The 117,692-nt window shown below is 34.9% G+C and overlaps 13 protein-coding genes and 1 long non-coding RNA gene across 22 annotated transcripts in view; 10 read left to right on the forward strand and 4 right to left on the reverse strand.

The window, feature by feature from the left end:
* Nucleotides 1-29, forward strand: part of LOC108204532 (uncharacterized) — a 14,843-nt gene extending 14,814 nt beyond the window's left edge. Inside the window, exon 15 of the mRNA XM_017374023.2 lies at nucleotides 1-29. This exon is cut by the window's left edge and continues 459 nt beyond it. The gene's annotated coding sequence lies outside the window, so the exon portion shown is untranslated.
* Nucleotides 30-953: 924 nt separating this feature from the next.
* On the forward strand, nucleotides 954-10,871 carry LOC108194573 (uncharacterized). 3 transcript variants are annotated; one of them, XM_017361535.2, is made up of 6 exons: nucleotides 954-1,090; nucleotides 7,545-7,797; nucleotides 8,685-8,993; nucleotides 9,491-9,574; nucleotides 9,745-9,874; nucleotides 10,102-10,871. In XM_017361535.2, the coding sequence occupies exons 2-6, from the start codon at nucleotides 7,559-7,561 to the stop codon at nucleotides 10,354-10,356; spliced, it is 1,017 nt and encodes a 338-aa protein (XP_017217024.1). In that variant the 5' UTR covers nucleotides 954-1,090; nucleotides 7,545-7,558; the 3' UTR covers nucleotides 10,357-10,871. The 3 variants fall into 3 exon arrangements, with proteins under 3 accessions (XP_017217024.1, XP_063941773.1, XP_063941774.1); XM_064085703.1 differs by lacking the exon at nucleotides 954-1,090 and having other exon boundaries at nucleotides 7,507-7,797; XM_064085704.1 differs by lacking the exons at nucleotides 954-1,090; nucleotides 7,545-7,797 and adding an exon at nucleotides 8,174-8,566.
* A 1,616-nt stretch (nucleotides 10,872-12,487) lies between these two features.
* On the forward strand, nucleotides 12,488-13,712 carry LOC108210035 (U-box domain-containing protein 11). Its single transcript, XM_017381285.2, has one exon. The coding sequence runs from the start codon at nucleotides 12,646-12,648 to the stop codon at nucleotides 13,567-13,569; it is 924 nt and encodes a 307-aa protein (XP_017236774.1). The 5' UTR covers nucleotides 12,488-12,645; the 3' UTR covers nucleotides 13,570-13,712.
* Nucleotides 13,713-15,367: 1,655 nt separating this feature from the next.
* LOC108192830 (pentatricopeptide repeat-containing protein At2g15630, mitochondrial) lies at nucleotides 15,368-17,439 on the reverse strand. Its single transcript, XM_017359331.1, has one exon. The coding sequence runs from the start codon at nucleotides 17,367-17,369 to the stop codon at nucleotides 15,474-15,476; it is 1,896 nt and encodes a 631-aa protein (XP_017214820.1). The 5' UTR covers nucleotides 17,370-17,439; the 3' UTR covers nucleotides 15,368-15,473.
* Nucleotides 17,440-18,784: 1,345 nt separating this feature from the next.
* On the forward strand, nucleotides 18,785-38,215 carry LOC108192816 (uncharacterized). Of its 2 annotated transcripts, none has more exons than XM_064085705.1 (15): nucleotides 18,785-19,270; nucleotides 19,913-24,767; nucleotides 24,840-25,028; nucleotides 27,949-28,063; nucleotides 28,855-29,908; nucleotides 30,117-30,564; nucleotides 30,828-30,881; nucleotides 30,959-33,803; nucleotides 33,902-34,015; nucleotides 34,158-34,288; nucleotides 35,355-35,447; nucleotides 35,549-35,818; nucleotides 35,941-36,514; nucleotides 37,104-37,179; nucleotides 37,293-38,215. In XM_064085705.1, the coding sequence occupies exons 1-15, from the start codon at nucleotides 18,984-18,986 to the stop codon at nucleotides 37,390-37,392; spliced, it is 11,205 nt and encodes a 3,734-aa protein (XP_063941775.1). In that variant the 5' UTR covers nucleotides 18,785-18,983; the 3' UTR covers nucleotides 37,393-38,215. The 2 variants fall into 2 exon arrangements, with proteins under 2 accessions (XP_063941775.1, XP_063941776.1); XM_064085706.1 differs by having other exon boundaries at nucleotides 37,310-38,215.
* A 3,850-nt stretch (nucleotides 38,216-42,065) lies between these two features.
* Nucleotides 42,066-43,582, forward strand: LOC108223396 (FBD-associated F-box protein At4g10400). Its single transcript, XM_017397645.1, has 3 exons — nucleotides 42,066-42,950; nucleotides 43,051-43,218; nucleotides 43,295-43,582. The coding sequence occupies exons 1-3, from the start codon at nucleotides 42,066-42,068 to the stop codon at nucleotides 43,580-43,582; spliced, it is 1,341 nt and encodes a 446-aa protein (XP_017253134.1).
* A 2,952-nt stretch (nucleotides 43,583-46,534) lies between these two features.
* LOC108192838 (FBD-associated F-box protein At4g10400-like) lies at nucleotides 46,535-48,271 on the forward strand. Its single transcript, XM_017359343.1, has 3 exons — nucleotides 46,535-47,540; nucleotides 47,632-47,799; nucleotides 47,884-48,271. Exons 1-3 carry the CDS (start codon nucleotides 46,656-46,658, stop codon nucleotides 48,166-48,168), a joined length of 1,338 nt encoding a protein of 445 aa, XP_017214832.1. The 5' UTR covers nucleotides 46,535-46,655; the 3' UTR covers nucleotides 48,169-48,271.
* A 4,270-nt stretch (nucleotides 48,272-52,541) lies between these two features.
* On the forward strand, nucleotides 52,542-54,254 carry LOC108192859 (FBD-associated F-box protein At4g10400-like). The gene is made up of 3 exons (XM_017359365.2): nucleotides 52,542-53,521; nucleotides 53,613-53,780; nucleotides 53,867-54,254. Exons 1-3 carry the CDS (start codon nucleotides 52,637-52,639, stop codon nucleotides 54,149-54,151), a joined length of 1,338 nt encoding a protein of 445 aa, XP_017214854.2. The 5' UTR covers nucleotides 52,542-52,636; the 3' UTR covers nucleotides 54,152-54,254.
* A 7,074-nt stretch (nucleotides 54,255-61,328) lies between these two features.
* Nucleotides 61,329-65,992, forward strand: LOC108192868 (uncharacterized). Of its 2 annotated transcripts, none has more exons than XM_017359378.2 (7): nucleotides 61,329-61,495; nucleotides 61,593-61,758; nucleotides 61,859-61,917; nucleotides 62,067-62,185; nucleotides 62,386-62,623; nucleotides 63,259-63,382; nucleotides 65,676-65,992. In XM_017359378.2, the coding sequence occupies exons 1-7, from the start codon at nucleotides 61,436-61,438 to the stop codon at nucleotides 65,762-65,764; spliced, it is 855 nt and encodes a 284-aa protein (XP_017214867.1). In that variant the 5' UTR covers nucleotides 61,329-61,435; the 3' UTR covers nucleotides 65,765-65,992. The 2 variants fall into 2 exon arrangements, with proteins under 2 accessions (XP_017214867.1, XP_017214876.1); XM_017359387.2 differs by having other exon boundaries at nucleotides 61,332-61,495; nucleotides 65,685-65,992.
* A 1,494-nt stretch (nucleotides 65,993-67,486) lies between these two features.
* LOC108192878 (protein VACUOLELESS GAMETOPHYTES) lies at nucleotides 67,487-69,381 on the forward strand. Its single transcript, XM_017359400.2, has one exon. It carries the CDS (start codon nucleotides 67,529-67,531, stop codon nucleotides 68,183-68,185), a length of 657 nt encoding a protein of 218 aa, XP_017214889.1. The 5' UTR covers nucleotides 67,487-67,528; the 3' UTR covers nucleotides 68,186-69,381.
* A 1,043-nt stretch (nucleotides 69,382-70,424) lies between these two features.
* Nucleotides 70,425-73,844, reverse strand: LOC108192848 (arabinosyltransferase RRA3). Its single transcript, XM_017359355.2, has 2 exons — nucleotides 73,545-73,844; nucleotides 70,425-71,795 (listed from the first exon to the last, which is right to left on the reverse strand). Exons 1-2 carry the CDS (start codon nucleotides 73,731-73,733, stop codon nucleotides 70,683-70,685), a joined length of 1,302 nt encoding a protein of 433 aa, XP_017214844.1. The 5' UTR covers nucleotides 73,734-73,844; the 3' UTR covers nucleotides 70,425-70,682.
* On the forward strand, nucleotides 72,302-72,798 carry LOC108192886 (uncharacterized). Its single transcript, XR_001801074.2, has 2 exons — nucleotides 72,302-72,498; nucleotides 72,589-72,798. It is a non-coding gene; the product is annotated as an uncharacterized LOC108192886 (long non-coding RNA).
* A 1,311-nt stretch (nucleotides 73,845-75,155) lies between the features above and the next one.
* LOC108205219 (putative pentatricopeptide repeat-containing protein At3g18840) lies at nucleotides 75,156-83,117 on the reverse strand. The gene is made up of 10 exons (XM_017375079.2): nucleotides 82,960-83,117; nucleotides 82,593-82,875; nucleotides 82,329-82,376; nucleotides 82,105-82,202; nucleotides 81,902-82,016; nucleotides 81,201-81,283; nucleotides 79,439-80,006; nucleotides 79,073-79,082; nucleotides 75,927-78,340; nucleotides 75,156-75,650 (listed from the first exon to the last, which is right to left on the reverse strand). The coding sequence occupies exons 2-9, from the start codon at nucleotides 82,828-82,830 to the stop codon at nucleotides 76,096-76,098; spliced, it is 3,405 nt and encodes a 1,134-aa protein (XP_017230568.2). The 5' UTR covers nucleotides 82,831-82,875; nucleotides 82,960-83,117; the 3' UTR covers nucleotides 75,156-75,650; nucleotides 75,927-76,095.
* A 1,326-nt stretch (nucleotides 83,118-84,443) lies between these two features.
* LOC108201908 (phosphatidylinositol 4-kinase alpha 1) lies at nucleotides 84,444-109,916 on the reverse strand. Of its 5 annotated transcripts, none has more exons than XM_017370263.2 (27): nucleotides 109,779-109,916; nucleotides 108,572-109,585; nucleotides 108,116-108,457; nucleotides 107,860-108,021; nucleotides 105,880-106,050; nucleotides 105,526-105,684; nucleotides 105,023-105,150; nucleotides 102,504-102,807; nucleotides 101,012-101,180; nucleotides 100,579-100,796; nucleotides 99,697-99,855; nucleotides 99,389-99,571; nucleotides 98,462-99,001; nucleotides 98,022-98,381; nucleotides 96,987-97,201; nucleotides 95,671-95,854; nucleotides 95,381-95,517; nucleotides 95,127-95,280; nucleotides 93,749-94,015; nucleotides 92,497-92,574; nucleotides 92,257-92,322; nucleotides 90,466-90,638; nucleotides 90,034-90,229; nucleotides 87,670-87,810; nucleotides 86,564-86,772; nucleotides 85,482-85,643; nucleotides 84,444-85,057 (listed from the first exon to the last, which is right to left on the reverse strand). In XM_017370263.2, the coding sequence occupies exons 2-27, from the start codon at nucleotides 109,478-109,480 to the stop codon at nucleotides 84,799-84,801; spliced, it is 6,045 nt and encodes a 2,014-aa protein (XP_017225752.2). In that variant the 5' UTR covers nucleotides 109,481-109,585; nucleotides 109,779-109,916; the 3' UTR covers nucleotides 84,444-84,798. The 5 variants fall into 5 exon arrangements, with proteins under 5 accessions (XP_017225752.2, XP_017225736.2, XP_063941777.1 ...); XM_017370247.2 differs by having other exon boundaries at nucleotides 102,504-102,810; XM_064085707.1 differs by having other exon boundaries at nucleotides 109,768-109,908.
* Between the last annotated feature and the right edge of the window lie 7,776 nt (nucleotides 109,917-117,692).

The following is a 117,692-nucleotide window of genomic DNA, read 5'->3' on the forward strand; positions in this document are numbered from 1 at the left end:
TTAATCCGCAGTCCAGCAATATTTATTCAGAGCGACCTTGTGCTTTTGCAGCTCTTAAAATTAATTTATTTCATTTAATTTTGACAAAATAATGAATTAAATATCTATTGAAAATAGACATTCTTTGTAGTGTTGTTATACATCGCATTGCATTTTTTGTGAACCATTTCTTGCCGAGTCGTAATTACTTGTACGGGTCCTGGTTAGTGGTATTTGGATTTTGATGGAGAGGTGCAGACTGCAGAGGAGTGAGATGTTTTCTCAAGTCTTCGAAATGGTTGACTTGGTTAGTGTATCGGATGATACTCAAAAGTTCGACAATGCGAGTAAGGATACAACAGCAACATCTGCAAGAGAGTTCTGATAATTGGGTTGGCTATATCGGTTATTCACTTATTTGTCATGATGATGGGGGCGAAGAGAAAAAAGAGAGAGTAATATTGGACACTAACAACATTCGGCATTCATTTAGGTTGTGTTCACTTGGAGAGAATGATATGAGAAATTGTAAAGAAATTTAATGGAGAAAGGAAAGAGTATGAGAAAATAGAGATAGAGTATGAGTGAGTGAATTTTCATGATGAAAATTGTATGGAAACATGATGTTGAAGTGGAATAACTACTTATTTTTATCGGTCTTTTTGGGATCAATTGCACCACTCTAATAGTGAGTAATAACAAGCTCGTTAGCTATATTAATATAGATATTGTTTTCAATTGTACCATTCTTAATTATATTAGAATAAACATCGACTTTAATTTCACCACTTTTTTTAATGGAAAATAATGATAAATTATTCAGTTAATATATTGACCAAATGAAATAGATATTGATTTTAACGTGGAGACAACTACACAACTACCGATATGACATGGACATATGTCGCATATCACGTGATGAGTGAGAAAAACATATATACGAGATAAAAATAAGTTAAAATGATAAAAACATTTGAGAGGAAAAATTAGGGTTAAATAAGCGCGAGAGAGAGGCGGCGAAGACCCTTTGGGGGAAACAAATCTTATAATCTTGATTGAGTTGCATTCAATTTGGAAACAAGTGTGAGATCTCTTTGCACTCCATATTAAGGTATATTCGAATCTTTGCATCAACTATATATTTATGTATCTGAACTTGTATATATGTATATATTTGAGATTAATTGTTGTGTATGCTTATATGTGCTTCATTTTTGTGTGATTGCATATGTACAGATCTTACTATATGTCTTCATAATCATGTTGATTTTATTGGTTCTTATGTTTATTGGTCTAACAATGTGAGAAACTGCCCCATATATCACAATTTCTTCCAGTAATGCTCCAATTATCATAGTTGCGAAAAATGACACGAAATATCACTTATTAACATCGTATAATCTAGCATTTTGATTATTTGTTAGATTCATGTATATTAGATTAGCTGTTAAGATGATTATTTGGACTGTGATTTGTGTATATGCGCCTCAGGTTGGGTTTGGGGATATTGAGTTCATGACTTTTTGGAATTGTTTGGATGATTTGATTCAAAGTATTCCTTGAGATCAATTTCTATTTGTTGGTGGTGATTTTATTACTCACACTAGCGCAAGAGTAGATGGATACCAAGGTATTCACGATGTGTTTACCTATGGTGTCAGAAATGAAAATGGATACACACTTATGGAATTCGTGACAACACATAATTTAATGATTGTTAACTTTTGTTTTCGCAAGCGTGATGAAAATCTACTTACATTTAGGAGTGGGGGTCGTTCCACTCAAATTGATTATCTTCTTATTGTAGTAGGGATTTTAGATTTTATAAAGATTGTCAGGTTTTTGCGAAAGATGCATGTGCTTCACGACACCGTCTCTTATCCATGGGTTTATCTATGAATAGTCAACAAATGGAGGGAATGAGAGTTGCTACACACGAATTCTTTGACGAAACGAAAATAGAAGAATTTAAGGACATGCTTGAGCAATGTTTTAGATTAGAAGAAGATGCATACCAAATGTGGACAAACATGACTAACTCAATTAGAAGTGTACCAAGGAGGATGTTGGGAGTGTCATCAGAAATGTCAACAACCAGAAAGAGTCTTAGTGGTGGAACAACGACGTACAAGCCAAAGTGTAATTCAAGAAAAGATGTTTTTTTGAAACTAGTGTCATGTCCCAAAGGTACCAAATGACATATAAAGAAGGAGTTATTTGAATTTGCAAAATGAATGACTAAATAGGTAGTCGCGGAAGCAAAAGCTAAGGCATATCAAGACATGCATAGGCGTCTTAGTACTAAGAAGGGAGTGAATAAATTTTTAAACTTGCAAAAGCACGCACCAAGAGGCGTCAAGATATTTGTCCGGGATGATATATTAAGGATGAAGGTGACCGTATTTTACTTCATGATGAGGATATTACGGCGAGATGGGGTCAGCAATTTTCTAATTTATTTAACGTAGCTCGAGGAAGGGATATTGTATTAAAACAAGAGTCGTCAATGTTACTAACGATGATATATTGATATCAGTACGAGTCAAGATATTATTGTAGCAGAGTTGCGCGCAGCCTTGTGGATGATGGTAAAGGTAAGACAATTGGGCCAGATGAGATTCCAATTGAGGTGTGGCAGTGTTTGACGGAACATAGTGTACGATGATTGATGGCTCTTTTTAAAATTAGACTCCGGACAAGAAGGATGTCGAGTGAGTGGCGGTTAAGTGTTGTGGCACATGTCTATAAAAATAAAGGTGATGTCCAAAGTTGTAGTAACTATCATGGTATTAAGTTGCTTAGTCATACAATGATTCTGGGAATGAGTTCTGAGCTATTGAGTGTAGGACTAGAATTATTGGTACCATTTCAGCAAATCAATTTGGTTTTATACATGGAAGGTCAACCATTGAGGCGATTTATCTCATTCGTGTCTTATGAAGAAATATCGAGAGCGTCGTAAGGATCATCATATGATGTTTATAGATCTTGAAAAGACTTTTGATAAAGTATCATGAGCAGTTCTTTGGAGATGTTTAGGAGCGCAGAGGTTTTGACGATGTACATTTGAACCATCGAAGATATGTATTCGACGGTGGGGATATGTGTTAGGATATCAGTTGGGGATACTCAGTATTTTCCAGTTGAAGTCGGAATTCATCAAAGGTCGGTAGTCAGCCCTTTGCTTTTGATAATTATTTTGGATGTGATTGCCCATGACATTCAAGCTCATGTGCCTTGATGTATACTTTTTGCTGATGATAGTGTATTAATCGCCGAGTCTCGGAACGAGTTTAATGCAAACTTAGAACAGTGGCGTGCATCGTTGGAGGGTTATGGATTGTGTCTGAGCCATTTTAAAACTGAGTATCTTTGTGCCAATTTCAGCGAGGAGATTCGTGAGGATGTTGTAGTTGTCTGTATTATTGAAGCCCTTGTACCACAAACTAATACCTTTAAGTTCTTAGGCTTTATCATCCAGAGTAATGATGATATTTCTATAAATGTGACACATCGCATTTCCGCGGGATGACTTTGCTAGAGGGTTGCTATTGGCGTGTTGTGTGATAAAAATGTACCTTTGAGGTAAAGGGTAAATTCTATCGAGTCGCAGTCAGACCGTCATTACGATATGATTCTGAGTGCTGGCCATTGAGAAAGGCTCAAGAGCGTAGGCTGGAGACAACAGAAATGCGTATGTTGTGTTGGATTTGTGGTAGCGCCATGACAGATCATCTACCGAATGTTACTTTTTGATGCCTTTTAGGTGTTAAGTCTATTTCTAGAAAATGAAGGAGGGGCGTTTACGTTGGTATGTACACGTTCAACGCACATGAAACTCAACCCGGTTAAATGGGTTGAAAATATATTGGTACGAGGCAAAAGAATGAAAGTTCGGTCCCGCCCGACATGGGCTGATCAATTAAGTTCGGACATGAGAGTCTTAAATCTCACAGGTGATATAACATTAGATAAGAATGACTGGAGACAACGTATTAGAGTGGTTGAGACTCAACCTCGAGTTTATAAGGGGTTAGTTCATTCTGAAGAAACTCATGGCTTAGAGCAAGTCCAATGCAATGTTATAAGTGGTGCCATTTCTATAATTTGAAATCAAATGCTAAAAATCCCAATGGGGTTCTATATTTGGATGCAAATATGCATATATGCATTCTTGGTTCTAAATTTGAAACCAAGGATGCATTTATGCATCCATACCACATCATCAACTAACTATAATTGGTATGTATAGTGGTGAACTTTAAATAAAGTTTAGGAGAGAGGGACTAAAGTTGCTTAAATTTGGAAATATTTGGATGCAAAATGCATCTAGCATTGGAGTTGAAGTTCTATTTTAGCAATAAAAAACACTTTTTGGTGCTAAATTATAACAATAGCTATAGTTATTTTGCATCTGGCATTGGACTTGCTCTTAGGTTTCGTGGTTTATAGTGGGTCAATTGACTCTAAAGAAACTCATGGCCCTTATTGGCTCCTGTTATGAGGGTTATGGCACTATGGTTTGAAGAAAAGACTTAGATCATTCAATGACGAAGGATTTCACAACAAAGGTGAGTTCCTTGTAAAGAAAATCATGGGCCAATGTACTATATATATGTATGTATGTATATCATAATACTTTAATTTGCACTAAGTCAAGGGTTTTTACAGAAACAACCTCCCTACTCTTTCAGAATAGGGGCATGATCTGTGTACATTTATCCTCGTCAGACTCTGCTCTAAGCGAGATATACAGGGTACGTTTGATTTGGTTAGGTTAATCCAGCATTTTAATTCTTAGAAGAAAACACTACATCATATTGCGTTTAGGTCTAAAAATCACTACAAAACGTAACATGATTTGACTTTTTAAAGTGAAACACTACATGGAATGGCGTTCAGGATTTCAAAACGCTTCATGAAATAGCATGTAGGGTTTCAAGACGCTACATGATCTGGCGTGAAGAAGTGAAAAGGGGATGAACACTACATGATCTAGAGTTTTGGATTGCAAAATGATATTTGAGCCCTATATTTTTTCGTGGAGCGTAGAATTTGCCTTAATCCATTTTCTTTAGTAGTGATATTTGGGGCATTATTCTTTAAAAAGTGATAGATTGGATCAACACCTAAAATATAAATGGCAGCTGCTTTTGAGACTAATTCGTTATCTTTTTGTAATTTAGAGGAGTTGGCTGAGAAGTATGGTTACAATATGGATTATATTGTTTATTTTAAAATTGATGATAGAACTACTAATAAAGGGGTTAGGGTTGTGTATAGTGATAATACTGTTCGGGATCTTGTATAATTATATAAAAAATATCCAAGATAAACTTGTATGCTGATCATTTCACATTAAATAATAAGTTTCTGACTTCTAGCAATGTACTGATAAAGGAAATTAAGTGAGAATTAGAAGTAAGGAAAAGGAAATACAGATCAAAATTGAGGATTTATGAGATATATTGTGATGATCTGATTAAAATAATTGAAGTGTTGCTAGTGGCAGTGATGGTTGGACATGTAATTATGATATTTTTATTTTTTTTTAGACACTACACATCTTGAAATTGATGATGAGCTTGGAAGTATAAGAAACATGGCAATAACTTTCTAACATAAACTGAAAAGTACAAGAACATCTAAAAACTACAGCATTCCTGAATATCACTTGATTAGTATGACTTCAATGATCAAAGCCTAAACCATATAACAGCTTTAATGAGGATGAGAATGCAAGAATAAAGTATATGAGTCCTCCCAAACCAAAGAGATAAGTAAGAGTGGGAGATAAAGGACTACTTCAAAAGCAAATAGGTGGTGTGTGAGACAAAAATATAATGGTGTGGTTGAACTCACGAAAAGATTGGAGAATGAATTGGTACATATCATCCGATTTAGTAACTCTTTTAATATTATTATTGGGATAATATAAATTCGTTGCAATTGTTATTATTGTTTCTTAGGACAATGCAATTATCATTTATATATCATTTAATTTTGTTATCTTCTTATATAGCATTTCTTGCTTGTGTATGTCCCTTCTAATGCCTAGTTGAATGTTGACCTTTTGATTTGTGTCAATCTTCATAAACTTATAGTTTCATTGAATTATATATATACTAGATTCAAATTGCTATATCTTATGTAATGTTATCAAATTATGAGATGCTTATAGTCCAAATGATGTAATATATTATTCTATTTAAAATTACACTGAAATCATAATGCTACATACCAAAAAATAAAAAAAATATACATAATCTCTTCAAAATCTCATACTTCAACTCTACATTCCCTTTATTATAATTTAGCCAAGTCCATATGGATGGCTATATTTGTTGAAGGGATACAAATCTGTAGCAAATGTCATGTCATCAACTATCATACTAGATTAAAATATTTTTATTATAACAACCTGAAATAATAATAATATACTATTTTTAAGATATAACCGATCAATATGCCAGTATTATCAAACAAAACGTCTTTCAGGTTCAACAAATTTTACATAATGTTTTACAAATCAATTAAGCCGGTCATTATAACAAACTCATCGTAAATTCCCAGACATCTTAAACAATATTCCATCTGTCCCTTTTTACATGTCCTCTTTGAGAAAAAAATTTGTCTCAAAATACTTTGTCTCATTTCTCTTTTCAAAACAATTTTTTGAATGTTTTCTCAAAAAATAACCTTAAATACAAGTTTTCATGTTTGACTACCACACATATACACATAAATTACTGTCAAAATAAAAAAATATACACATAAATCAATTTAATTCAGTTGCATTTATTAGATGTAGATAAGAAAACCAAGTACTCAACTAAATTTTTTTAAAATGCGTAATTTTTTCAAAAGAAACATGTAAAAGAGGATGGAGAAGTAACATCTTGAGATTACAAGAAATATATATATATATATATATATATATTTATATATATTATTACAAAAAATATATATTAATACTAATTAATATTTTATAATAATAAATATTAACTATTTTCATGTGACGATCTATTATAATGATGATTTTATTCGTGTTTTAAGTGTATAAGTTTAGAGAAATATATTATACATAATTTTAAAGTAATTATTATAATAAGTCAGGTATATATATTTAACACTTTGTCATAAGATATTTTGATAATTATTCATGTACATGAATTAAGAAATAATGGGCGAAAACAAATTTTTTTAAAAAATATTGTTGAAGAGATAAAAATTATTATAAATTTTTATATTAAAAAATTCATACTAGACCGCACAGTGACGGTCTTTCCCAAATAATTGTATTTGTTTTAAATTTTTTATTTATGAGAAAACAAAATATTTCCTACGTTCAATAACGTAAGTTTTATTGATTTTTTTTTCTCACAATATTTGTCTATATATATTTTTAATATAATTTTAATGATTAGTGCACAGTTAAAACTTAAACCTTGAGAAATCTAATTTATTAAACAAAAACAAATATTTAATTTGTTTGTCCGGCATGTACTATACCAAATTAGTAGTAGCCAGTACCCCACTAACCCCACATTGTTGTGTTTGAGTAGAGCAAAGGACAGCCATGGCCAGCAAGCGGAGCAGAAGAAATGTAAGCCAACAAGACGAAGAACAACAAGAAGAAGAAATGACAGAGTATGAGAAAAAGAGGCAACAGAGGATTAAAGAGAACAAGGAGAGGCTTGAGAAAATGGGCATTTTGGACCTTGCTAAAAACCTCAAACCTGCTCCTAAACCTAATAAAAAGCCTCTCAAGCCTGCTGCTGCTCCTGCTGATCTCACTAGTACAAGGAGATCTTCTAGGTATACTTACCCCCTTTTGTTGTTTGTCTTATCCCTTTTTTCATTACAGCTTGTGGGTTATGTTTTTAACATGTTACAGTTGTGTTATGTCCGTTCTTATGTTTTTATATTTTTGCTTTTCTTGCTTTTGGCCTATTTTATTTACATTGTATGTCTCCCAAAATCTTATGGTCTTGTATTTAAGTTGTTAACCCTAGTGTTTGCTTTTCTGGTTTTTTTTGGTTCGGAAAAAAGCATTTTCAGAGTTGTTTCGAAATCTGAGCTATGAAACCATGTTAAGTTCTAAAGTTGGACAATCTATCTTTGAACACTCTATTATCACTATTACAAAAAAAAAAAAAAAAAAAAGCCCGCTTTTTTTGGTTTTTGTTTTTGAATCCTAGAAGTGGATCTTTTAAAACACACTTTTCAAGTTCCGCGTGGATATTGGAATTATTGTTTTTTCATTCGGAGTATCAGGGCTAGGAGGTTGTATATTAGAGAAGTCTAACGCTTTGATAGTATGCTAATTGCTAAGTTACCCGTATTTCCCAAATCTTCAAGCGTTAGTAGACGGACTTGATTGGACATGTATCTTTAACATGTTTTCCTTGGAAGAAAAAAAAGATTTTTATTTATTTATTTTAGTGTTGCTTTGCTTTGCTTGGTTTTTGTAAATGTTAGAAGGAAGTGTACATGAACTTCTATGCATCTTTCTGCATTTACGTTGGTGTTTTTCTACATATATGAAAATTTTGTATGAAGTCGAGAAAAGGCGATGTGGACATAGGTAGGTGTTTGGGATTTCATGTGTTTTTAGATTCCAATTTCTGTTGCATTTTGTTTGCAGACAAATGAAATTTACGTGTTTAAGATTTTATTAAGTTTATTCTTATTGGTTTGTTAAGGTTAACTGGGGCAGAGAGGGTTGATTATTCAGAAAAGAGTTTGAAAGGAGCTGACTATGTTCTCATTCCTGCGCCAGAAAGAGAGAGGAGGGGAAGTCTTAGGGGTCCAGGGTCTAGGAAAGGGAGAAAACACTCGGAGGATGAGGAGATCTGTATAAAAGAAAGTTCCATTCCTGAGGTTTACACTGAAGAGCATGGACGGCTTTTAGGTGATTGTAAGATGGTCTGGATACTGGATGTTGATGGGTATGATGAAGATGGGCACCGTATATATGATCAATATGAGGGGAAGCATTGCCATCAATGCAGGTATTCACTTCAATTTATTTAGTATATGGTCTAGTTTGGTATGGTTATAAACTTATAATTTAAGTGAAGTATCTCATTTTCCTTAATATCAGAATGACTGGCAGGTTGAGATATAAAGAGGCCTGATTCTGAAAACACTGTTCTAGCAAAGATTTAGAAAATTTCTTTTTTAAGTGGTACTGGATACTGCTATATGTAGAAAACATTCCCTTCTAGCTTAACATCCTATATATATAATCTATGCATAGGCTTGAGCAATAGTGGTACTTGGTGATTGTATAATCACATTAGCTACATTTATAAAAATTGAAGGTCAAGATGTTCTCTATCAGATGATTTTTGTATGTCTGTAATCTGTAATGATTCTGTACTGTGCGAGTCCTATATTATATTATGAAACATAATATAGCATTAGTTGGCACTTGGCAAAGAAATTAAGAAAGTTCATGAAATATTAGTATTTTAATCTGATAAGATGCATATTACTGTCAATGCAGGCAGGCAACTGTTGGTCGACATACTATGTGCAGCAAGTGCAAGACAGTGGAAGGGCAGTTATGTGGGGATTGCTTGTTTACTAGGTAGGCTGCCGGTAGAGTTACTCAATTAGTGCACTTGTTTCCTTAATATTTTTCTTAACTTTGCAGCATCTGTTGATAAGTAGATTGTTAGTTCAAAATCAATGGTTTACATCATGAGTGCATACCAGCCTACCAGGCCAGTGGTTAATTTTCTTTGGTACTTTGTGTAGATATGGTGAAAATGTTGTTGAAGCAAATGAGAATTCGAGCTGGACGTGCCCTGTTTGTCGGGGAATTTGCAATTGTAGTCGATGCCGCCGAGCAAAAGGATGGGTGCCTACTGGTGACATATATTGGAAGGTTAAGTTCAAGGACCTCACATTACTTCATTGATCTGTGTTTAGCGACTGTAATCTTGATAGTTACAGCTCCCTTTTTTGTTATCAAACAAAGATGCAGTGTTGCCACTTAGACAACGTTAATATCCCTTTTTGTCTATTGAGAGGATGAAAAACATTTAATGCACTTATGAAGAACACAAGCGTTGCACACAAAGAATTAGCTAATGCATACTTTTCGTATTTCAGGTCAAAAAGCAGGGGTTCAAGTCTGTGGCACATTATCTCATTGAAACTCGAATGGAACACAAAATCAAAGATCCAAATCAAAAAGATGTTTTGGAGGCAGTTGCAGATAAAGAATTCGAACGAATCGATGGTGAGGTTCGATCAGATCACAACAGTGTGTTAGAGATCTCTGATGACAACAAACAAGGTGGGATGGATGAAGATTATGATGCAACTGATTCTCATGAATCCAGTGGAGATGAAAGCGAGGAGTGAGGACTCAAGAAATTGACTTGAGTCTATCGTTTATAACGATTGTTTGAATAGCACCTTGGGAGGGTTCAGTATGGAAAATTTGTGCTGAAAATTGCAGGCAGCAGTTGATTTTTGGAACAATGTTAAATTTGTCATCTCTCTCTCTCTCTCTCTCTCCAAATTTAGAAGATGTTTTTATTGCCTCATGCTTAAAAAGGTAAAATTTATTGTGAGGTGGAACTCAGGTTTTATTCTTTTGGTTAATTAGTTAGTGTCATGTTTCACTAACATCTTGTTTCAAATAGTACATGGTTCATGGTCCTTTAACTGCCATAATTTTTCTAGCTGTCAACACAAAATTGTAGTCGGGAAGGCACTTTCTCTTCTGGCTATAATTTTTAGCCGGAAGGCGCGTCTCCTTTTAGTTATAGCTGACAAGGGAGAGCAAAAATATTTGATGTGTTTCTGAATTTAGTCTTTGATGATGATATCTTGGATTTTTTTTATTTTTTTTATAATCTTGCTTGATTTCTTGATTGATTTGTCTTCATTCATCACATTATGACACCTAAAGTTCTTTATAATGGTCATAGTTATATAATGTTGGCAAAGATCAATGGTAAATAGTCTTTTTGCCATTATAAGGAGAGGGTTTAATCGAAAATATTCACCTATAATTCTTTTTAATGGTCATAGTTTTTCTTGATTGATTTGTGTGTATGGACTATGGATGGCGAGGAACAGCTCTACCTTTTTATCGTCTAAGAATAATTAATTTATATTTTACTTCCTGTTTTTGGTTTGAGCTTCAAAGTCTGGATTTATGGCTTCCAACTGGAATTTTCCGGCTTTTAGTCGATTAATCATTCCGATTAATTCTATGATTATAGCTTGAACAGTGGCTTATAATTTTATGATTTATGCATTTGATGTTGTCCAAGCTAGTTGTTGAACACTCTTTTTCAGCGAAGATCAGGCATTTGGACAAGTATTTAGGAATACATTAAACCAGAAATTAGGACAAGTAAGTTGATACATACACGGATAATATATATAAATCGGTGTAAAATTTTTGATGCAAAATTAGGAGGGGTGTATTGGATTGGGATTTTAAAGCTTTTTTTTTTCATTCATGAAATCCGAGGGTATTCGATTGGGATTGTTTGAAATCCATTAAAATCTTGAGGTATTTAATTGGGATTTTAAATTATGCTACAAAATCTGGTGGTATTCAATTGAGATTTTAAAATATGCTTTAAAATCCGATGGTATTCAATTGAGATTGTTTAAAATCCATTAAAATCTGATGGTATTCGAATGCTGATGGATTTTTTTAGATTTCATAAAAATGATGGATTTTGTGGCATTCTTCAATGTATTTTAAGTTTTTTGAAATCCCACCAAAATCAATGGGATTTTGAAGCATTGTGCTTAAATCCTATAAACTCTGCGATTTTTTATCAAAAATCCGCACAAAATCAAAATCACATACAATACATTAAAATTTATAGACTAAAAACAATCCATTAAAATCTCAATCGAATACACTCCCGCTCTATAAAAAGTTATGGAATTATATTTTATTAAAATTTTAAAACACGTGTTGAATCTTTTATCCGAAACAGGAGGGAGAGAGTATAGAAGAGAGGGAGTAAAATGTTTGTCTACTAAAAAATGAAGAGTGTTAATCTTTTCGTCCTGTTTTTCTTGTTCTCTTTCTAAAAAACAAGAGAGCCGCGGTGTCAAAATTCACATTTTGTCAACCCAGTTAAATATGTACTCCACAAAGAACCTGCGAAGCCGGGACTTATACTGCCACGTGGGTTGACAATTTCGAGTAACGGATCATGTTTGTGTAAGTAATGGGGTTGGCAATTTCGAGTAACGGATCATGTTTGTGTAAGTAATGGGGTAGATTTCAGATCAAGCTAAGATCATTTAAAATTAAATAAAATTGAAAATTGAAATTATTAAAAATTAAATTCTAATTTCAAGTCATTTCGGGTCCATTTCGAAACAATCTGAAGATTTTCGGGTCATTTTCTGATTCCTATCTTAGTAAATTGAGTTTCGGATTTGATCAGGTTCGTGTCATGTCTCGGTCGTGTTAAACCCCGCCACATAATTACGCTACAGAAGTTAAGTTGGTGGGAAAACCCAAACAACGCACAAGTCAAAAGTGCGGGGGCGACCATTCCTTCTTACATAAACACGATTACACCTACCCGTTGAAACTAAAGAAACATAGACACAGACAGAGACACATACATTCATACACTTTATCCAGATCTGTAATAACCAAGACAAGCCATGGAAGAAGCAGCAGCAGTAGAGAAGCTGGTTAACAAACTCAGCTCCGTGTCCGAACAGACCCGAATCGAGTCTCTCTGCGAGCTCCGTCTCCTCTCCAAATACGACCCGGAAACCCGACCCGTTATCATCTCCGCCGGCGCCGTCCCTTACATCACCGAATCTCTCTACTCCCCCTGTCCCGTTTCCCAAGAAAACGCCGCCGCCACGCTGTTAAACCTCTCTATCCACGACCGCCGTCCCGTCATGTCCTCCGCCGCGGGCCTCCTCGACGCGCTCTCCCACGCGCTGCGTAACCCCACCAGCGCCGCCGCCGCGCAGTCCACTTGCGCTCTTTTGTTTAGTTTGTTGATGGAAGAGGAGTACCGGCCTGTAATTGGGTCGAAAAGAGATATAATTTACGCGTTGCTTGATTTGATTAGGAACACTAGGTCGCATCCCCGGTCGGTTAAGGATGCGTTGAAGGCTTTGTTTGGGGTTTGTTTGTGGAGAGGGAATCGAGGGAGTGTGATCGAGCTGGGGGCTGTTCCGGTTTTATTTTCATTGGTTATGAAGGATGGGAGGGTGGGGATTGTGGAGGATGTCACCGCGGTGATTGCTCAGGTTGCGGGGTGTGAGGAGGCGTGGGAGGAGTTTGGCAAGGTTGGGGGAGTCGGTGTGTTGGTTGATTTGTTGGACTTGTCGACGGGATGTAGTGATAGGATCAAGGAGAATGCTGTCTCGGCGTTGTTGAATTTGGTGGAGTATGGGAACGATGAGGTTGTGGAGAGCTTGAGGAGGAGTGTTGGCGCGGGTTTGTTTGATGGGATTGCTGAGGTTGTCAAGAATGGGAGTGTTAAGGGCAAGAGTAAGGCTGCTAAGTTGCTCAAATTGCTTCACTCTGATCACCTGGATTCTTCGTTTGAAAGTGTGTCTTCGACGTAGATTGGTGAGCATTGTATTGTATAAATTTGTGCTGTTAAATGTAGAGTAAATAATTGACAAACCAGGTTATAAATTTATATACTTGAGATGTAAGCTTAGAAAATTTTATAGTCTGTTCTATGAGCAAAGGAACAATTCCTCAATAGTAGTATATTGCATTTAAGAGAATTGTTTTTGAGATAACATGGTAATAATTGATGAGCAAATAATAACCACCATAGGCATCGTGAACACGACCATTTTCCTCTGGTAAGGTTCTATATGATGATAAAGTATATACACTTCACACCGTATTAAGTTGGTCTAACATGCTTTATGGTTTTGGAAGAGTTGCTGGATTAACACGGTCTAGAACTCTTTTGATCAAGCGGCAGAGTCTGGTTACATAATGGACTTTAGAATACACGAACCAATAATGAAAACCGGACCGGACGAAATTTCGCTTGGTACGGTTTCCGACCGACGAAATGATGATTGCTATCTCCTTACAATCCATAACACTACTTTTAAAAGAGTGATAAAAAAGAAAGTGAAAAATTAACATAGCGTTTTGAAGTCCCTATTTTTGGCAGAGACATGGTATGTCTTGTTGATGTAAATTAAATTAATAATTACTTAGTAAATTCATTGATTAACATGTCATATCATAATTTGCTTAATACAAGATGGAGCTCTTGATTTCGACATTTTGTAGTATATATAAAGCTGTTTTGAATACTTCTGTACTTGCTTCTAAATGAATGAGTCAATGACTGGTACTTTGAAGTCGAGACGTTTATTGATACAGAAGGATCACCAATTTCAACTCGAGCACTTGGCCACCACAACAGAAGAATACTTCTGTTAGTGCTATTTTGGCCATTTTCTTAGCTTGTCTTGCCATGCAAAAGCTTTACTTGCTAGTGGACCACAATTTTAGTTACTGGGAGATTGTGTGAAATGCTTTTTTGAAGTTCCAGGACTGGGCTCCTTAGACATATCAAATCGTTTATCCTTGTGCACTGAAGATAACTGTTGCACGGGACACACACAGACTTGAGCATGTATGGTTTTTAGATATGCAGAGTTCCCCAATTAATCTGAATATGTGTTTGACAGACTTTCATAATATCTTGATCTTTGGAAGGATAATGAACCAAAAGTTGACAGATTCCGGTGTGGTGTGCGTCCAGGCTTCAATATTTTTTTACCTTTCCAACATTGACATATTCAAGGCAACTATTGGGCTTTGGAGAGCTTTGATAAATTAAGAGGCACAAGTCCTTAGTTGGGGACTTGGTACCCTAAATTTTGTGTTAAAATAGCACTAAGATGTTATAGTAGTGTCACATAGCGTTTTATATTTGTCAAAGTGCTAAAACAGTTTTTAAAAAGAAGAGATGATAAAATTTAAAAAGTAAAATAAGATAACTTATCCAAAATTCGGTTCATATATCCTAATGATATGTTTTCTCAAACTCGCATTCGAACATTGAGTCATCCTTTTTATCTCCGAATGATAAAAAGAATAAACTCGACATAGACATGAGAATGTTCGATTGAACAGGTGTTTACATTTGCACATTTATAAAAGCAATCAGAAAGAATTAAAAAAAAAGTAAAGGAATGTCTGGCCAAACTTTTCCTAATTTTGAAGCAATTTATTCGTACCGTTTGTTAAAAAAATTTATAAATCAAATTCTAATTTATAAGTCACAATCTGAAAAGATAAAAATCTTAACTTTTTTAGGACTTATTTTTTTGTAGGACCACATCAAAAGATAACCAGCACCTTAAGAACTTATTGTAATAATTTGGGTTGATCCATAAGAGTCTCTGTAATATTAGGCGTCATCAACCAGTCCATTTGCAGTTCAGAACCAATTAACAACACTATTCTGTATGAAGCTATACTAATTACTAAATCATAAATCATCCTTCTCCAAAAATTTATCTACGTCACCTATTCCTTTGATCAAATAATAGTAAGTACTATCATCTGGATCAATTCCCCTGCTGATCATTTCTTGAAGTAGTTCTTCAGCATGATCTCCCTCTTGGTTTTTGCATAAACCCTGAATAAGAGCATTGTAAGTGAGACGAGTAGGATTGAAACCTATACTTAGCATCTCATCTCGAACTCTCAGGGCAACGTTTATATCACCTCTTCTACTGTACCCACTTATAAGAGTGTTATAACTGATGTAATCAGGCTTTATCCCCTTCCGCTTCATCTCATCAATAAGCCCCCGGGCTTCTTCAACTTTACCCTCTCTGCAAAGCCCTTGCATCAAAGTGTTATATGTCACTTCATCAGGTATAACCCGCAGTCTATCCATCTCTTTTAAAAGTGAAAATGCGTGATTCACATTACCATTGGCACAGTGACCATCAATTAAGGCATTGAACATTATAAGATCCGGTAAAATTCCTCTTCTAACTATCTTCTGAAACAAGTTATCAGCTTCTATCATTTTTCTCTTTTTGCTCAAAACATAAATAAGAGATGTGTAGGTCTCTCGTGTAGGCTGGATCTGTTTGCCTATCATCTCATCATGCATGTTAAACGCTTTCCTTTCATTTCCAGACCTGCAGTACCCATTTATCAAAATGTTGTAAGTAATGGCATCTGGAGACATACCCTTTTGTCCCATATCTTTAATCATATCATTGGCTTCAGCCTCCTTACCTTCCATAAACAGAGAATGAATCAACACATTGTATGTGGATACTGTTGGTGCAATTCCCTTCTTAACCATCTTATCCCTATAACTGAAGGCTCTATCAAGGTCTCCTTTGTTACAATAACCGTCAATCAAACTGTTATACGTCACAGCAGTCGGAACCAACCCACATTCCTCCATCTTATCAAAAAAAGCAGACGCTTGTTCAACCCTCCGAATTTTGCACATTCCATTAATAATCGAATTATAAGTATACGAATCCGGCTCAACACCTTTGCCTTTCATCACCTCAATAACCCTCTGAGCACCCTCAATATTCCCCTTCAAACAATAACCCTGGACTATAGTATTATAAGTTACAACATTTGGCTTAAACCCTAATCCCTCCATGTCGATAACAAACTCCATAGCTTTCTTCAACTTACCTTCTTTACATAAAACATTAATCATTATATTAAACGTACAAACCGTCGACTCAATCTTCAGCCTAAACATCTCAGCATACAAAACCCAAGCAGCAGGGGTCCGATTCAACTTAAGAAACAAACTCAACATATCATTACAACTTTCAATCTTAGGCAATATACGCTTACATTTCATCATCAAAAACCACTTAAACGCCTCATCCGCCATTTTCAAATCACAGAATGCCTGTAAAAACAAATCAAACACTCTCTGGCTCTCCACACTTAACCCTTTTCCAGCACTGACCAACCCATCAAAAATCTCCTTTCTTGTGGCAATGTTACTAGCAATAACCTTCTTTATTAATCCTAAAGCTGGTTTCGAGGAAGTTGCCTGAGACACAATAGTGATCGCTAGACAATAGCAATTAATGTCGAGACACTGAGGGTCAACATGATGAATGAAGTTGAGAATGTGGTCTGGGTTAGAACGAAAATCAGGTAGAACAGTGGCGATTAGGGAGGGAGTGAGAATGGGTGAGAGGTGTTTGATCAAATGCCACAGAGAAGATGAGATGGAGTCGTGAAGAGATTGTGAGGTTCCTGGAGGTGTGGGGATTTGTTGGAGAGGAATTGAAGAGAAGAAACGAGAGCAGTGAGTTTTGATTGAGGTGATGCTGATTTTGCTGGGTTTGAATTCTTGGATTCTTAGGATCTTTCTGGGAGTCAGCATGGCTGCGAGGGAGACGAGGAGGAATTCAAACAACACTGTAGACTCTGTAGTACTCCCTCTGTCCGTTTCCTCTTGGATGTCTTCTCATTTCTTTACATTACAAAACTTTCCTAAAATAGTTAATGGGTCCCGCCACTTTCCCATTTTTTCTTCCTTTTCACACTACTTTTATTCCACTATCTCTCTTTTATATATTAAAAATCAATGAGTCCCACCACTTCACCCACTTTTCTTTCTCTTTTCCACTACTTTATACATATTTCTTAACCTCCGTGCTCAACCTCAATATGAACTATTGAGGGGCACGGAGGGAGTACAGTGGTGTTGCAATTTTTACTTGCTACTCGTATTTAGGTGCCTGTAAAAAAAATGTTATTTTAAAATTATTATATATACATACTCAAATATATAATCAAAAATAAAAAATTTTGCTCCACGATATATATTTAATTATCCTTTTTATTGCAAGTTAAATTGATCATAAAAAATCTTTGTTCCATTTTGTAGATTTTTTGGATATAATTGCCGGATTATTATGATTTGTGAATTTTCATAATCAAGTACTTTCTAATTCTGGTTAGTTCAATTTCTCTAGCTGTGAACTTTTATATATGCTTATGTATATAAATAATTTTTATTAAGAAGACTCAGTCATATGAATATTCATATCTTTATGAAAATTAAATGGCTTCCAATTTTATGGTACTGGTATCCTTGTATTAAACTTATCAAAGTTATCAGACTTATCAAATTTTATGGTCCTAATATAATTTTCAGTTTTTTTTTCAAAATTTGCATTTTCTGGTTGCATATGGTTACTAGTGATTGCAGATTTCATATACAACCACTGTATTTTTACGAATATTTTTTAGAACATAAGATTTTTATAATTTGTTTAAAAATTGATAGCTTTTTTGTCAAAATTCTTTAAAAATTTAATATTTATAGAAAGACCTGTATTTTAGGGATGAAAGTATAAATAATTTATAATGATGAATGATAAAAGACATAGTCCTGTTTGGAAATTAGCGGTTAGCTGTTAACTGTTAGCGGAATTGAATTAGATAATTTAACTGTTAGCGGATTGAATTATATAACTTGACTAGCTGATTGAAATAGATGTTCTGACTAACTGATTTAATTAGCGATTTCCTGTAAAATTGTTTGGTACATTAGTTTTTTATGACAAATACCTAAAAATCTGATCCAAAAAACTCCTTAAAACTACCTTTTTGAAAATTAATTTTTGAGCCCAAATCCATTAACTATCAAATAATGTCGATTAGCGGATTAAAATGATCAAAATTTTAAATCATCACAAACTTTTCTCCAAACCGGCCATAAATTCAAAATTCAATTGCATGAAGGTACACAATTGAAAAATTAGAAGACAGAAGAAACACAAAATAGGAAATAGGTCACAGAATGAGTAGAATGAGGTAAAAACGATAGAAGAATAAATTAAATAAAAATCGGAGAGGCGGAGAGATGCTGATTAAATTTTCCATCCTCCAATTCGAAGAAGCAGCAGCAACATAATCAAGATTGATTCGAAAACAAGTCGAGCAGTAGCAGTAGTGGTAGTAGAGTAGTAGTAGAAATTTGTGTGTGTATATGATGCAAAGTCTTCAGCATCAACAACAACAACTAGCCGCTCTCGTCTCTGCTGCCTTGCCCAAAGACACCGCCACCGCCAACTCCGCTGCTTCTTCTTCAGCCTCTGCATCTTTGACAACAACTCAATCACAATCACAATCAGAGTCGGAACAAGACGACGTCAATTCTCGCATCGGCGCCATTAATTCTCTCCACAGAGCTATTCTATTCCCTCCTAATTCTCTGCTTGTTCATCACTCCGCTTCTTATCTCTTTCAGGCCTTCTCCACTCTTCTCTCCGACAAGTATCTCTCTCTCTCCCTCTCCCTCTCTCTCCCCCTCCCCCCTCTCTCTCATTCTGTAATTTACAACTAATTTACTCATTGCCGTGTTTACTATAACCTGTTTCATTCTAGGCCTGAATTTATGATTTTATCAGCTCATATTGGTTACAGTTGCTGAAAGCTTTTTTGTGTGCTGCTTAGTCCTTGTTTCTTATTATGTGGCAACAAACACCTTGGAACTTAAATTTAAATCACCTGCTGTGTTTGTTTCAATATTTGTAAAATTACACAAACGAACTTGCTATTTATAATTACATCAATTATTTAGCAACTTGGCTACCTCGCCTCTTCATGCTCACTCCAAGTTATATACCTATTAAATTAGTATAATTTACCAACAATAACTATGCAATTCCTGCTTGCATTTTCTGTGGAAGCTGAAGTCGTAACTAGGTTCATGGAAGTTTAAATTACATAATTACACAACTAGGGAAACAAACGAGGCCTTACCCTCTCTCTCTCTCTCTATTTTCTTTTCTTATTTTTGTGAAATAACTATGCTATGCTATTGAGTTGATGTGTTTCATTGCCGTATTTTGATTTGTAGATATTTGTGAACTTGTCGTGTTGCTAATGTTTCGTTGCTCCTTTAATGTGGTGCAGATCAAATGTTGTGCGTCAAGCAGCAGCCACAGCATATGGTTCGTTGTGTGCTGTGTTATGTTCAGTTCCTATAACATCAAATGGAAGGCAGAATCATGCTCTACTTACCAACCTGGTTGATAGATTTATTGGTTGGGCCTTGCCATTGCTCAGAGTTGGAGATGGGCCATCAGAACTGGCACTTGAAAGTCTCCGCGAGTTTCTCAGTGTTGGGGATATTGGGGCCGTTGACAGATATGCACTTCCTGTCCTCAAAGCATGTCAAGAACTTCTTGAGGATGAGAGAACCTCCTTGACTTTACTGCACAGGCTTTTGGGTGTTTTGACTCTAATATCTTTGAAATTCTTCAGATGCTTCCAACCTCATTTTGTTGATATTGTCGATTTGCTTCTTGGATGGGCAATGGCACCTGATCTTGCTGACACTGATAGACGTATTATTATGGACAGCTTCTTGCAATTTCAGAAACACTGGGTGAACAATCTACCCTTCTCACTGGGTCTACTTTCAAAGTTTTTGGGTGACATGGATGTTATGCTTCAAGATGCAAGTCCTGGAACTCCACAACAACGTCAGAGATTGATTGTATTGTTGTCTTGTTTTTCTACAGTTTTGCAGTCAACAGCATCCGGTCTGCTAGAAATTAATCTACTTGAACAGATATGGGAACCTCTTGGCAAAATGCTTCCTCCTTTACTGGCAGGGCTATCTATGGTTGGAAAAAAATTTGGGTGGTCGAAATGGATTGGGGAGTCATGGAGGTGCCTGACACTATTAGCAGAGATTCTGGGTGAAAAGTTTTCAAGCTTCTATTCTTCTGCAGTAGAAATCTTGTTCCAAAGTTTGGAAATGGATATTGCTAACCAGCGCTACGGGGTTGCAAAAATAAATTCATTTCAAATTCATGGTGTTCTTAGAACTAACCTTCAATTATTGTCTCTTCAGAAGCATGGTCTTCTCCCTTCATCAGTACATAAAAATTTACAATTTTATGGACCAATATCTCAGTTGCGTTTGCATCCAAATCACTTGGTCACGGGAAGTTCTGCTGCTGCTTATATATTTTTACTCCAACATAGGAATAACGAAGTTGTTGAACAAGCAGTGGATTCCTTGATCGAAGAGTTGGAACTCCTAAAGAGCATGCTTTTGAATACTTCAGCTAATGCTGAGGATCTTGAAAGTGCAGTGGCTTCTAAATCCTATTCAAGATCTGAATTGTTTTCTTTCCTCAAATTTGACTTGAAAGTTCTAGTAAGCTGTGTGTCATTGGGCGGGGATAGCAACTTGATTAGCCAACCAGAAATTGTAAACTTCCATATCAGTAGGTCTGACAAATTGATACAGTTTATTATTAAGAAACTGAATCCGTTTGAATGTCCTATTAAAGACTATGTAGAGTTACAAGCTACTGTTGTCAACATATTAAGCCGGCTAACTGCTATTGATTTTTTAAACAAGTGTGCCACGAAAGGACACAAAGACTTTCCAGCTCCAGGTCTTGAGATTGATGAAGTTATCCCGATTAATAATTATAGAGACGAACTCTTGATGATCATTTTTGATTATATAGAGAAGTACACTGTGACCATTGTGAATGCTCTCCAAATATCTTCTCCTTTGGCGGTTAAGTTAGAGGCGATGCAATGGATCGAGAAATTTTGTGAAAGCGTTAGTACTGAGTATGAGAAGTCAAAAGGAACAATTTATCCTTGCCAAGCATATGAGTGTACTAATGTTGTTAGCAATTTAGTGATGTCATTGCTAGATGCTGTATTAGATAAGGAACCAAAAGTGAGAACTCGTGTGTCATTAGTCTTGGAGGTGCTTCTGCAAGCAAGGCTGATCCCTAGCACACACTTCTACATAATTACCAAAGTTGTCCTTGAAAGACTGGGTGATCCTGACAAAGACGTGAGCAATGCGTTCATGAGACTGCTTGCTGACATCTTACCTATGACATTATTTGCATGTGGCATGCGCGATGATGGATTGGGCAGTGCATGCACATTTGGAACTCGTAATTTACTCAATAGGTCTAACTTGCACTGGAAACAAATATTTGCTCTCAAGCAACTTCCTCAGCAGCTTCACTCCCAGCAGCTTGTTTCTATCCTGAGCTTCATTTCACAAAGGTGGAAGGTGCCCCTATCATCTTGGATCCAGCGACTTATTTATACATGTCGGCACTCGAAAGATTTAGGTTTAACACTACAAGAGGAAACAGGAAATGATAGTGTTACTAATGCCTTGTGGTGGGACAAAGAAGATGAAGATAATATTCTTGAAAGAATATGTTCAGTTAATATTATTGCAGGTGCATGGTGGGCTGTACACGAGGCAGCTAGATACTGTATTACCACACGGCTGCGCACGAACCTTGGTGGACCCACCCAAACTTTTGCTGCTCTGGAACGCATGCTACTGGACATTGCAGTGGTGCTGCACCTTGACAGTGAGCCAACTGATGGAAATTTAAACCTTGTTGGTTCTTCATATGCACACCTGCTACCTCTGAGGTTATTACTGGAATTTGTTGAGGCTCTCAAGAAAAATGTTTACAATGCTTATGACGGATCAATTGTTTTAAGATGTGCTTCTCGTCAGAGTTCCTTGTTCTTTCGAGCAAACAAGAAAGTCTGCGAGGAGTGGTTTTCTCGTATATGTGAACCAATGATGAATGCTGGACTGGCTTTGCAATGTCATGATGCTACAGTTCATTACTCAACTTTGCGTTTGCAGGAACTCAGCAATCAAGTGGCCACATCGTCGACGGAAAAGAACTTTCATAATATGAAGGACAGGTTTTCTGGGGATGTCTTAAGGGTTTTAAGGCACATAGCACTGGCGCTGTGTAAATTGCATGATCCAGAGGCTTTGACTGGTTTACAAAAGTGGGCCTGTATGTCGTTCTTTCCCTTGTTTTCTGAGGATAACCGGATTCTTGTTGACCATGGGGCTGGTGGACCTTTATCGTGGATTACGGGGCTCATATATCAAGCCGAGGGCCAGTATGAGAAGGCTGCGGCTCATTTCACTCATTTGCTTCAGATGGATGATTCCCTAATTACCATGGGCTCTGATGGTGTACATTTTGCAATTGCTCGTATTATCGACAGTTATACTGCTGTTTCTGATTGGAAATCTCTGGATTCCTGGCTTTCAGAGCTGCATAAGCTTCGTGCTAAGCACGCTGGGAAAAGCTATTGTGGTGCTCTAACTATGGCTGGAATTGAAATGAATGCTGTTCATGCCCTGGCACACTTTGATGAGGGTGACTATCAGGCTGCATGGGCATATCTTGATCTGACTCCCAAAAGTAGCAGTGAACTTACACTTGATCCAAAACTAGCCTTGCAAAGGAGTGAACAGATGCTTTTGCAGGCTATGCTTCTTCACAATGAGGGAAAGGCGGACAAGGTGTCAACAGAAATCCAGAAGGCTAAGTCCATACTAAAGGAAACACTTTCCATTTTACCACTTGATGGTTTGTCAGAAGCAGCAGCCCATCTGAGCCATTTACATTGCATCTTTGCACTCGAAGAAAACTGCAAACTTGGTGGTGACCAAGAGAAGCAACTTCAGTCTCTATTAGGTTCATATCTCGAAGTTACGCCATCACCAATTAAGCAAGTGCACCAAGATTGTAAGTTATGGATAAAAATCCTACGGGTTTATAAAAGCATCCTCCCGACTGCTCCCGTGACTCTAAAGCTCTGTAAGAATTTATTGAGTTTAGCTCGTAAGCAAAGCAACGTAATGTTGGCAAATCGTCTTAACACTTATTTGAGACGCAAAGTTTTGAATTGCTCCAAAGGAGTCTCCCTTGATTTCATGACTAAAAGTGTGGAATACGAGGGAATTTTACTGATGCATGCTGAGAAGAAGTTTGAAGATGCACTCACAAATCTTTGGACACTTGTGAAACCTTGCTTACTTTCGCCTGAAAACACTGTTACTGGTGGAGATGATAACTTTTTGTTGGCAGATGCATGCTTAAAACTTTCAGATTGGGTGCAGCGGGAATATTCAGATACTAGCATGGAGAATTTTGTTCTCCAAGTATTTGCGGAGCTTAATGTTAACCTGAGCTCTAAACTAAGGATCAATATAGTCATTGAGGAGCTTGTAGGTACATTTACCAAGTTATCAACATGCCTTTGTCCCACTATGAGTAGTTCATGGATTTCTTATGCCTCTTGGTGTTTTCGTCAAGCTAAAGCGGATCTCTTTGGTCCAAGCGAGACTGCTCTTGGGTCTTGTTCTTTTTCTCCCAATCTCATTTCAGAAATTGTACCTGATAGGTTCAAGTTAACTGAAGAAGAGCTTATAAAAGTTAAAAATATTATTTCCCAGTATCTTTTCGAAATTAATAGTCCCAAAGATTCTGATCAAGCACAGGAAATTTGCAACTTTGATTCTGAATCTTCTGAACAGGCGAGAGATGTTTTAGTGCAGCAGGTCATAAATATAATTGAAGCTGCAGCTGGAGCACCTGGAGCAGAAAATGTTTCTGGTGAATGCCTTTCTGCTACTCTTGCTTCTCAACTGCAGAAATGCTTGCAATGTGATAATGTTTGGACAGAAAGCACTAGATCTAAATCCTTTGTCAGTGATCTAGTTGATATTTGGTGGTCTTTGAGAAGTAGACGAGTTTCTCTCTTTGGGCATGCAGCTCAAGCTTATGTGAATCACCTTAGGTATTCATGTCTTCGGGATTCAGATAGTCAGAAATCTGCCAGTCACTCCTTGAGGGCTACACTTTATGTCTTGCACATACTTCTCAATTTTGGGGTGGAGCTGAAGGATACACTTGGACATGCACTTTCAACAGTTCCGCTGTTGCCCTGGCAGGTACTTAACAAGATTCGTTCTTTAACGTTTTTGATGACAGTGTTACATTCTGACAATTATTTTGTTTTGAAGGAAATAACCCCCCAGCTATTCGCTCGATTAAGTTCTCACCCTGAACATGTGGTTAGGAAACAACTAGAGGGTATGCTGGTTATGCTGGCTAAGCTATCTCCTTGGTCAGTAGTTTACCCATCTCTTGTTGATGTGAATTCTTATGAAGAGGAACCATCGGAAGAGCTTCGGCATATACTGGCATGTTTGGTACGTAAATCTTTAATTTGATGGAACTCTTGTGTTGTCAGTTGGGGTGATGATATATTGATAAATTGTTATTTACTTCTATTTTTATCAGTTTGTGTGAAGATAAACTGATATATTGTCATTTACGGTTTCCTTCTTGGAGCATTTGTTTATAGTAGCATATGTATATCTTTAAACTTATTTTCCTTATTCTTGTTCTACTGTAGTGCTTCCCTTTCGTACTTTATTAGTAATTTTAATTCATCAACTCACAATTTTGTTGCACAGTAGTCAAAGTACCATTTGATATTAAAATTTTCAGTTATATGGTCCTTTCTATATTGTTAGCCTATGTGCCCACCACCTGTACTGTACCTTTAATCTTTAATCGTTTTTGTTAATGTCGTTGGCACATATTGCTAGTTTTTCTAGATTATGTATGACACAATCATAGTTCTCTGTATTAAGTGATGCTGAAATGTTTTTTTTTTCTTTCTCAAATTCAAATGTAAAATACGGGTGCGAGACGGCAGGTAGTTGTTAATTCTCTAACGACCATGATGATTGATGAACTTGGACCTGTTCGACTCTCAGTATCTTTAATTTCTAAAAGGATATAAGTTCCGATTGGGGTACTTATTCCTTCTTGTAGAAGGAGCCACACTAAACCGTTATATGTCTTGTTGTTACTTCTCCCAACTAGTTGCCTAGTTGGTAGATTAAGATCGACTGAAATTAATCACAGGTTTTAAAGCGAGGCGGTTGGTGACCCAAGGTGTAAAAAGAGAAGAACATCATGTTTGTTGTGTATGTGTGTGAGAGAGTTGGGGGGGGGGGGGGTTAACTATGTTACATAAGTGCCGTTGCTCATACGAACTCTTATCACCGTCAACTCCTTTCTCTTGTCCCTCTTGTCCTATATTAAGGTAGAATAAGTAATTATGGTTATGTTATAACTGTATTGATCATGTTTTAAATTGATATAAATTTGATCTCAAATATGAACTGTTTATAAATAAGGAACAAAAAGTATTTTTTAACATCTCTAAATTGCATATCTAACAATTTGGAATATTGATCTTCAATCATCTTTGAACTCCTTTTTTATGTCAAAAGTACAAATAAAAAATTCTTTCACCATCTTTATTTCTCTATGGTTCAGATTCTACTTACTAATATTCATTTGTAATTATGGATATTTTTAAGCGATACCGATGGTACCTTTGGGAAAATCATACCATTGGGAAATAGTACCGCCGGAGAGACAGTGCCACACTGGTACCACTGAAAATATCTCTTTAAAAGTTTGAATCGTTTTTGTTAAAACTTAAAGTACTTTAAATAGGTAAAAGTACGATACTAAGGAGAGAGTATTTATTTTTTTATTCATATGTGAACTAAAAGAGAGGGAAAAGTAGTAGATGAATTGGAGATAATGAATTTTTTATTAATAAAAATAAGTCAAGGGACATGTGGAGGCTCCTAAAAGAGATGGGAGTGTTTAAGTTTATAAAGAGCCTCTAAGAGTCTCTTGGAGCTCTATTTGGACCAAGGCTCTTTATTTTTTACTCAAGAGCTCATACATGGAGCCAATTAATAAGATTGATAAAGTAGCACATAATGCAAAAACAACCAATTGGAAAGCAAGAGAGCCTTAGGGCAAGTCCATTAGTGTCCTAGTGCATTCCCTAATAATATCATGACATAAATGATCCTAATGATTTGGGATCTCTATTTTGTATGTCAACTCCAACAACAATCACTATATTCATTCCTTATTATTATAATAATAATATATCTGAACTAGTAAGGATCAATTTGGGAGTTTTGTTTAATTCTGTTGTACAGTTAGAAAAAGTGCCGGTAAAAAAAGTGTTGTAGAAATTAGATGACTGTTTGGTAATTTTTTTGATATTTGCATGTTTTATGGCATAATATAAATATAATGTTTTTGGTGAGGTTTGATATTGAAATTTGTAAACAGCTTCCCGCAAAAGCTGAAAAATAGCTTTTTCCAAAAGCATGGGGACATGCTTTCTCAAAAAGCAGTTTTTCATCCAAAAATTGCTGTCTTTTGATTTACCAAACAGTCTTTTACCCGATTGCCATAAAAAACTGCTAAACAACAACAATAATACCAAACAGGGTCTAAATGGGAAATAGTAGGGACAAAAAATCATAGGAAGTATGAAATAGTGGGGACCAAGAGTGTAGAAGAGGAGTGAAATGAAATTTTTATTCCCAAAAATGAAATAGGGGATGGCTAGTGGTTACCTAAAAATAGGGGATGACTAGTGATTTTGAGGATGTCATAATGATTTAGGAAATCACTAGGATACTGTTGGAGTACTATTTTATTACAAATTCCCTGTATTTGAGCTTAAGAGCTCATTCAGGAAAGTTGTAGGATTTGCTATTAGTGCTTTATTACCATAAAGAACTTAGAAGTGGAAAAGGCTCCTTAAATTGAGCAGCGAGCGGAGGCTTCTTAAATCGAGCAGAAAATGGAAGCTCCTTAAATTTGAGGAGCCACTAGAAGTGTCTCGAACAACTTTTTATAAATTCCTCAAATTTTTGCTCGAGATCCTAACTAGAGAGTCTCATGGAGGTGCCCTTAGTAGTACAGTTGAAAATGCCATGATGTGAATACCTTTAGAAGCAGGCTGGCTACCCGAGATTACATAAAAACCAAATATCTATAAAAACTGAAGTAACGCACTTCCGCTGGGCTCTGGTTTTCTTATCAACTAGTCTATGTAAGCTCTCTTTTTTTGGCTGCTCTGCTGATTAGTAATTATCTCGTATCCAATCTAATAATCGATGCAATTTTCTTATGTTCTTTTGCCAACGGGAAGTGAAATTGTATGGTGCGTGGAGGTTGAGTGTTTTTTTTAAAATTGGTAGCCTAAGCATATCTCAGCATGCTGATATTTATATGCAGAGTAAGCTTTATCCCAGATTGATCCAAGATGTCCAACTTGTGATAAAGGAGCTTGAAAATGTGACAATTCTTTGGGAGGAACTTTGGCTTAGTACACTCCAAGATCTTCACACAGGTAACTCATTTGACTTGCTTATTGAATGTAAATGTTTCATGATAATATATATGACTCAGCTTTTCCATAATGTTGAAGAAATATCTTACTTAGAAGGAAATACTGCATACTCCTGTCCTATAGTTTGTCACAGTTGCATTTTTAAGCCGCATAAAAAACATTCGTGCTCATCATATTTTAAATTTTTTTGTACAGAATTTAAAGATATTTTTTGTAGACAAGAAGAAAATTTAAAAATATTATATATATAAGCATTATTTTCCAAACATATAGATATATAAGCATTATTTTCAAAACCATATAGAAATATCTTTTTTTTTTCCATTAATAAAGAGTTAACATTGAATATCAATGTCTAATATAATTGTCTAAAAACAAGGAAAGCTACTAGGATATATTACTTTTTAAATGGTGCATGATAAGATGTAGGTTTTTCGCAAGTTTAATTCATTACAAGACTAGAACTACGTTTGGCACTTATATCCAATGGACCAGTGACTTTGTATATGGTCTGGATCTAATTATATATGAACCTTATGTTTAACATCTACATGCACAAAAATCTTAATGGAAGTTTGAGAAGTCAATAGCCCTTGCTCATCATTCTATACTCGTACAATGTGTTAAAACTTAAAAGATAAGCCACCATGCTTGTCTGACTATGAGAACCTACAATTTTTTTGACCTTGGCTTATGATCTTGACACTTGTTTATTATGCACTCTAAATTATTTCCCTTTACACGTGTTTGTTGTGGGCAACTTATCTAGTCTTCAAAATCCTTTTTTGTAGACGTAATTAGAAGGATAAATTTGCTGAAAGAGGAGGCCGCCCGTATTACCGAGAATACCACCCTTAGTCATGCTGAAAAGAACAAGATAAATGCAGCGAAATACTCAGCTATGATGGCTCCTATCTTTGTAGCCTTAGAGCGCCGCTTAGCTTCCACTTCTCGGAAACCTGAAACACCTCATGAAATGTGGTTCCATCAGGAATATAAAGAACAAATTAAAATGGCCATTTCAAATTTCAAGACACCCCCTGCAACTGCTTCTGCACTAGGAGATGTTTGGCGTCCATTTGACAGCATCGCTGCATCATTGGCATCTTATCAGAGGAAGTCAGTGGTAACGCTGGGAGATGTGGCACCACAACTGGCACAATTATCATCCTCTGATGTTCCAATGCCTGGTCTGGAGAAGCAAATTACATTATCTGATCCGGAAAGGGAACTCACAACTGCTATCCAGGGAACAGTTACAATAGCTTCTTTCTTAGAACATATAACTATTTTACCAACCAAAACGAGACCTAAGAAGCTTGTCATACTGGGATCAGATGGCCAGACATATCCCTATTTGTTAAAAGGCCGAGAGGACCTTCGTCTTGATGCTAGAATTATGCAGCTACTGCAAGCTATAAATGGTTTTCTGCACTCTTCTTCTGCAACTTGTGATAGGTTCTTTCAAATTCGCTATTATTCCGTGACACCAATAAGTGGCCGAGCTGGTCTCATTCAGTGGGTGGACAATGTCACAAGCATCTATAGCGTCTTTAAATCATGGCAGAACCGTGTCCAGTTGGCACAATTGTCCAGTTTGGCGGGCACTACGAAGAACTCTGTCCCTCCACCTGTTCCTAGGCCAAGTGATATGTTCTATGGCAAAATTATACCTGCACTGAAAGAAAAAGGTATCAGAAGAGTGATATCTCGAAGGGACTGGCCGCATGAAGTCAAGCGTAAAGTTTTTCTGGATCTCATGAAGGAGACTCCTAAACAGCTTCTTCATCAAGAACTCTGGTGTGCTAGTGAAGGGTTTAAAGCCTTCAGCTCAAAGTTGAAGAGGTAACATATCATGAATTCAGTATTTTTTTTCCATTGTGATATTGGAATATGCTCTGAGTGTATAACTGTAATGTATGGTATATTCTTGATGCAGTTTTCAAGGGCAAGAAAAATTAATAAAAACTTTTCACCATTTTTTTATCTTAAAAACAATAGGAAAGATGATAAGGCTAATGTTTGACATGATACAGTAATTATGTTGATGCAGGTATGCACTTAGTTTATCTGCAATGAGCATGATTGGCCACATTCTGGGCCTTGGGGATAGACATCTGGATAATATTCTAATGGACTTTAGTAGTGGGGATGTTGTACACATTGATTATAATGTGTGTTTTGATAAAGGTCACAGACTAAAAATTGCTGAAATTGTGCCATTTCGCCTTACTCAAACACTTGAAGCAGCTTTGGGTTTGACTGGGGTTGAAGGTACCTTCAGAGCAAACTGTGAAGCAGTCCTTGGTGTCTTAAAGAATAATAAGGACATACTTTTAATGTTGTTGGAGGTTTTTGTCTGGGATCCTCTTGTGGAGTGGACACGTGGAGATTTTCATGATGATGCAGCAATTGTGGGTGAAGAAAGGAAGGGCATGGAGCTGGCAGTGAGCTTGAGCCTCTTTGCATCTCGCGTGCAGGAAATTCGAGTTCCATTGCAGGTGCTTCCATAGTATATGTTTTTTCTTGGTTCTTATATCTCCCTCTGAGATGTTGCATTTTTTTGCAATTACTTATCTGTTTCTGGACAACTATTTGCACTACCCTTTTCTTTTCTGTATACATAATTTTTTGGACTCAGTTTACTTGTATTTAATTAGTATCCCGTAGAGTGAGAAATCTTTTTGCTAATTTACATGTCATTGTTTTTTTATGGATTCCCTTGAAAAAACATTAATGAGTTTTATCTTTCTGTATGGACCAGGAACATCATGATCTTTTAGTGGCTTCCTTCCCAGCTATTGAATCTGCTCTTATGGTCTGTAATGTCCTAATTTTCTTCTTGCTATTCTTATGTTATGTTGATGTGAAGCTAAATATATACCTGTTTTTCAGCGTTTCACAAATATCCTCAATGAATATGAGATTATATCTACTCTTTTCACTCGTGCTGACAAAGAGAAATCTAACCTTGTTCACGACGAGACCTCTGCGAAGTCAGTTGTAGCTGAAGCGACCTCTAATTTGGAGAGGAGTCGTGCAACGTATGAAATGCAGACTCGGGAATTTGCTCAAGCAAAGGCTTTGGTAGCTGAGAAAGCTCAAGAGGCAACGTCGTGGATTGAGCAACATGGAAAGGTTATTGATGCTATAAGGAGTAGCTCAATCCCAGAAATCAAAGCCAGCATAAATCTGGCTGGCAAGGAAGAATCTTTGTCCCTTACATCTGCAGTCCTTGTGGCTGGGGTTCCCTTGACTATCGTTCCTGAACCAACACAAGTTCAGTGCCATGAAATTGATAGAGAAGTCTCTCAGCTTATGTCTGAGTTAGATCGTGGACTTTCCTCTGCAGTGAATGGTATTCAAACATACTCTTTAGCTTTGCAACGCCTCCTGCCTCTAAATTACCTTTCAACTAGTCAAGTGCATAAGTGGGCCCACGTTTTGCATGTCCTGGTGAACAACACTATTTCTTCTGATATACTGTCCCTTTCCCGTAGACAAGCAGCTGAACTTAATGCAAAGGTACGTGCAGAGGGATTCGATTCTGTTGAGAGTAGTTATGATGATCTCTGCCAGAAAGTAGAGAAATATGGAGAGGGTATCCAAAAGCTGGAAGACGAGCGCTTAGGACTGGTAAATTCTATTGGTTCAGAGACTGAATCAAAGGCCAAGGATCGCCTTTTATCAACTTTTATCAGCTACATGCAATCAGCTGATGTCGAAAATGAAGATCCACCGCCTTCTACGAGTTTTGGGTTGTCAAAGCATGAAAAGACACTTGAATCCAGATTAGAAGGGAAGATTGAAGAGAAAGAGAAGATTATTACTGTTCTAAATATTGCAGTTAGTTCTCTATATAATGATGTTAAACATAGAGTGGTTGACATTTTGAAGCATAATGCTGATGGAAGTCAAACTGATACTGTAAATATATTCTCCAAGTATGAAGAGCAAGTAGAGAAGTGTGTTCTGCTCGCAGGGTTTGTTGATGAACTTCATCAATACATCATTAAAAGCAATCTGCCTATTCTTAATGCGAATCTGGATGGTTCGAACTATTCTTTTCATAGGAACTGGGCTTCCTTATTCAGTGCCAGCTTGATTTCCTGCAAGGGCTTGGTTGAAAAAATGCTTGATATGGTTCCCGATGCCATAAGGGCTGTTATCTCTTATAGTTCGGAGGTCATGGATTCATTTGGATCTCTTTCACAAATTAGGGGGTCAATTGATACCGCACTGGAGGATCTTATACAAGTTGAAATAGAGAGAGCATCTTTAGTCGAACTGGTGCAGAACTACTTTCTAAAGGTTGGCCTCATCACTGAGAAACAGTTGGCTCTCGAAGAGGCTTCCCTCAAAGGCCGCGACCATTTGTCTTGGGAAGAGGCTGAGGAACTTGCTTCTCAGGAAGAAGCTTGTAGATCTCAGTTGGAAAAACTCCACCACTCCTGGAACCAGAAAGATATGCGAAATGCTTCCTTGTTAAAAAGGGAAGCTAGTATCAAAAGTGCCTTGTTTTCTGCAGAACACCATTTTCAATCTTTGTTTAGCAGTGAACAGGATAGAGAACCTCAGATCTCAAAAGTCAAGACACTTCTTTTAGCTCTAGTCCAACCCTTCTTTGACTTGGAATCAGTTGATAAAGCATTGTCTTCCTTTGCTGGACCTGTTTCTTCTCAGCCAAGTGATATGTCTGGCCTTGAAAATGTAGCTAATTCTGGATGCCCAATGTCTGAATGTATATGGAAGTTTTCTGGCATACTCAGTAACCACTCCTTTTTTATATGGAAAGTGACTGTGATTGATTGTTTTCTTAATTCCTGCATACATGATGCAGCTTCATCAGCGGATTACAATTTAGGATTTGACCAACTTGTCAATATTGTCCAAAAAAAACTTGAAAGCCAACTTCAAGGGCATCTTAATCAGTACTTGAGACAACGAGTTTCCCCTGTTCTCTTAACTAGGCTAGACACTGAAAGTGAACTTCTAAAGCAAATAGCAGTGTCAGCAAAAGATATTACATTTGATGACTTGAAGAAAGAGTTTGGGGCTGTAAAGAAAGTAAAGCTTATGCTTGAAGAGTACTGTAATGCACATGAAACTGTCAGGGCCGCGAGGTCAGCAGCTTCCATTATGAATAAGCAAGTGAATGAATTGAGGGAGTCTCTTCTTAAAACTACTTTTGATATTGTTCAGATGGAATGGATTTATGATGTAACCTTTAACCCATTGTGCAATTACAGGCTCATATCCCACAAATTTCTTGCAAGTGAGGATAACTTACTTCCAGTTATTTTAAACCTTAGCAGACCCAAGTTGTTGGAAAATATACAGTCATCTGTAGCAAAATTAGTAAGGTCCCTTGAGGGTCTGCAAGCTTGTGAAAAAAATTCTTCTACAGCTGAAAGGCAGCTTGAGAGAGCCATGGGGTGGGCATGTGGTGGTTCAAATTCCAGTTCAGCTGGAAATTCCTCAGTTAGAAATCCAGGAATTCCTCCTGAATTTCATGATCATCTTATAAGACGAGGGCAATTGTTGCTGGCAGCTCAAGAAAAGGGCTCTGAGATGATCAAAGTATGCATGTCCGTTTTAGAGTTTGAAGCATCAAGAGATGGCATTTTCCAAAGTTCAGGAGAGCCGTATACCTTCCAAAGTGGTGCTGATGCCAGAATCTGGCAGCAAATTTACTTATACGCATTAACAAAATTGGATGTGACTTATCACTCACTTATGTGTGAGTTCCCGTATGGATGATTAGTTGTCTAACTCTGTTTAAGTTGTTCGGTTCGTTAATAATTGTATTTTCTCATCATTTTTTACCATCATAATTAGGTGCTGAACAAGAATTGCAGCTTGCACAGAGCAACATGGAAACTGCTTCCAGTAATTTGTCTTCTGCAAGTAATGAATTATCTATCATTTCTGCCAAAGCGAAGTTGGCAGCAGGTTTCTAGTTTTCCATTTTTTTTGTTGTAAATCTGTACCTTTTAGCACTTGCATTGGATCATTTTACCGATAAACACACTCTTATATAAACTTCAGGCTATTCTTTTGGTTTAGCTAAACTGCCAAATGTTCATTTTTGCAGATGATTTGCAGATCACTCTTGTTGCAATGAAGGATTGTGCCTACGAAGCTAGTTTGGTGCTATCTGCTTTTGCACGTGTAACCCGTGGCCATGTTGCTTTGACTTCTGAGAGTGGCTCTATGCTTGAAGAGGTACATATATATGTGTGTGTGTGTGTGTGAATTTATCATAGCAATGTTTTTGTTGCCAAATGGTTATCAATCTAGATCTCTAGTTGGTGTCTACAATAAATCGTGATGACTGTTTCAAGTTAGCATATCTGATATTCAGACTTCATATCAAATTTCTTAAATTATATGTTTCTACACACACACACACATGTTTATACGTATATATATATATATATATATGTTTATACGTGTATATATATATATGTTTATACGTGTGTGTGTGTGTGTATATATATAGGGATAAGATCAAATAAAAACCTTTTTAAGTTACAAACTTACAAACTTTTTTTTTTGAATTTTTTTTATTCTCCCATCATGTTAATCCTTAGTTATAGAAAGTATCCATGTGGAAAATTCTTGAAAAAACATCACAATTTTTAAAAATAACGCAAAATAAATCGTGCATTCAACACATTTGTAACTGGGGTTCAATATCGGGTGTAGAACACTAATTATCATTGTGTTGAATATATCTAAAAAATGCTTAAACTAGACCTCTGGGGTTTGGGTAGGGTCTTGAAACATATATTAGTTATATAATACGTTTAACTTAGTTCTTACATTGAAAAATTAGTTTATGTACTTTTCCAACACAATTTTTATCGATGTTTAACAAAATATGTAAAAAAAAATGTTGAACTCAAATTATATATGTGTTGAACACATGAAGTTTGTAAGTTTGTACCAGAACTCACCCCTATATATATATATATATATATATGTTTATACATATATATATTGTGATTTTTTGGGTCTTTGCACTGTGTGAGAAAATTCAGAAAAGGAGCACAGTATTGGAAAAAAACAGCGATAGCCGATATGTATACTGAGGGCTCTGTTCAGCATAAAGCACTCTGAAAGGTGTCCATGAGCATGAATGTATTTATTCAGCCACATGACAAGATGTTATGTTTAGTTTTGCTTCACTTGTCTTGGATAAATACAAGGACGTCATAACAGTTATTCTATCTAGCATGGGTGGTGTTTGGTGGATTTTTTTGTGGCTTATACCTTTGTGGTATTCTAGGTCCTGGCAATAACCGAAGGCCTACACGATGTTTATAGCTTAGGGAAAGAGGCAGCTTCATTACATGTTTCTCTGATGGAAGATCTTACTAAGGTTTATGTCTCCTTTGCTTATAATTTCTATTAAATTTTGTTAGTGTCAGGAAACACATTTTTTTGATCAAATAAGACGGGCACTTCTTTTTCAATGGTCAGGCAAATGCCCTCTTGCTTCCACTTGAATCTGTGTTGTCAAAGGATGTTACTGCTATGACTGATGCTATGGCAAGAGAAAGAGAGACTAAAAAGGAGATATCTCCTATTCATGGACAAGCTATATACCAGTCTTACTATTCAAGAATTAAGGAAGCGTGTCAAGCCTATAAACCTTTGGTTCCATCTCTCACGTCCTCTGTGAAGGGACTGCATTCTATGTTGACTAGGTTGGCGAGGGCTGCTAGTCTACATGCAGGGAATCTTCATAAAGTAATGTGGTTCATCACTTCATTTTCTTTCCTTTATCCTTTCAGGTCATGCTCATATGGTGATTGTGTTGGGCAAAAATATTATATTATAATGGAAGAGTATAATCTTTATTCTTCTAACAGGCTTTGGAAGGATTAGGAGAAAGCCAGGAGATAAGGTCTCAAGATGTGAATTTTTCAAGGCCAGACGTGGAAGAAAGTGATCCAGATTTTGGCAACAAAGATGTCAATATTGTCTCCAAACCTGATAGAGAGTATGATGAGGATATAGTAGATATAACAGGGTTGTCCGTGCAAGAGAAAGGATGGATGTCTCCTCCTGAAAGCATCTATAGTAGCAGCTTAGAATTAGATGAATTGTCAGCCGAAGCTGATGAAAAGAATGTTGGTGACTTAGATTTGACGGAACGGCTTTCAAATGGGCATGACATCAGGGAGACCAATAATGTTATGAGCTCTTTTTCGTTAACTGAATACAGTAGTGGAGAAACAATAAAGTCAGAGTCTCTTGTTAAGAGCATTGGTAAAGATGTATTGGACCCACAGCAGTTGGAAACTCTGGTGTCACCTTCACATTTTATGGGTTCAGAAGTAGAGGTGAAGGTTGTAGAAAGACCTCTATCGGATCAGGATAAAGTTGAAGGGGATATTAATCAGGCTCCGCTTCCTAATATGGATGTCACTAGAATCACAAGGGGTAAGAATATATAAATTCGTAAAGTAGACCTCCAAAGATCATAGTACTAGTTAGCCTTATATTAAAATTTTGGAAATCTTTTGATTTCTTATGTTTAAAATTAAAATCCCCTTGCTGGTTTCACTGCTTGTAACAAGCTTGCTTCATTTATTTTCCAGTTTAGAGGAATACCTACTTCCTGCTCTGCTTCCAAGCATGTTCTAATCATCTGATTAATCTTAAAGCCCTTAAATGTTTTGATAATCTTGTGTAAACGTAGGTTTTATGCTTCTTTTCTAGTTGCTTCTCTTTAGATTAGGTAATATGGATGCTGTCAAATTATCATATCCGACAATATCTCTTTGGAACATAGTAACAAACAATTGCTAAAAGTATTTATTTGTATGCTTAGGGGTTATCTTAATTCTAAACTTTTACTCAAGTGATCAGATTGTTTTTATAATTTTTTACTTGAAAGTACAGTAACTCTAGAGTGTGTGTTTGCTGCTTCTTTATCATACTAACAGCTTCCTTTTTCACCCCATTGAGGTGATGATATATCAATATGGGTCCATTTTCTCATCGTTTCTTTATAATTACTGCGTTCCAGGTAAAAATGCTTATGCAATGTCAGTTTTAAGACGAGTAGAGATGAAGCTAGATGGTCAAGATATTGCTAATAACAGGTGCATATTTCCAGATACATTGAACCCTTTGATTATATTGTGTTTTTGCTGATACTGCATTATATATATATATTAATGATCTTATCATATGTTCTGGTGGGTTTTGTCTTCAGAGAAATTAGTATTGCAGATCAGGTAGACCATCTAATTAAGCAAGCCACTAGCGTGGATAATCTTTGCAATATGTATGAAGGTTGGACTCCATGGATATGATAATCTGAAGCTGTCATATGAAGTAGAAGTGTTTGATGGCAGATTCTAGGTCTTCCCATGTGTCTCCAAGTAAAAATCATGTTTTCTGGTGAACTTCTCATCAGTGTTGGATGGAAGCAGCTACTCCTAGGTTGTAGCAAGCATTAGTTGGAACTTAATGCTTGTTCCTTATTCTTCATAGTGAAGGACCTGCGATAAGAACATGCAGATGAAAGCTATGAACTTTCCTAGAACATGGGAGCATCACCGAATCATCTGTGTTCTGACCTTTTGAATCATGGATCAGTTAGCCTCTGGCAAAAAGTGAATTTCCAGTCAGACACTACAAATAATGTCTGGAACGAGTAACGACATGTGCTGTGTGATTGCAAGAAATTCAGAACTCTTATAAATTGCTTGAAGCTGATTGGTCAACACCTACTTTAAGGGGCTGCTCTTCCATTTCTGGTGAAAGCTGTCTGCACAATGTCTCTGATATGCTCTACTAATATGCTTCTGTTATGCGAGGAGATCCTTTTGACAACAGCTACGAGCTAATGGAGCTAAAAGCCACAAGACATGCTCCCTTGCATGACCATTGGAAGCGCTTAAGCTGATTGCTGTCGACGACAAGAGGATAATGCTCTGCTTGTGCCCGAGGAAATCCCCTCTTAATACAATTGCTCTCATCCTCGTGGACACAAGCTTATCTTCACAAAGCTTTATGTTTCCTGATGCTACACTACACCAAAAGCATCCTTTTGTTAGCATGTTATGAATAAGTTTTGCAGATTGTTCTACTTGCAACTATTATATTTAATCATGGAAGATTACTTTATGCGTCTATTAAGACCCCTTTTCAGTGTGTTCAATAATCTGGATCACAGTAATTTGTCACTCAGTGTCAATTACTCTGTAAATGCACCCGCATGCGAGTGACTCACTCGGAGTGAGGGACTACAATTTAGAATCTATGTGACTCTGAGCTGGGATAAGAGGGGGCCAAATGAGCTGGTTTATTCAGACGGTTTTGTCCGTTATTTTATTCAAAATTATTTGAGCTGATGAAAATAGTTATAATTTTTAAATCGGTTAAAATAATATAAGATAGGTTAAAATAATATAAAATAGTTTCTTCCATTTTTTTTTATCTTAAAATAAATATTCATAAATTTGTTCCAAAATTAATTTTAAGACGAGCGTAGCCTACTTTAACTCCATCTAGTGGGGGCACTTGATACAAATACGTCCAACAAGGCGAATAGGCAAACGTTGTGGGTTCATGCACGAGTTGGGATCTAGTTAAAGAATTCCGAATCAAATTACAAAATATCCTCCGTATGCTAAATTAGTCTTTTCCCCGATATTTGTTAGACCCTTGATATTTCCCGAACTATCACTCATTCTAATATCCTAGATTGCTTGGCCAAGCATTCATCTTTATATACATATAAATAAATAGAACTCTCCACCTTGCCTCTCATTCTCATACTCAACAAACCATCAAACAACATATATATATATAACATATAATGGCCGCAGTTGTAGATGTGTGGGTTGGGGAGCTAGCAAAGCTGGGTGAGAAAGTGAAGATGAAGAAATCTCTGCTGCTCAAACTCAAAACATCAACAGGGAAAGCACAACAAGAGGAACACACCAACTTCAAGGTCGAGGCCGACAATGACACCACCACACTTTCGGAATCCACGCTCTTTCTGCTCATGGACAGCTTTGCTCCTTCATGATATTTATAGATTGTATAAAATGCTTTACAATCTTTGCTTTCTAGTATATAAACTTGTTAGATTTTATGATATAATATATATTCTGGGGATTTGTTGACAGTGTTGTATGTTTTCAGCCAACGCCAAGATTTTTTTTTGATTAACTTGACCTTTTTTTTAACTGCCGAAACTGAATGCACTGCAAGTCGGGGTATGGACTTTAAAAACTTTACGAGTCGAATCAAACCCCGTTAAATGTATATTGCAGTTTTCATCAAGTTGCAGCAATCCTCGTTAAAAGTCTTTTCCCTTCATTTTAAGACCACAGATTTTGATCATCATGTCTCAAGCCTCACTACAATAAACCAGAGTTTTTACAACGCAAATTAAGGCACGTATCCGTCGTAAGTACGTAAGTTACGATGAACAGTTTCCGTGGTTTTTGGTCAATTAGAAAGTTCTATAAAACGTTACAGTGATCAATATACGCGTCGTAACTAGTCTAAAACGTCGCAAGTCATGCCTGGAGGACCCATAATTTCATTAAAATACTAGTTAGACTTACGATGTACTGTAAGTTGTAAGCTGACCAATTTACGACGATAATATCCGTTGTATGCAGTGGCGGTGCCACACTGGGGCCTGGGGGGACACGTGCCCCCACAGGTTTCCCTTTGTGGGCCCCACATATTAGTAATACTCGTATGTTTTCGTATGTTTTGTCATTTGTGTCCCGGATAAATTACTAAATCTCTTCATGAAATCATCTCAACTTCAGTCTATTTCAGTTCTAGCAGTAGTTTCAGCATGATCATGCTTCTCTAGGATTTGTATGTTTAAATCAGTTGTGGTAGTAGGTTGGTTTTTAAATAAGATTTGAAGGTTAGGATGTTTAGCCAGGTCTGTTTGTTCCAGTTTGTAGTAGTTGCTGTTCGGATTTGTAAAACTAATTAAGTAACATATTTTGAGAATAATCGAAAAATTAAAAGTGCCCCCCTTGAATATTTTGTCTGGCTCCGCCACTGGTTGTATGTACATTGTGGGCCTGGGATTTTAGTTTTAGCAATTTTGATCTTGCGATGAAATGTTCCGTCGGTAGTTATGTTATGATAGTATGAATATCCGACATAAGTTTGGCGGAAAATTAGAACTTACGACATGTAGCGTAAATTTGCAGTTCATATGACATTAGCCTGCTGTATTTTTGCTGTATATCTGCCATTTGTATGGCTATCCAAATTTTTTCCACCACAAATCATGTTCAATATCTTTTACTACTTTAAAACACAATTCAATTAATATAAACCAATCCAACAAATAAATATGCAAATACCATAATTTCATTAAATAACATCCAAATAAATATTTGTACAGAAAATAAAAGCAGAACGTCATACAAACATCGATATGAAGACGAATTACATTTATGAAACTAGAATTATCCCTTAATAACTAGACCTCTCCTAGACACAACAATATAGGGGGATGACTCATGTCATGGTCTTTGAAGTCGGTGCTCTCATTACCCGCAATCTATAAAGATTTTAATCACGGGGTTCTTTAAAATTGTTTCTCGCAAATGCCAAAAAATATTTAACCCTCCCATTATATTCATCTGTAAATCCATAACCATCGGGAGTTATTCGTCAAGTGATCCAATTTCGATCATAAGATATGGATATATGCATGAATTTTTAAAATATTTACATCGTACATTTGGATTTTCTAATTATATGTAGCAATACTATAAATTTGAGTCACACTTTAGAAAATTTTTCTATTGTGACTTTTAGATTCTCTTTTTCCCATTTTTAATGATGGATGTCCAGTGTCCACACATAAATTATTTTTGCTCATGCTCACGTATAAATTTTTGTTCTCGAATGCGTTCTCTTTTATCATAATTTAGATTAACAAATAATAACTCATACAATAAATGTCTATAAATAGTGTTCGAGTCATTGATTAAAATTCTTAAAATTGATATATTTTTGTACAATACTAGAAAATGGCAAGTAAGTTATACGTCTAATATATGAAAACTTATATATTTTCACACATTTATTATATAATTATATACTGATGACATTAAGTTTATCCTAAATTAAAAAAATCTACAAATTTGAATCGAGAATGTAGACAATATTTGTCTAGCACCGATTTTAGTGTTAATCATATTATATATTGACGAGCAAACATGTAAATTTAATAAATAACAAAATAATATGTTAAAACTATAAAATTTAACAGAATACTTGCTGAAAGTGTTTTATATTTGCAGTATATAGTTTACAATACTTCCCATATTATTCACTTTTTTTAAATTATAATAAATAAAAATCTTATACGGATTCCATTACAAAGAACTCGCCTAATGTTGACCTGAAAATACCGTCAAAATTAATTATTACAATTTTCCGTCGAATATATTAATTCCGATCGTTCATTTTCGACGCTTACTAATTTCGATAAAATACCGTTGACTTAGTTTCCGTCAAAATTATTCCGTCAAAATTTACAGTTTTTCTAATAGTGTTTATTAAATTATTGTACAAATGATATTTGTATATATTTAAGTTTGAGGTTCTTTTATAATATTAGAAATTATAAATTATATCTAAAAGAAGAAATTCTTTTCATAAGTGAGATCATTTAAATTATTTTTCAAGAATTTGGATAAGCCAAGTTATTCCTTTTCGAAAATGATATTATGCTCATTTTTTGACTTTTAATTCAAAAATTGATCTCAATACAATTGATTAATTAATTATTTCCTAAATAAAGAGACCTAGATTATATCTCCCTGTATCATGCACAATCCTGCACCATATACATATATTATGTTATATAGGCCGTAACGCCGCCGTCTTCCTGCCTCTGCTCAGATACAAGTAGTGTTCCTCCGATCCAATTAAGCTTTCTCAGTCTATCCTCAATCTTATCATGCATTTCTAGAGAAATTCACAAATAATGGGTTCAACTTCAAAAACATCCAATAAAATTGATAGAATCAGTGAATTGCCTGACTCGCTGCTGGTGAATATTCTTTCGTTGCTTCCAATCAAATCTGCTGCGCGCACTAGTGTGTTGTCCAAAAGATGGAGGCCCCTCTGCCTGTATCTAGAAAAACTTCAATTTTCGGATCGTCGGTATTCTGGAATAAAGTTTACCAACTTTGTGGATAGATTATTGTTGCACAAGCCTCCTGGTTTGAAAATGGACCAATTTGGCTTGAGTTGCGGTGAGGATCACTGTCTCAACCGTGTTACTGAGTGGATCCGGAATGTTGTTCGACGTGATTTGAAAGAATTAGAGCTTAGCTTTCGGTCTAAGGAGTTGTATAAATTGATCAAAGATGTGTACAATTGTAATAGTGTTGAAGCTATTCGACTCTTTGGTGATATATTGGTTGATCCTCCCGAGGATGTTGGATTTTCAAGGCTCCGGGTCCTTGAATTTAACAAAGTTACTTTTTTGAGTTATGAGTCAGTTGGGGAGCTTTTGCAGAAATGTCCTGTGCTTGAAGATTTATCTATTGACGAATGTGTATGGCTTGACGGCTATTCTTTAAGTATTTGTGGATCTGCATTGAAGAAGTTGTCATTGTCTTCTAGTTTGGCGGTTGATATAGAGTTTTCGCTTGAGATTTTGATTGATACGCCAGCACTGGAAACTCTATATATATCTTCTGCAGCAGATGATATCTTCATAAAGGAGAATTTGCAATTCCTCAAGACTGCTTATATCGACGTCGAACAGATAATTATAGAAGGATCTGTGCCTACCAGTGTGTTTGGGTTACTTAAAAAGATTAATCATGTTCAATTTCTGCATTTAGGTGCTGAAACAGTGGAGGTTAGTATTACACCTAAATATTAACTTATATGAACTTATTCACATTTTTTGCTGTAAATTTTATATGAAAATCATGTTTATCTTTTTATTTTAATTGTAGGTCCTCAATGCTGCATATGATCATGATCAAACAACAGTTCATCGTGGGTTACCTCCATTTTATAACTTGACTGAGATGTGTATTGATATTAACATATATTGTGGACAAACTTTACTCATGGACTTCCTACAAAACTCACCGAACCTCCGAAGTCTTCAATTTCCGCATGTGAGTTGAAAATTTTGACGTAGTTGTCAAAGGGATTCGAAACTTTTAAATATAACTTTTCTTTCTTTCTTGTTAGGGGCTTGTTGATACTTCTTTCGATGAATCTTGGCGCTTCTCATGGGTCTGGTCAAGTGTTCCCGAATGCCTATCCAAGCATCTAGAAAAAGTTAAGATTTACGAATTCAATGGGACAAAGGAGGAGCTGTCTTTTGTTGAATACTTGCTAAAGTATGGGAGTGCTTTGGGAGAAGTATCAATAGACATGGTTTCAGATTTGTGGGGAGGTCCTGTCCTTGCCGTTCGTGAAGAACTATTAACCTTTCACAGAGAATCAATAACTTGCAAGCTTAATATTTCTTTTTAGATGCATATGAACCTGCTCTTTATAATAACAATGTGTATGAGGTACACTCTCTACACCAAGTACTTTTTTAGACTGTATTGGTTGTTGCAATTCATTGGATTTTTTCATTCCTGTTGTTATTTGTTTGCTAGATGCATTGTTTAAGAATGGCATTATCGATGCTTATTTATTAATTTTGTGATTGTTTTGTTCTCTAAATGTTTAAGATGAGAAATCTAATTATACTTAATAATGACTGAATGCCCATGGATTTCAATATTCAGATGACTGGATGAGAGCTAAAATTGACTGAAACATTGTAGCTCATCTTAGCACCATAGGGCGCCTTCATAGTGTCACAGGTGAAGCTCCAATTCTATCTAGGTTACATGTGATAAAGAAAGATCAGTAGAAAAGTTATATCTGATTTAAATGCCGACGATATAAACTTTGTCTATTGTGAATTTTAAGTGGTTCTCTCATAGGTTTGTGTTCACTTGTCTTGGTATAGGTTTTATAAGTTAGAAATGAGTGAATGTCGATAGGACATAAATTAAAAGATGACTGTATGATAGCTAGGATGCACAGGAATGTCGTAGCTCGTCCTGGCACTATAGATCAGCCGCTTCATAGTGCCACAGCTCAAGCTCCAATTCTATATAGGTTACCAGTGATAAAGAATGATAACTACTTACCTTTCTTTGTATCTCACGAGAGTAAAGAATTTGCCTATTTTGATTTTTAGTCGGTCCTCTAATAGTTCTCAATTCATTTGTCTTGATATTAGATTTTTGAGTTGGCCGATATATATTTTCCGTATTTATGCTTATCATCATTACAACAAAAATGGCTAAAAGCCATCACCAATAAAGGCAACTACATGTGGTTGCTCTGAAAGTCAATTCAAATTATAGGAGATTCAAGCATAAAAGCGACCGAAAGCGGTGAGTTTTACTGTCGGTTGCTTTTGTTTAGTATTTTTATGGATGGTCGCTTTTAAGTAATCGTTTTTACATATAAAAGTAACGGGTGGTCTTTAACACCCCATCTTAAATTAAGATGAGAAGTTATCTACAAATCCAAAACCTGTAAACAGAGCACTAAATATATTCCAAATTATATTAAACAAGTCTAATAATTCCCAAAATGATTTATTACCCAAGTTGTTGCAGTTGGGCTAGTTTATTTGGGCTTATTTTCAGATTCGGAGTTCGAGACTTAGACCCGGTTTTCGAAAAAGACTTGGGATTTGACCCGGGTTGTCACACGGTCGATCGCTTTTAAGTTGTGTAAGGATAAGTGGGAAAATTCTTGGATAATGGATCGAAAATTTTAGGTATAAAAGTGATCGACTCCGATTACATTTATAAAATAACCAAAATCGGTGGAATTTATAAAAGCTACCGGATTATTTATGTCTTTCGCTTTTATTTGGAGGATATAATTCTCAAACCTAATCCTGTATCATCACTTTTTCTCCACTGTTCCTCCTCCCTCTTCTCCCACATATTTAATCTCTCTTCCACCATTTTATCTTCTCCCTCCATTTTTGGAGGATTTGAAACATTTGTTTTTACTTTCTTTTGAAAATACAGATTTTAAATTATATGATTTTGAGTTACTGACACGAGATCTAGATCTCGGATTTGAGAGATGTCCCATCTTTACCCTAAAAAAATACTCGTCAATAATAGGCATTGATGCTCGGAAATGCGAAAATATTGATTTAAAGATTAACCATATCATCTGATTCAAAATTTATCTTTCTAAATTTTTTTGTGAGTCGTCTCACACCACAAGAAAATCGGGCATTTTCGACCGTCAAAACTGACCGATCAAGGTGGTCGGAAATAAAGCGCACATTTCTGACCGTTTTTAGGAAACTCGGTGGGATATGACACTGCGGTCGGAAATGTACTATTGTGGTCGGTTTTATAGCAGGGCTCTTGATTTATATCCAAAACTTATTTTCGACAGACTTATAACCGACAACATTATGTTGCTTTCAGGTTTTCCACGTGTATGCCAAGTCGCAAGTGGGGCCAGGTTCTACGGATATGTGAAAACAATATGGACTAATTGTGGCGGTTGGTAATAAGACTCGTTTCGGACTGATGTGTTATTTTCGACCCGGTTTTAAAGGACCAACATAATCGGTCGGTCAGTGTTCGAAAATGACCTTAAAACTGATCAAAACTCATCATTTCCGTCCAATTTCGGCGGTCGGAAATGTCCGCTTTTCTTATAGTGTCAACAAGTAGAGAGACATATATTACGCTAAAAAATTTCTATAACAAGAACAGTATCGAGATTTTTATTCTTTTCAGAATTTTAAAGTGTATGCAACGAATTGGTTTGATTACTGCAACTCATGTTATAATCATATATCATATTTATGTTAGATTATTTTTGTTTCTTCTGGTTATTTGGATTATTCCCGGAATCTTAAATATGTGAGTATCATTAAAAAATTCTTATATTTCTAAACACAATATTATATTATTGATTTGTACGTATGTGAATTCAACAAATAACAAAATAAGATGGCAAAATAACAAAAATAAGCATAATACTTTTTCAAAGTGTTTTTATACATGTGGTATATAGCTTACATACTTCCTATATTTTTCATTTTTGTTAAATTAAAAAGTATTAAAAAAAGATATATTTAAAATTATTCTATAAATTATATTATTATATATTTGAATTTGAAATTCTTTAAAAAAAAATAAATTATAACTTATATTTTAGATCAAAAATTCTTTTCATATGTAAGATAGATTTAAAAAGAATTCAAAAATATGGATAAGTTTGATTATTCATTTTCAAAAATAATATTATGACAATTTCTCAACTTTTAATTTAATAACTAATATTTCAATATAAATATCAAAAAATTATTATAATTATGTTATTGTTTTATTTATGCCCGAGATATCTTTTTATAGGGGGCACAATCACGCAGCCCTACCTCGTAACCCCCGCCGTCTTTCTGCACATTTATCAGTAGTGTTCCCCCTCCGATTAATTAAGCATCATTTCTCTATCCTCAATCTTATCATTTCTAGAGAAATTCATCCCAAAGAAACAAACAATGGGTTCAGCTTCAAAACAATCCCGGAAAATTGATAGAATCAGTGATCTGCCTGACTCGCTGCTGGTGAATATTCTCTCGTTGCTTCCAATTAAATCTGCTGCGCGTACGAGTGTGTTGTCGAAAAGATGGAGGCCCCTCTGCCTGTATCTCGAAAAACTTCAATTTTCGGATCGTCGGTATTCTGGAATAAAGTTTGCCAACTTTGTTGATAGATTGTTGTTGCATAAGCCTCCTGGTTTGAAAATGGATCAATTAGGCTTGTATTGCGGTAATAATTACTGTCCCAGCCGTGTTACTGACTGGATTCTGAACGTGGTTGAACGTAATTTAAAAAAATTAGAGCTTAACTTTCGGTTTGGGAAATTATGGGAATTGATCCCAGATGTTTACATCTGTACTAGTCTTGAAGTTCTTCGACTCGTTGGTGATATCTTGGTTGATCCTCCCGAGGATGTTAGGTTTTCAAGGCTTCGGGTCCTTGAATTTAAAAAAATTAGGGTTTCCAGTTGTGAGGCAGTTGGGGAGATTTTGCTCAACTGTCCTGTGCTTGAAGATTTAACTATTGATGACTGTGTATGGCTTGACGGCTATTGTTTAACTATCTTTGGACCTTCAATGAAGAAGTTGTCAATGTCTTTTAGGTCGTGGGCTAATGAAGAATTTTCGCTTGGGATTTTGATTTTTACGCCAAGACTGGAGACTCTTTATATTGAATCTTTTGTATCTGATGATATCTTCATCAATGATAATTTTCAGTTTCTCACAACTGCTTATATCGACGTAAAAGAGATGATAGAAGGAGCTGTACCAAGCAGTGTGTTCGGGTTGCTGAAAAGGATTAATCAGGTTAAATTTCTGGATTTAGGTTTTGAAACTGTGGAGGTTAGTATCATACCTAAATGTTAACTTATTTTCATATATTAATTTACTGTGAATTTATATGACAATCATGTTTTATCTTTTTATTTTGAAGGCCCTCAATTCGGCACATAATTATGATCCAACAGCAGTGCATCAAGGGTTTCCTTTATTTCATAACTTGAACAAGTTGTGTCTTACTGTTAGCATGTATTGTGGACTAACTTTACTGGACGACTTCCTACAGAACTCACCGAACCTCCAAAGCCTTCAATTTCCACATGTGAGTTGAGAATCTGAGAGTTGACGTATTTCTCAAAGGGACTCAAAACTTTTAATTAAAACTTTTTCTTTCTTTTCTTGTTAGGGGCTTGTTGATTTCGATGAATCTTCGTACTTCTCATGGGGATTTTCAAGGGTTCCAGAATGCCTATCCATGCATCTAGAGAAAGTAAAGATCTACGAATTTCATGGAACGGATGAGGAGATGTCACTTGTTCGATACTTGCTAGAACATGGGAGTGCTTTGAGAAAAGTATTAATACATTTTTCAAGTTTTTGGGAAGATCCAGATCAGGTCCATGAGGTCCAGGAAGAATTATTAACCTATCACAGAGAATCAACAACTTGCGAGCTTAATATATCATTTTAAATGAATTTAAACCTGCTCTTTATAGTAACCAAGTGTCTGAGGTACACTCTCTGCACTAATTGTTCTTTTCTTTTAGACTGTATTATTAGTTGTTGCTACACCAGCCGGATTTACCCCTTCCTGTTGTTATTTTAGCCTTTCTCTCTGGCATGAATTGTTGGCTAGATGCATTGTTTAAGAATGGCATTAGCAATGCTAAATTATTTATTTGTGATTCTTCTGTTCTCTAAATGTTTAAGATGAGGAAATCCAATTATACTTAGTGTTATTAGTGAATGCCAGTGGAGTTTTCAATATCCAGATGACTGGATAATAGCTAAGATTCAGAGAAATGTTGAAGCTGATCTTGGCACCATAGAGCCTCTCCATAGTGCCACAGGTCAAGCTCCAATTCAATCTAGGTTACCTGTGATAAAGAAAGATAATTATAGATAAGTACGGTATATATAAACTTTGTCTATTGTGACTTTTAGTTGGTCCTCTCATAGCTAGGTTTCTGTTCATTTGTGTTGGTATAAAAGGTTTGTAAGTTAGAAATGATTGAATGCCGATGGACTTCAATATCCAGATGACTGGATGATTGCTTGGGCACAGAAATGTTGTAGCTCGTCTTGGCACCATAGAGCCGCTTCATAGTGCCACAGTACAGCTCAAGCTCCAATTATATATAGGTTACCAGTGACAAAGAAAAGACTTCATATCATTCTTTTATATCTGACGACAGTAAAGACTTTGTCTATTGTATATATATAGTTCTATGTTCATATGTGTCTTGGTATTAGGTTTTTGAGTTGGTCAATATATATTTCCCTAATTTCAATTGTATAATGTCTTCTGTCTCTAGCGATTTGATAATTAAGTATTCACTGCCTGCTATTAGGTCTCAGAGTTTGTCTATAATATCTATATTCCATCTGAAATGCTTAACAAAATAGTCTGCCTATACTATAGCTACTTAAGTACTAATTGTTTATACTTAATTTATTATAGTTCTTTTTGTCTTTTTGGTGGAGAAGTTGGCAAAAAATTGATGAACTGGTATTTGGCCATCAATTTAAAAAGTGGAATTAATTTGTGTTAATTTCAGCTAAGAAACTGGTATTTATGTCCTTCATCCTCTGCCACCTAGGTTTTGTCAATTGCCTTTTTCCACTACCTTGCAACATCTTTCCTTCAGTCTCCAATATTGTCTTCCTCTATTGAACTTTTCTCAACATATCCACTGAACAATCTGGTAGCAAGATGAAATTAGCATGCGACGGTTAGGCTCTAAAATTTTTTAGTTTGATTGTGAATACATGGGTTTTGGAATAGAAACTTCAGGTGCCTAAATGATTCAAAAGCCTAGATGTATATATATAGAGGGAGAGAATAAATGGTAATATTTTCTGTAATGAATACAAGGGTCTGAACCTGACAAAAAGAGAACAAGGGTCTGTATATACTTCAAACTTAACTCTCATAAATAGAAAGTAGTTACATGGTAATCATAGGGAAAAATCTAGTAATTAGGCTATCAATCTAATTAATTTTAGATATACTGTTATAATTAATAGAAAAGATTATGTGTGTTTGTGTATATATATAATCACTTTCGAGTTTGATGAGGGCTAGCTAGCCAGCAAGTAAAGATAGGGATTTGCTTTCCAAAGACCATATTAAATTAAAATTGATATATTCTTTCCTAAGATAGCCGTCGCACGGTAGCTCTTTTTGTAGAAATCTGTTCAGATACAGATACAAGTAGTGTTCCTCCGATCCAATTAAGCTTCCTCCGTTAAAAAATTTATCCACAATCTTATCATGCATTTCTAGAGAAATTCATACCAAAGAAACAAATAATGGGTTCAACTTCAAAAAAATCCAATAAAATTGATAGAATCAGTGAATTGCCTGACTCGCTGCTGGTGAATATTCTTTCGTTGCTTCCAATCAAATCTGCTGCGCGTACCAGTGTGTTGTCCAAAAGATGGAGGCCCCTCAGCCTGTATCTAGAGAAAAACTTCAATTTTCGGACCGTAGGTATTCTGGAATAAAGTTTACCAACTTTGTTGATAGATTATTGTTGCATAAGCCTCCTGATTTGAAAATGTTCCAATTTAGCTTGAGTCATGGTGAAGATCACTGTCTCAACCGTGTTACTGAATGGATCCGGAATGCGGTTGGACGTGATTTGAAATAATTAGAGCTTAGCTTTCGGTCTAAGGAGTTATATAAATTGATCCAAGATGTGTACATTTGTAATAGTGTTGAAGTTATTCGACTCTTTACTGATATATTGGTTGATCATCCGGAGGATGTTGGATTTTCAAGGCTCCGGGTCCTTGAATTTAACGAAGTTACGATTTCGAGTTACGAGTCTGTTGGGGAGCTTTTGCACAAGTGTCCTGTGCTATAAGATTTATCTATTGACAAATGTGTGTGGCTTGACGGCTGTTGTTTAAGTATTTGTGGATCTGCATTGAAGAAGTTGTCATTGTCTTCTAGTTCGCCTGCTGATCAAGAGTTTTCGCTTAGAATTTTGATTGATACGCCAGCACTGAAAACACTAAATATATCTTTTGCTGCCGATGATATCTTTATAAAGGAGAATTTGCAATTCCTCAAGACTGCTTATATATATCGACGTTGAACAGATAATAGAAGGATCTGTGCCAAGCAGTGTGTTTGAGTTACTTAAAAAGATTAATCATGTTCAATTTCCGCAGTTAGGTGCTGAAACAGTGGAGGTTAGTATCACACCTTAATATTAACTTATATGAACCTATTTTTATTTTTGCTGTAAATTTATATGAAAATCATGTTTTGTCCTTTTATTTTGTAGGCCCTTAATTCTGCATATGATCATGATCTAACAAGAGTTCATGATCATGGGTTTCCTCCATTTCATAACTTGACTGGTTTGTGTCTTGATTTTAACATATATTGTGGACAAACTTTACTCATGGACTTTCTACAAAACTCACCAAACCTCCAAAGTCTTCAATTTCCACATGTGAGTTGATATTTTGACGTATTTGTGAAAGGGATTCGAAACTTTTAAACAAAACTTTTTCTTTCTTTCTTGTTAGGGGATTGTTGATACTTCTTTCGATGAATCTTGGCGCTTCTCATGGGTCTGGTCAAGTGTTCCCGAATGCCTATCCAAGCATCTAGAAAACGTTGAGATTTACGAATTCAGTGGGACGAAGGAGGAGTTGTCTTTTGTTGAATACTTGCTAAAGTATGGGAGTACTTTGAGAAAAGTATCAATAGATATAGTTTCAGATTTGTGGGGAGGTCCAAATGTCCTTGCCGTTCGTGAAGAACTATTAACCTTTCACAGAGAATCAATAATATGCAAGCTTAATATTTCTTTTTAGGTGAATATGAACCTCTCTTTATAATTACAAAGTGTACGAGGTACACTCTCTTGTAGTGCCTGTTACTCGCCGTCGTCACCATCCTCTCCACGGTCGGCGGCACCCTCCTCTTTCTCGCAGGCATCACCCTCGTAGGCACGCTCATCGGCCTCGTCTTGGCCCCCCGCTCTTCATCATTTTCAGCTCCATATCCTCATCCCGACAACTCTAACCATAGGCCTCGCCGTGACGGGATTTTTCCGACGACTTCAATTGCCGGAGTTCTGATATGGTGGTGTGAATTTGTTACGGCTTGGCTCTAATCTGAAAAAAGTAAGAGAGGAGAGATTAGTAATAAAGAAATGAAAAGGTGAATTAGAGAAGGTATTATATTTGCAAATAAGATTCAAAATATTGTATATTTGAAAAGTTTTAGAAAAAGTAGTATATTTACAAATAAGATCCAAAAAGTAGTATAGTTGATAAATTCTCAATATTATTGTTTGTACATATGTGAATTTAACAAATATCAAAATAAGATGGGAAAATAACAAAGTAAGCATAACATTTTTTTTTTTGAATAAAAGCGTAACACTTTTTGAAAGTGTTTTTATACATGTCTTATTAAGTTATTATATAGCTTAAAATACTTCCCATATTATTCACTTTTTTAAAAATTTGAAATATTAAAAAAAGTTATACATTGATATATTTGAAATTATTCTATAAATTATATTTAAATTTGATATTCACTATAATAGTTTAAATTATAGCTTATTTTTAAAATTAAAAACTCTTTCGTAAGTGAAGATTATAAAAAAAAAGTTTCAAAAGTACGTATAAGTTGGATTATTCATTTTCAAATATAATATTATGACGATTTCTTAACTTTTAATTTAATAAATAATATTTCAATACAAATATTTAAAAATTATTATAATTATATTATTATTTAATAAATAATGACCCATATATCTTTTTATATGGGGCACAATCACGCAGCCCTACTTCGTAACCCCCGCCGTCTTTCTGCACATTTATCAGCAGTGCTCCTCCTCCAATTAAGCATCATTTCTCTATCCTCAATCTTATCATTTCTAGAGAAATTCATTCCAAAGAAACAAACAATGGTTTCAGCTTCAAAAGAATCCCGGAGAATTGATAGAATCAGTGAACTGCCTGACTCGCTGCTAGTGAATATTCTGTCGTTGCTTCCAATCAAATCTGCTGCGCGTACCAGTGTGTTGTCCAAAAGATGGAGGCCCCTCTGCCTGTATCTCGAAAAACTTCAATTTTCGGATCGTCGGTATTCTGGAATAAAGTTTACCAACTTTGTTGATAGATTGTTGTTGCATAAGCCTCCTGGTTTGAAAATGGACCAATTAGGCTTGTATTGCGGTAATAATCACTGTCCCAGCCGTGTTACTGACTGGATTCAAAACGTGGTTGAACGTAATTTAAAAGAATTAGAGCTTAACTTTCGGTTTGGGAAGTTATATGAATTGATCCCGGATGTTTACATCTGTACTAGTCTTGAAGTTCTTCGACTCGTTGGTGATATCTTGGTTGATCCTCCGGAGAATGTTAGGTTTTCAAGGCTTCGGGTCCTTGAATTTAAAAAAATTAGGGTTTCCAGTTGTGAGGCAGTTGGGGAGATTTTGCTCAACTGTCCTGTGCTTGAAGATTTAACTATTGATGACTGTGTATGGCTTGACGGCTATTGTTTAACTATCTTTGGACCTTCAATGAAGAAGTTGTCGATGTCTTTTAGGTCGTGGGCTAATGAAGAATTTTCGCTTGACATTTTGATTTTTACGCCAAGACTGGAGACTCTTTATATTGAATCTTTTGTATCTGATGATATCTTCATCAAAGATAATTTGCAGTTTCTCACAACTGCTTATATCGACGTAAAAGAGATGATAGAAGGAGCTGTACCAAGCAGTGTGTTCGGGTTGCTGAAAAGGATTAATCAGGTTAAATTTCTGGATTTAGGTTTTGAAACTGTGGAGGTTAGTATCATACCTAAATGTTAACTTATTTTCATATATTAATTTACTGTGACTTTATATGACAATCATGTTTTATCTTTTTATTTTGAAGGCCCTCAATTCGGCACATAATTATGATCCAACAGCAGTGCATCAAGGGTTTCCTTTATTTCATAACTTGAACAAGTTGTGTCTTACTGTTAGCATGTATTGTGGACTAACTTTACTGGACGACTTCCTACAGAACTCACCGAACCTCCAAAGCCTTCAATTTCCACATGTGAGTTGAGAATCTGAGAGTTGACGTATTTCTCAAAGGGACTCAAAACTTTTAATTAAAACAATTTTTCTTTCTTTTCTTGTTAGGGGCTTGTTGATTTCGATGAATCTTCGTACTTCTCATGGGGATTTTCAAGGGTTCCAGAATGCCTATCCATGCATCTAGAGAAAGTAAAGATCTACGAATTTCATGGAACGGATGAGGAGATGTCACTTGTTCGATACTTGCTAGAACATGGGAGTGCTTTGAGAAAAGTATTAATACATTTTTCAAGTTTTTGGGAAGATCCAGATCAGGTCCATGAGGTCCAGGAAGAATTATTAACCTATCACAGAGAATCAACAACTTGCGAGCTTAATATATCATTTTAAATGAATTTAAACCTGCTCTTTATAGTAACCAAGTGTCTGAGGTACACTCTCTGCACTAATTGTTCTTTTCTTTTAGACTGTATTATTAGTTGTTGCTACACCAGCCGGATTTACCCCTTCCTGTTGTTATTTTAGCCTTTCTCTCTGGCATGAATTGTTGGCTAGATGCATTGTTTAAGAATGGCATTAGCAATGCTAAATTATTTATTTGTGATTCTTCTGTTCCCTAAATGTTTAAGATGAGGAAATCCAATTATACTTAGTGTTATTAGTGAATGCCAGTGGAGTTTTCAATATCCAGATGACTGGATAATAGCTAAGATTCAGAGAAATGTTGAAGCTGATCTTGGCACCATAGAGCCTCTCCATAGTGCCACAGGTCAAGCTCCAATTCAATCTAGGTTACCAGTGATAAGAAAAGATAAGTTATAGATTACCTGTGATAATTAAGATAATTCTATCTAGTTTCAGTTCATTTGTGTTTGTATTAGGTTTTTAAGTTAGAAATGAGTGAATGCCAATGGACTTCGATATCCAGATGACTGAAGGAATTGCTTGGATGCAGAAAAATGTCGTAGCTCGTCTTGACACTGTTGAGCCGCTTCATAGTGCCACAGCTCAAGCTCCAATTCTATCTAGGTTACCAGAGACAAAGAAAAGACTTCGTATCATTCTTTATATCTGAGGACAGTAAACACTTTGTCTATAGCTTTTTGTTAATTGGTCCTCTCATATTAGTAATTGGCCATCAAATAAAAAAGTGGAATTTGTGTTAGTTTCAGCTGAGAAACTGGTATTTATGTGTCCTTCATCCTCTGCAGGCTAGGCTTTCTCAATTGCCTTTCCACTACCTTGCAACATCTTTCGTTCAGTCTCCATTGTCTTCCTCTCTATTGAACTTTTCTCAACATATCCGCTGAACACCGTCTCTGGTAGCAAGATGAAATTAGCATGCGACGGTAATTAGGCTCTAAAATTTTCAGTTTGATTGCGAATACATGGGTTTTGGAAAAGAAACTTCAAATGCCTAAATGATTCAAGAGCCTGGATGAATATATATATATATATATATATATATATATATATATATATATATATATAATATGTAGGGTCGCGCTCAAGGGAGAACCAATGCTTAAAATAGAACCATAGAACCACTAAGGTTCTGCTGCAGAACCCTATATTTTTCATAAATTTTCAGGATTTAAATCTAAATACATATTTTTTTTGCTTCGTTGCGTGTGTTCAAAAATAATTTCAAAATATAATACATTTTTTTCACGTGCAGTTCTGCTGAAGAACCCTGCAGTTCTGCTGCAGAACCCTGACTTATACTAGAAATAAGGTAATGGTTTTAAGGGTTCTCTCCCTAGTGGTTCTCTCTAGAACATGACCCATGTAATGTATATAGAATGGGAGAATAAATATTAATCCAAGCATCTAGAAAAAGTTACTCCCTCAGTCCCCCTCAATAGTTTACGTACACTGTGTTTGCACGCATTTTGAGGCTCGTATAAAGTGTAGTTTCATAACTTTTTTTGAAAATTTTCTTTTCTTGAATAAAAGTTTAGACATCAAACTTTTATTCAGAGGACAAAAAATACATTACGGGACTATACTTTAAATGAGCGTGGAAAAACGTGCCCAAAAGTATATAACTTAAAGAAATGAGGGGGACAGAGGGAGTAAGATTTACGAATTCAATGGGACGAAGGACGAGTTGTCTTTTGTTGAACACTTGCTAAAGTATGGGAGTGTTTTGGGAGAAGTATCAATAGATATAGTTTCAGATTGGTGGGGAGGTCCAGACGTCCTTGCGGTTCGTGAAGAACTATCAACCTTTCACAGAGAATCAATAATTTGCAAGCTTAATATTTCTTTTTAGGTGAATATGAACCTGCTCTTTATAATTACAAAGTGTATGAGGTACACTCTTTACACTAAGTGGTTTTTTAGACTGTATTAATTGTTGCAATTCATTGGATTTTCCCCTTCCTGTTGTTATTTTACCCTTTCACTCTGGCTGGCATGCATGAATTGCTTGCTAGATGCATAGTTTAAGAATGGAAACAATTTTGTGATTGTTTTGTTCTCTATATGTTTAAGATGAGAAATCTAATTATACTTAATAATGACTGAATGCCAACGGATGTATCCAGATGACTGGATGATGATGATGAGAGCTAAAATTTACCCAAACGTTGTAGCTCATCTTGGCACCCCATAGGGCCACTTCATAGTGCCACAGGTGAAGCTCCAATTCTATCTAGGTTACAAGTGATAAAGAAAGATAAGTAGCTATCTATCTAGGTTAACATGTGATAAAGATAGATAAGTAGCTAAGTTATATCTGATTTCTTGTCTAATTAAATGCCGACGATATAAACTCTGTCTATTGTGATTTTTAGTTGGTCCTCTACTAGGTTTGTGTTCACTTGTCTTGGTATTAGGTATGTAAGTTAGAAATGAGTGAATGCCGATAGGACGTAAAGAATGCCTATCCATGCATCTAGAGAAAGTAAAGATCTACGAATTTCATGGAACGGATGAGGAGAAGTCACTTGTTCGATACTTGCTAGAGCATGGGAGTGCTTTGAGAAAAGTATTAATACATTTTTCAAGTTTTTGGGAAGATCCAGATCAGGTCCATGAGGTCCAGGAAGAATTATTAACCTATCACAGAGAATCAACAACTTGAAAGCTTAATATATCATTTTAAATGAATTTAAACCTGCTCTTTATAGTAACCAAGTGTCTGAGGTACACTCTCTGCACTAATTGTTCTTTTCTTTTAGACTGTATTATTAGTTGTTGCTACACCAGTCGGATTACCCCTTCCTGTTGTTATTTAAGCCTTTCTCTCTGGCATGAATTGTTGGCTAGATGCATTGTTTAAGAATGGCATTAGCAATGCTAAATTATTTATTTGTGATTCTTCTGTTCTCTAAATGTTTAAGATGAGGAAATCCAATTATACTTGGTGTTATTAGTGAATGCCAGTGGAGTTTTCAATATCCAGATGACTGGATTATAGCTAAGATTCAGAGAAATGTTGAAGCTCATCTTGGCACCATAGAGTGCCGCTCCATAGTGCCACAGGTCAAGCTTCAATTCTATCTAGGTTACCAGTGACAAAGAAAATACTTCATATGATTCTTTATATCTGGGGACAGTAAAGTGTAAAGACTTTGTCTATAGCTTTTTGTTAATTGGTCCTCTCATATTAATTAGTAATTGGCCGTCAAATTAAAAAGTGGAATTTGTGTTAGTTTCAGCTGAGAAACTGGTATTTATGTCCTTCATCCTCTGCAGGCTAGGTTTTCTCAATTGCCTTTCCACTACCTTGCAACATCTTTCCTTCAGTCTCCAATATTGTCTTCCTCTATATTGAATATACTTCAAACTCTCATCAATACAACTAGCTACATGGTAATCATAGGCAAAAATCTAGTAAACAGGCTATCAATCTAATTAATTTTAGAAATAATGTTGTAATTAATAGCAAAGATTATGTATAGAAATATATATAATCACTTTCGAGTTTGATGAGGGCTAGCTAGCCAGCAAGTAAAGGTAGGGATTTGCTAGGTATTGATCTACATTTTTCCTTTCAGCTACTGCCTAGCTTTCTTCATCTCTTTATCTCCTACGACCATCAAGTTTGAAACTTGGTTAAGCATAGAATGATTAGTTGCATTTGTCAATTTTCGTCAGACATCCGTACGCGTGGTAAGATAGTTGAAGACCAATTTTCATCGTATGTTAAGCGTCGTAAGTAATACTACTATCCGCTTTCCAAAGATTATATTAAATTAAAATTGATATATTATTTCGTAAGATAGCCGTCGCATGGTAGCTCTTTTTGGAGAAATCTGTTTCCGCCGCCGTCGTATATTTTGGTCGGTAGATTTCTCGTCGCAAGATTTGAATCTAACAACGGTTTCTTGTCGTCGTATATTTTGGTTGCTAGATTGGGGTCCACGTGAATAAATTTACGGAGGTTTTGTAAATTTGCGACACAAAGTTAACTACAAGCCATTTTTAAACTTAAAACAAAAGCAAAAATGACGGAATATTTCCGTTGTAAGTACTAGTAATTATGACAGAAAAGACGGAAAATTTTTATCGTAAAAACATGATGACATACAACCGCTGACTTGGTACTCATACCTGACCGTCTGCATAATATGTCGGTCGGTTAATTATGACCGGTTAGTTTTAACATGCTAAAGTTACTTCTGAGATAAATCCGACCAAAAGGTTATTACCGACCACCATAGTCGGTCGGTTTTTTTGTCATTCCTAAGTATAAACCCGACCATAACTTTCGGTTGATTATGTTTGGTCAGTTTTAACCGATCAAAGCTTCCCCCAAATTTTGACTTTTTTTGTCATACATTATAACCGACCATCGACAAGGTCGGTTATATGTGCACATGTGAAATTTGATTCCACGTGGCACTAGTACTGTAGGGCCCAGTGGTGCAAGATTTTTGTACCAATTAAAATCGACCATATAATTGGTCGATTTTAGACCTTAAACACGACCAATGTGCCTAGATCTTAAACACGGCCAATGTGCCTAAACCGACCTTGGCTTTTGGTCGGTTTTAGTGCTAAAACCGACCGTATATGAACATAACCGCGCGACCATATTTTTCGGTCGGTTTTGTCTTGTTTTGTAGTGTTCTTCGGTTTAGTTATCAGTTGTAACACTTGCTTCCTTTCGATATATCAAGTGTATTACCGATGAATTGTTGGTCTTATTTGCATCACTCGTTTCAAATTGAATTATATCTTGATAAATGCTTGCGAAGTTAAGTCAAAATAAATATTTTTTTTTAAATCATATGACATGTATTTGATTAGGGTTTGATGTGAACTTGTAGATAAGGCATTGTGACGATAAATAATAAAAAAATAGATCAGAGAAATTTACACAAATAAAGGTTGAATTTAATTGAAAAGGGAAGACGAGTTTATGTTTGATTAGGAAAAGCGAAGTAGTAAGAAAGATGAGATGTATACTTTTTCTGAAGAACTTCAATAGTTAATTAAATTTTTATGTTTATAAAATTTTTAAAACTAATAGAATGTAATTTTATTTTAAATTAGCGAGGCAAATGAGACCAAAAAATTTGTCAGTGACCGCTTGATATATTCGAACGGAGTAAGTGACCCATATTGATAATTAACCGGTATTTCTTCATGATGTACGTCGTAAGAAACTAATTATTGTACGAGATTCCAGAAATTTGTCCTACGGAAATTCGTAAGTTTAACTTAAAATGATATCAATGAAATTCTTTGTGACTAATGAAAGTGCTCGGCTACTTATAAATATGACCAGGTCAGGTGTATATAATTTTTGCTATGATCTGTCCCAGCCATCTTTCTTTAATTGTTTGTTTATGTTGTACTAGGGTGAAATAGATACAGCAATGAAATGCTCAATATATGGTTCAGCAGTTTGAGAAATGATTTAATCATGAGTTCAAAATGCAGTTTATGATACAACATGTAATATCATAAGTTATATTGTATATCAAATCAAGCTATGTTTATATATAGATTCCCTTCCCTTCCACAACCATATAGAATGAAAGGAAATTTACACAACCATCTTAGCCGCAACAAATACCTTACTGGACCTGGAGAAATTATGGATTTACTCTGCTTACAACCGATGTTGGAGATGGAGGCATAATAGGCTATCACACGCTTTCAGATAGGATAGGAGACAAGACAGTATTGGCACCACTGTAGCCGCTGTACCTCACACTACTCAAATCTTCAAAAATTAATAAAATTTCATATGTATGTATTTAATATTTATTTGATCATCACTGAGCCATTTGGTCTCTAAAGCTTGGATATGGCATTGGGTCCACTAAGTAGAAGAAGTTCATGACTCTTAATGAGGAAAATATACAGGCGAAGGTGGCGGAATGGAGTTGGTGTTGCTATTGAAGGTCTATTCTGACAGGTGCAAGTTTTCATAAAAGGTGTTTGATATATCAGTTATTATCTTTATGTTTAAGTCAGTAATTTTGATAAAATGGACAATTTTTTGATAGCCGTATAATCTCTAGATGGGATTTTTAAGTACCTGAGCTTTTGCAATTTTGATGGTTTGGGTGAAGAGAGAGGGATTTGTGGTTAGATTGGATGGTTTGCAGGGTTTGTGTCCAAGATGTAATAAGTTATGTGATGAATAATCATCTTTTGATGTTATAATTCTTTTTTAAGATTTTGTTTGTTTTTGTTTCCGATTAAAAAATATAAATATTTAGTCAGCCTTCAAATCATTGAAACACTTGACAAGGATGGATAAATAAATATCGTAAATAAAATTATAGGAAATATTTAACATTTCTCTATTTTAACGGAACAATTAAAGCAATTTTTTGATTATTAATGCTAGTTCATACGGGGTTTTTGCGTTGGTCAAACAACCCCTAAAAATATTGGTTATGTGGCGCAGTAGATCCAGCATTTAATATCGGTTAAGCAGGTGACGTTATTATCCTCATAATTGCATCGGTTATGTAAAATATCGGTGCTATAGTGTTGATAATAGTGTCGATTATTCACACGCAATCAGTTACATTGACAATAGTCAATTTCGTGATATTGATTATATTTATCGAACATCAAGGGATGTGCAGAATATTCTACATCATCTATATCATTATTAAATTAATATAATATATTTATAATTATTTCAATTAATCATTACAATATTCATTTCAATTAATCATTACAATATTCAACGGATTTTACAATAGATTAAATTAATATTGTTATTTTTGTGATATTAATATTAGACCCTTAGAGATACTCATTTTTACAACTTTTGCAAATTACGCAATCAAATGTAATTTTTAATCAACTTTTTCAAAATTATATTTGTGATTATATATATGGTTGTTAGCAGTTAAAAAGATAATTGCTAATACAACGTCCGTATTTTTACAATTTTTCTAAAAAATTGTATTCTAGTAATTTTTATTTTACAATTTTTTGAAAAATTACAGTATCTATGCAAAAACATTTCTGGACTTGTGGACATTTATAAAAGAACTCTGTAAAAAAATATAGATAAAATTGTTTTAATAAACCAATCGCCTCAGAGTAATTGTAAAATGGGGTGACTACTGTAAATTAAAATTTGTAAAAACAAGACAGTACAAAAGGATCCCAAAACGCTAAACTTGTTATTCAAGAATTGAAGCAAGACATCGCATACCGAGAGATTGAGAAGCTCCATAAACCCCAAAAAAAATGGAATTTATATCTGAAGATGGCAAAACCTTAGACCAACAATGTTCAACCCTTGTTCTGGTTAGTTCTTATATACAAATCTTAGATTTCAGGGCTTGTTGTTTATCTTTGTGTTTGCTCTGTACTTACAATTTGTGTATGTATGTTGTTGAATCAGCCCGCGTTGTCAATTGGGAATGTGGGCCAGTTGGGTGTGGATTTGTTAATAAGCTCCACAAGAGCCCAGAGAATCGGGTATTTGGATGACCCGAATGTGCTTCCTTGCGTTGGGAATGATGCTTATACCCCTTCACTCAAACCCCAACTTGCTCTTTCTCTTGAAGGTACTGTAGCTCCTTTTTTTTAATTTATTTATTGATAATATTTATTGGTTCAATTTAATTTAATGTAATTGAATTTGATTAATGTGGATACTCGTTGCAGCTTATGATTCGTCTTCTAATTCACTCACTTTTGTCCAGCAAAGGTCTCCTGTTGTTAAGGTATTCACCGTGTTATGTATGTTACTGATGAATTTCTGTTGGTAGATTTTTCGGTGTCAGTTGGGTATATAGTGTATAGCAACGTTCGGGTTAGTGTGTACAGTTATCAAGCCTTGGTTTTTGGATTTTAACTTAGACTAATTAAACAGGGAATGATGCTTGAATATGCAAAGAATCTTGCTGATTTTGCTGCTGCTAACGGAAAGAAACATGTGGTTGTGCTCTCGAGCTTAGACTTTGGGCGGTGGCAAACGATTGATATGTCAAGGTAGTGGGATAGATTCTTTTGTAATCAGCATGCTATTCTTTCTTTCAAACATTGGTTCTTAGCTGGGTAAAATAACTATCTCTCATGCTCCACTCTTGAATCCAACCACCAATAGCGTCAGGATTATAAAAGGCAAGTTACACAATGTAATTTCTAAATCTTCTATGAGTTGTAATTTAATGACAATGTGATTTTTTCAGTGGTTTGCAGATATACTACCTCTCTAGTGCCAATATGGATGGAACAGATGATGATTGTGAGAGACTTGGGTGGAAAAGACTCCAAGAATATAATCCTGCTCAGAGGAGGTGGAAATATCTAGACGATTTAGCCGAAGGAAAGATGGTGCAGGAAGACACTTCGACGTTTGAAGATGACATGCAAGATGAAGATTACCTTCCAAGTTTGCCTTTTGCTGCAATGTTTTCTTGTTTTAAGGTAAATAGCTAATTCCACCAAGCAATTAAAAGAGACAGATGTCCTTCAGTCCTTGTGACTAGGTATTTCTAATTTTGTTTGATGTGCTACTGTAATTATTACCTGTTCGTATTTTGTTTTTTCATAATTGAACAAACTGACAGATCCTCCTTGTCTTGGACAATGTTTAAACCATCAACCTCCCGTAAAGGGGATAAACATGATAACCGTGATATTGCTAGCTAGGCTTAGAAGCAAGAGCCCTTTGGTTGTTTTCTGTTCATTATAAATGCATTGTATTAATAAGTTCTATACAATATATTGGTAGCATTCAGTACATATGAGATCCTGCGTCCTGGCAATTATCATGTGGTCTGTAGCTCGGAATTATATGTCACTATTGTACTGTGTATAGTGTAGAATCCTACGAATTGATTATACTTCAGAGCTATATGTTTCTATTAAAAGAACTCTGTAATTCTGAGCAAAAATGAAGATGACAATGATAACAATGCATTACTGCATTTTTTTGTAAAGTTTTATAGGTTTTTAATGATCTAAGTATTAATTTAATAAATTTAATAGGCTCTAAGTTGTCTTAACTAGTAAGAACAATATTGAATGATTGAATTTAACTAGTTTCTTCCCCTAATCAGGCTAAAGGTTTGAAGGTCACTTGCTTACTATGCTATTGTTCAGAAGGGGACAACATGCCTGATTCTTTTCAGTTGGCTGAAGCAGCAAGTAAATTAGTGGGATTGAGGGATACTGATATTCAAGGTGAGTTCTTAAATTTTTATCTTTCTTCCTATTGTAAATTCGTGATGTCATTAAATTAATCTCCCTTATTTGGAGGTGTATATACTAGGTTTTCATGATCCATTGAGGCTCCTTCATGCATAAGATACCCAAAGTTAACTCTACTGAAAATTTTATATACTTTTCATTCATCTACCCTCCTAGAACTTTAAACTAGAATTGCTATTAAGAAAGAGAAGGCAAAAGTAAACTATTGTAACATATCTATTGTGTTTCTACAGCTGATCATGCAAGCTTTATTATTTTTTGTTCTGACTTTATATAAAAATTAATCCATTTTTCCTCCTGCCTCTTCTTTCCCCTGTTCCTCTACTTTTCTTGTCCTATGTTCCTGAAATATCCACTATGGATACATGTACAAGTATCCGTCTTGCATGATTTTAGCCCAAAGTGAAGTGTCAAGGGTATATTCAAGTATAAAATCCTCCCTCTCTTGTCTCCTTGGCCACATAAGCTATTTTTTGTTAGGCGAATAGGCGCTCCACACCAAGTCACCCAAAATTAGTCGGTCGTTGGGAAATGATTGCTCAATACTAGTCCCAACTAATCAAGCGTGGTAAGACGTTTTTTGTTAGAATCCCATGTTCTAAAAAGCCCAAATATGTGTTATAAATAGTTCTGTAATTTTCTTTAAGCATAGTACATTAAATGATTTAAAAGCAGGTGAAATGGAAAACAAGTAAAATAAAATAATTAAGTATCTCATCAAAAAATATACTATATTTTATTTAAAAACATTGTTACTACTTTTGCTTATTTGACCAAATAGGAAAATAAGTTTTTGTAATGTTCCATAGGAATACATATTAGTAGACTATTAAGAATTTTGATATAAGAGTAACTTTATATAAAACTTTAATCAAGAACATAAGTTTGCAGGCTTGTTCTAGTCTTGTAAGAATAGGAGGGACTATCGAAATATGATTAGCAATTAGCTTATATTGGACTACAATATATTTGGTAGGTCAAAAACAATCACAACATACTTGTTTCATACATCAAAAAAATACCTTATAATTAAGAGGTTTAGAGTCAATTTTAACGGAAGATTGATAATATGTGTCAAAATATGTGACATGGTGTTTACTGATTTAACATCAAGATAAAAATTATATAATAAACAACTCAACATCTTTTTATATGGATTACAGATCATATGTATATACATACAACATACACACCAAAAGTACATAAAAAGGTTAGGCATCCATTCTTGTCTGAGGTAGGCGTATTTTTGTAATAGCTGAAATTCAGTCATAGACTCCATACTCCAACATCAGTTTTATTTTTTATCACCTAATTATTCACCAAACTATTGCAAAACTAGACTTTCGAACTTTTAACTCCTTATCTGTTCAAAACTAATAAATAAAACTTCACAATTTACATCACACATGACAAGAAATTATAAGTTGGTATATTTGAATATAATTTGTTTACAGATGGATGAGATGCTTTTAAATTCTAGAAATATTGGAAATGAAAACTTAGTTTTTGTGTTGATATATATACTGTATGTAGGTATGTCCTCGAATGTGCTCAAATGAGAACTTAGACAAATGTTAGACACAAAATATTATTTAAATAATAAAATTATTTTCATATTATCTATTTTTGTATATAAGGTATGAAAAATTTGCCGCCCACTTGCAACCTATGAATTCTGGCTCTCTCCGTGCTCTCTCTCCTCAGTTAAAGAGTCTCTTCATCCTCTTAGGATTTTATGAATATATAGTCACTTGCCTTCAATCTTTTCACCTGTTGGAGTCGGAGTATGAATGAAATATAAATAGGGGAGCAAATGTAAGGAGCATTGTTGGAGTCTGACATATTATTAGCTAATGTATCAACTCACTAGGAGCCACATTATTTAACTTATCTTTGAAGTGGACTAGAATGCTCTTGAAAATGCAGTTATATGTGTATATGGGGGTGAAAGATTGAACAGGAAGATTTATCTTTTACTTTTCCCCGATCAAAGCCACGTTATGCCAACAAATCTACAACCCAGTCATCTTACATATCATGCTGTTAATAGATTCCGTTAATATCAGGTTTTGATAGAGTAATACTTTCCAAATCAGTCTTTTGAGACTTTTACAATTAATGACCTACTTGATACATTGGAGAAACGACTGTTGTAGCACCTGCATTGAACTGAATTATTGGGCCAAAAGTAGTTTGTGCTTTTTTGTACACATTTTATATTGTTGCTTTAATATGTGTGGTTCGATTGAATTTCTTAATCATTTAGCATTGACAGGCAATGAAGGTGGTAAATGGACGATTCCTTTTTCATGGCAAAGTGTCTATGGACCTCCTGCAGATATGTCTATCTTCTAGACTGATCAGGTAGATGAATACATGGGTTGCAGCTGCTATGGAAAATGGTAGTATTCAAAAGGATGAAATATGCACGGATATCTCATGGGATATGATGATCATGGAAACTGATCTTTGTATTCCAGTTTTGTTTTGAAAGATGATTGCTTGGATTGTAATCATATTTATGTTAAACTTACCGAGTACTAACATTAACATATTTGATCAAAGGAACTAAAGTTTGCCTAAGTCAAGTTTATTCTGACGAGTATTGAACTAAGGTGTGTAGTTGATACACTTGGTTAAAAATATTTCCTTGAGTCGAATAGTTTTATTTATTATATGTTCCAAATATGGCATACATCATTTTTAAAGGGTGTCTGGTTGATAGTTAATGAGCTTGTTAACAAAAAAAATTGGTTTGGAGGGAGGTGAGCATCGAGTCCATCGACCCAACCTTATGAGTATAAGTATTTGTCTGGATTATTATTTTTGTTGCATGAAATGGAAATCTCATTAAGCTCTTAGATATCAAATCATATTAAAGTTGATGAAAATTAAGTAGTAAAATTATTTACTATTCTTTTTATTTTATATTTTTATTTAAAAAAAATAATTTTTAGAAATATAACTTACACTTTTCATATGTGTGTGTAAAAGTTACCGTTAAACTTTGTTATTTGAATTTATTATAGTTTATATGTAACGACTAACGACAGAAAAGTTACATGAAAACCATTATTTTACTGGAGACCACGGTGCACGGATATCATAATTATGGAGGCACTTACAACATATCAATAGACTGGGAAAGAGGATTAGCAGTTATCTTAGGACAAGTAGATCCAAATGCGCTGCTGTATGCATTAGCCCAATCAGGACAACACACGCAGAGCTTGTTCACGTCAAGCTTCGACATCCAGCCTCCAGACCACCTGCAGTAGCACCACGACATGCTATGCAATGCCGCCTATGATGAATGATTTCAATAATCCTAAATTCCTAATTACCACCATGGCCATGATGCATATGGGCTTAAACAGTTTGGTACTCATCACCAGCCTTACCTAATACATGATCCATACTGGTATGAGAGGAAGCCACTGCAACCGTCTCCCTTGCCCTCAATGCACTATCCCTACTATTCTAGGTATGTTATTATCAGTTTTTGCTCTTTACAATAAGTTGTTTACATGCTTCAGGACATTTAGATATGCATCAGATTATTTACATCTGCAAATTAATTTTTAGGCAGAACTGGATGCTGTCTGTCACCACGATCGTCTATATTAAGAATGAAAGACCACAGTGCACTGTTTTGAAGAAGAGCTGGATATCAGTTAAGGTCTTCTGATTACATGCTCGTCGCAACTATATTTATCAATATTAGCTATTTGTCTATATGGAACCGATTCTGAATTGACGTTTGAGATATTGCAAAACGAACTTCTTGAAAAGATATTACAAGAAATTCATTTACCTTGAAATAGATTGACAAAATCTCAGACGGACAAAATTCATTTATACATATTCCTCTTGTTGGGCATCAAACACAGATTACAATGCCCCGTGTCCCCATCTTGCATCGACATGAGGAATTCTTTGCTGCATTTCCCTCGTTAATCCACCATCTAGTCTTCAGGAATAAATCCTCAATTTGCTTCAACTTGAAGCTTCTCAGAACCCCTGTAAAGATTATGCATTTACAAGTATCCCTGATTATCAATATTCTTATTCACTTCAAATTATATAAATGTATCACAAATCTATCATGTTTATCAAACCATGAAGTACAGCCTTGAGTTCACCTCAAACTTTATCCACCCTCAACACAAGCTCAAATTTGAGTATACAGAGTTCCCCTTCTGGTGTGATGGCTGCAAAGAAATCGGAATCGGATCAAAATACAAATGCAGCACATGTAATTATCATTTCCACAAGCACTGTGCCCTCCCCTGTGCATCATTTGTTCACCCTTTTTACACCAAGTGCTGTTTCCAATTCCTGGAGCGCCCACCTGGCCTTGTGGAGCGCTACTGCAACGCCTGCCTCAAAAGGGTCTCGGGCTTCATGTACCACTGCAGCTCGTGTGGATTTGATGTGCATCCATGCTGCGCAAATCTTCCAATGGTGCTGGATGATGGAGAACTGAAACTTGAGTTGCGCAGCAAGATGAGCGCGGTGTGTTATACGTGTGGGAAGAAAGGGATTGGGATAGGTTGGAGTTACAGGTCGACTTGCAAGAAGTATAATTTACATGTGGCTTGCGTAAAGGGGATGCTTGTAGAGGCTAGGCATGATTTGTATAATTGCGAGGGCGGGACAGTGAAGATTAGTAGTGATACAGGTATTGATGAATTTAAGAAGTTGGACACAGGACTTCCAAGTTTGAAGGCGATTCTGCACAATTTTCACAAGAACAGCATGAGAATGCACACCTAGAGGGGATGAACATCTTGCTGATTTTGATTAATATGTAATAATAATAAGTTCATATGATGTTTATGCAATACAAGCATGAGAATCAATTTAGAAAAATCATAATCAAGTTATAGCCTCTTATTGGAAAAACTCTTCTGAGTAGCTTTTTCAAAATAAGTTTTTTGAGTCCAAACCGCTATTTCAATCCACTTACTGCCAAAGACCCGAAACTGTTATTTTAGGTCAGGTGTAATTTAAGAGGCCAAGACATGCAAATTTAGTAACCATCATCGAAAATGTGATATCCGCAGGATTTGTGTCTACTAACTTGGGATAAAAGAGAAGTCCTGACAGGTGAAAAGGAGATATATGCAGCGTGCAATTTGATCAACATTGTTATCATCGCAATATAGTAAAACTATAATAAGTTAAACTTGAAAAAAATTGGAACCTTGTATATGTACAAAAGAAGAGCTATGTTATACTGGCTCTTCAAAACCACTCCAAGTACACTTATTTCCATATATCTCAGCCCTTCTCCCCCCTCTTCAAACACACACACACTCGTAGTACAATGGGCAATATGTGCACTTCTTCGCACATTACAAGAGAAAATGGAGGCATGATGAATTGGCCATCTACAACCAAAGTAATCCGTGACGATGGAAAAGTCCAGGAATTCAAAGACTCCATAAAAGCCAGTTATATTCTCTCTCGAAACCCGAATTACTTTCTATGTAGTTCAGAGTCCATGTACATAGACTCCTGTGCGCAGCAGGTGCCCATGGATGACATGCTGCAGCTTAGACATATATATTTTCTGATCCCTTCGTCGAAATCTTGTGTACCCTTTTCCTTGCATGACTTATGCTCCCTGGCGATCAAGGCTAGTACAGCATTAGAGCACACTGGTAGACGGGGTAAAATTATCGGGGTGAAACCTTATCAGGATTGTAAAGTTCAGGGGAATAAGTATAACAATCCAACGCATACCGGCCTCAAACCAGAATGAGTTCTGAGGGTGAGAGTTCACGATCACCTATTTGATGCTTCATTAGTTTACGGATTGCTTACATTGTATGTTTTCTGGTTTCTGTGTTGGTGTTTCGTCGCTAGCTGCTTAACTTTTTCTTGTACAGCTTCTTTGGCAAGTTTTGATTGTATTTTGAGTGTGTCAATATGTCCTTAAGACGGCTGATTGATTTTTATTTTCTTCATTTTTCTGTTACACTAGACAATATCTCCTATGCATGTTTATCAATTACATACTTAAGAATACTATAATATTTGTAAGCTCTTGTTTCTGTATAGCCATGGAAATAAATGAAAAGGGGCTGTTTGGCAACAGCTTAAAAACCGGCTTCTCGGTTTATAAGTTAGAAGCAATTATTTCGTATCGTTTGTGTAAAAAATCAAGAAACACTTATAAAAAGCTAGGAATGTTAACTTTTGTTTCAAGACTTCTACTTATTTACCAAACACTTTAATCACTTATAAATCTTAACTTGCTTCTAACTTCTACTCCACTTATTTATTTTAAGAAATACGCACTTGTTTTAAACTCACCCAAACGGCCCCGAATGATTCATAAGGGCTTCTAGCACAGTATAGGTGGCTGAATATTACTAATTTCAATAAAAAAAAAAATTTGACTAATAACCAGTTAATATATGAAAAAGAGTTCATACTTATTCTTTGGGAATCTAAGCAAGTAAAAGCAAAGTAAAAGAAATCAGTCACCAAAACCGTGTTGAAAGTAAAGAATCTAGAAATGGACAAGTTTGTACTTGTATTATGTATGGCCACCGAACAATAAAGACCCATAGACCCATCCGTATACACCTTCAAAAGAGTTGCGATTAAAACAAAACAGCACTAAATTACTATTAAAACAAAACAGCAATAAAGAGGTAGAACTACAAATAAATACTTGTAAAAATAATTAAAGATTTAAAAAAAATCAAAATATCAAAATATAACATCATCCAACTTCCTTGGCCTTGATAAACTACAAAACAATTACAGATTTCCAAAGTTCTCCAAACAATACTGATAATGAAGAAAAGGAGTACTTCAATACGACTGATCTAAGATTTCATAAAATTGAGCACAAATATAAACCTACATTAGTCTATATGCATGTCAAAAGAGGATAATCTAAGATCTCATCAAACAGTAGTTCTATTTAACAAGGTGATAAATATGTTAAACCATATGCAGGTTTTGTGGAAGAGTAGCTTGACAAGAAAATACACTAGGGTGATAAAAATGTTAAACCAAATGCAGGTTTTGTTGAAGAGGAAGTTGACAACAAAATACAGATGCAGTTACTTGAGATGTTCAGACAATCAAACTCATACTATTTGCCTAAAAAATCAGAAACCCACACTTTTCTTAGCTACTGGGCTAATGTTTAATCTAACTGTGTGATGTTTTTTGAGTTATCATATTACAAACACCTTGAAAAACCAATCAGGGAAACTTTGGATACGTTTTCTGATCTGAATAACAAGATCTACTATCCCGAACCATCAGGAAAGTACTTCAATGCATCTTGCTTACCGTTTACATAGTACTCAACAATTGCTTTCATTCTTGGGAACTTGTCCGGGTGGTAATTCACATGAATAATTACCGGTTTAATCTTGCTCAACTTTGCATCCTTCCTTACAGTTTTGAACAGCACCTTGCTGTTCATAAAGAGATAGAAATCCATAGTTCTCCTAGATGCATGAAGTCCGTCATACCCAGGATGTGAAGGGTAGAAGAGCTCCTCATTGAAAACTGCCTGGTCCCAAGCTTTTTCACTAGATAGCCGGCTAGCCACACGATCCAAAAGCTCAATTGAAGGAATTGTTGGTCTTATGTAAAAGAATCCAGAATTATAAACCCATATCCTCATTGTATGAGCATAACGAGCCCAACCCATTGATGGTTCGTCAAAAACATCATTGTACCCATAAGCCGTCATGTTATTATGGCCATCAGTCATGGACTCCACATCTGAATCGCGATAAAGGTGATTAAAGGGATTTTGCAAGTACACTATATCAACATCAGAAAGCAACACACTATAACCAAGTTGTAAGAACTCTCTCAAGATGCGAAATTTCAATCCTGAAACAGCATGGTTTCCACCAGCCCTACCAACTGAATCAATGCCTTCATCTGGGTCTCTCTTGTACACAGGAACATTATTTATTTGACAGAAATTGGTAATATCTTCATCTAAAGCTACAACCAGATAATTGGGAATGCCCACTCTCTTGATGTTGGTAAACCAGACCTCTAACATCTCCTTCACATTAGAATTTGCAAGAGCAACAATAACTTCTTTATTAACTGCTATTTTCTCTAATATCTTGGACAATCTTGGATTCACAGAATCATCAGGGACTACAGTAGGGTTGGTTCTTAAACCCTTAACAGTTCCAAAACTTCCAGCTTTATGCTGCTCACCCAACACAAGCACTTGCTTCTGTGCTTGATCTTTCCTCTGTTCAGCTAACTGAAGCCTTTCAGTTAACTGTCTAATCTGCTTTTTAAGTTCAGCATTTTTCTCAGAAGCTGATACAAACTCTGATTTCAACATGTTGATCCTTTCTGAGGACTCGCATTGTGTTGAACCAACCTAATAAATAATCCATATACAAATTAAATAAACTACATGGTTGTGTCCTGAGTTAAAATGCAATTTTTAGCATATACTACATTTTACAGGGACGTCTAGGGAGCAATAAGATGACAGCAAGGGAACAAATGGTACAGTAATTAGGCAGAGACACACAGACGTAGACCTCTGTCATTAGGGCTGTCAAAAAAATCCGAAAAATCCGATATCCGTCCGAAAAATCCGTTACCGTATTCGGGAAAAAGCGGATATAATCTGTATCCGAAATAAAACGGATATTATCCGTATTCGAATCCGGAGATTGCGGATACGGATATGGATATAGGCGTATCCGTATCCGAAAATATCCGTATCCGAATATATATATATAATATTTATAAATAATTATTATATATTTATATTTTTTTTATTTGTCGTATAAATTTTGAACATAAATTAATATTTAGAATAAAAAATAAATATTACCTTAAAAACAAAAAGAAAATAAAAGAAACGTTACCTTAAAAACAAAAAGCAAATAGAAGGATTACTAAGGATGTACATACACGATACACACAGTCGAGGGTCGACATATTCTAAAATACCTAATCTGATCTTAACCCGCCGCAGCCATGCTCTTCTTTTGTTCTAACCCTAAATCCCTCTCTCAGAAGTCAGATCTTACAATCGATCGATTCGATTAGTTCTTATAAGTTCTTACGAGGTATATGATTATTTATTTTCCTAATCTGATTTCATTCTTGTTTCTTAATCTAACAATCCATGATTTGTGTCTTTTTTGATTGGGTTGCAGATTTGATCTAATTGTAGTCGAGTTTTTCAAATCATTCACCTTAGTTAAATAGTTGAATAATGGAACAAGGTGTTGTATTTCATGTGTCCAGATTTCAGCCAAGCATTGTTAGGGATCTGCTCACTTGTTCTGTTTGTAACTTTGTTTGCATATCAGGTCGCAGTCATAAGTAAAGTGAAACTATATTTGAGAATGTGTATTTGATTTTTGGTAGTATTTGAAAAAACGGATCCGGATATTATCCGTATCCGAATAATATCCGGCGGATACGGATACGGATATTTTTATTCTAAAATTAGCGGATACGGATACGGATTCGGATACGGTTTTTAGTTGGCGGATTCGGATACGGATATGGGTACATCCGTATCCGTTTTATCCGTTTGACACCCCTATCTGTCATCTTATAATCAAATAGTATTGAAAAAGCATGAACTGTAAAATACAAAAAGAGTATATAATAGTTCATTGTGTTCACAAATTACAATACCTGGTTGCTAGATTAGCTATTCTTGCGCTCTTAGTTCTTACAATTTGGTTAAAGCTACAATGTATCAGCAGATAAACAATGAGAACTTATATTAAAGCTTGAGTACAAAAACTATAGAATCGAGTAAATTTTTATAGGGACAAAACACTTTGTATATTCATAATCCATCTTAAGATAATCACATATTGCATACCAGATAAACCAATTATTTACTACGATTAATCTCGACTTTGAGTAAAAACTAAAATAATAATTCTGTGAAGAGCTCAAGTGTACACAAGTAGGACTTTAATAATACAAATAATTCACTTTAAGCACCTCCTCTCTAAACATAAAAATATGCAAATTGAGAGAGGGAGAGAGAGAGAGAGAGAGAGAGAGAGAGAGAGAGAGAGAGAGGGAGGGAGGGAGGGGGGAGGGGGAGGGGGAGAGGGAGGGAGAAGGGGAGAGAGAGAGAGAGAGAGACCTTTGAGACGAGGTGGGGAGGAGGGGGAGAGAAGAAGAATCCGTGAGGAAAGAAAAAAGCGAAAATGCAACCGAGAAGGATGCCGATGAGAACAGCGATGGAGATTCTGGATCCGCGGACGGATCTGACTAATGAACTAGTGTTCCTAATTAATTGACCACTCCCGCTCTCTCGACGCCCATTGCCCATTTAGCCAGGACCTCCGATCTCACTGTTTGCGCCTGCTTTTGAACTTTCTTCTTCTTTTGTTTCGCATCTCTCTGACTCTCCCTCACTAGTCTTGCTATAAAATACTCCGACTGTTTCATGTTACACTTTAAATTTCAACACTATTTTGATTAATATTTCAATTTTCATGAAATTTATATAATTATATAATAAATTATAAAAATATGCATAAAATTTTCTAATGCTATCTATAAAACAAATTATAATGTTTGTGCCCGTGAATATTAAATTATTATAAAGAATAAAATATTATTAATATAATTGGGATAAGTCGAGTTCATGTCAAAATAAAATTCAAATTCATTGAATCGGGTACAATTACTTTTAACCGATGCTGGGCTTTGAAAAATATATTTTTGATTCATTTGACCCATCAATCTGTCCTGGATGGATGGATTTAAAATTAGAAACTGATTTCAAGACATAACTTATTTTAAGATATTTTTTTAGTGAATTAATTATTTTAAATTTTTTGATAAAATTATTTATAAGTCATAAATTATTTATAAATTAATTTTATTTTTAATAACTCATAAATTATTAATAAATCAAAATTACCCAAACAATCTTAACTTATCATATTAAATCATAAGTCGCAATTTTAAGTTTAGTCAAACAGCCTATGCACCTCGAAAGCCAGAATAAGCTTCAGTTGAGCCAGCTGGTCTGGAGTTTAATGTTGTGACTTGTGATCACTTAAATAGAATGAAATGAAAAGTTATATAAAAGTTTATGGAGAAAAAAGAAAGATTAGATAATAATGACTAAATATGAATATGATTAAATTTCTTGTGATAAATTATAAGGAAACATGATGTATAAAAAAAATGAGAATTTCTTCCAAAACATGTGGGTTAAAATTTTAGTTTAAATACTCCCTCCATCCTAATTTATCTTTTTTGTTTGACTTTTTGTGGTCAAATTGATCGAACTTTAACTGGTAATTACTTCCTCATCCCAAATTAGATGAGCTCGTTGACTTCGGACAGATCCATTGACCGCCAAATAAAAATTTAGATATGAAATTTTCGTTAACAAAAGAAAAATAAAAAAAATAAATTTCAGAACTAGAAGGTCAATGCACCTAAAGTTACATGTCCAAAGTCAACTAGCTCATCTAATTTAGGATAGAGGTAGTAGTAATTATTCTTACATGATCTTAAAAATCAAAAAAATACATTTTCTAGTAGAATTAATGTAGAATCTAGTAATATATTTTTTATAATTTTTTCTAATTATTTTATATATGTAAATTTCAATCAAAGTTTGGTCAATTTGACCATAAAATGTCAAACAAGACGGATAAATTGGGACGAGAGAGTAGTAAGAATATAATGAAATGAATAAAAAGTATAGACATGTTTTCTAGTCAACACAATGCGCTAGAGTATAAAATTCATTCCATTCTCCCTCCATTTCATTCAATGTAAGTGAACACAACCTAAATCAGATCAGTGTTAGCTTTATAATTTGGACCCAACAGAAAATGTCGCCAAGAACAGAAAGGAATTGTCACAACACGTTTGTAAACTGCAACAAATAAAATGAACATGCGTGATGCAATGTTTCATAATTTTATGTGCTTTTCTGGTCAATTTGATTGTCATGAAAAAATTACCTCCCAATCATCATGTTTTTAATCTAATACGGAGTATGGTTTGGGTTGCTTATATAACACGTGTCTAGACTTGAATGCAGTCTAACTCATCATCATGTTTTTCATCAACATGGTTACTAATCAACGAGTAAAGGCTGTTTTCCACGTCACAGGAGATAAATTTCGATCAGCCAAACAGTGTCTGCAGCCTGCACCTTTTCATTGCAGTGGACTTTAGCTGTCTTTTCATTGATATGTGTTGGGTTCCTCAAATTGCAATCCTGCGAGGACAGGCCCGTAAGCAAACAAACTGGAAGTAAAGATTATGAGCACTACATGATTCATGAATAGAAGATTGATGTCCCTATATTCCATGGCTAAGCATGATATAGGATACGAGCTATAACTCTGCAAATCAATCACTATTTTCTAAGAGCACACAATTTGCATACTGATAATTAAATTTGCAGCTTTGTCATGTTAATATCCAATAAGCAGCAATAAACACCAAGGGGGGAAAAAACAATATTCAAAAACAAGCTGTATGCGACGCATACCTGTGGTCTGATGGTGAAAGAATAATAATGGTTCCAGAAAATTTGGAAGTCGAATTCACCATTCGCTCCATGAAGTAGTAACAATGTTATAAGTACATAACATTATGACCCCAAGTCGGTAAATTCATTTCACACTAGTTGGCGATGTTGACATTCGCAGTTGACAGTTTCATCTGCACTCAATGCATCCCCCCTCTACAAGTTTTGGATTCAAACTATCTAACAGATCATATATAGCATCTGTTTCTGAATGCAACTTATCGCCAGACGTGAAGATATGAACTTTATTTCCAACATGCGCCCAACTGCAACCAGCAGACTTCTTCACTTCGTTTCCCCTCATCTTTTTTCTTATTCTTCCCATTTCATCCCATTTCCCCTCGGAGGCGTAAATATTAGCCAATTGCACATATCTTGCTCCGTTCCCTTCTTCGATTTTCAATAGCTTTTCCTCTGTTTCTCTTGCAAGTTCAAGATTCCTGTTCATCTTGCAAGCATTTAGGAAGGTCCCCAGTATAACAGCGTCTGGTTCTACAGGCATCTCTCTCATTAAGGCCACAGCTTTCTCCAGCTGATTAGCTCTTCCATACAAATCAATCAAGCACGCATAATGATCAATTTCAGGTAATATAGCATAATCTTTGGTCATGTAGGTGAAGTACATTTCACCCAGTTCTACTATGCCGCAATGACGACATGCTGATAGAACAGCAACGAAGGTGCCTGCATCTGGTATGAGTCCCCTCTCCTTCATTTCCTCGAAATGCCGAAGAGCCTGGTATTCAAACCCATGGTGAGCATAGCCAGCTATCATCACATTATAAAGGACTGTATCCCTGGCACTAATTTTTCGAAAGATACTCTGCGCATATTTTATATTTCCACATTTAGAGTACATATCAATCATCGCGCTCAACATCTTCACATCCATTTCCATTCCCATTCTATATAAGTAAGCATGAATTTGCTTTCCAGGATCCACTATTGCTTTTACTGCACAGGACCCCAGCATACTCATGAGAATAAGAGGATCCTGCAGTGTTGCTTCCTTCACTATGAACTGATTGAATAGCTCAAAAACCTCGTCACATTGCTGAGATCTCACATACCCAGAGAACATAGCAGTCCAAACAACAGAATTCCTTTCTGTCAACGAATCAAAAAGCATTTTTGCATCTACCATATTACCTCGCAGAGAATATCCAACGATCATTGAAGTGACTGAAAATGTGTTCTCCATCCCAGTTGATGAATAAACTGATTCAGCAGAATTCATATCACCACACTTACAATAAACATCAACAATGCCACTGCTCACAAAAGGATTGTAATTCATTTGGTTTTTCAGAACCGTAGCATGAACTTCCTTCCCAAGTTTCAAATTCTTTAAACCAGAACAGGCACTCAACAAACCAACAATAGTGTGGTCATTCCACCTAAATCCTTCCTCACCCATGCAACGAAACAACTCAATTGCCTCCTCCTCACGCCCATTTTGAGTATACCCCATTATTAATGTGTTCCAAGAAACCGTATCAGCTAACTCCAATTCCCTCCAAAAAAGATCCCAAGCCATCTCCATTTCGCCTTCCCTACAACAAGCAGCCACCATCGCATTCTTCGTCACCAAATCACCACCAAAACATCCATCAAACACTCGACGAGCTTCCTCAAACCACTCACACTTCGAATACATGTCAATCAACGCACTCGTAGCAAAGCCACTAAAATTATTCGCAGTCTTCAGCATACGACAATGCAATTGCCAACCATAAGATACAATACCCAACTTAGCAGTAAGATTAAGCAAGGCAGTTAATGTGAACTCATCAATCACAGCTTTATCTCCAACAACCTGCATTTCAAGGAACAACTTCACCGCATGCCCCTCGTAGCCATCCGAATTCACGTACCCAGAAAACATAGTATTGTAAGTGACTGAATCTTTAACAGGGGCAGTTTTGAATAAAGCTTCAGCTTGCGAAAAGTTGTGAGCTTTAATGTATGCAGAGATGATGGCATTCCAAGAAAACACATTTCGTTCAGGCATTTCATCAAACAGCTTGCGGGAGTCTTGAATGAGACCATGCTGGGAGTAGACGTGAATGAGCTGGTTGCAGGTGAATACGGTTGAGGTGAAGCCAGCTTTTATGGCGCGGGCATGGCCCACAACACCATCTATCAGGGACCCTTTTAGCATTGCAGTTATCCTGGTGATGCATGTAGTCCTGTAGTATATGGCCCTGTTTAGAGGTTCGTTTGAGGTTTTGGAGCAGAGTATTGATATGTTTTTGATTAATATATAAAAGTTGATCAAATAACTATTTTTGAGTACGGGGCTATGATGGTCGGTTAAATAGGATTGGTAGGATATTATGCAAGATTTGCTCAACCGATAAGATATTTTGCTTCGATATTATATAAAATTTGCTGAACTTATATAAAATTTGCTGAACTGATGAGATATTTGCTTCAATAATATTGACTATATTGGTTTGCCTATAACTTAAAAATAATATGTTATTAATAATTTAAATTGTTATAAATAAAATATATCATTTTAATACGGTAATAAATTCATATTAAGCGAATTATGAGATGCAACAATGCCAGAGTTGGTTTGCAAGATAATAAAACTTTTTCCTACAAACAAAACAAATCTTGAAAAAGAACATACTAAAAAACAAATATCATATCAAAGACTTGAAACAACTAATGGAAAATATCAAAATATTGATCCAAGGGATTGAATACTTCCTCCAAATATGGCAAAGCCCTAATTGCTAGCTGCTAAACCTTGACCCATCTTGTCTCCTGCCTTTCATTGTACTTGTTCCCAGCATTCTGTGCAGCAGGTCTTGTATATGACTTCCCGTTTTTTCTTCTATGTATACATTACATTCTGCCAACAGGCTGAATCAGTGTGGACTTCTCTTGACTCGACTCGACTCCAATATGGAGTATGAACAAATTAACGGGTCTATGTGGAGAGTACATTACTAAGCAAGTCGGAACAAAGGAAAATCGGGAAAGTTTAGTAGAAAGGGAAACCGCCAATGAGCACAATGTAATCATTGAGAATAGTTATTGATGTAGTTCACAACATCGATTTGCAGAATACAGCTTTAGCACCAGAGTAGACAGACCTGGCATCATCTGGACAAAAATGAAGCAATCACATTAAAGGCAACTTCCAAAATTTGTTTAGAAAACACAACAATATTGTTTTGCAAGAACAGTAATCTGGAAACTATAAACTATATGCTCTCACTTCATGTTATTTAAAATAACCACACCAACCTTTTCCAACACTTTTCAGTTCATTTCAGGGGAAATAATAATACCAATTAAGTCCATTTATGAGCTGTGAATTTAATTTAAAATAAATTTAGACCATATAAAAGTCATCCTAAGAGAACGAAATAAGCCGATAAACCCAGTAATACTGGCGTGACAGTAAGAATTTTACAGCTATACTACAATAGAATAAAGCTTGCAGAGAAGTCAAATACCTGCAATGCTAGCCAAGTTATATTCTGCAGGCACATTTGATTCTGCTTCAACTGCGGCTTTTGCTGCTGCAACACCAACTGCTACGCTTTGCATAACGTCCAAACCTGAACAAATAGAAGCCAAGGTCCCACCAACTAAGCAGTCCCCAGCCCCAGTAAGCCTCACAACAGACGCAGAGATTGCAGGATAGTACACCACAAAGAGATTATTGCTTTTATTATTCACGGAAGCATTGAATAATCTATCTGGAGTACAAAGGGAATTTACAACTTCGTATAACTGTTTGCTAAAGTCACTAGATTTATTTCTTTTAAATCCATGAACTTTCTTAAAGCAAGATATGCTTTGCGAACATAATAGTACCCCATAAGATCCAAGAGTCACAACAAGTACTTTGATACCACTGTCGAGCACAACTGAGATTGCTGGTGCAAGCATTCGAAACAGTGATTCCGGTGAATACTTAATGCCATGGTTATCTATTTTGACAGGATGAAACAAAGTAACACCGCAAACGGCATTTGCCATGGCAATTAGTTCATCTTCATTAGGGGAAGCAAAAGTTATCTGTATGAGAACAAATGTTTGGTAAGAAGCTTTATACAATTAAATTGAAGTAAACAAGTAGTCATTGTGCACATAAGATTGACACCACATTAAGTAGGATTGCAAATGAACATAACCGAGCAAAATTTTGATGGTTGCCCAAGTCAAGCGGAGTTTGACTTTTTTCTAAAATGAGCTGAGCCATACCGAGTTTTCTAACCAAACGGAAAGTGATGTTCAAAATCGGCTTGATAATAAACAAGGCGAAGACGAGTTCGCTCACCATCAATTTGAGTCGAGACGAACTCAGCTCGAGTTCAAACCGAGTCGAGTTGTCCACAAACAGTTTGTATATGTTTTTTACTCGACCAACCCTAATTCGTAAATATAGTTTACAGTTTAATTTACAAGTTACATCTGAATCAAATCCTAGTATCTAGTATGACCTCACATGTGACTCACACTTGACTCACATGTACATCACATGTACAACATGTAGAGTATGCACTTGTTCTTTTCTTCTCTACAATTTCATCTTTCAAGACATTAAATTCAAGGTTTACGAACGTAACCAATACCATATCATCTTTCATGTCACATGTTAAATATTAAGAACATAACCAATTTTCCTGGGACATTACATTTTAGAAATCATAAGTGTCTTTTTTTAAATTCTTGATCTTGAAATTTTATCTGCAAATTTCAAGTCTCATGTTATATTTTATCAAATTTGAAAGGTGCGTGTGAAGAATGGAGAATTGGTGACAAATAGACCATGATAAAGATATTTGACAATTTCAATAGGAAAAACTAAGTGTTTAATCTTAAAATATAAATAAAATTCTTTAAATTAATACAATCAATGATCAATGACGTGATGGTTTAAAATATTTAAATTATTCACAGGATATTATTTCTAATACATACAAATTCTATCTTAGCCAAGTCAATCTAGACGAACCCAAGGTCTCAAGCTAAAAGGACCGAGCTCAAGCAGAACACGAAAAAGTTCAGCTCGGGTTCTTTTAGTAAGCAACAAAACCAAGCTTATTTAAAAGAGTCGAGCTCAAGTTTTGAATAGACAATGATTTAACTAGTACATCATAGACAAACAAGAACCCTAATCAACCTTAAGATTTATAATTTTTGTATAAAAAAGATTGATTATCCATCTCAAAATCAGATTGCGTCTAATTTAGAAAGTATAGCACTCACATACTTGGCAACTGAAGCAACCCTTTTGGATTTTGTCACTGATACAGGTTCAAACCACACAGGAATACTGTATTGTGCTGTCACTGATTATAACAATGCATTCAAGTATGAGATTAAATATCAAAAACAAAGAAAAGTGAACAAGGTGTGGAAAAACAGGAAGAGAACTGTCTTAGATGTACTTCTGCAAAAAAAAGTTTAAAAAAAGAAGATGACAAGAAGTAGCTGTAGGAAAAAGAATGCATCCCCCTGTATATATATCACCTGCACACTAACAAAGTTGAGATACAAAAACACCTAAGATTACTGTGAAACTGAGAAAAAGGTAAAAAGATTTTTTAGTCTTTGCAGAGATTTACCCAGTGGAGCTGGAAATTAGATAATCAGCAGCAAAACAACAGTAGCAATGATAAGCATAGTTATGACCAGACATTCCCAAATGTCACATTAGGAGATAAACACTAATGCAGTTATGCAAATGGTTAAATATCTATAATATAATCATACACACACTTACAAAATACAAAAGCAAGAACTTCAACAATCTATGACATTAAAAGAGATTTTAAATTTTGTGTTTAAGTATTCTGGTAGGCATCACATTTTCGCTATCTCTAACCAACCATCTGCATGCAAACTAATGAAAGACAATGCAATGCACACTGAAAGCGAGCAAATGCATGAAAATAGCACAGACTTACCTTGGCATGTTGCTTCTAGAGCAATAGGGCTTAAATTTGCATCAATCATCAATACTGGAGTATTACGAATGTTATTTCTGAATCGTTGGATCCATTCAGGTGTGAGATATTTCTCCTGTTTTCAGTAATTACCAAACACTAGTGAGGCTAGAATATGAGCCCTTATAAATTTGATCTCACGCATTTTTTATAAAAAAACTTACTATAGCTTCCACACTAGCAACTGCAGCCGCCAACTCACCGTCAGAATCAAACATATTGCATACTACCGCAGTCTCAATATCTTTGCCTCTACGAATACCTAATATACGATTACGAGTACCAACTACACTTTTAAATGACATCACCCTCTATTTAAATATTTTTCTCAAGGGCATTCCATTGCTATTACTTAAAGATAAAAATAAAATTAAGTAGTTAACTTTACCCTTTACTGATAGCCCACCGGATTTCCAGTGCTCCAAAAGCAAATTCCCTGTAAAAAACATAAAAACACAATTCATGGGGTGAAGCACGCTTGGTACAAGGCTTATCAAGTACTCCCTCTGTCCCGTTCATTTCTATACAATTTCCTTTCGAGAACATTCCTCTTAATTGTATACATTCCAAAAATAGTAAAGCTTTATAATCTCCGTGTCACGCCTTATACGTATACTGCTCAGAAAGACGGAGGGAGTAAGGCTTAACTAACCTGGCATATCCTGACCCACAGCACTTATCAAGTAAGGCTTGGAACCAAGCTTAGACACACATTCCGCAACGTTTCTGGCCACACCGCCAAGTGTGTACGCCACCTTGCCGGGAGTGGTGGTTCTGGGCTTGCCCGGAATTGAAGGGGTGGCGTGAATATCCAACACCATTCCCCCAATTATCACCGGAAGGCCTTCTTCCTCTTGTGTTTTCACTTGTTCACTTGTTGTTCCCCTCATCGTCCCCTTGATGACTTTATATTTGATTTCTCTTTCAATCTTAATCTGCATACAAACATCATAGATATATTCACAGCTATTCAATCAATTATGTATCTGAGCAAAAGGGTTTTTGATTCGAGCTCGTACCTTTGGTCGATCAAATTCTTATGCGTGTTAAAAGAGATTAACCCCGTATTAACCTCCTTGATTATCCAGTATTTTGATCGGAAATCACTATGAATATAATATGGTTTGATATTCTAAGAATAAAATTATATATTAAATAGTCTTAATTATTTTTTACAACAGCATTATTAGATCCATGTGTACTTGAAAGTTACGAGTGAGGGCCAGCACCCAATCTCCTGCAAGATTCTTTTCCGACTCAATTAGTATAAATTTTATAAAGTAATATTTATATAATAAATTTAACTTATCAAATATTATTAAAATAATATTATAAAATATCTAATTTTTAATCTAATTAATTCTTCTCATTGATCTCCTAAATGATCTCTAATCCGCGACTCCAATTGATCATGACTCCATATTTTTACTCATATCAGTAACTTTTAACTTTGTTAAAAATGTTGAAGTCTTTTATTTTCTCTCCCGTTGACATTTAACTATTGAGTTTGGCTCACTGGAGGCCAAAAATTTTGGAGTCATTAGAGACTACAAGATCTATCATTAAATAATATGGCAATTAATGGACATGATTAAATATTCTTTGTCCTGCATTTATAGTTTTGTAATATTAATAATTTACACTATTCTTGTCCTACATTTCTATTAATGTATTATTAATATTCTTGTCCTGCATTTCTTGTTTTTAGTTTTAATTCAAAACAATGTTTGTAATTTACACTATTCTTGTCCTGCATTTCTAGTAATGTAATATTAATAATTTGTCCCGTATATTTGTGATATATCTAAGTGTTATTTTGTTTTGCAACAAATTCAATTCGTTGCAGGACAATGACGATGAGTTCAGTGCCAATCATAGCCGTGTCCAACTACATCTTTGTTTTGTATGCAATTATTATTTTTATTTGTTAGAATTTCGGTGATTGAACACCAATATTATGGAATTATTATTTTATGTTATGCAAGATTTAGAAGTACTGCTTGTTGTTCATCGATTTAGAAGTGCAGGACAGGATAGGGAGAGAAAACAAACGTGCAGGACAAAATATATGCAGCCAACGGCTGTTTAATGATTGGATGGCCAGGATTAGGTCTCTACAGTCTCCAAATAATCCAGTCTCCATAGAACTTTCTTCTTTAACTAATACTAACCTTTGTGGATATATAATTCGTAATTTATTATTTATAATTTATCTTTTAACATCATTTTATTAGTATTTTAATATTAATAAATTGAACTTTAATTAAATTATATTAAACTAACTGATTATATTTTCTCACGAAAATACAACTCAAACTCAGAGTGTGATTTTTTGATAACCTGTTTCTCCATTGAAAACTAAATTATGCAAAGAACTAGAAATTAGTCCTTAGCAGTACACCAAAAATTACTATTTTCTTGGTCAAATATGCTCTTAGAAAGAGATAATTTTGGAGGTTTGAAGTTCCGAACAAGGACACAAAAAACATTCAAAAGAAAAAAAGACGAAAATTGTGTCCACCACGCTGATGGTAGTACATAAACAATTGAGGTCGCACCAACAATGGGTACAAAAGGATGTCCCATTGCTGCTGCATATTCTGCTCCAGCAAATGCAAATTTCATTGAAAATTACGAGTTACAAGCCTACAAACTATATCTTTACATCCGCCAACAAGGAAATTCCACTGCCCACAAACAAGAAACTCATTTACCTACTTTTCCTGGCTTGGATAGCTTTCACAACAATAGTGGGTAATTCCTCCGAAAAATTGTGCCTATCACATATAAAGAACAGCAGCTGATTAAATAACATAGATACACATGTACACATCAGATGACGACCCAAAAGACCTGGCTCATTTTTCTATGCCCTGCTGCAAATATTGTATCAAATCATAGCCAGCAGTGGTCCACTTGTTATAGGCATCAGTGCATGTCCGAATCATAAAATTAGCTGCCTCACGCTCACTCATCTCAGGATGGAACCTCTTTCGAAGATTTCCAATAGGATCACCCCTACTGAAGCAGGGTAATCCACTGTCTAGCATCATCAATACTGTGTTAATAATTCCATCCATATGTCGACGAGCGGCAAGGTAACCCTTCACACACAAGCTGAGAAAAAACATGAAACAAAAAGGTGAACAAATCACACTATAGCTCCGTTTGGCTGTAAATAATAAATGGAGTATGCTATCAATTTGTACAGTACTGTTTGCGAAGAAGTTATCCATGAATTGTTATTCCTCCAATCCATTAACACATACTTAAACTAGAGCACTATCCCACAAATTTACGAATGACATTCCAGTCCCTTGTACTCATGTCCATCAAAAATCTTACAATCATAGTTCATATTCATTTTCTCTTCACAATACCCTTTCTCATCTTTCTCTTCCTGGAACTTACATTATATTCACATTTTGATATTTTATTCCAATTTCCCCCACATCTGAGATGATATGCCTTAATGGCACCTCATCTAAAAGTTAAAAAACAATTACATAAGAGCAAAACAAAGTATAAGCCATTTTTGTACCTCACAAAATGGTACCAAGTCTCACTTTTCATCACACCAGAAGGATCTAGTAATTGAGTCATCTCATGACTCAGCTTAAAGTGGGCACTTTCGAAACGCATGTTTCCACCAGGAGAAGTTTCCAGGATGAAACCAAAATCAATGTGAACAAGCCTACCAACACTGCAGTGGTAAAACAAGCAGATCAGTAACTTATGAAATCAGACATTAAAACAGAGTACACGGGTGGATCAGGTATCAGGTATGGGTTCATGTATGTAAAACGTCTTAACAACTTGAGTACTTGACTAACAAATTGGGAACGGGGGTCAGTATAAGGATCCCTTTTACTCTTGATTTTTAACTAGATCTTATATAATTCAAAGATTAGAGAGCGAGAGTACTTGACTAACAAACAGGGTATGTGGGTCGATATAAGGATCCCTTTTACTCTTGGATTTTAACTAGATGTTGTACACATTAAAGATGAGAGAGAGAGAGAGATTACAAAATTGTATCAAGTTCAACTAACTAATTTAATAGCTAAAAGTCCATGGCCCCCTTTCCAGCAATGACTATAATGCACATCTACCTCAACAGTATAGCTCACACACACACATACACATATTATTACACATACTCCTCCATCATACAAACTTGTCATTCCTTTCTCTTTAATATATAGCCATGTAGGTCGTCTTCTATCATACTTTTTTTTTTTCCTTTTTATGATCGCCAGAGTTACAAATTGGGGTCGCCAGAAATAGCGAACTGGACACGAGCCGCTGCGATCCGGGTCAAGATCAACCAGCACTCAGTATTAAACAAACTGGGTTGGGTTTCCATAGCCTGACCCGCTGACCGTGCAACTATGCATTAATAAACACAAGCTTGCAGCTTATGGTAGGTACTAGATCTAAGCCATCTGCTATATAAGTTCTGAATCATATTATTTTACCAAGTACTGTTCGAGATATGTCAAGTGTCAACAAATAATCACATAATAATTCATGGCCATATCTTTCTAATTGATGTATATTCCTCATGCATATAAGTTTACATAATTTGTAGACACCAAGTATGCATAAAGTGGTAAGCCTCACCTGTCAAACAATAAGTTTCCATTATGCCTGTCTTTTGGTTGTAGCAACAAGCTCGCAACAGCGTAACCAGCACTGCTAATTACAAAGTTCTCGCGTGCAGCTTCAAAACTGGGAGAACCGACAGCCCCATAATCCTGTTGAAAAATCTCATATAGACCACCATCTGTTGTCTCGCCCATCTGACTTCTGCTTCGTGTGTTCGGCACAACCTGCAGAAAAATAATTTGTTATACTTCGATGTGTATACATAAAATAGTAGGAAAGAAATGCACGTCAACATCAAAAAACAAAATGAGACCCAATGCTTAAACTGAGAGAAGATAATGATATTCCTTGGCATGCAGGACTCTCGATTCTTAGTGACCCTTGGGGGTCATTATTATAAACATGATACAGCAGAGGAGATCTTAACCAGTGGCAGATCAAGCCCATCAATCCAGCAGACTAAAATGACTGATAGGTGCAAAAAAAAATAGTACCAAAAAAACATATTGTTAATAAATAAATCATATGACTAATTGTTTACATATAATGATTTATAAAATATCACTCCAGTTAAAGTAAGACTTTCCCATGAGATGAAATTAAAATGTAACAAGAAACATCACAAATATTTGATTTTCCAAAAAATGTTGTAAGAATTATATAAGCTTTATAATTTTCCTAGACCAAACAAAAATATCAAACATTTGAAAAAAAAAATCAGAAAGAAGTACCAGTGGGTATTTAACATAAGGTGAGCTTTAAAGTAATAGCTTGTTTCTTGCTACTGCTCCAACCAGAACATTTGAATTAAAAATAACATGTAGATTAAATAATTAGAATATAAAGAAGTTAAGGGGGTCACCCCCACCCCCTCCCCTAATCTTCCAAAACTGAAGTATATCAGGACAAGCTCCGACAATTGGGGTTAAGCTACCAAAAAACATTAAGTAAAACAGGTACCACACACAATATTTGTAATATATCACACTATTGCTTGCATCTACACATAATTTCTTATATACTACCAAATACATATTAAGTGGAATACTCATTAAAATCCAAAGAGAATTTGATAGCCTTTTTTGACAAGATACACTAGTACATAAAACAGTAACTCTCACCTCAATGATCCCTCTTTCAGGCCCAGTTGGGAGAACACCATAAGGAAATAAATATAAATTGAGTCCGACAGCTTCAAATATATCCTTTAGAAGAGATATAACCTGTAAAGCGAGTACATCTTGTCGACAATCATCTCCAACCTATGTCAGCAGTAACTGAATAAGTAAGATAAAAAATGATGATGAATTTATTAATTTTAAGACTTGCATGTAAAAATGGAAAATCTGCAGAAAACTAATATATGACGTGAAAGAACATGAAGTGAAAAACAAACGGCTTTATATTAATGAGATAACTTTAATGAACTCTTATGCTCCTATAAATAATGTGAGATGAAAATTCTGCTTTTTTGTTTGCACAGACAGTAAGTGCAGATCAATGGACTAGTACACACACCCAGAGATATATAACAAATCTACACATAATCAAGTCCCCATTAAAACTATATATTTATTTTCCTGTCTAAAAGAACAAATCTTCTCAGTTGGTACTTAGGGTCTGTTTGGGAGTGCTGTTACAAATTGTTGTGCCGTCAGAAAAAGTGCTGTTGTAGAAATCAAATAACTGTTTGGTAATTTTTTTGATATAAGCTTATATTGAGTTATAATATTAAAAAAAAAAAATGTTTTTGGTGAGGTGTAATAGTGAAATCTATAACAGCTTCTTGTAAAAGTTGAAAAGCAGCTTTTTCCAAAAGCATAGGAGGACCTCCTTTTTCTAAAAGCAGCTTTTCAGTTAAAAGCTGTTGTTCGGAAAAGCTGCTTTTAGATTTACCAAACAGTTTTTCATCTGCTTCTCAGCAAAAAGTTGTAGTTGCTGTCTGCAACAGCAACCCCACACACTACCTTACTCGAATTTAAACTGCATATGAAACTAATCTGGTGCTGCTTCAAATTCAAAAACCCTATGTAAATCAACCACTACGGTGGAATTTCGACAAAGTTCAGGTTATTATCTAGTTAAAACATTTTATGGTACAACACAGAAGTTCATCAGAAATTATTTGGGTCTTAGCATAGTTTAAGACCATTAATTACATGCTACAACACTCACAATCACCAATTGAGTAACCTAAAGGCACTATCAGTCCGATATGACATTTGATGTACTTTTTGACGGTGCGTAAATGTGATAGTTGGTCAACTTCATACAGTTGGGATATCAAGTAAACCACCATACCAAAAGTAAGCATTTATAGAGGCACGTTCAGATGAGAATTCAAGCTTAACATTATATGATTAATATTGTTCTCCCCAAATTACTACAGAACTCGAAAAATCTAAACAAACTAGAAAGTAAACAAGGCTGTCCCATCTCCCATGTGTGGGGGAATTGTGTCGAAGGATTAGAATGGAAAAGATTTTTTTTGTTTGAAATTAACACAGCCCATTCCAATACTTTCGTGTTACCAGAAATACATTATAAAACTTTTATTTGGCATTAAAGAATGTCATCATATTTCATTTATTTTTTAGCAAACTCTTAGCTTAATTCCTTCGAACTTGGTGAGATCAGGCAACAGTGCAAATTATTACAATGTGGGATTTGACAAGCACACAAATAGAAATATATAGTCAGTTCCATCCAGAAGAAAATCCTGCCATGAATAAAAAAACAAGTAACCAGAATCCTGCCATGAATGTTGTGAAAATATGCAAACGAAGATGAAGAACTAAAATCAGAATAGAAGTCCAAATAATACCGGAATTAATTCATGCTCCAGATATAGTAAAGATTAAAGGTTTTGGAAAAATACACTCCCTCACTCTTTTACAATTGAACTTTTATGCTTAAACTGCCATTTTCACTTATCTGGGAACATATCAATGTTCAGATGATCCCCCAGATAGAAATATCAAATGCATGTAAATTCTGACAGGGAAATCATGTTTGAAGCATTTGTTCATTAAATAATTTTAAGGGTATAGAGGAAAACAATTAATTTTAAATATTATTTCTTTTTGAGAATCACATTTATTAAATTTAGCAAGGATTATACGATAGCCTAGTGGCAAGGCCCATCAAAAACCAACAAGAGATCACCGAAAGATAAGCATAGAAGTTAGAACAGAAGGACAGAGGAATACTTAACAGTTAACACCTCATCTCTGTATCTTCAATTCCAACACTACCTTATAGATTTGTAAGTAAACTAGTGCCAACAAACAAGAATGTTCATAATATCGCAATTTGAGAAATGTCAACTGGTACGAACAAAGCAAACAAGTATCCACCCCATCAAACAATGCTATATTTACCAACTAGAGGAACATGATGACAAGGTTACACAACTAATATTACTAAATCTATAGTTTGCAATCTGTCTCAGAGAAGAAAATAAAAGGATAATCTAGAGGGAATACCTTGAAAATGCAAGCTTGTGGCCTAATATCATTGGGATCACCATCTTTATCCACCACATTGAATGTGATCATAATAGGAACTTTAGCTGCCGACTGTAATGGTATTCCACTATTAACTTGAATACCCCTAACAAATTTATTAGGCGCTGTAGGCAGATAAAGATCGTCTCCATTCATTTCAATTTTTTCCAACTCCCTGTTCCACCAAAAAAGTTAAAGATGAAACCAGTGGAAACTTTTTTTTGTTTCTGCTAGTTATATTATACATATCAATCACACATTTATAAGAGCTTGGAGCAGTATTTTGTTTTAAAAGTCTCAGAGGGTCCGACTGTAAACTTTGTGTCCAATTATGGGACCTACAACAAAAGGGCATCAGCAATACACATCTAAACTATATCAGCCTCATCATTCAAGAAAATAGAGATATACCTACGAATACCAGCTCTCCGTTCTTCCTTTGGAACTGGGAAGAGTACTCCAGATATAGATGTAACTTTGTCAAAGAAATCAAATTCTCTTTGAAAAATATCGAGGGCCTTCGGGGTGAAACTGTCAATAATGTGTTGCCTAACCAGGGGAAGTAGTTCTTGAAAGGCGCTATTCTGAAATCCAAAAAACAAAGCTTAGGTGAATCAAAAAGCAGAGTCTTAGATGAGATCTGGGGAACTATATAAATCCTAGGGTTTAAATAGCCTCTGTTATTGCTACTGCGTGGACAAGCTCAGCACAGTACTAAATTTCAGGCACTTATATAAGCCTCTGTTATTGCTACTGCATGGACAAGCTTAGCACAGTAATAGACACTGAACCAACAGGGATTATGGCAGAATATTAGTCTGGTATGTAATTCTATACTGGCGAAGTTTTGAAATGGCAGTAGAACTGATGTGTGTGTGTGTCTGTCGCGCCAGCATATTCATAGATTTCAGAGCAGCAACTCCAAACACTGTGAAGCTAGACTACAGTACACCACTCATTATAGCATCAAGTGTTTAAACGAATTGGACAGGTGAACATATACGATTAACTCGATGCAAAAAAAAAAAAAAAAAGTTGAGCGCAAGGAATAAAGTGAAAATTTCCATTGACACTTTAAATTCATTCTCAACATAGATGATAGAACTCTGGTTTAGAAACACGTTAATAAAGAAAGACACAAATACCAAAAGAAACATTAAATCCATTGACAACAGTTCTCAACTGAGCCTGCAGACATCACATGGACCTTAATAGACAAAAGATTTAATCATCTGCATAACAAAATCAAGTGAAAGAGCAAGATTTTGTAAAACAAAATATACTACTTAGAAATCTAAAATGAGAATTTTCCAGCAAAAAAATTGAGGGAGAATAAGACATTAAATTTGCACCAAGGAAAAAGGATAATAAATCCAATAGATACTCTGAAAAAATATATTTATAAATAATGCAGATACTGGACTTGCAATCCTGTTGGGAACTTTTGTGTTCGTGTACCGAGTATCGAGCCCATACATGACAAAAGTGGATTTGTATACTTGCGTGTTTTTATGTTGCAGAAAAATAAAAAAAATAAACAGATACTCCCTGCTTTCCATCCTTTTCTTTAAACGTTCGTTTTTTAGATGTCCCTCTCAATTCTTTACATTTCAAAATTTTCTAAAAGTATAACACTTTTATAATATTAAAACTAATTTCACCCACTACTTTCATCTACATTTCCCAATCTATCAAATAAATATTAATGGATCTCACCACTTCACCCACTTTCTTACTCTTTCACAATATTTGATACATTTTTCTTGACCTCCGTGCCCAACCAAATGTAAAAAATTGGGTGGGACGAAAGGAGTATATTTTTGTAATATATATATACTAATATTAACACACAAATATATACAAAACTCTATGCGGTTGAAAACAGGTGATTTAAAAAAGTTGAAAACAGGTGATTTAAAAAAAAAAAAAAACTGTACTGTCCTCAATTTCTGCTTCCACCAATTTTCCTCTCATTTAAAATTTTTGAAGTACCTGGGACTTCTCTTGCAAGAAAAGCTGAAGAATAAAAAAAAAATCAAGAATGTATTTATATTACTCCTTTACTCACTGAAATGGAATTAATAAGTCGATTCCAGAGAAAAAACAGACTCACATATAATACAGCCTTGTGATAATAAACATTAAATTTTCTAAGCAAGTATGAGTACAATGTTTTACAATATTATTTATTTTGACGCATACCTTTAAGGCTACCGCTGCATCCTTCTCCTTTGACTCTTTCCCAGTCTCTGGTTCACAAGACTCGCCCTGCCATTCTTAAATATGATGGTTAAGCTATAAAACTCTGAATGAAATGAAATTAGGTAGACAAGGATAATTTATTTATATTTATCAATTAAAAAAAGAGATAACTCAATATTGGTAAATCAACAATTTAATTCATTAAAATGATGGGGAAAACTACCAAAAAGCCACTCCCACCTGTAAATGCCATATCAGAATATGCGCGAATATGTCACTCCTGTGAGCAGCCCTAAGCAAGTACCCTTCAACTAATTTCTGCAAGTGAGGAACACACCTATTATCTAAACAAAAAGTATTACTAAAAAAGTTACCTATGCAGAAAGTGGTAACATTGCTTAGACACAGCTACTTACAAAGAACTTACCAGATACATCATGGTTTTATTAAATTATCTTTCGTACTTTTTATATGTGCTTCCACATGCATGACATAAACTACACACACACAGTTATAAGCTGGGTTTCATTTTGTGACATACATGCTCCCTCTATACTATCTATTGATGGAAAGGCAACAACATATCATGTCCATATCTATGTATATATCTTTATGGTTAAACTTGAACAACTAATATACTTGTTTTGCGAGTATGCACAAGATTTAGAATGAAAAATTGTGACTTAAAAGCGAGTTTATAATTGGCATCAAAGCACGCATGACTCGCAAGATCCTGTACAATATGTATAAACCTCGAGAAAAAGAACAAAAAAAAAAAAGGCAATACCAGAACGCTTATTAATGATAATGATAATGATAATGACTTATAAGGCAATTATGTGCACAAAGGAGAAGGCCTCTGTAAGGGCCATGTATGTATTAATTCCAGTGTCAAAAAGTGCTATGTTACTTGGACTCGACTACAGGTGTCCAATATGGATAAGTGTCCAAGTATCGGACTCGGCAACATTTTGAAAAGTATAAATGTTTTTGGCCTAAAATAAATGTCCAAGTCCGAGTGTCCATGTCCGAGTGTCAAGTGCCCAACACGGGTACTCGAAGGTAAGATGAAGAGTCCGAGAAACATAGGTACCATGTTGTGATAAATAACACATCCACCGACATAAAGAGGAACAAAAAGTTTTTGAGGGCCCCAAAATCTAATTAGATGAATCAAAAGGGGTTCGAGTTGTTGAACTTGATAAATTGATGGTTTATGAGCTAGAAGTGAACTTCATCTCAAAATATTTAAGCCCGGGTACTATTTCAGGGAGGGGTGCAACCAGATGCATGCTTGAACACTACCTAGCAGTATAAACCTGGATCTAGCCTATTTACCTTATAAGGTGTCTTTTAAGTTCCACTAAGTACTCTCGGCTAAGTACCATCAAAAGTACTTACTGGAACCTGAATGGAGTTTATTGGGTAATCTAAAAATAATCATTTTAAAAATTACATTCAAGTAAAAATCAGGATCCAATTAAAAATCCACCTCATCATCGTATCTTAATGCCTGCACCAATTGGGGCATGAAGAACGTGACTCGCTCAGGAGGATAAGATTCCAGTACTCGGAGAATATAAGCCATAACACGCGGGTGGCCCTTGTAAGCTGGTGTGAGAAACTCTAATGCTTGTGTAATTGAACAGGCAGCCCAGTGAGGCAATTGTTGAAGTAGAGCAGAATTCTCATCAACAGCCTTCGGACTAACAAAATATGGTAAAGCCTCAGGGATGCTGCGGATTTCTAATATATGTGACTGAAACAGAAAGAAGCAGTTTAAGAACCATGAAACTTTAAAAAAATATCATTAATTACGGGATGATATGCTTATCAAAGCAACAACAGGCATTACCGGAAGTTATCAATTCATTGCCCCGCTAATTTCTAACCAATTCATATATAATAATATAAACAAGAAAAGTGACCTTTTACCGCAACACACTAGTAAAATATATGGGTAACAAGGTAAAGTATCCCTTTCCAAGGTTCTATGAACACTTACAATGATCCAATAAATTATGTCCGACAGACGTCGTCTATTATACTTAAAGACCCCTTTTGAGGCACACACACCCAACAATTTAAAATGCCATTTCTGAAATTGATGAGCTGAGCCTCTCTTTTATTAGGTATGAGTTGGCTATAGTTGTCATTAAGATAAACTAGGAAAAGTAACAAGCTGATAACTGAATTTCTGTGTAGCATAAAACATAGAATGATAAAGTCATCAACTTAGAAATAGAATGGTAAAAATTACTCACTGTTCCGGTCCCCGCCCACCACTTTTATTGCCCACATTTCCAGTTTATTTTGACCTAAAACCCTTAACCACATTCATTAAATTGAATTAAACATCGTAATTATGTCTATAGCCTTGTCCCTTGATAATCTCACATTAACAGAGAGGAGAATAACTGAAATATAATAATGCTACTCCCTCCTTTCCTAAATAATAGTCGCTTTGACTTTTGCACGTATTTTGAGGTGCAATAAAAACGTATTTCTACATGTTATTTTTAAAATTTTCTTTTTTTGAATAAAAATATAGATGTCAAACTTTTATTCAGAAAAAGAAAATTTGAAAAATAATACTTAGAAGTATATTTTTTGTACACCTCAAATTACATGCACAAAGTCAAAGCGACTATTATTTAGGAACGGAGGGAGTATTAGTCAAGGGTAATTTGGAAATAAAATGTATAATTAGTTATTACTTGATTTAAAGTGATTGCTAAACAACTTTTAAATTTTAATCAGTAGGTAAAGTGAGCGGAGGTGGTACATTGTAGTAGACTCTAACCCAAATTGTAGATTCTGATCTGCAAATTGCAAAGGGAAACTGGGTAGCTAAGAAGTAAATAGTATACCTGAACCAATTGAGTAACTTCACCCTTCAAAGAAGAGTTTGTCGGGAACCTTGCAACTACAGATAAGGCAATTCGAGGATCCACAGAAAATGCCGTTCTTGCATATTCAATCCATTTCTCGGAGCTAATTTTTGACCTAGAAGAACTATTATCCCTGGAAAGTTTTTATATATCAGAACTAAAACAAACCCATTTCTAAAATATTAGAAATACTATTCAAGATTTATTATACATAAAATCTTGCAAAGAATTACTTTGTGTTGATAGGTTGAGCCCAAACTTCTAGCCTATCAGCCTCATGTTGGCATAGCATCAGAAGTAGCTGCTTCCTTTTCTCTCTCCCCAACACATAATTCTCCATTGGCCCCCAGACCGGGTGATGCTGATCGTTCTGTTCATAACCAATGAATCATATATTAAACAGCACAGCTAGCATTGGCTAAGCCAGCTAGATGTCTGGCAGGAACGATGCATAAGTTGTTCAGCAACATACATGATTATTTGTACCACAGATCTTAAGAGTTGTATGATGTTGCAATCTTACCGCGTCATTTAAAGAGCTCCCGTTTTCATGTTTACTTCCTTTTGCATCAAGATACGGAGGATCTACTCGTTCATTTAAGAGATGTTGAACAAATACACTAACAGACTGAGCTTCGCTTGGTGAAAAATTCGTGTTATTTGTGTCGTACCATTCTGGCTCATGTGCGAACCATCCCAAGGAAGCTCTGTAATATGCACAAGCATATACTATAAATTTCTTTGCAACATGTCAGTTCAGGAATATTTAAGCACAGAACTTAGGCAGGCAACAGATACCTTAGTAAGAAAACTTAAACCTGTACTTTGAAAATACAATAAACATCTAAAAATAGTACAGTGCTTACAAAGAATATTACAAAATGTTACCTATACGCAAGGTGAACTGGATGCAATTATGCATAATTTGTTTGCGTGTATCCTTCTTAAATTATACTTCTGCTTTTGTGTGTCAAATATGTGTGTGTGTGTAGGCAAATGATCAAACAGAAACCAAAATAAAAATAAAAACTAGCTAATTTAATCCCTCAGATCAATATAATCCAATGCCCTCTAGAAGGCACCACACACAATTAAAACAACCCTCCTATACATGATCCCACATATTCCCCTCCGTTTCTAACTTGATTTTCCCATCAATCGGTAAGCCCTTTTTCTGCCTCCCATACATGATCTCACGTATTCCCCTCCGTTTCTATTTTAATTTTTCCCGTCAGTAAGCCTTTTTTCGAAATCCGACTTCACTGTATTTTCTCCATCTCCTAACAATCGATTTGCACACGATATGTCCTATATTTCGACACGGTTTAGTATTTTTTTTATTTTAGTTTCTAGTTTTTATTTCAAGGAGATTTCTAGGGGAGTAAAACACACACACACATATATATACACACGCACACACACATATTATATATATATATATATATATATCACACATATATATTCCAGAAGTGGAAAAGAATTCACACAGGAATCTCGATGCATATACAGAAATATATTTTTAGACCACACAGGACAGTAGGGTGTATAAAATAAGCCCTTTATTGTCGTGCTAGCGTTTCACTTGTCAACAAAGAAAAGGCTGCCTCTACAACAGCCAATATATCTTAATGTTTCTTCTTCTCTACATGTTCTCTCTATATTCTTACTCTCAAATGTAATGGGCGCAAGGCACGCATATAATCTTTTGATAATAGTATGCTCAAGTGTAAGTAAAAACGAGTAAGAAGACATAGGACGCAAGAAGCAAGCTGGAACACAAATGGGGAATGACGATAAACATAGATGCAAAAAACTGTGTAAGAAAGAGGATCTGCATACCTGTAAATTCGATCTTCCAACAACTGAAGCCCTGGTTTAAATCTCTGAAGATGGCCCTGGGACTGGCAAGCGCAAAACTTGAGCCCCAGAAGCATTAGAGTGAAAAAGGTTCCAGTAGCCGCTGGATGGCGTGAAAAATTCCAGGGAAGCTTTGTTGATCCTTGTAACATCCGACCAAGAAGCAAGAGTTGCTCAACACTATCATGACGAATCACCTGGAGAGGGGTGGGGGCAAGAGAAGGGTTCAATAGAAGTCCGTTTTGCTCAAACAAGTTACATAATAGGAAGTTAAATAATTTGCCATCTAATTAGGATTTGTTCCTCATTTTGAGCCTCTTTGCCTCGTTCGTTCTATATGTAGAAAAAAATAATATGTAAAAACAACATATGAATAGCTATGACAGATAATGAATAATAGGGAATTTGGCAAGGCTTGGAAGTCACAAGACAAATGTGGGCAGACTGCAGAATTAGCATAATTTATAAGAAATTGGTAGTTACTTCTTCTAATGCCCTCCCATCCAAAGCACTTCTATATAAAATTCTCATATGCTGTCAATTAATAACTTAATCAATAACTGAAAGTAGGTACAAATGATATTATAATTTAAAATGCCATATAGTAATAGGGACAATTCCAGCCTAGCTGTCACATTTTTCAGTCAGAACAATAGTAGTTACAAAAACAAATATCACTAGCAAACATAATAATGACAAAAAAATTATAATTAGAAAAAAAAAAACTAACCACCTTAACAGAACTCGAAGTAGGAAAGCTAGGAGCCTAGGAAGTCCTTTTCTAACAATGATCACTGAATATAAATACAGCTACACAATTTTATCGGCATGATCTTTTCGAAAAACTATAATTTCATAAAAGTGATGCAAAAGTGGCACACCAAAATCCCATCAAGATGCACAAGTTACCAGCCAATATACTACAAAAAATTAGCAATATCAAAAAGCAATGTTCACGGTCTAGCAGAGAGAAAATATCTTGTTATGATTTTTAACATGTAATAGAAACTAAATCACCTCAAAACGATCAATCAGAAAACCAAGCCAAAGCCTATGAGCAATTATCTGATCAACAGGATTCTTTTCGGGCTGCATTTCTGGTTCCCCAGGAATCAGGTGAGGCCTTAATTTGGCAGTAGGTCCAAAGTACCTCACTTCTGATGCAAAAAGACCTCGCTTAGTATCAATTGTCCACAACCACGCATCAACAAGCTCGGCAAGCACCAGAGGGCCCAACTGAGGTGCAGCAGACACTAACCACGTCCAGATAAATACACCAGTCTCCATAGCATCGGGCGTGGATATGTATGCTGGACACCAGCAAAGAAGACGTAGGAGTTGAGAAAAACTCTCTACTTTAGATTTAGGATCTGAAGCCTGCACATATGTCCCATTTCTTTTATTGTATCAATTACCATATGAGTTTAGTTACTAAACAAGAGTTAAAAAATAATTACCAGATTTGAAAGCAGCAATGCTGTCGCCTGAGAACAAGTCTCACGAAATGATGCCTTGTCAACTTCTCCGCCTTTTTCAGCCGTGTAAACAATTTTCTGAATGAGGCGAACAAACCTGCTAAGTAGTAATTCGTCAAATGAATCTTTTCTAGGCTGGGTTTGTTCAGAATATCCTCCAGAAGTGATCCTTGGAACACTGGAACCAATGCCAGAGCTTATAGAAGTGTCTGAATCCTGTCCATCAACACTCTCCATGTTCTCATATAATCTTCTCATGCCAGCAATTTCTCCAGCATAATTACACTTCCCTGTCGCACTGACTACACCCGTGCCTAGGACTTCCAAATTAAAAGCTTCACTTAATTTAAAATTGGCACCAGACGCAGCAGCAGCGGCAGCCATAACTGCAGGTATATTAGCAGTTCTGGTGCCAGTCCAGCAATCAGTTTTACCGGTACCAATTCTTATTTCAGAGAGAAGAGAAACCACATCTGTCGTTGGCTGGGCTCTTTGCCAAGTATTTGCTTTACAAAGATTTTCCTAAGAGAATAAGACATTAAGGTATAGTATATACTCAAAGACTAAAGCAAAGTAAAGAAAAAGAGATTAAGGTACAAGAACTGAGTTCTAGTAGGTTACAATCAACCATGTTTATTCATGTAAATTCTTTTTATTTATCAACAGAATATGATGAACCAAGTAGAATTTTTATCGGCAAAAACCCAGCAAACATCATACTGCACATTTTGAACTAGAATAAATAAACAAAATGAGAATCAGAACTACTAAGATAGACATGAATGCAGCATTGTCCATGTGAAGCAAAAAGGCAAGAATAATTTCAAAATCACAGAGACATTAATAAAAAAAAGAGAAAACAATCGAAAGGCCTTAGAAGGATGAACCCTATGTAGCAGAGACAATAACCTGAAGAAGACCCTGGCTCGTGCATGGAGCATAAGAGAGTGAAACAATGATCCACTCCCTCACAATCTTCTGGTATAAAGAGCGTACAGTAGCTATCCAAGCAGGATCATTGACAAGAGCAGAAGGTGGGTCATTATGCACTGATAACAGGAGAAGATCTAGACAAGCAGAATTCCATAATATCTGCACAAGATACATAAAATGCTTTCTAGTGACACGTGAAGGAAAAAACAATGAAATAAATAAGAGAGGTAGATTTACTTAAATCAAACATGGACAATACGGTCTTTGGTCACCAATCTCTATACCTGAGGAAACTTCTCCCTAATTTGATTTAGCAAACTGACAGAAGTATCTCGGATATGCTCTTCCCTCTGAGACATACTTTTTATAAGAAAGCACGCATGCACACAAAGAGCAGATTCTCTAATCTCAGCTGCATTTCCTGTTTCTGATACACGGTCCTCCTATTCACAATATAATTAAAAAGTAATATGAATCAACCAGCATGTTCATGGGCAGGCATAGAGTCGTAGAAGATACAGACACCTTCATGTTACCAAAATTATCAACAAGCACATATTTTTCATTTCACTATTATAACTGGTCCTGCAAAGAATATTTTACATGGATAAAAACACTGAGCGATAAATAGACTGGAGAATTCGTCTATATTGTCAATTTGTATATATATATCAATTTTTTATCTTGAAAATAAAGTTCATGCAAGATAAAAAGGAAAATTTTCAATGGATCAATGCTGTTAACAAGATTAAAAGAAGATCAAGGCCCAGTTAGTTTTGGTTTTGTAAGTCATTCAAACAGGATTTAAGCCTTAATAAAAATAATTTATCTATACTCAAATAAGAACTTATGAGGTATGCCTCGAAAACAGAGATAATATTAGGTACTTTGAAAGATATATAATCAGCAGCTAGACTATACAAAAATAAAGAGATCTCCAGAAAATGCAACTTTTAGTACTTTTCTGTTATTTATTTAGTTTTTGGTAACTTAAGTTTATACAAAATTTATACATTACTGTCCATGTGAAAAAATATTATCAGTAAAACAATTCTACCTTTAAGCAGAAACAATAAATTTAAGCAAGTCACTATGATAAGCCAAAGGGACACTGGATAAAATGGAAAAGACGGTTAAATAAGAATATATTATAAAGATAAAAATACCAGCCATGATAAAGCTGTACTGAAAGCTCTTTGAACTATTGCGCTCAAACATTGGAAGACTGCTGGCATAAGGTTCGGACTCTTTAGGTATTCGAAAACACAGCTGAAGGCACTCCTAGAAGCTGTCGAAGTGGGGCCACAATTAAGGATGCCACCATTGCTGCTAAATCTTATTATTTCCAAAAAGGCTACAGCCAATAGATAAGTTGCCTTGACCCCTGTACTCAACAAAACAACAAACTAGTTTACACTTGAGGAAAATAATAAACCACATCCCACAAATATATGACAAAAACACTTCCACACAAAGAAACTTGCTATTTAAGAAGTAGCTAAACACCTTAGGTAACCACAAATCCACAATAAACCAATATTTCGTCCATAGACAATTGACCCATTCTTACGATAAAGGGCTTGAAAAAATTAGTTATACCTGAGATTGTGCTCATAGCAGAAACCTCTACCCGTCCTCCTAAAGCAGCTGAAAGAGCAGTTCTTTGAGTTACTGCAGCCTTATCATTGCCACTCCCTCGACGACTCTGAGGGTTATGAAGAGCATTAAGTTCTAATTCATCTTCAAGCCACTTCACTGAACTGACAACCTGAAACAGATCAAGTTGTATTTAATATATTACTTGCACTTTTACGACTGAAATCTTGTTGCACTTCCATAACAAATTTAAAACTCAAATATGTAAGCGCACGGTGACAAAGTTCGACATGATAAAAGAGTATACAAGATGAAGTGTTGAAATGTCATGTAGATAGATACACAGGCCACTTATCAACCAGAGTCAAAACCATGTTCTTATCATGTGAACTAGTCTCTTCTTTTCTAGATACAGTCAGTTACAACTGAACCGCTCCCCTAACTAAGTTCAAACCAAGACCGGACAAATTTTTTGCAAGAACAAGACATGAAAACCTAAAATAGGATAACCATATTACAGCTTTTATTTCTATTCATAATTAACCTGCACGATATACCAGTGAATAACTTTCCACTTTTACCCGTGTCAAGTGAACGATGGTGGTGTTAACTTATCCTATGTTTCATTAATTCCAATGTCCATTCTCCACAATTTTTTTCTGATATTCACAGATCTGCAGAACAGCACCAGTTGATTCATTATCTTTCGTCTTCCCTTTGTTCCATGTTTGCCAAAATAATACCAATTTGTGGCTCATGATTCCAAGGACTATTACGAGGAATCGGAATAACCACAATTTTGTGCATATCATACTGGACACTCCCTGCCCAACCAACAGTGCTAGGTATGAATTATGTCCCCTTATATCAGCATTCATTAAAAGTACATATAACATAAGGCATTAATTTATTCCATAAATAAGTAACATCATGTTTTCTTGCAGTTATTATCTTCTTAAACATTCATCATTAGTTAAGTAGTTCTATCACATGGAAACACACACACATACACACATAGATACATACATACATACATACATACATACATACATATATACATATATATACATACATACATATATATCCCACATAACTTTCTTCTCCACTTTATAATTTGAGTATCCGCTTCACTCTATTTTTTTCCTCATACATTGTACAATTTAAATTTAAGGTTAGTTATACAATTTTTAAAGATGTGTCAGAAGGTACAAATGACTGTCTTCCCTACATTAATCAAAATAAAGTGTATCTACGTATCAAAACATCCTCCATGTAAAGCACAATGATTACAACAACTATTGTTTGTATAAGCACCTACTAAATCAATCTTTGGGCAGGAAGAAGCATACTTGGTTAACATTTCATGTACTGATGTAAGCAGAGCATCCTGTTGCATATGTCTAAGCACACTGTTATACAGTATGAAAGTACACCTAGTACCACATTTACATGTTTAATTCCAACGCCAACAAAAGCAGTATCAAATTCAACTTACCAGGGGCGGAGTTCCCTGGGATATGCGTTGAACAGCAGAAGACCATTCCGTATTCCACATGTATGGTCCAGCCACTGCCTGAAGAGAAACAGAACCCACACTGCCCGCACTATTAAGTGAAGTAGAAACAGATTTTGCAGGAGCTTGTGATGTCTGTATAGGAGGTGCCAGTCCAAAGAGAGCAATGTAAAACCACAAGTTGCGAAATAATTTCAAAAGTGAAGGCTCCACGTCCACCGTTGGATCAAAGTCTGAACATATTTCGGCTACAGAAGGAAGTAACGGCCCAAGAAAATCTGCCCCACTGCTGCAAATGTTGATTTTTTTTGTCAGATAAGCTTTGAAGCACATAATGGCGTAGATTATTTTATTCAAAGAATAGGAACTATGAGAACTATTAGGCCATGTTCGTTTTCAGGGATTATAATCCCTGGATTATTACCTTATTTATCTCAAATGTAAGGGATTATAATCCCATAAATTCATATTTCAAACATTGTTTTAGTTCATTTCCATGAAATTATATTACCTTGTGGGAAGGTATTATAATCCATAGACATGAATCAAAGAAGTGTTGCAATACAATCCCATGGGATTATAACCCTTTAAATTTGGAGAAAATAATGTAGTTGTCCCGGGATTATAATCCCTTCAAACAGACATGGCCTTACGGTTCAACATATACATAACAAAGGTTCAATGCGAATTTAGGGGTGGCAATTTTGAGTTCTGGATCGGGTCCATGTTGGATTATATGTACCTCGATTTTTTTTCAAGCCAAATTCGACCCGATTCAAAACGGTTGAAAAATCCCAACCACAACCCGACCTGCTATCTAATCAGCCAACCCGAAAGTGACCGGATTTTACCCGAAATCTGATCCCATCACATATATAATAGAAAAATTACTCCCTCTGGTCCTTTTTATAAGTCACTTGACATTTTGCACACAATTCTATGTCCTTTGACCACCTACTTAAAAAAAATCTAAAATTTTCTTTTTCTGAATTAAAATACGAGACATATATTTTTAGTTTGAAAAAACAAATTTTGAAAATATTAAGAGTATGTAGTCAAAACGCCTAGATTTGTGTGTAAAAAGTCAAAGTGACTTATATATAGGAATTAGGACCAGAGAGAGTATAAAATTTCAATCAATTACATCATGCAACTATTAAACTTTGAATCTTAGTCATATATATATATATACATGTGTGTTTTAACCCAACAACATATCAACTATGCGATATTTCATATTTCAGCTGAGCAGATTAGAGATGAAGAGAAGATTTCGATCTCCAAAATCTACTACTCAGATGTAATGTAGAGATGAAAAGGAGAGAAAGTTGTAGTTTGAGAGAGTGAGAGATTCGAGGGGAGCAATGAGTTCTGGGGAGTTAGTGGGAGGCGGCTGATGATTCATTAGTATTATTAAATCTCTCAAAGACCAACTAAAAAATCTGGGCCTGACATATATTGCATATGCTGGACGAACAGCCCGCTAACATTCCATATGGACGAATAGGTAATGTAATATATATTATTTTGGGTTCACCGGAAAATGACCCGATTTTTCGGGTTCCCATTTAATCAACCCGACCCGAAACTCGAAACCCCAACCCTAATTCGTAATTTTTCAGGTCAGCTTTTAGCCTTTAGATCGTGTCGGATTTTGCCACCCCTAAATACGATACATGCGGTAAGCCTTACTTATATATGTGTATGCATCACTTATATCAAATAAAACATATAACCAAGTAACTTGATAATTTTATACACAAATTCTGGAGGCAACCGCGAACAAACCGTTACATTAAAATAAAGCTTAAACTGTTTTGCACAGAGGTGTTGAACCACAGTTGTTTATCCTGAGAAATTCTCACGGTTCCTATTTCTTATTGGCTCCCATTTGATCCCTAAGTAGAACCCCTCTAAATTCATTTCCTCTCAAGTGAAAACCTCTCTAAATTGACAAGAAGTCCCGATCCATAGTTGGGACCAGGATTTCGTATTATTATAATGCGGTATCATGGCCCCAAATTTGCCATAAAGAGGTATTAATTAGACCCGGCAATTTTTGACACAACACGATAAACTGAAAGTAACAACACAAAAAAATTGTGTTTGGGTTTGGATTTTAAGTACATGACACGAAAAATACATGAGTTCAATATCATGATGTGTTTGTGTTTTGATATCTGTCATCTTGTATTTATCAAAAATGTATATGAGCTCAAAGAAAGTTATCAAATTAACAACTAACATTTTGGTTGAAAGTGTTAACCTACATAAAATATTAGTTTATCTTCCAATAATTGAAAAAAGTGTATACTATATGTAACGGTGGCTAGAAACACAATTTTAATTACTAAAGTAATAAAATATGATAACCTCTCTAGAGTAATAATTTTCCCGTACCCATGCAAAAGCACTTTAGAGTTGTTCTACTTGTACACACACACACACACACATATATATCAAAGCATCTGCTAATACAATATCTATGAGTGGATACATACCTTCCACTTTTGGACTCGGCGGCCAAACCTACATCAGAGCACAAGGATAACAGACGGTTCCGGTAGTCCAACCGCAATTTTGTATTGGTGAGACCACTAGCAATCGTGAGAAATCCTGAGGGAAGAGTCTAGAATGTAATTGAACAAGTGAGCATCTGTGTAACAAAATACAATTTTATAACACAAAATTCTCATATAAATCCTAGAATATTTTATGCACCACCATAAAATCTTACATTGTCAGCATGCATTCCATATTGAGGGCAAGTGGAGTATCTAATATGTGCGACACTCATGAAAATGTGGTTTGAAAATTCTGTAAAGGTGACCCAGATACTAGTCTACTCTAAAAACTTAAAACTTATCTGATAGACATGGTCACATGGCTTCATAGACTACGGTACAGAGACCTAACATTAAGTTCTAACTACTGATATTGGAGAACTCCAGCTTAAGTTCTAATAGAGGAAAGACCAAATTATGTAAATACTAGTTAGACATACCTCAACCCGTTCTGTAGTGGCTTCTGGCACCATTGTTTTACTTTCAGCAGATCCAATGCTCGAAAGCTTACCCAAATAACTTCGTGTCAGCAGAACAACAGCTTCACGATAGGAATTTTCAAAACCTAAACTCGCCATGCGAGAAACAGCATCAAGAAGCTGCAGTCAGTCAACATAGAGAAGTTGAGAAAATATGCACAATATTGAGATGAGCAAAAATCTTTAAGAAAAATACATATTAGACCAACAAGTAAATACAGAGAAAATCTTTTGCAATAAAGTGTTGAAAAAGAAATATTGTCGGAAATGCAAAGACTATATATTGAATGTCAGCTTTAATATAAAGTTTCATACTCGGAGACGTAATAAGCCAGGTGTTGAAGCATCACCCTCCTCCAGACTTTCTATGAATAGAGGCAATATAGTGTCTATGACTTCAGGTTTGTTTACACGGACATTCAGATCAGCTAGCAAGCGTATGATATTTAGCTTCGCTGTGGGAACAGCATGTCTCTCTTTACCAGCCTGAAATAAAAAGCAAATGAAATCGAAACTTGGAACAATTTCAAAAATCTGTTGGCTTTCAATATTCATGAAGCACGATATAACCTGAAGGCAATAGTGCAATAAAAAAATAGATGTCAAACCAAGATAGTTAAAATTGGACACTTAAAACTATCCAGTCTTTCAGCGATGACGTCTAGTCTAGATATATAGTTCTGTCAGTAATTTATAGTAACTGTAAATCCAGATATATACAGCTCAACTATAAACATGTTGTTCAATAAGTCCATCCCAGAGACGGAATATTCTATTACCTTGCACTTTGGGTGACATTTTTGATCACTCATTAAGCCTTGGAATTCTTTAAAACAGTTACTCAAAATTTCTCACAAACCCCGAGTGATCCAACCGGAGAACCACTAACCCTAAGATTTCTCAACCCCAAAATATAGAAATTTGTTAGAATAGAAACCCATAACAAGAGAAGAACCACTAAACTTAGAATTAATAATCAGTCCTAATTAATAATCAATCATGTCTTATAATAATAAAACATTACATCGCATTATATAGGACTAAATTCCTAAAACTAACCACCAGGTAAAATCCTAATAATAAAGTAAACTCTACTATTATCCAGAATATCCTTAATAATCCACATATACAATATCATTTTGTAACATTTTAATCTATCCCTAACTAATAACATATAATATAAACAAAACTTATATTTTAGTTCATCCTCACCTTGGAAGAAACTCGTCCATAAGATTATAAAATTTAGAAATCAATAGACTAAAAACATGATTCACCATAGAACTTGAGATGCCAACTTTCAACTTCATAAGTAACATCTTTGAAGCACTTTAGAAAATAAAAATAAGATGATTTAATACTAAAGCAGTTCCCTTTTTATAATTGAAAGCTACGTTACCCGGACTCTTCATTTTGAATCGAGTACCCGTGTCGGACGCTCGACACTCGGACATGGGTATGGACACTCCGACACTTATTTTAGGCCAAAAACATGTAAAATTTTCAAAATATTGCCAAGTCCGACACTCGGACACGTATCCAGTTTGGACACTTTCAGCCGAGTCCGGGTAAAATAGATTAAAAGTTTATTCAAAAGGTTGGTAACATTTCAAAGGTTGGTGGCCTCGAAACTCAACCCACCTCCAGACATTTCCTAAAGGGCTAGTCAAAAAGATCCATCCAAATAGTAATAGTTCTTAATATGTTGTCTTCACCTAAACATCAATATGCTTCACCAATAATAATGTAGATCACCTAGTCCACAACATTTCCAATTAGGACACCTCATCTATCTATATTATTTTCTAAAATATGCGTATCATATATATACCCAATATATTAAATTCTTATACATTAACACCACCAGATAACAACCAATTAATACTTTAAATCCTCACTCTGCAACATGTCTAAAAAAGTTTCCGAAAATGTCTCCATTATCTAAAAACTTCACAAGAGTCTGAAAGAAACCTTGAATTGGAGAAACAATGGTTGAGCTAAATTTAATTTACATCATCACAAGTCATAGCAAAATACATTGATGGTCTCTCTTTGCTACCACCAAAGTTATAGAGGCGAGAGATACACCAATGAGCAAGACCCTCTTATAGCCTCATCAAAGTGAGGCACATAAGTTGTATGATACTGACAATAACACACATACAAACACACAAAAAAACATGTATAATTGCCCGACTATTTAAAATGTGCTTGTTTCTGCTGTTTTGCATGTTATAATAATAAAAAAAGTCAAGTTATAGTGTTAGCCTTGAGAATCAATAGAAGACAACAAACCTCTTCTTCATAATCATTACGTTCACGAATGCTTGTAGCTAAACCCATTATAAATGTGTCAACTGGTGACCGGTCCTTGCTCCAGCCGAATTCAATTATCTCACAACTTGTCTTCAAAACACTCTCAAACATGACTCCATGGTTGCTTCCCCGGGTATCAGCCTGCATGAGCATATGCACAAAGAACACGGATTATCACATATGTGAGCTGACTACAGAAGATGACCAATAACCTCAGCTTAACCAAGAACTTTACCTGAGCACACATAGTAAGAACAAGGGGTTTGAAGCGAATGAGAAGAACACGCAGCAGCTGACCTCCGCGGGTAACAGCAATCTGAGAGATCCCAGCAAGAATTGCACCAAAAAGCTCTTCACAAACTCTTAATTTTCGCCATACAGAGTATAAACATGCTTCAGCAGCTTCTATCAAAAGTGCAAGAGTTCCATGCAATAATCTCTTTGATGATTTTCCATCAGAATCAATAGATGTGAGACTCTTGATTTGTAACGCAGCTGCAGCTTGGTAAACTGAGAGCTTTGTATTGATTCTAACTTTTAACAAAGACTTTGGCTCCGAAGAATCAAACTTCTGTATCTGCACAGAGTTTATAAAGTATAGATGTTGGTTTCTACTAATAACAACAATTCTAATGACAAGATACTAAAATTGTAAAAGGAAAAAAATAACAGAGAGAAAAAAAATATTTACCTTTAGAAAAGCCAGCATTGACTGAATTTGCTCTTTTGCAATACGTCTCACTTGTTCCAAAAGCTTTTGATCAATCTGGGATTTATCCAATATGTGCCCAATTAATTTAAAGGCAGTTTCTTGTTTTTCAAGGTTATCAACAGACTCCTTCTCGAAAGAGGCAATCAATTTTTGGGAAGAGGCTAGCTCTCCCTCGTTGGACCCAACAGCAGTACCCAGCAGATCAACAGTACTCTTCCAAGCACTGCTGCTGCCATTCACCCCCGACCCCTTTGGTGTAGTATCTACTATCCCTGAATTTGTACCACTAGAAGAGGAACTAGGCGGTGAGGTCTGAGAGGGAGAGCCATCAGGGAAATCTCTGGGAGAATTTGGGAAAGTATTATCATAAGAATTCATTAGTATAGTAACTAACTTATCAACATCAGAAGGAAGAATGGGAAGGAAGTTTTTCGACAAGGCATTCAAGAAAGCTTTTATAGTCCCTATATCCCCATCTTTCGTGTTGTATGCCGAGATCAAAATATCTCCCGTAACTCCTGCAACGTCTTTGCTTAATTCAGACGACATATCGGTTGCTTTACAAACATAACTCAAGAAATCATTGTAAAAGGAACCAACAGCCACAGCATTAAACGACTGTGGCCAAAACGACAAATTAAAGGACACCGTAATCGACTTCAGAAACTCAACAACAAGAAGCCTGGGACGCGAGTCTTGGTGATTAGGACATTTCGAAAGGAACAAAGCCAGGGCAAGCACAGCATTGAGCTGCGACCGTGTAACCCTAGGCGATTGACCTCGAAAAGCATCAGGCGGAGGACATCGGCCACAAATCCAAGCAAGCTTGTCCGCAAATTTAACAGGATTGTGAGAAATCAAGTCACAGAGCTCGATCAAAGCCTCCATAACGATACGAACAATGATCCAGAACCAATCAATTAAACACTCTTCTCAAAATTCAGCTAGCTTGGTCAACATTAACAATGTAACAATGAAAATCACGCTCCAAATCTACAAATATAAACAATATATATAATCAAAATTATATACATTGCTGCGAAAGATCCGCGAAAAAATGCAAATTAAACATCAATAAAAGATATATAAATTGAATCAATGTACAGGAAATTAGTGATCGTGAATCTATGAAAACAATATATAATAAATAAAGGATGATGAGCAATTAGGGTTACGTCGTATTTACGTCGGTGTTGTTCGTTTGCCGTTGCCCATTTCTTTGTGAGTTTTGGTTTGGACACCCATCCAAAATTTATGCCTTGAAACAAGAAAGCAATGTGCCTTTACTGTCTCCTTCATTTTCTTTTTTCATTTCTCTCCCACCAATCACTTCGAATCACGTCCTTTAACATACTAGAACGTATTTAAAATAATTATTAAAAATAATAGCTTTTTGCCCGTGTTTTGCACACGGAAATTATTGGGATTCCATTAAATTTTTATGAATTTCAACGTGCTATCGATTATGAGATAAAAATATATGAGTAACAGATATCACAATTACAAATTACTTCTTATAATAACGATAAGATAATTAATTTCTAAACATATAAATTACTTCTCATAATTAATCAATAAATAATTAATTTCCAAACATTATCAGTGGAGATGGGATAGAATTGTGTGTAGCAAACATTGAAATTATAAGTGTTTGTCACCTTAACAATTTTATCAATGAAATTGTTAAGGTGACAATTTCATTGACAATTTCTTCGAATTTTAAGTGGTTGTCGACAAAGAATTATATCAGAGATACTTATTATATGTAATTTACTTTATGTAATAAATAATATAAAAAGAATAATTAATATTCATTATAAATTTTTTAAAAGAATATCTATGATATATATGATTTGCACTATTGAATTAAATTTTGTAACATTTTTAATTCGTATAATAGATTTTGAATTTTGATGATTAAACAATTTTAATAAAAAATTAATGTGAAATCTTTTTATTATATTATATCCATATATAATAATAAACAAATATACCAATTTAGCAAAAAAATTCAATTTTAATAATGATTTTTCATGATTATTAGCGAGTAAATTAGTAAATGATGATTCTAAATGATTAAATTAATGAAATCAAATAAAGTAATAGCCTCCAAATATTTTAAGTCAATTAAGTCAATATCTAAAAAAAATTAATAATGATGATTTTTATGATTATATTTACAGGGAGTGAATTAACATATAATGAGATTTTATTATATTATTGCTAAACATGATAAATGAATGCCCTTCCAATATAATGTTAGATAAATATGTTACGCCGGTTAGGGCACTATCTTCACAAAATTCGGTTTCATATTAATTTAGAATTAAATATTATATGAATATAAAAAATTTATAGTATTGTAACTATAAAAGGTAATGTATATTTTTTATATATTAATGTTAATATCGAGTAAATTAGTGGCAAATGGATTGTAATGATTAAATTAATAATTATTGATATAATAATACTCTTCAAACATATATTTTTGAAATCATAAAAAGTTAATGTAGTATTTTTTATTATATTAAATACTAATATTAATATCGAGTAAATTAGTGGCAAATGTATTTTTGAAATCATAAAAAGTTAATGTAGTATCTTTCATTCTATAATTGAGTTAAACACAAATTTAACAAAACTAAAGTCTGCAAATGATTGGAATCTGCTACTTATATCCAATGTGCAAAAATGATTAAAAAAAAATGAAAGCTAAAAAGCACAAGAAGAGATGTTTCCACATTTTCTTTTTAATATTTACAATCAACACTATCTATAGCATTCTTATATATTTGTGCAAACTATTCTTGATACAGAGATTACTATTTAATTTTCATACTTTGTAAGAGCTATATATTATTAAATTCTAGAAAAAATAGATAACTAAAAAAGTGAGAATAAAATCTCTGATATAAAAATATTATAAATATATATCAATGCAATTATTATAGATATTTATCATACTCATATACATTTGTTAATGCATGATTCTGCAATCAAATAGGAAATGTCTTACGTAGGCCTAAGAATGAAATATTAGACAATATACGATCAGAAAATGAATGAACTCAAATTTAAAGAACACAACTCTCCTGTCAGAATGTCATTGCTCCTGAATTAACTTCCCTGTCATATGAAAGTGACTGTATGCCTTTAGAGCGATCCCAAGGAACCCATCAGTCATTTGCAGCAAGCCACCAATAACCTTTTTGCTACATAACTTGTATCCCAGACTCGCCCAATCTTTAATTCTTGAATTAATATCATAAAATGTGGTTCCTGCAAACATTTCATCATAAAAAACATCACTAAATGCCGTCAATGTGAAGTACAGAAAAACAATCAATAGAAGTCAATATACTACCACAAAATGAATGAACACAAACACATTAATAAACAAAGCTATTATGATTCGCTATACCAGCAGCACATGAGAGACTACATCTCCAGAAGCAACATTAATGTCGGTCCAAAGTTGATCTTTATGAATTTTCTCCGGTTTACCATCTGCTTGAAAATTGTGAAGAAACTCGAAGTGAAGTCAGTGTTGTTGCCATTAATATATCTGCTATATGCGGTTCACCATTAGACTGTCATTGATCTTGACTGTCATTGCTACTCGTCAAAGTAGTCCTATGCATTTTGAGAAGTCCTAGCAAACACATCCGACTCATCTTTCCTGCAAGCTAAAATAGTTTACACGGCATGAGAATCTGTGTGCAAAAACTCAACGAAAAAATAGACATCAAAACCATTTCTGAACAACATCAAGAAAGAAGGAAGATAGACATTTCAAATATGTTACGCCATTGAGCATTCCGTGCAGTAATACATGTGAACAATCATAGAAGTCACAGTGGCGCAGACGGAGACAAAAACTGAGTGACATGCAGAAGTTCTTATTAACAATACTTGCAATAATAAACCAACACGACTTGAAAGAAATATACAATATAAACTTACAGCGTCTTGATGCAGAAGAAGAAGATATATGTTGAGACAATGCAACACGCTTCTCATCTACACAACAATGACATGCATGCATGTGGGTCAGGTTGAATACAGTTTGTATCATTAAACACTATAAAATGGAACAAAACTCACCAAAATTGCTGTGTATGAATCCAAGTTCTTCTGCATAATCTCTGTTAGTAAGATCATAATAAGAACAATAACAATGGCAAAATAAAAAAAAAAGCAGGACGTAAATGATAGTGATAATGAACTCACCAAAATGGCTAATTTGATCATGGAATTATCAGTTACCATATTAGTAGGAGGAATATAGACATGAGCATCAGATAAGGAAAACTTAAAATTTGAATTACATATTAACCGCCTTGATTTATTGAAGATCATGGGCAGTTTTCTTCTTAAATATAATGCAAAGATGGGTTTCATCCGGGAGGACATGAATGTTAATTTATCAGGTTAATTTATCAGGTTAATTAAATTTAAATTCCTTAATTTTTTTATTTGACAAAAAACAGTAAAACAATTCAGCATTTGCATTTAGAAAGATAATTAGGAACAAAATAGAATAAATCTTTTGACAAATTTTTTTTTAAACATGATCTTCCCAAGATTTTCTTATTGCATATTTTAAGTCTATTAATAAATTAATTAGGTAGTGTTTAAGTACCTTGTCGTCCCTTAATTTATGAGGCTAATTAAATTTAAATTAATTAATTTTTTATTTGTCAAAAAACAGTTAAAAAATTCAGCATTTGCATTTAGAAAAATAATTAGGAACAAAATAGAATAAATCTTTCGAGAAAAATAATTTTAAACATGATCTTCCCAAGATTTTCTTATTGCGTGTTTTAAGTCTATTAATAACTTATTCAGGTAGTGTTGAAGTACCTTGTCGTCCCTTAATTTATCAGGTTAATTAAAATTAAATTAATTAATCTTTTCATTTGACAAAAACTGTAAAACAAATCAGCATTTTTGCATTTAGAAAGATAATTAGGAACAAAATAAAATAAATCTTTTGTAAGGTAAAAGTACTAATTATAATATCTCAATAGTTTCAATGTATCAATATATTCCTTAATAATAAAAATAATATAATAATCCTCATGTACTAAAATGAATACATTGAATTAATATAAATTTATTATTAAAGAAGAATAATATAAGATGGAGAGTAGTTTGAAACTCAAACTCGTGCCTACAAACGTGGGATGTAAAACTGACAGAGAAGAAAGAGGAATGCTGCTGTGGGAAGTTAACTCCGGGTCGGATCATAAAAAGATCCATATGCTGAATGGGCATTAGCAGGAATTTAGAATATATTGATTGATATTGATATTGATTGATATTGATTATTAAAGCAGTTTGAATTTAAAATATTTAAAAAAATAGTTCCCAAAATGATAAGACAAAAATTATATGATCATTGTTCAAAAAACCAGGGAATTATGCCGCCCTTCGCCTGCAGTTAAATTATCTAGATTTTTACTAAAAAGAAAGTGAAAAAAAATAAATTAAATTAATATTCATTATTTTTGAATATATTTTAGCATATTATGTACATTTTCAGGCACCGGTTCAATAAAAATCATATTTTCCCGAAAAACCCCTCTAAAACTCCAAACTTACCACGCGTATTACATATATTATGAAATAATATTATCGATGAGACGTAGATCTGATGGACGTTTGTGACATATGTGATGTATTTTTTTGATAAAAGATTCGATGACAACATATGAGAAAATATATTTTGTATGTTTATAAGCATATTCTTTTCTAAACCCATAAACAATTAAAACATACAACTTGTAAATATAACTTTTATTTAGTATATTAAAATTTACATGTTTTTCATTTCTTTATACTCACATTTTCTTTTGGAGAGAATCATACGTATTAAATGATTAAAAGTAATTAAAAATTAATTTGATCATTACAAAAAAGATAAATTATAAAATTAATGAAATTGTGCTGAAAATTATTATCATAAAGGTGGAATATGTGTAATTAACATGTAATCCTCCCATGTCATTTACCATTTAAGCAAATTAATTTCAGTAATTAAATAGGTTGTTAATAAATCATAATTATATGATATATTAACTGTAAGATTGGTAAAGTAAAAAAAAAAAGGTTACTTTTTATATTTTTGACATGAATAAAATTAGATATTAGATATAAGGAAAAATAATAATTTTATTACATAAATAATAAGAGAATATATTTTAAAAATCATGAATTAAATGCAACAATACATCCCATATGTCATAAGTTTTCAGTTGCATTCTTTCATTACTTGAAAATTGTTTAACTCTGGTCTTTTACCTTACTTTCACAGAAGCCAAAATTTCCTCTCGTTTTCTTATCATTTAGGAGTATATAGATAAACTCGTACACATGTCGTTAAAAAGATTTTGCAAAATTGACTCGGTGAAGACATATTTGTGCCACCTACTGTCCTTGACCCGGCACTCCTATTTTAAAAAATTCAATTTGTTACAAAGACTCTGGACTCTGGTGTTAGGAGTAATATGCACCTTGGTTGTCATAAGAGATAACGGATAAGCTACAACCTGGCCAAAAAGTAAGTACATAAACCGCCGGATATTACTGAAAACTGAACAATGTCATGTAACTTGAACTCTATCATAACAATCTTGCCACTACTCCTAACTCTAATTATTCACCAATCTTATACTCCCTACGTCCCTCCCATTTCTTATCAAATGGGTTGGGCACGGACGTTAAGAAATATGTATAAAGTTATGGAAAAGAGGAAGAAAAGTGGGTGAAGTGGTGGGACCCATTGATTTTTAATGTATAAAAAGAAGATAGTGGAGTAAAACTAGTGTGAAAAGGAAAGAAAAGTGGAGAAGTGGTGGGACCCATTAACTATTTTTGGTAAGTTTTGAAATGTAAAGAATTGTATGGGACACCAAAAAAGGAAAGTGTAAAGAAACGGGAAGGACGGAGGGAGTAGTTTTTTGCCTTCTCGATTCCGAGGAGGGAGATGGCACGTAGTAGCATCACAATTCTCAAACTTTCAGATTTTTTGTCATCGTCGACAACTGATTATAATTTGAAAAAATTGAATGGAATATAGAGAATTTTCAGGTGCGAAGCACGAGCATGTGAGGCTATTCGGTATTTTTTTCCTTTTAAAAATACATGAATTTTAATATAATAAAATCTTATTTCAGGACTTTAGATAACTTGTTAGTCATATTTTTAAAATTCTATATAAAAAAACAAAAGTATATTTATACTGTATTACTGTAAATATATTTTAAAGAATAAAGTGTAAATCGATTAAACTACCCAGATATTGTATATATAAGTTAACTATAATAAATAATTAAAAATATATTAACTAATAATTATTAAGAAATAATCAATATTTTTATTAGAAATTTGATGATCTCCTACTTTTTTTTTCAAAATTAAGATTGTTCCGACCAATATTTTGTTAGCATTAAATTTCAATCTTCATATAATCGTGTTATATGAGTGGTTGAATTCCAAATTTTTACTTATTTTGAAATTTAATTTAATCATCAAAATCAAGAATTATAAGATAATAAATTGTTAAATTTTGATATATAACTATTAGAATCAACATAGAATTTTAGTTATCATATTTATACAAAATTCTTAAAATGAAATTCTCACACACGTTACAATTAAATTTAAAATTTTGTGCAGATATAACTTAACATCTGATAACCGGAAATCTAAAATTTTAAAAAAAAATGTTGTAATATATAAAAATTAATAAAATTAATAAGTATAATTCAGATACACTAATACGTTCACTACATTTTGTTAGCATGTATCTCAATTTTTAACATTAATATCATATATCCCCAATAATTAACTTTTTCATGATGCAATACCTCCAAATATAGATAATAAATATTATGCTAAATAAAGATTAAAAATCTAATCTTAATATTGGTTTAGTTTATTTTCCGACCTTATAATTAAAAAAAATAAAAATTTCAATAATTTACCCGCGAAAATATTTTAAAATCTCAATTTAATATACCCTCTAATATTCTACCAACTCGAACCTGTACATGTTGGTTGTTTATATCCGGGTCTGGAGTCATATTTTAAAACTCTTGTAAATCATGATTTCATAAATTATTTCAATTTTATGTTTATTATAAATAAAAATGATGTTTAAATTTTAATCGAAGCCAGAAATTTTTAAAACTAAATTCAAAATTATATAAAATATATATGGGAAAATAGATTTTTTTGTCACCCAACTTATTATTTGTTTAGAAACCTACCACTGAACTATAATTTTTTTCTTTTTTGCCACTAATATTAGGTTCGGATTTTTTTTTTGTCACTAACATTAGGTTCGGATTTGATTATTAACACTATGTTATTCTTTTAAGAGTTAATTGCATTTGGCACCTCTTTAATTTCAGCATGTTGCACATTGCACTTAATAGTTTTGAAATAAACACTATGCAGCCCCTTACTTTTAACCCGTAGAGACTTTGCAACATTTCCGTTATCTTCTGCCGTTACCGTTAACTTTTGAAGGGGCATTTTGGAAAATGCCCTAAATGTGTCCTAGGTAGTTTATCTTAGAGGACGAGAGTACGAATTTTTTTACTCAGAAAGGAAATCTCAAAATTAACTTATGGAACTGTATTTATAAAAAGTGGGAATCTTAAAATACGTGACAAGTAGTGGTAAAGAACTATAAAGTCAAGTGATACTATATATTTGTGGAGTCTTAAAATAATTCATAAGACTAAATTTATTAGGTTCTTAAAATACCTGTTAAACTCTCATACTTCAAGGTAAACTAGCTAAGGGACACATAGATGACTGTATATAATGTTATAGACACATATCATATCACCATAATATTGCAGACTACCACTATATTTTTATAATGCTAAAAAATAACATATTGTTAATAATCAAATTAAAACATAACGTTAGTGACAAGAAAAAATCCAACGTTTTTTTAAGGGAAAAAAACCAACATTAAATTTTATTCAGAAAAAATAAAATAAAATAATTTTTGAAATTTTTTGGAGTCTCAAAATGAGTGTCCAACTCTCGTCCTCCAAGGTAAACTACCTAGGACACAACATTA

Source organism: Daucus carota, chromosome 1, assembly GCF_001625215.2.
Source record: "Daucus carota subsp. sativus chromosome 1, DH1 v3.0, whole genome shotgun sequence".
Classification (NCBI taxonomy): domain Eukaryota; kingdom Viridiplantae; phylum Streptophyta; class Magnoliopsida; order Apiales; family Apiaceae; genus Daucus; species Daucus carota.

Excerpts from the sequence above, each read along its gene's own strand:
- LOC108194573 (XM_017361535.2), top strand. The coding sequence starts at position 7,559 with ATGGCCAGCAAGCGGAGCAGAAGAAATGTAAGCCAACAAGACGAAGAA. Across the intron at positions 8,994-9,490 it reads AAGCATTGCCATCAATGCAG|GCAGGCAACTGTTGGTCGAC; the intron begins GTATTCACTTCA and ends CTGTCAATGCAG. Across the intron at positions 9,575-9,744 it reads GGGGATTGCTTGTTTACTAG|ATATGGTGAAAATGTTGTTG; the intron begins GTAGGCTGCCGG and ends TACTTTGTGTAG.
- LOC108210035 (XM_017381285.2), top strand. The coding sequence starts at position 12,646 with ATGGAAGAAGCAGCAGCAGTAGAGAAGCTGGTTAACAAACTCAGCTCC.
- LOC108192830 (XM_017359331.1), bottom strand. The coding sequence starts at position 17,369 with ATGCTGACTCCCAGAAAGATCCTAAGAATCCAAGAATTCAAACCCAGC.
- LOC108192816 (XM_064085705.1), top strand. The coding sequence starts at position 18,984 with ATGATGCAAAGTCTTCAGCATCAACAACAACAACTAGCCGCTCTCGTC. Across the intron at positions 33,804-33,901 it reads GACTTATCACTCACTTATGT|GTGCTGAACAAGAATTGCAG; the intron begins GTGAGTTCCCGT and ends CATCATAATTAG. Across the intron at positions 34,289-35,354 it reads GTGGCTCTATGCTTGAAGAG|GTCCTGGCAATAACCGAAGG; the intron begins GTACATATATAT and ends GTGGTATTCTAG.
- LOC108223396 (XM_017397645.1), top strand. The coding sequence starts at position 42,066 with ATGGGTTCAACTTCAAAAACATCCAATAAAATTGATAGAATCAGTGAA. Across the intron at positions 42,951-43,050 it reads TAGGTGCTGAAACAGTGGAG|GTCCTCAATGCTGCATATGA; the intron begins GTTAGTATTACA and ends TTTTAATTGTAG. Across the intron at positions 43,219-43,294 it reads GAAGTCTTCAATTTCCGCAT|GGGCTTGTTGATACTTCTTT; the intron begins GTGAGTTGAAAA and ends CTTTCTTGTTAG.
- LOC108192838 (XM_017359343.1), top strand. The coding sequence starts at position 46,656 with ATGGGTTCAGCTTCAAAACAATCCCGGAAAATTGATAGAATCAGTGAT. Across the intron at positions 47,541-47,631 it reads TAGGTTTTGAAACTGTGGAG|GCCCTCAATTCGGCACATAA; the intron begins GTTAGTATCATA and ends TTTATTTTGAAG. Across the intron at positions 47,800-47,883 it reads AAAGCCTTCAATTTCCACAT|GGGCTTGTTGATTTCGATGA; the intron begins GTGAGTTGAGAA and ends TTTTCTTGTTAG.
- LOC108192859 (XM_017359365.2), top strand. The coding sequence starts at position 52,637 with ATGGTTTCAGCTTCAAAAGAATCCCGGAGAATTGATAGAATCAGTGAA. Across the intron at positions 53,522-53,612 it reads TAGGTTTTGAAACTGTGGAG|GCCCTCAATTCGGCACATAA; the intron begins GTTAGTATCATA and ends TTTATTTTGAAG. Across the intron at positions 53,781-53,866 it reads AAAGCCTTCAATTTCCACAT|GGGCTTGTTGATTTCGATGA; the intron begins GTGAGTTGAGAA and ends TTTTCTTGTTAG.
- LOC108192868 (XM_017359378.2), top strand. The coding sequence starts at position 61,436 with ATGGAATTTATATCTGAAGATGGCAAAACCTTAGACCAACAATGTTCA. Across the intron at positions 62,624-63,258 it reads CAATGTTTTCTTGTTTTAAG|GCTAAAGGTTTGAAGGTCAC; the intron begins GTAAATAGCTAA and ends TCCCCTAATCAG. Across the intron at positions 63,383-65,675 it reads GAGGGATACTGATATTCAAG|CATTGACAGGCAATGAAGGT; the intron begins GTGAGTTCTTAA and ends TTAATCATTTAG.
- LOC108192878 (XM_017359400.2), top strand. The coding sequence starts at position 67,529 with ATGAAGTACAGCCTTGAGTTCACCTCAAACTTTATCCACCCTCAACAC.
- LOC108192848 (XM_017359355.2), bottom strand. The coding sequence starts at position 73,733 with ATGGGCAATGGGCGTCGAGAGAGCGGGAGTGGTCAATTAATTAGGAAC. Across the intron at positions 71,796-73,544 it reads CTCCCCACCTCGTCTCAAAG|GTTGGTTCAACACAATGCGA; the intron begins GTCTCTCTCTCT and ends ATTATTTATTAG.
- LOC108205219 (XM_017375079.2), bottom strand. The coding sequence starts at position 82,830 with ATGAGGGGAACAACAAGTGAACAAGTGAAAACACAAGAGGAAGAAGGC. Across the intron at positions 81,284-81,901 it reads TCTAGAAGCAACATGCCAAG|TGACAGCACAATACAGTATT; the intron begins GTAAGTCTGTGC and ends TGTTATAATCAG. Across the intron at positions 80,007-81,200 it reads TTGCTTCAGTTGCCAAGTAT|ATAACTTTTGCTTCCCCTAA; the intron begins GTGAGTGCTATA and ends GTTCTCATACAG.
- LOC108201908 (XM_017370247.2), bottom strand. The coding sequence starts at position 109,480 with ATGGAGGCTTTGATCGAGCTCTGTGACTTGATTTCTCACAATCCTGTT. Across the intron at positions 87,811-90,033 it reads CACAAGCTTGCATTTTCAAG|GTTGGAGATGATTGTCGACA; the intron begins GTATTCCCTCTA and ends CTGCTGACATAG. Across the intron at positions 85,058-85,481 it reads ACTTGGTACCATTTTGTGAG|CTTGTGTGTGAAGGGTTACC; the intron begins GTACAAAAATGG and ends GTTTTTTCTCAG.